This window comes from Ovis aries, chromosome 3 (genome assembly GCF_016772045.2).
Source record: "Ovis aries strain OAR_USU_Benz2616 breed Rambouillet chromosome 3, ARS-UI_Ramb_v3.0, whole genome shotgun sequence".
Lineage (NCBI taxonomy): Eukaryota > Metazoa > Chordata > Mammalia > Artiodactyla > Bovidae > Ovis > Ovis aries.
In genome coordinates this window covers 24,818,276-24,962,454 of record NC_056056.1, presented here as the reverse complement: position 1 = coordinate 24,962,454, position 144,179 = coordinate 24,818,276, and the positions used below count along the sequence as shown (strand labels likewise).

The 144,179-nt window shown below is 44.1% G+C and overlaps 1 protein-coding gene and 1 long non-coding RNA gene across 3 annotated transcripts; one reads left to right on the top strand and one right to left on the bottom strand.

The window, feature by feature from the left end:
* The first annotated feature begins 33,827 nt into the window (after window positions 1-33,827).
* CYRIA (CYFIP related Rac1 interactor A) lies at window positions 33,828-136,613 on the top strand. 2 transcript variants are annotated; one of them, XM_060413826.1, is made up of 11 exons: window positions 33,828-33,917; window positions 77,300-77,451; window positions 108,816-108,895; window positions 121,452-121,557; window positions 123,766-123,902; window positions 124,370-124,447; window positions 124,623-124,739; window positions 124,828-124,907; window positions 126,292-126,418; window positions 130,870-130,940; window positions 133,347-136,613. In XM_060413826.1, the coding sequence occupies exons 6-11, from the start codon at window positions 124,370-124,372 to the stop codon at window positions 133,408-133,410; spliced, it is 537 nt and encodes a 178-aa protein (XP_060269809.1). In that variant the 5' UTR covers window positions 33,828-33,917; window positions 77,300-77,451; window positions 108,816-108,895; window positions 121,452-121,557; window positions 123,766-123,902; the 3' UTR covers window positions 133,411-136,613. The 2 variants fall into 2 exon arrangements, with proteins under 2 accessions (XP_060269809.1, XP_060269808.1); XM_060413825.1 differs by lacking the exon at window positions 33,828-33,917 and adding an exon at window positions 120,083-120,204 and having other exon boundaries at window positions 77,342-77,451.
* LOC132659570 (uncharacterized) lies at window positions 76,554-80,320 on the bottom strand. The gene is made up of 2 exons (XR_009600127.1): window positions 78,140-80,320; window positions 76,554-77,607 (listed from the first exon to the last, which is right to left on the bottom strand). It is a non-coding gene; the product is annotated as an uncharacterized LOC132659570 (long non-coding RNA).
* Window positions 136,614-144,179: the final 7,566 nt, after the last annotated feature.

The window sequence follows — 144,179 nt, the reverse complement described above, 5'->3', positions numbered from 1 at the left end:
TGATAAAATATACTTTAGTAAGTCTATATTTTATTGATCATAAATAGTAAAACTTAAACTAAAGATAAAATGCATATGAAATTGGGTAGTATTAACATATTTTTGACTAATTCATTATTAAGAACAAAATTAAAATGGGAATTATTTAAATATTTAGAAATGAACAGAGCATACCATACCTTAAAATTGGGAGATATAGTCAGAGGTGCTTAGAAATATGAAACCAAATATACTAATTGGAAAACAAAAAAATTGAAAACAAATGAGGAAGGACAAAATAACAATGCAAAAAAATCAAAGTAAAAAGAACCTTAAATAAATGAACAAATAAAATAGTAGTAGAAATCAAGTGAACAAAATATTAGGAATGAGAATTCTTTTCGAAGGTTTTTTTCTCCAAAAGCCTAATGAAATATGAAAAATGCATCAAGCGAAAAGTAAAATTGAAGACTAAAGATCCTATTACAATTAGCACAGATATATTGGAAATATTGTAGAGACTTTTAATTATATGAGAGCATGAATAATTATGTGCCACTAAGTTTGAATGCATGTAAATGAAAAACTTTTTAGAAATATATAAGTGAGAAAAAGCAGACTCAGTAAGAATATTGTCAAGATCATTGAGCACTTTTAAATATGCTATTGATTTTTCCTTACTGTTGGGAATTTAAACCTATAACTTAAAAGAGAAATAGATTTCCTCTCTTGGTATTATCTCTGTGAGGTTTTCTTTTTAACCAGACAGGATTATAAGAGCTTCATAAATTCTTAAAATACTTTCAGCATTCATCTCACTAGTTTCTGGCTGTCTTCTTTTAATCACCCTAGATAATCTGATGTCCACTCAGGTTGAAGAAACACTGCCTTCTACAGAGTGACCTCTTCCCATTCCTTCACAAACCTCCCTCAGCCCAGCCCCCATCAACTTCAAAATCCCACAAGTTAAATAGGCATGTCTTTTCAACCATTTTATTCCCATTGCCACTTGGAATGAAACACGACTGAATAATATTATCAGATATTTTATTAATTACACCATGCAATGTATTTCATCCTCTACACATTTTGTTTTTTCCTAAGAGAAGAAACAGGAAGATGTTGATTAAATAAAGCTCCAGGCCTGGGGCTCTTTGAAGACAAATCTGATTACCAGGTTGTGTGGAGGTTGACTTCCATTAAGTCCCAGGCATTTTCCTTTTCTTTTTAAATTCTTTTTTTATTATAAAAACTTTCAGACATTTACAGAGGCAGACACAATAGTATATTTAACACTTACAAATCCATTATCCAGCTTCAACATTAATCAACGCATGGCCAATCTTGCTTCATCTACATGTACTTGCTCCTATTCTTCCTCCCCATACTGTTTTATACATAAATTTTAATTATTTATTTTTAAACAATTTCCAGCTTTATAGATATGTAATCGATGTATAACATTATTAAAGTGAACAATATGATAATTTCTGATGCATAAATTTTTGTGAAAGAATGATCACAGTAAGATTAGTTAACACATTCATCACTTCACATAATTATGACGTTTGAGTGTTTGGTGAGAATATTTGAGTTCTACCCTTTTAGCAACTTTTAAGTATATGCCACAATATTGTTGACTGTAGTCACCTTGCTCTGCATTATCCCCACCACTTATTCATCTTATAACTGGAAGGTTGTATCCTTTAAACATCATCTCCCCAATTCCCTCGACCCCCAGCCCCTGACTGCTACTATTCTACTCTCAGTTTCTGTGAATTTGGCTTTTTCAGATTCCACATATAAATGAGATTTTATGGCATTTGTCTTTTTCATTACCTGACATTGAACTTAGCATAATTTCCTCCAAGTCCATCCATATTGCCACAAATAGCAGGATTTCCTTCTTTCAGTGGCTGAAAATATTACATTGAGTGTATGTATACACCATTTTCTCCATTCGTCCATCCATGGACTCTTGGGTTGTTTCCATGTCCTGGTGATTGTGAATAACGCAAGTAGTGCTGCTGTGAATATATGAGTGGGCTTCCCAGATGGCTCAGGGTTAAGAATCTGCCTGCCAATGTAGGAGACAGAGGAGACATGGGTTCGATCCCTGGGTCAGGAAGATTCCCCTGGAGGAGAAACTGGCAACCCATTCCAGCGTTCTTGCCTGGGAAATCCCATGGACAGAGGAGCCTGGCGGGCTACAATACATGTGGTGGCAAAGAGTCGGACACGACTCAGTGACTGAGCATGAACATAACAGTGCAGACATCTATTTGAAATAGTGATTTTATTTCCTTGCATATACTCAGAAGTGGATAGTTGGGTTCTAAAAATATATGGAACCACAAAAGACCCCAAATAGTCAAAGCAATCTTGAGAAAGAGAAACAAAGCTGCAGACATCATACTTTTCAATGTCAAACCATGTCACAAAACTATAGTAATAAGAGCAGCATGTTACTTGCATAAAAACATATACATAGACCACTGAAACAGAACTGAGAGTCTAGATATAAACTCATGCATTTACAGTCGACTAATATCTTACAAGGGAAACAAGAATACTTAGTGATAGATCGTGTAGACAAAACTGGATATCCACATGCAAAGAAAGAAGTTGTACTCCTATCTCACACTACTTACAAAAAAATTACTAGAAATGGAATTTTTTTAAAACCCCTATAGGAAAACATAGGGAAAAGCCTCCTTGACATTAGTCTTGGCAATAATTCTCTTGGATAGAACAGCAGAAGCTCAATCAACAAAATCAAAAATAAATAAGTGAGACTACATTTAAACTAAACCTTTTTGCACAGCAAAAGCAGCAATTGGCAAAATTAAAATATTACCTGCTGCTGCTGCTGCTACTAAGTTGCTTCATTCATGTCCGACTCTGTGGGACCCCATAGACGGCAGCCCACCAGGCTCCCCCATCCCTGGGATTCTCTAGGCAAGAACACTGGAGTGGGTTGCCATTGCAAATGCTACCTAGGGAATAGGAAAATATTTGCAAACCATCTATATGATAAAGGGTTAATATTCAAAATACATAAGAAATTCATACAACTCAATAGAAAAAATACAAACAACCCGGTTTAAAAAAATGAGCAAAGTACTTGAATAGACATTTTTTCCAAAGAAGACACAAATGGCCAACAACTAAATGAAAGGATTCTCAACCTCACTAATCATCAGGAAAGTGCAAATGAAAACCACAATGACTTATCACCTCACACATGCTTAAATAGCTGTTTTCAAAAAGATGAGATAAATGTGGAGAAAAGGAGTGTGGGAATGTAAATGGGGGAAAACGTGGAATACCCTCAAATAACTAAAAATAGAACTGCCAGGCATTTTCAAAAGTGAGTTTGTCGGGTGAAAGTCCATGCAAAGCCTACATCAAAGGGGAACTGTGGATGCAGTGCTCCATCTTTAGTAAAGCTGTCACTTTTTGCAACACCCAGAAGTCTCCAGGGCTCCTTAGGTGGCTCAGTGGTAAAGAACCACCTGTCAATGCAGGAGACTCGGGTTCCATCCTTGGGTCGGGAAGATCACGTGGAGAAGGAAATAGCAACCCACTCCAATATTCTTGCCTGGGAAATCCCATGATCAGAGGAGCCTGGGCAGGCTACAGTTCGTGGGATTACAAAGAGTCTGACATAACTAAGTGACTGAACAACAACAGAATCATCCATGAGAAAGTGACCGTGGTATGTGGCCATCTGAAATCCCCACATGATCTTCCAGAAGGAAAGACCCAGGGTGAGCATTTTCTGCACTGGATCCAGCATCCATCAGCCACAGAAAGGTAAGTTTTGCCCCTTTTCTAAAACGACCGCACTTGCCTCTGTTTATAGAAAAGAGAGAGGGCTTATAGTCATGAAGTGGACACGTTGATAAAACAAAGGATGCCCAAGAGAATAATGAGTTCAGAAAATAAAATCAAAACAAAGTTTCTGTGGCAGACGTTAATGATTCTTCTCATCGATCCCCTTAGGTCCTTGAACTATTTTGGGGTGCCCCTTTATCCCGCTTTCTTTGCTTTATAAGGTCTCACCTGAGACTCTTCCTTGGTTTTCTGGAGCTGCTTTGCCTGAAGGTATACAAGTCAAAGGACTTTAGGGTTTATGGTGGTGACCTGGAGAGAGGGGGATTCCTCACCCACCTTCACTGCCAACTCCCTGAAGCCTGGAGCCAAGTGACTGGTATAAGAGCATGAGATGCCAAGAAACTAAAAGGAGATCAGCTACAACACAACATTTATACCCAAGATCCCCTCTGTGGAATCAGGCTGAGGCTGGAGTTTGACTTGTAAATATCATCTTGCTTGGGTTCTTCCTCCTTCCTTTTTCCTGTTCTGTTTCTGTCACTCCCTTACTGGTTTTTCTTGGTAACATATTCTGCATGAATTGTTTGCATACATTTTCCTCTCACAGTTTGCTTCTGGGGAACTCAGCCTAGGAAAGTTTCTGACAGAAGCTTACACATGTATAGAAATTGATATAAGCACAATAGGTCAACTCATAGTCAGTCCATTGATAGTCATGGGCACCTATTAAGTGAAAGCTCTGTGCTCTGCATTGTACAGAGTAGTGCTGACTCAATATCCCCTCAAGGAACTTTGAGGGTAGTGATGAACCCAGGACAGGAACACAGATCATTACAACACAAAGTATCAAGCAGGATTCCAGAGTCTTGATGGCCTGGATATTCCACATCCTTCCACATCCCCATTTCTCTTTCCAGTTTTCCACTGATGTGAGTCAGCTGGGGAAGAAGATAAAAAATATGTAGTAGCAATGGAAAATAGTGGAGATTCATACCACAGGACTGAAACTACAGATGGGAATGAAAGAGAGCAGCCATTTGCCACAAGCAAGGTCACGTCCTCCTAAGCAGGAAGGACATGGAGCCAATTCCACACCCATCCCTCCTAGCTTTTCACCAGGATCCCAGTGTCTTGTGGATAATTTTCCAGGCTGGGAAACAAAGAGAGAAGAGGAACAAAGTCATGTAGCAAAACTCACCAGGACAAGGGTCTTCTCTCACATACAACCAGGGACACAGCATGGCTTTGATTGACAGGATAGACATGAAGAAGAATCTCTTCATGGAAGGAATTACCAGATTCCTTCCACAGTCTCTATGGGGATCCACCTTCGTTATCAGCATCTAACACACTTGAGCATCTAACATTGTCAGCATCTAACTTCTATGAAGCTGATAAAATAGAGAAATATCACTATGTATGACAACTTTCAGGCAGTTAATACAAGTAACCAAACTGAGCACTCAGTTTGTGTCCCACAAAGGGGACACAGGGAGACAGAATCTCTGAGAGGAAAGGAACACACTTCAAAAACAGAACCAAACAACACAACCCTTCCTTGTGTTCTGAAGGCTCATGTTCTAATCTTGCTTGGGTTGAAGGTGGTAAATATACACATACTGCTTCATTCTTGACATTGGTGGAGAAATACAGGTTTGCTTCTTAAAATAAAACAATCATAAGAAGGCTTGAAATAGGATTAGTGAAAGTGAAAGTTTCTCAGTCATGTCCTACTCTTTGCAACCCCAAGGACTATACAGTTTGTGGAACTCTCCAGGCCAATAGTGGAGTGGGTAGCCTTTCCATTCTCCAGGGGATCTTCCTAACCCAGGAATCGAACCCAGGACTCCCACATTATAGGCGGATTCTTTATCAGTTGAGCCATCAGGGAAGCCCAAGAATACTGGAGTGAGTAGGCTATCCCTTCTCTGGTGGATCTTCCCAACCCAGGAATCAAACCCAGGTCTCCCACATTGCAGGTAGTTTCTCTACCAGCTGAGCTACCAGCAAAATAAGAGTAATCACTTCCAAAACAATACAAAAGCCAGAAAAGAGACAATGCTGCGCTGTGCTGTGCTTAGTCGTTCAATCATGTCTGACACTCTGCGACCCATGGACTGTAGCCCACCAGGCTTCCCTGTCCATGGCATTTTCCAGGCAAGAAAACTGGAGTGGGTTGCTATTCCTTCTCTAAAATGAACGAATGAATGGATAAAGGAGATGTGGTATGTGCATAAATGGAATACTATTCACCCATAAAACAGAATGAAATAATGCCACTTGTAGCAACATGGATAGGCCTGGAGATTATCATGTTAAATGAGGTAAGCCAGGTGGTCAGAGACAAATATTACATCACTTATATCAGAATCTAAAAAAGATGATACAGTGAACTTATACACAAAACAGAAATAAAACCACAGACATAAAAAACAAACGAAGGTGGTTATGAAGGGGGAGAACTGGTGGAGAGATAAATTAGGAGTTTGGTATTAACATACATAAACATGGAGAAGGAAACGGCAACCCATTCCAGTGTTCTTTCCTGGAGAATCCCAGGGACGGGGGAGCCTGGTGGGCTGCCGTCTCTGGGGTCACACAGAGTCGGACACGACTGAAGCGACTTAGCATACATATACTGCTATATATATAACCAACATATAAAACAGCATATAAATATAAAACTCAGCAAAAAAAGAGTTTCCTAAATAGAGATTTATAGACCAGAGTCTAAGGCAGCATAAGCATACTGAAACAAAGCAGAAGACCTGCTGTATAGCACAAGGAACTACATTTGGTATTTTGTAATAACCTATAAGGGAAAAGAATCTGAAAAACAATACATCCATATATATGACCGAATCATTTTATTGTACACCTAAAACTAACTCAATATTGTAAAACCACAACATTTTATTTTAAAAGTTCAATCAATAAAGCTTAAAATGACACAGCAAGAATGAAGTCATTGCATCCATTATCCATAGTAAGTGTGAATGGAGCATGAAAACAAAACTATCAAAAGCTTAAAATAAAACAGCAGATTAGATTATACCAGGAAAATGTAAGCAAAATGCAAGTTATAGTGGCCACATTATAATAATAAAGTAGAATTCAAGGTAAAAGGCAGAAAGTTGGGGCATTACAAAATACTGAAATACATACTCCACAATGATGCTGAACTTATGAACCCTTAGAAAGAATTTTAACAATAGTCCCTCAGAATTTGCTGTGACAAGGAGATCATAAACAATAACATAAGATAAAGTGTACATCATAAATTGAGTTTAATTGCACAGTTTTTATACTGTACACAAAATATTGATTATGTGGTGATGCTGATTTAGACACTCAGCCATGTCCAACTCTTTGCAACCCCATGGACTGTAGCTTGCCAGGCTCCTCTGCCCATGGGATTTCCCAGATAAGAGTATTGGAGTGGGTTGCCACTTCCTTCTACAGGGGATCTTCCCAACCCAGGGATCAAACCCAGACCTCTCTCATTGCAGGCTGTCTCCTGCATAGCAGGCACATTCTTTACTGACTAAGCCACCAGGGAAGCCCACTGATTATTTAAGAAAAAAGAAAGTGAAGTCACTCAGTCGCGTCCAATTCTTTGCAACCCCATGAACTGTAGCCTACCAGGTTATGACCCAGGGACTGAACCCAGGACTCCCACATTGTAGGCAGACACTTCACCATCTGAGCCGCCAGGGAAGTCACTGATTATTTAAAACTCAGCAAAAAAAGAGTTTCCTAAATGGAGATTTATAGGCCATAGTCACTAACCATGCTACAACAAAACAGGAAATTACTGGCAAAAAACAGCAGTTTTTTTTTTTTAATTGAAAAATCACTCTTTTAAATAGCTTGTTTCTAAGAGAAAATCAAATTTGAAATTAAAATTATTAATAAATTCATAACTGATGACAATAAAAACATAGCATTGCAAAATCTATAACTTATATAGGTGAAGGAAATCCCTCATTTTAAAGGTCTTTCATTATTAAGTAAGAAAGACTGAGAATAAATAAAATAAGTGTCAAGCTCAAAAAGTTAAATGAAGGAAAACAAAAACTAGAGATTAAATTCATAAAAATAAAAACAATATATTATGAGTTAGAAAACAACAAAAATTATTATGTTTAGAAAGTTTTCAAAGCAGAATTAATGGAAGAAACCAATAAAATGACAATTTTCTAGTAAATTATATCAGAGAAAAAAAGAGAGAGCAGAATTAAAAAGCCACTAAAAGCAGACCTTAAAGGATATTTCAAAACTATAAGACAACTCTATGTATGGCAGATGTTAAAGAATTTTAAAGTCTCCTTGATTTTAATGAAAACCAAAATTTGAATGGACCAATAACTGAAAAACACTTAAAACTGGTCCCATAGGATGGCACCAGTGTTAAATATTTTTTAAAATAGACCTTTAAAGATTAAATAATTTTTATGTTATCACATTTTTAGAGCACAGAAAGATAAGGAGCATTTCCTGACAATTTTTACTGCTGAATACAAACATCAAAATGTTATAAATGTACTGAAAATAAAACCATAGACCTAATAAATTTGAAAACAAGTGTGTATCTCAATAAATTACATACTAGCAAACCAAAGCCTATATTTCATGATTTAAAAACAAAACTGTGCAGTAAGGTCATATTTGTTTTCAATTCCATATAAATATTTGAATCTACTTGTTACATACTATTAAAAAAACTCTTGTTGGGATTCTAAACAGGGCTTCATTTAGTTTGTAAATTACTTGTGGCAAAGTGATTTTTAAAAATAATATTAGATCTATTCTATTCAGCTGTTCTTTTCATATCCTTCAATACTTTTCTGATTTACTTCACATGCGCTGTGCAAATTTTTGTTAGAATTTTCCCCAGGTATTTTAAAGTCATTCTGTATTTGTAATTCATTCATTTTAATTCATTTTCCCTTATGATTTCCAAGTAATAGCTACTATTACTGTAATTTATTGAAGTTTTTATGTTAGTTTTGAGTTCAGCCACCTAACAAAATTTACTATTCTTGTATGGTAGTTTTACCATCTAAATTAAGAACACACAAATACGTATTTTTGCTGTCTAATATTTATTCCTCTCATTCTTATTTCATTGAGTGAATTGTGCATCTATGTAGATTCATTTTACGGGAGTGAGGATGTTTCCTTCTATTGTTAGCTTACTGAGCAGATTGTGTGTGTGTGTGTGTGTGTGTGATTTAAAATGTCTCTGGACTCTATTATAAAGATAATCCCTGTGGCTCTTGTCCTTCTGTGTGCTAAACAGTGAATTTCATTGTTTTCCTGAGGGGCAAAAACTATTATACAGCAAGGATAGTAAGGGAGAAACCTTAGTTATCAGAATGCAGGATTCTTTTAATTCACTGCAACATTCAATTTTATAAGTGCTCTACGTCTGAGTTTTGCATGTATTTTTGAGACTGGCCAAGATAGGTGAATGTGTGTGTGTATGTATGTGCAAGTGTGTGTGAGTGCTAACCTCGTTCAGGCTTTTGTATCAGTATATCATTAAACTGGCTTTGAAGTATCCACTCTTTTCTGTGTTCCAAAGTAGTTTATACAACACAGGACTTAACTCAGTTGTAAAAGCAACCTAGGCAAGAAGGACTCTTATAGGGTGAGAGCTTGACTACATTTTCCTATTTCTCTCATATTAATAGACAGGTGTGCAAACTTCTATTGATTCTATTTTTCTAAATCACATTCTATTAGAAAAATTACCCGTGTTTTTCAGCTTCCCTCAAAGCAAATTAGTATTATTCTATAATTTTGATCATTTTCATTTTCTAATATCCACATTTGTTCTTTTTCATTTGCTCCTTTTTTTTTTGGTTGTTTTTTGGATTAATTTCCCAGAGACTTTCTATTTTATTGATGTTTTCAAAGAAGCATCACTTCATTTAATTTGTCTTTTGGGTCACTTTTTTCTAATTTCTGTATTTTTGTTTTTATGTTTATTAAAGTGCTCTGTTTTATTTTTATTTATTTTGGTGTTTTCTCTTGCTTAGCTGTATGCTTGCTACATTTTTCTAAATATTTCTTTTTTCTTTTATATGAAAATAATATTATATATTTTCCTATGAATACTACTACTACTACTAAGTCGCTTCAGTCGTGTCCGACTCTGTGTGACCCCATAGACAGCAGCCCACCAGGCTCCCCCGGCCCTGGGATTCTCCAGGCAAGAACACTGGAGTGGGTTGCCATTTCCTTCTCCAATGCATGAAAGTGAAAAGTGAAACTGAAGTCGCTCAGTCGTGTTCGACTCTTAGCAACCCCATGGACTGCGGTCTACCAGGCTCCTCCGCCCATGGGATTTTCCAGGCAAGAGTACTGGAGTGGGGTGCCATTGCCTAAATCAATATTCTACTGTTTTAAAAATGTAATACACTCAAATTACAAAACAGATATTTTTATTTTCTCTTTAATTGAAAACATTTAAAAATTTTAAGTAGCTTTTTATTAAAACACAGCATTCACATGAGAAAGTACACGACAAGTATCAGGGCAGTATATAAATTTTTTTTTAATTTGAAACTGTATTTTTAAATTGAAATGTATTTTTAGCATAAGCCAACCTTTTGTTTCCTAATTTTATTACATTATAGCCAGAGAATAAGGCCTAAATGGGTATTTCATTTTTATATATTTTATTAAGATTTTCTTTGAGATGTAACACATTGTCAATTTTTGTTTTTATGTTTTTTGGAAAAAAAAAAAAAAAAAGAATGTGTCCTTCCTCTTTATTGGGCTTCCCTGGTGGCTCAGACTGTAGTGCAGGAATCGTGGGCTCGATTCCTGGGCCGGAAAGATACCCTGCAGACGTGAATGGCTACCAATATTCTTGCCTGGAGAATCCCACGAAGAGAGGAACCTGGCAGGCTACAGTCCACAGGGTCACAAAAGAGTCCAACACAACTGAGCAACTAACACTTTCACTTTCCTCTTTATTGATATAGTTTCACAGAAGTTACATGTAAATACATAGAATGCAAATATATGTAAGATATACACACGTCTCGCTGTATCATGCATCAAATTCTAGTTAATTATGCTGTCATTCCCAAATTGATTCAGACCAGAGCACCACTCACACAGAAATTTGCTCAGATGGCACCTTGGGAAAATGAACAAAGCTGACTGAAATCAGAGGTGACCGAGTGGAGGCTGTGACTGTCTTAGGTCCCACCAGGCCCTCCATGCTGCAGAAATCAATATCCTAGCCCTTGAGTGACCCATCTGTGGCCCATGCTGTGGGGAGGGCTGGAAAGCTGGCTTTCAATCCCTTTTTATGGTTTCTTCATCTGCTAATTTCAGAATGATGGGTATTAAAATGTCCTACAGGAATGTAAATTTCCTTTATCATTTGTCAGTTTTTCTTCACATATTTTGAAGCAAGATTGTTAGAGGGCTAAAAATCCTTGGTTCATTAACTACTTAAGGATTATAATTTTTATTAAATATTTCATCTCTCTGTTGTCTTGCTTTGAAATCTTCGCTTTAAATTCTCTCTTGCCTAAAATTAACATTTCTATTTTAGCATTTGTATCACAACCATGTGCCTGTTATAGATAAAAGAGTTGCTTTAAATTGTGTGGTTTGTTTCTTTCCATTTCAGGTGTGCTGTGTGCAAGCAGTTCAGAGCTGGCATCCTATCTAAGGATCTCTTCATATTCATATTCTTTGAGATTATATCTGCTGGAATTATTTTTGCACACATATTTTCTATTCAATGTTTCTTTTTTATTTTTTGTCCTGTTCTTATTTTAATCAACTGAGCTTTCTTTTTTCATTTTGTTCTCTAGTATGTCTATTAATTGAAGTATATTTGACTTACAATATTACATGCAGAGACATTACTTTGTCAACAAAGGTCTGTCTAGTCAAGGCTATGGTTTTTCCAGTGGTCATGTATGGATGTGACAGTTGGACTATAAAGAAAGCTGAGCACCAAAGAATTGATGCTTTTGAACTGTGGTGTTGGAGAAGACTTTTTTTTTTTAATTTTAATTGGAGGCTAATTACTTTACAATATTGTATTGGTTTTGCCATACATCAACATGAATCCACCATGGGTGTACATGTGCTCCCAATCCTGAACTCCCCTCCCACCTCCCTCCCCACACCATCCCTCTGGGTCATCCCAGTGCACCAGCCCCAAGCATCCTGTATCTTGCATTGAACCTAGACTGGCAATTCATTTCTGATATGATATTATACATGTTTCAATGCCATTCTCCCAAATCATCCCACCCTCTCCCTCTCCCACAGAGTCCAAAAGACTGTTCTATACATCTGTGTCTCTTTTGCTGTCTTACATACAGGGTTATCATTACCATCTTTCTAAATTCCATATATATGTGTTAGTATACTGTATTGGTGTTTTTCTTTATGGCTTACTTCACTCTGCATAATTGGCTCCAGTTTCATCCACCTCATTAGCACTGATTCAAATGTATTCTTTTTAATGGCTGAGTAATATTCCATTGTGTATATGTACCACAGCTTTCTTATCCATTCATCTGCTGATGGATATCTAGGTTGCTTCCATGTCCTGGCTATTATAAACAGTGCTGCGATGAACATTGGGGTACATGTGTCTCTTTCCATTCTGGTTTCCTTGGTGTGTATGCCCAGCAGTGGGATTTCTAGGTCATAAGGCAGTTCTACAATAATGAGATCAGAAACACTCTGGAGGCAACAAATAGTAGAATCACGGAGGCAGAAGATAGGATTAGTGAAGTAGAAGATAGAATGGTAGAAATAAATGAATCAGAGAGGAAAAAAGAAAAACGAATTAAAAGAAATGAGGACAATCTCAGAGACCTCCAGGACAATGTTAAATGCTCCAACATTCAAATCATAGGAGTCCCAGAAGAAGACAAAAAAGGAAGATGATGAGAAAATACTTGAGGAAATAATAGTTGAAAACTTCCCTAAAATGGGGAAGGAAATAATCACCCAAGTCCAAGAAACCCAGAGAGTCCCAAACAAGATAAACCCAAGGCAAAACACCCCAAGACACATATTAATCAAATTAACAAAGATCAAACACAAAGAACAAATATTAAAAGCAGCAAGGGAAAAAAAAAAAACAAATAACACACAACGGGATTCCGATAAGGATAACAGCTGATCTTTCAGTAGAAACTCTTCAGGCCATGAGGGAATGGCAGGACATACTTAAAGTGATGAAAGAAAATAACCTACAGCCCAGATTACTGTAACCAGCAAGGATCTCATTCAAATATGAAGGAGAAATCAAAGCTTTACAGACAAGCAAAAGCTGAGACAATTCAGCACCACCAAACCAGCTCTCCAACAAATGCTAAAGGATCTTCTCTAGACAGGAAAGACAAAAAAGGTGTACAAACTTGAACCCAAAACAATAAAGTAAATGGCAAGGGGATCATACTTATCAATAATTACCGTAAACGTAAATGGGTTGAATGCCCCAACCAAAAGACAAAGACTGGCTGAATGGATAAAAAAACAAGACCCCTATATATGTTGTCTACAAGAGACCCACCTCAAAACAAGGGACACATACAGACTGAAAGTGAAGGGCTGGAAAAGATATTCCATGCAAATAGAGACCAAAAGAAAGCAGGAGTAGCAATACTCATATCAGATAAAATAGACTTTAAAACAAAGGCTGTGAAAACAGACAAAGAAGGACACTACATAATGATCAAAGGATCAATCCAAGAAGATATAACAATTATAAATATATATGCACCCAACATAGGAGCACCGCAATATGTAAGACAAATGCTAACAAGTATGAAAGGCAAAATTAACAATAACATAATAATAATGGGAGACTTTAATACCCTACTCACGTCTATGGATAGACCAACTAAACAGAAAATTAACAAAGAAACACAAACTTTAAATGGAGAAGACTCTTGAGAGTCCCTTGGACTGCAAGGAGATCCAACCAGTTCATCCTAAAGGAGATCAGTCCTAGGTGTTCATTGGAAGGACTGATGTTGAAGCTGAAACTCCAATACTTTGACCACCTGATGCAGAGAGCTGACTCATTGGAAAAAACCCTAATGCTGGGAAAGATGGAGAGCAGGCGGAAAAGGGGATGACAGAGGATAAGATGGTTGGACAGCATCGCCAACTCAATGCACATGAGTTTGGGTGAACTCCAGGAGTTGGTGATGGACAGGGAGGCCTGGCCTGCTGCGGTTCATGGGGTCACAAAGGGTCGGACCCGACTGAGTGACTGAACTTTAAATTTTAAAAATTATTTGGATTTAAGATATACAACATAGTGTACAGAAATACACACTTACAAAGTTATTATAAAATGTTCATTATATTCCTTTTGAGTATCCTATAACTCTTAATTCCCTCTTTATTCCTCCTAATTTATACCTCTTATTTCCCTCTACCCATTTCACCATTTCCCTAACCCTTCCCCCTCATTGCTGACCATGAATGAATTCTTTGCATCTATGAGTCTGCTTCAGTTTTGTTATATTTGTTCATTTGTTTTGTTTCTCTCATATTTTAATATTTGTACTTCCTATTTACCTTTTGAGAGTGAAAACTCTTAAGTCATTGCCTTATATATCAACCTCTGAGCTTGCTGGTGTCCATATACTTTACCTCAAAGATAAAAACCCCAGTAGAGTTTCACTCTCCTCTTCTCTAACCTTAACTTCTTTCTAGCATAAGATCCAGATTGGTGCTTAAATATTTTTAAAATATGAAAAAATAATCCCTTCAGCTGTAAGCTTCATTGGTTGCTGGTGTTTGTGTGGTATCATTTTGTTTGTTTAGGTTATTTATTTGTTTGTTGCAAGGCCAACTTTTTAGAAACCTGTATCTTCTTCTTTCCTGAATTTATTACATATGTTGCCAGAATCCATGCTGGAAGTTTTGCTGAGTGGTAAATTTTATGAATCCTTGCATCGCCCCAAACATCCTTACTTTGTTCTCTCATTCGAATTTTAGTTTGAATCAGTTCTAGAATTCCAGTTTCAACAAAATTAGTCTCATAGCTTTGAAACACTGTGTTGTGTAATTTTTTGCATCCAACGTTGCCAAGAAGTTAGGTGATAATAATTTTCAAGCCACTGAAATGTCCTGATAACTTCTTTTTTCCTGTCTTTGGAATCTTAGAAGAATTTCTCTTTTCTTTTTAGTCTGAGATTTTACCAGCATGGCTCTGAATGTCCATCATTATTGATTTATTTGTTTTAAAATTCATCCCAAGCAGCACTTTTTGGGTCCTTAGATTTGAAAATTCTGTCCTCCTTTAACTTCTAGGGAGTAAGATGTGAACTATCTCTTCGACATTTCCGCTGCCAACTGCTTAAAGAGCAGTGGTTTCTTAGGTAGGACCATGTGCAACTCCAAGGAACAGAATAATACTAGGGTTCCCCAGCCCTCCCAATGCCAGAGGCCATGTTAATTTATGCCCAGGGGCGGGGGGTGGGGGGGTGGATGGAATGAGGTGGGGGAAGGAGGGGAAGGGGGAGTTCCCCAAATAATTGAACAGTTTTTATCAAAGAGATTGAATAATGCCTCAAGAATAATATAAGTTTTAAGATCAGACAAAGCTTTATACTAGACTGAAATTTAAGTCTAGATAGCTTTTGTTTTGTTCTACAAGGTTTGTGTATAAGGCATGTATTTGGCATGTGAGTGGGTGTGGCTTGCTTTTTTCTAACTAGCCAGCATGTAGAGATTGGGCAGCAAAGCTGTTTAGTTACATGCAAATTTGTTTAAAAAAAAATACATTTTTCTCTGCAAATCCAAGTTGCTTGTGCCTCCCTCCTATAGTAGCCTTTCAAAATAAATTGTACTGAGGAGAAAGATGAGTAGGAAGAGGAGGAAACTGGGATAAAATCCTGGGAAATGACTTAACCTGAAATATAGCTAACTTCCTGATCTGTCCCAGGGCTTCCCAGGTGGCTCAGTGGTAAAGAATCTGCAGGAGACTCGGGCTTCCCTCAATTAGGAAGGTCCCCTGGATAAGAAAATGGCAATCCACTCCAGTGTTCTTGCCTGGAAAATCCCATGGACAAAGGAGTCTGGTGGGCTACCGGCCACAGTGTCGCAAAGAGCTGGACTTGACTGAGAAAAGATACGCACTGATATCCCAACTTCCTTCAAGTATTTTCTCCTGTCTTCCTTTAATTGACCCAATCCTTTTCCAAGGGTATTTTGTTCTTTCAAAATTAGAGTCTCTCACAACATGCAATACAGCTTCCTAACCAGGAAATAGCTCTTTTATTGGAAACAGGGACCTCCCCCTCCTCCCATCTGTCCTAAAGCCTCTTCTCAGCCCGTTTGTCTTCCCCTCTTTGTTCAGAGTTCTTAGACCCAGAGTATTGAGGGCTGAGCCTCAGTGCGCACAGAGAATGGGAACTGGAAGTGGAGATGAGTACAAACTGGAACATCTGCCTGGCAGAGACAGGAGATCAGATAAGAACCAGCAGGCAGAAAAAGCAACGGTCTCAACACAAGCGGCACACAATGGCCTTTGTGTAGAACCGTCATTACCTGGGGCTGAGGAAATAGCCCCCTGCGGGCTATTTCAGGAATTCCAGAACATTCCACCAATGGCCTCTGGCCTTGTTTGCTGGTCAACTTTCTCTGACCAAAGGTGTCAGGCTCCAGGCTTATATGGGCTGGGGCACTCGGCAACAGAGAGAAGAAAATATCTGGTTATGAAGCAAATTTCTTCCTGAAAACAATTTTAGAAACTTCTAAATCTGCATTGAGTGTTGGCTGCTGTGTGTCCGGCACTGTGCGTGCTGGGAGAGTTGGCTGGAAGTCATCTTTGCCAGTGGGATTGTGTGTGGTGGGGCTGGAGTACACTGACAGGCACAGATCAGAATAAACTGGCAATGACATTGGTACCACTGTGTGAACAGAAAATTCCTAACCAGAGACAAGTTTTCCTGAACTCTCTTCTGAATTATTATTTATTGTTGTTGTTGCTCAGTCACTAAGCTGTGTTTGACTCTTTGTGACCCCATGGACTGCAGCCTTCCCTGTCCTTCACCATCTCCTAGAGTTTGTTCAGACTCATGTCCACTGAGTCAGTGATGCCATCCAATCATTTCACCCTCTGTCTCCCCCTTCTCCTCTTGCCTTCAATCATTCCCAGCATCAGGGTCTTTTCCAATGAGACTGCTCTTCACATCAGGTGACCAAACTATTGGAGATTCAGCTTAAGCATCAGTTCTTCCAGTGAATATTCAGGGTTGATTTCCTTTAGGATTGACTGGTTTGATCTTCTTTCAGTCCAAGGAACTCTCAAGAATCTTCTCCAGAACCAGATAGGTGAGCCTATCTGGGCTAATGCCTTGCTCAAACCACCCCCTCTGTTTCTCTCCTCTGTGTGCCTACAGAACCCCATTCCCCCATCCATTCCTCTCCTGTGTCTGTGCTATTTTGTCATGAGGATGACAAGGTGTTCTTGAGACTCCTGATTATCAGTGTGGTTGCTTTAACACAGCTATTTTACCAAGTAGTAGCAGAATATTTTCATCCAATCACCCGGTTTCATGTCTCCCAGATGACTACCTATCGTTGAGCCTCCAGGGAAAATCTGAGGGTTAGCATTGGGATCGAGGCACAGATTTTAAGGCCTCCAGGTCTACAGAAATGCTGTAGCAGATGCTCAACATATCCTGGATCGAGGCACAGATTTTAAGGCCTCCAGGTCTACAGATGCTCAACATATCCTGCTTCCATCTTCAGTTTGGGCCTGTTCCTTGACTGCCTCTGTGCCAGTTCTGAGTACATGGGCCATCTCTCCTTAGAGGACTGAGCTGTATGTGTCACAACTGGGTGGGTGGTGTCTACGCCCTCCCAGTGATGCCCTGAATGGCTTTCTCAGGCCTCTGCAAAGATGCAAAGTTTCCATCCCACAGCCCAGTGAACTTGGCAGGAACAGAAACATTCGTTCGTCTTGCCTGGGTCATGTTTGCCCATGTGGAGTCTCTCTTCCCATTCTGGGACTGTCTTCTCCTCCCTTCTTCCCCTTTACAGTGAGTGTTCAGGCAGTTGGCTCTGGCCTTTCATCAGAGCCTCATCAGCATCCACCTTCCTCCATCCCTCATCCCTGCTAGCCCAGGCCTCTGTAGCCTTCTCTCAGATAACTTTGGCCCCTTGGATCCTCATGTTGCTGCCAACAGTGCGTTTCCAGACCTGTGTTCAAGTTCAGGGTGACCCAAATCTTCTCCCTACCAGCTCTCCCCACTCTCTAATGCTTTTGAGAACCAAGAGAACCTCAATGACAGAAGGAACTGACCCAGTGTAGAATCTACCCAACCACCTCCCCCAACCCAATCCCAGCAGCCTTGCCAGGTGGCCAAGCGGCCCTGCCTGAATGTCTCCAGTGAAAGTGAAATTCCTCCCACACTAGTTATTCCTCTCCAATTCGTGCTGCTCTAGCAGAAAGTGCTTCCTCAGAATCAAAAGAGAAGTAAAAAGGACCTTGAAAAGTTCTTGGAACACACATCTATTGCGGTACACGCATGACATGGGGCCAGAAAGCTACAAGGAGCTGCCCAGTCACTTAGCCAGTCAGTGAAACTTCAGGGCTGGCACAGCTATGCTGCTTTCCAAGCCCCAAGTGGAACCCTCAAGTCTGCCAAGATCAGCCTGCCTCTGTTGCCTCTAGCCATGTTGCTGTCCTCTGGGCCACAGCAAGCCCAGCTTCCTTCCCTCCCTGACAGACCTTGCACAACTCTTCTTTATGGAAATTATTGTCATGGGTTCCTGGCGCCGCCTTCTCTTCCCCAGGCTCAGCGCCCTGTGGTTGATCCCTAAGCTGACAACAGCCCCACCCAGGCTCGTATTCATGCCTTCACCCAACCTGGATTCTTCTTTTTCCTAGTTCATAGGCTGTCCTTCTTTTCAGATACAGTTCCCAGGACCTCGCTCTGGAAGCCCTGCCTGGTAACTTCTCCAGTTCCTACTTAATTCTATAGCTGTTCAGTAACATCAGACAGAAATCCTTCTAGTGTTGTCATTGTCTTGGCTGTGTCACTTCTGGTTCTTGTTTTTCTTGAATACACAGATATTCTTAGAGGCAAGGACTCATGGGGGTATTGCCTATGTGTAAAGAAGCCAGGTATGACTTTTTCATTGGTAATTGTTGTCTAACTTCTGAATTTTGTCCAACTTCATGTGAAAGAGGTGAAGCCCAGAGAGGCTGGGTAATTCCCAGTTTTCTTGGCTGAGTGACATCAAAGCAGATTAACACCCAGTTCTCCCGACTGTCATTCCAGTATTTTTTAAAGACATCCCCTGATCTATACAGAATTTCAACGCATCAGGTCTTCATGTAAACGATTTACCTGTTAAGGTTTCTGTACAATCTCTGAGTAACATGATCATCTCCTTTTAATAATGACAACAAGTTCGTATATCATTGCTAATTGAGCCTTTGTTTATTTCCAGACTTTGTGAAGAACTCTGCATACATGGCCACTTAATAACTGTCTTTTTGATGGAAACAGTGATTTTTACCAAAGTCTTCATTTAGGATAAGTGGGCAAATTGAGAACAAGGCTACAGTTCTTAGTCACATTCCCATATATACTATAAGCAACTTCAAAGGCGGTCTATAGTTGGAGCAATGCCCCTAATATTGCAATTTAAGCTTTCTGCACTCAGTTCCCTGAAACCACACTAAAATTTTCAGTTCCCCAAATAGAAATGAACTGAATAGACATTAACAAAGTAATCTCTCCATTTCTTTGAAAATTGCAAACTCGCAGCATTTTTCTCTTACAGTTGATCATAGCCATAATGAAACTAATCATAATTCCTTCTCAGCCTCTGAAATACGTCACTTGGAGAATCTTTCCTTACTGAGAAATAAAAGGAGAAAAATCATATTAGAGACTAATAAACTCACATGGTGGTCTTTTCATTCCTCTGCAGCCTCAGGGAATAGATAATTTTCTTTAAACAAAATTTTAAAATGTGAACTAAAAGGTACATTTTTTTAGTTGAAGACATCAGACATCACACTAGAGTGATAACTTTTTCCTTTTGAAGTTTATGAATTTGAGGACAGAAAAAGTCTTCTTTATCTTCAGATATCTTTAACTTCCATCACATATTGTAACTAACATCAGTAAGTCCAGGGACTGACCCAGATTGAGAAAAAAATAGGACACGTGTTCTAAAGGCATAAACGTCTGGGACAACTGTGGCTGCAGCTCAAAGGGGAGGCATCGCGTCCTCCTGTGGGGACAGCCAGGGCTTCACACAGCAGGAGGAGTTATGTCCTTGGAATCAAATAGGGTACCACACAGAGCAGGCATTTGTTGAATGCATCCTGGAGAGCCAGACATGGTCTTCAGTGAATTCAGAAGCCAAAAGAAAACTGCATGGAAGTCTTGGCTGTAGCATCAAGGAGGAAGTTGTTGTTTAATTGTTAAGCTATGTCCGACTCTTTGTGACCCTATGGACCACAACCTTTTGGGCTCCTCTATCCCTGGGATTTCCCAAGCAAGAATACTGGAGTGGTTTAACATTTCCTTCCCCAGTGATATTTCTGACCTAGGGATCGAACCTGCATCTCCTGCATGGGGAAGTGGGTTCTTTACCACTGAGCCACCAGGGCTGACTCTTAGCTAAATGATTTGAGAGTCAAGAATAAGCCAACTTCAGACCAGAGTTTCCAGTGGACCTACAGGTGGTCCAGCTGCTCCCAGAAGAGCCTTCCTCAAGGATCTGCTCAGAGATGTGGTGTATTCCTTTCAGAGGATATATGTCCCCCATCCGCTGACAAGAAGGCAGGCTGAGCTGAAGAGAGAGAAACTTCTGTACTTAAAATACGATAGAAATGTTGGTGTTAAGATGGAAAAATAAATTACCTAGTAATTGTAAATTCATAGCCTGGCACCAGAAGAGAAAAATTTCCGAACTGAAAAAGAAATTAAGAAAGGAATCCCCAAATGGGTAAGTGGCAGTTAAAACTGAAAAGTGTTATAGGGAACTTGGAACTCCTTGCATGCCTTAACAGCTGGGACTAGGGATTAATGCCCACACAGAGAGGAAAATTCATCCAGGAACCCCGTGTGGGTGGGCAGCTGGAACTCAGTGGCCTGAATTGATTCTGCAGCCCTTAACATTGCTGTTTGTAAGAAACTCACTGCCCACCTAAGCCAAGAAAGAGGTAATAAAGCTCCCTACCCACCTAGGCCAATGGATGGAAACAGACACACCTGCAGTAATCAGGATACAGGACAGAATTTAAGCCAAATTTAAGCCAACTAAGTAGTTCAGGACCCAAAAGGAATAAGTCAGTGTAGACATTAGATCGGTTCACTCAAATCCATAAAGTCCCAGCAAAATGCAAATGAGAAACTGCCACCAGAAGCAAGTCACAAGGTTTGCGTATGTAAGATATCCTCACGGACAGCAAGATCATAGCCAAAATCGTAAACCATATGAAAAGATGAATGACCCGGAAGAGGAGGCAAGAAGAACAATAATCCTAGAGATACAGAGGCAACTTTTAAGACTGTTTGTAGAAATAGAGAAGTAAATAAAAATCACACTGTAAAGAAAAAGTCAATATGAGAAAAGAAGAAGAATAAATTCTAGAAATATAAGTCAATGAAAAACTCATGACACTCCAAACATGGTTTCTCTGCATTCACTTTAGTTACATAAGAACTGTTTCTAAAAACTGACTATGCTGTGGTTAAAAATAATAATAATAAAAACAAAACTTTAAAATCTCAGTAGCATAAACAACAAGGATGTATTTACAACTCACACTGTATGTCTGCCATGCGTTGTTGGTGATGGCAGGGTAGCTTCTCAATGTCATTCTTATTCTAGGACTCAGGATAATGAACATTGTATTTTGCAGCAAGAGTACACAAGTTGTTGAAAGGCCTCATGCTGTGTTAAATGTTCCAATCAAGAATTGACATGTCTGCCTACAAACCATTGGCCAGAACTGGTGATATGGCGCTACAGGAGGGAGCAGAGAAATGTTATCCTCCTGATGGCCAGAAGGAGAGAACCAGAAGTGATTTAGCATTAAAAGTTTCTTTCACCCATGGGAACGTAAGAATTTCCAGTTGATCATTAATATCCTACTGTTTAAAAAAAATTAAAGTGCTGATTACAAAATGCTAATATTCTGGGTGATGGTAACATAGCTATTTGTGACATTATCCTTTGTGTACATATTCGCCAGAATGGAGTAAGCATGTCTCCATCATGACTCTGATGAAGCGGTGCCCAGCATTTTTGGCAGTAGAGACGGGTTTCATGGAAGACAATTTTTCCACTGACAGGGAGAGGGTGGTTTCAGGATGATTCAACCACATTGCATTTATTGTGCACTTTATTTCTATTATTATTTCATCAGCTCCACTTCTGATCATCAGACATTAGACCCTGGAGGTTGGGGACCCCTGATAGAGTATCAGTGCTTTGGATCAGGATAAAAGATGGGAAAGAAGAAATGGGTGCATGGTAAAAGCAAGCTTAAAGGAAAATTTCCTGTTCACTTTCAACAACTGGTATAAGCTCCTTAGAATATCAGAAAATCTCTCTGTAATGACTACCATAGAAATCTAGTCTGTTTCCCAATCTACTGTCAAACCAAAGTATTCATAATGTTGATGCCATCCAGCCATCTCATCCTCTGCCACCCCTTTCTCCTCCTGCCCTCAACTGAATTCATCACAGCGTTGTTTCTGTTTCATGTTTTGGTTTTCTGATCACAAGTCATATAGGATCTTAGCTTCCCAAGCAGGGATCAAACCCTGAGCGCTGGATAGCAAAGTCCTGCCATGCATTTGTTATTGCTAACTTTCCCTCTTCTTCCCTGGATCAGTACTGTTCAGGAAAAAACACAATTTTTACTGAAAGCCTTTCTCACAGGCTAGGTTAAATGTTAGACCCTAAGCTCCTAAACATCTTTCTCATATTAAGAGGCAACTTCTTAGGGGTTTTTCATGTCTGCTTCCTCTATGGGCAATGAGTTCACAAGAGTATCCTTGTATCATTGGCACCTATCAAAATGTCTAGTATGTAGTGCTAAATAAATCCTTAAATGTGTGAAAATGTAAAATTTGTACCAAACCTCAGTGATCCTTGATAGGAGAAAAAGCAAAGGCCAAAGAGAACTTGACCACCTGCAGGAAATCAGCATCAAATCACCATGCATGCCACTTTGGCAATTAACAAAAGCTAAATATTCTACCCTGCTTTCTGTTGCTACATGAGATAATGATGTTTCATTTAACTTTTCTCATAATCTTTTCACATCTGTCATTTCATTGGATTCTCTCAAAATTCCTCTCTGGTAGGCAGACCAAGTGTTTATTTTCCATGATGAACAAAATAAAACATTGAAACAAGTCTACTCACCTGTCCTAAATCATACAACATATAAGCAGAACTATTTTTAGAACCTAGAATTTAGGACAACAAGCTCTTCCCACTAGATCACACTGTCTGGTTACAATGGCAGTTTCAGAGTCTTGTCTCCAGAATTGACTTGGGTCTTTCCCTAGACAGGGCTTCCAGGGTAGTTTAGCTGGTAAAGAATCTGCCTGCAATGCAGGAGACCCTGGTTTGATTCCTGGGTCAGGAAGATCCCCTGGAGAAAGGATAGGCTACTCACCTCAGTATTATTGGGATTCCCTGGTAGCTCAGATGGTAAAGAATCTACCTTCAATGTGGAAGATCTGGGTTCAATCCCTGGGTTGGAAAGATCCCCTGGAGGAGGGCATGGCAATCCATTACAGTATTCTTGTCTGGAAAATCCCATGGTCTCATGAAGTCAAACATGACTGAAATGACTAAGCATATACACACAGTCATTTATACACTCCTACAGGGCTTCCCCAGTGGCTCAGATGGTAAAGAATCCACCTGCAATGCAGGAGACCCAGGTTCGATCTCTGGGTCAAGAAGATCCTCTGGAGAAGGGAATGGCAACACACTACAGTATTCTTGCCTGGAAAATCCCATGGACAGAGGAGCCTTATGGGCTACAGTCCATGCGGCTGCAAGGAGTTGGACAGGACTGAGTGACTAACACTTTCACATTCCCCAGACAGATTCAGCCCTCCTGGGGACAAGATCCAATGCAGGCCAGTAAAATAGTTTTGGGATTTATGAGAAACTGGATCATCTATGTACAGGAGGCTAGCATCCTAAAAGTATGACAGTGAAAACTTCAGTGTTTAAAGCAGAATTTGGGTGAAGATTTGTTCAGTTTCAGGGAGAGAAACCAGCCTGGAACTAGCACACTGTATTTTCTATCATATCTCTTCCATTCATTTTCCATATGACCTTGGGAAATCACCTTTCCTTCCTGGATCTCTGTTTCTCTAAGGCTCTTCTGCTCTGACATTCTTTGAAGATCCTAAAATGTCTAAAATATATGTTATAAAAGATTATGTTCCTTTTATTCTAAAAAATATTAAAATAGATTCAGGATTACCTAGGTGTAGATGAAATGTGGAAATCAGAAAACCAATTGCCTTTATGTATAGCAACATAAAAATCACTGTATTTTAAAAACGCTTCCATTTCTTCTCCCATTAACAGATGGGAAGCAGTTTGATGGAGTTTTTTGGATGAAGCAGCTGCCCTCTGAGCAGTCACATCACATGAGTGACACTAATGAGACCAGTGAAATACTCAAGAGTCCAAGACTCCCCACCAAGAAATCACTGCATCTCTATCAGGGTCATAGTGGGCATATTTGTGAGTTAGTCCTCAGCTCTAAAAATAAGCTGTGTAAATAAATAAGGCTTATAATGATGATGACTATTATTTATAGCTTGCCCCAGCCTCCCAGGCAAACGTCTGGGGAAGAACAAAAAGATGCTTAGTATAATTAAAACAAAGAAAATATAGAGGTACAAGCATATGAGGAAATGAAATATTTGAACATCAGAAGCTGAGAAATATTTGTTGGATTTGATGAATAATCACTAATATGTATTTTATTTGAAGATCATTCAGCTAAAAAAAGCAGATTGCAGGAGTTTTGTTTTATGCATAAAAAACCACCCTGAAACTGACTTTTCTATTAAAAAGTTCCTGTATGGCTAAACCTCTTCCGAGCTTGATTATATTTTTATACTTTACTTTTTCAGAAATAACTTGAAAAAGCAGTTTTTCTAATCTCCAGATCTTGAGGGGTTCCATTTGAGATTAACTCAAGAGATTCTTACTACTAAGTGTACATTAAATTTCAAGCACTGAGAACACAGATATTTTATTATATATGTAATTTATGAGCTATCTCATTTAATATGTGATATATTATATATCATATATATTGCATATAACATATATTAAATGAGATAGCTCATAAATATGCATAATTCATAAATTCCAGGGGCTCAGGAAGTGATGGGAGAATTAAAATACTCTGAGATAAAGTGAGTTACAGGATCTGGGAATGTTGAGGATCAGAGTTCTGAAAAGACTTCACTACAAAGTGCTATTGATATTTCTCCCACCTGAAAGGTATCTTGGACTTCATCCATTTAACAAGGGAGAATGGGGCATTGCAGGAAGAAGAAACTGCAGGGACAAAGGAAGAGAGGAGTGATATAATACTTTAAGAGAAGAAAGAAATGCAGCAGAAGGAATAACCAGAGCCAGATTACAAATGACCACATGAGTCATACGGTGTGACCATATGAGTTCTCCAAAGAATGTCTGACTGTCCTGGGGTGATGGAGAACCACTGGGGGTGTGAATAAAGGGGCTGCAATGATCATATGTATCCCTTAGAAAGATCACTGGACAGTGTATTAGACGATCTGAATATGAAGACAGAGAGACCAGTCATAATGCTGTCAAAATAACTCAGGCAAGAGCTGATAAGGGGTTGATCTGGGCAGTAGTTCAAGGGAGGATAAAAAAAGAAGATAAATATGAGACCCAAATATATCAAAGTTCCTGCTAGTATCACTATTCTAAGGCATTTCTCAAGTGATTAAAGAGTCAAAAGGCAAACACAATAGGGTGAAAACCATTTAAAAAGGCAATTTTTTGTAATTATTATATATAGTAGCTATGTGCATTTAAACATAAAACATTCATATACTGCTCTCAGGGCTTGTAAAGAAACTCTGCAGAGTCAACCATTCTGTTTGGTGAGAAGTTTCACATCACCCTAGTGTCCAGTGGTATTTTCACCTCCCTACATTGAACACAATCTGTGATAACAAGAGAGAGTCCTGGTCTATGTCTGAATCAACCTGTCTGCTTGCTCACTGATAAAGAAAAGAAATTATTTGCCAGGAAAAGGAAGATCTGGTAGTACAAGGAATTCAAGGCTTGGTCTTAAACTGTGATCCATGACACCTGTTTTATTTTCGTGACTATGGTTAGGACTCAGTTGATGACTTGAACAAGTTACATCAAGCTTTAATTTCCCTGGCTATAAAGTGGGTATAGTCAGAAGTGATCCCTACTTAACTGTTTGTGATGCTGCCTAGATGACTGGGCTATGCCTATAAAATGCTCTCAGCCTTTGCTCAAAGGCCCTCTTACATGTGTCATTACTTTGTTGACAGTGATTGTGGAGTCGGTGTGAGCTTTGTGGGTGGTGAGGTTGAGTCCACTAGAGGGGCTGACTCATTTGGTCAAAGGTGCCAAAAGATGATGGAATCAGCAAAACCTGGACTTACCTGGTCCATCAAAGACTGAGATCAACTGACCTATGGAAGAGTATTAAAGGGTTTAGGAGAGAATGGTTAGAAGAGAATAGTTTGACGAGAATGGTTCAAAGAGAAAGGTTCAAGTCATATATTCTTGCAAATCAGAGAAAGAAGTAAGAATCAAAAGCAGAAATAAGTTTATAATGCAAAAAACTAAAATCGCTTTTAAAATTTGCGTAACTATGCACTGTAGCTTCACATTTAATATCTCTTTCATGCTTCCAACTGATACACAGTTCAGTTTAGTTCAGTTTAGTCACTCAGTCATGTCCAACTCTTTGCGACCCCATGGACTGCAGCACGCCAGGCCTCCCTGTCCATCACCAGCTCCCAGAGTCTATCCAAACTCATATCCCTTGAGTTGGTGATGCCATCCAACCATCTCATCCTCTGTCATCCCCTTCTCTTTCCACCCTCAATCTTTCCCAGCATCAGGGTCATTTCAAATGAGTCAGCTCTCCCCATCAGGTGGCCAAATTATTGGAGTTTCAGCTTCAACATCAGTCCTTCCAATGAACACCCAGGATTGATCTCCTTTAGGATGGACTGGTTGGATCACCTTGCAGTCCAAGGGACTCTCAAGAGTCTTCTCCAATACCACAGTTCAAAAGCCTCAGTTCTTTGGTGCTCAGCTTTCTTTACAGTCCAACGCTCACATCCATACATGACTACTGGAAAAACCAGAGCTTTGATTAGACAGAACTTTGTTGCCAAAGTAATGTCTCTGCTTTTTAATATGCTGTCTAGGTTGGTCATAACTTTCCTTCCAAGGAGTAAGCGTCTTTTAATTTCATGGCTGCAATCACCATCTGCAGTGATTTTGGAGCCCCCCAAAATAAAGTCAGCCACTGTTTCCACTCTTTCCCGTTTATTTGCCATGAAGTGATGGGACCAGATGCCATGATCTTAGTTTTCTGAATGCTGAGTTTTAAGCCAATTTTTTCACTCCCCTTTCACTTTCATCAAGAGGGTCTTTAGTTCTTCTTCACTTTCTACCATAAGGGTGGTGTCATCTGTGTATCTGAGGTTACTGGTATTTCTCCTGGCAATCTTGATTCCAGCTTGTGCTTCATCCAGCCCAGCATTTCTCATGATGTACTCTGCATATAAGTTAAATAAGCAGGGTGGCAATATACAGCCTTGCTGCTGCTGCTGCTGCTAAGTCGCTTCAGTCGTGTCCAACTCTATGCAACCCCATAGACGGCAGCCTACCAGGCTCCTCCATCCCTGGGATTCTCCAGGCAAGAATACTGGAGTGGGTTGCCAGTTCCTTCTCCAATGCATGCATGCATGCTAAGTCACTTCATTCCTGTCTGACTCTGTGCTACCCCATAGACGGCAGCCCACCAGGCTCCTCCGTCCACAGGACTCCCCAGGCAAGAGTACTGGAGTGAGTTGTCATTTCCTTCTACATATACAACCTTGACATACTCCTTTTCCTATTTGGAACCAGTCTGATACACAGTAGACAGCCGGTAAATGTCAGTTGCATAAACGACTTTATGGTAAGTCCTATTGTTCTCATTTTGTATACAAGGGAGAGACAAGGGAGAGGGAAGTTCTGCCCAAACTCATGGTGCCGTAAGTGCAGAAGAGCCCAGATTTAAACCTGACCTCTGCAAAACTCCTACAAGGCCCCCAGGTCTCCCTGTCTCCAGATGCCACTTTCCTTCCCTATTACCACTCCGTGCTTCATCGCTGGTGCTACCTCTCTATTTCTGAACTAGGTAAATTTTCTCCATTCTTGACCATCGTTTGACACTATTTCTCCAGATCCTGAGAATTTATTGTTCTTTCTTCTTTTCTGGGGTGGGGGGCGGATGAATGGTGCTGTTTATAACCTTTTACCCATCTTGGAAGTCAATATCTGTATTGCCCACACTTGCCACACAAGAGGGACCTACTTCATTTGGAATGTTCTTTACATTCAAAAGCAGGGCTCTTCTTAGTAACTGACAGAAACCTAATGAGATCCTCATTCAATGGAAGAAAATCTGAGACATTTTGCTGTTTTATTAACAGAAGTTTATAAATGGTTGGGAGAAATCTCTAAAGAAATACGAGACTGGATTAAATGCTTCACTCATTCAATTGTCATTTATTGAGCATCACTTTTTCTCATGTATCAGGAGTTCTTTGAGATTCTGAAAAGATACAAAGACCAATAAGACAGAGCTCCTGGAGGCAGAGTTCATAGGCTCATCTGGAGGCGCAATCAGTCTACATCCATCATTCGTGGATTCTGTATTTGCGAATTTGCCTACTTACTGACACCAAAATCACTATTACTCTCTGTGCTTTTGTGTCATTTGTCAACATGCACCAAGCAACAAAAACTTGAGCCACCAATGAGCGTGTTTCTAGTTGAGGTCAATTGAGAGAAAGCTCTACCTTCTTGATTCATGGCGCACTGCAGACAAGTGCCATGTTTTGTTGTCTATATATCAATAGTACCATGTTTTCACATTTTTGTATTTTTTTTGTTAATGATTTCACTGTTTAAAATGGTCCTCAAACATTGCAATGAAGTGTTATCTGGTGTTCCTAAGTGCAAGAAGGTGGTGCTGTGCCTTAAGAAGAAAATGCCTGTGTTAGACAAGCTTCACTCAATATGAGTTACAGTGCTGCTGACTGTGAGTTCCTTGTTAATGAATCAACAGTATATATTAAGTCAGTATTTTTAAGCAGATTTTGGACTCCAAAATCACTGCAGATGGTGACTGCAGCTATGAAATTAAAAGCTGTGTCTTGGAAGGAAAGCTATGACAACCCTAGACAGAGTATTAAAAAGCAGAGACATCACTTTGCTGACAAAGGTCTGTCTAGTCAAAGCTATGGTTTTTCCAGTAATCATGTATGGATGTGAGGTTGGACCATAAAGAAGGCTGAACACCAAACAATTGATGCTTTCAAATCCTGGTGCTTGATAAGACTCTTGAGAGTTCATTGGACCATAAGTAGACTGAAACAGTCAATCCTAAAGGAAACCAACCCTGAATATTCATTGGAAAGACTAATGCTGAAGTGGAAGCTCCAATACTTTGGCCATCGATAAGAAGAGCCAACTCATTGGAAAGGACCCTGAGGTGGGAAAGATTCAAGGCAAAAGGAGAAGGTGGAGGCCTAGGATGAGATGGTTAGATAGCATCACCGACTCAATGGACATGAATTTGAGCAAACTATGGGAGTTAGTGAAGGATGAAAATGTTATCACCAGAAGCTCACAGGAACCGAATCTTGAATTTTTCCTAGGAGCAGTGGGTCAATATTTGTTAGGTCAACGTTTGTGGTGATTTCATAGAACACAGTTACTGGGAATAACAAAAATCAACTACATATAAATTTATCAGATTCACACAACTTTCTGAGTAATATGATAAAAGTATGAATGTAATACTATGAAAGCCCATGAGAATGAACATTTGACTTGGCCCTGGAGAGTTGAAGAAAGCTTTTCAGATGGGTTGTTTTTGAACCAGGATGCTTAAAATGAATAGAAACTCAATAAATGGAGCAGGCTGGAAGGTCATTTAAGGGAGAGAGCCATGTGCAAAGAAGGGGAGCCTAACACGCTGTGAATTAAAACATGATGATTTCAGCCGTCTTAAGTCATAGGCTCCAATTCAGCCACAGGCAATGATTTTCAGCCATTACCAAGTTTCTGTACATAGTTTGGGGTGTGATTTTTCTCTTCTTTCTTTCTTTCTTTTTTTTTTTTTCTGCAACAAGGAAGTGTGCAGCACGTCAGCTGTGAAAATTGGCTCAATATTCATAATCAAATCTATTATGCTCCCTCTGAAGCCAGGGCCATGTTTCCGTAGAAACACTCAGTTACATAAAAGAACCCTGGGCTGTAATGGGCAAGAAACCCCACCACCCTTGGAAGCCACTATCATCATACTAGAGGGAAGGCGTGATATAATTCCTGTGGAACTAAGTGAAGTGGGAGGGCAAAATAAAGATTTCTCCCTGTGAAGTAGCAAGCAGAGAGCGCTGCAGGGGTTCAGCCTCCATTCCAAGTTCTAATCTATGAATCAATGCACCAAACACCAAGTCTGAAATGAGCACTTACTGAATGCCCAGTTAGTCAATGCACTAGGAGGAAAAACACGCATACACACACAAAACTATTCTTTCTTTCAAAGTTTCAGAGCTGAAATCAGCTCTCCCATCTATCTGCTAAGTTTTATTATCCTAATTTTAGAGATGAGAAAACTGAAACTCCAAAGGATTAAGTAACATAGGTTCATACAGCCAGTGAGTGACAGAATCAGCATGTATGCTCAGCTTTGACTCCAAATAAAGTGAAGGTTTTCTCTGTGTCTCAGATAAGATCCTTGTCCTCAAGAAACTTGCATATGTGATGAAGCAAAGAGTGAGTGGCTCAGATTGTCAACTTCACAGGAATTTAGAAGAAGGAAGTGTGAGCCTATAGTCCACCATTGTCCTGAAGGTATCATTGGCCTTGGAACCAGTGGTCTTTGACAGTTGGAGATGGGGGACAAGTCATTGGAGGTATATATATGTTTATACACACAATCAAAGGATCAGAGCAGAAATGTCTTTGGAAGCACCAAGGGGAGCTATGCTGAGAAGTGAAGTAAAGTGAAATTCGCTCAGTCATGTCCAATTCGTTACGACCCCATGGACTTAGTCCATGGGATTCTCCAGGCCAAAATACTGGAGTAGGTAGCCTTTCCCTTCTCCAGGGGATCTTCCTGACCCAGGAATCAAACCGGGGTATCCTGTGTTGCAGGCGGATTCTTTACCAACTGAGCTATGAGGGAAGCCCATGCTGAGAAGGGGAAATCTTATGTGTCCAGGGATTTAGAAGGAATGTTCCACCTGCCCTAGGATGAATCTCAATGGATGGAGAGGAGCCCTGGGTGGGATCAGCTCTTGTTGCTTGGTCTTCACAGGGGATCACTTGCACCCATCACTTTCAGCCTTATTGCTCACTCAACAAATATTATTGGAGACCAGTTTGTGCCAAGTATTGCTCTCAGCACTGGGGATGCTTCAGAGAATGTGTTTCCAAATGTCAGAGAGCAGAACTGGTCCATGGAGGGCAATGCAGAGCCCCTGGATGATGATGGCACTTCTCTCCTGGTCTTTCTCATCACTGTCTCCTTTTCTTCCTCCAAATTGCAGTCAGTCTCCTTATTTGAGGTTCCAGTCAAGGCTGCCCAGCGCATGGGAGTGCCCAGAGTCAAGTGTAGCCTTCTCAGGTTGATGTTCAGGGTCTCCATTCTCAGCCGCACTTTGTCCAGCCCCTGACATTGCAACCACAGCGGACCTCTTTGTTCCTCTACCTGGAGGGTCCTTGACCTCATTTCCTGCCTCCTGAAGTCGAGTCACCCTTCAAGGTTCAGCTGAAAAGAATCTGAACCCAATTTTCCCCAATCACAATGAACTCCTTGTCCTGAGCCCACACGAAAATACCTCTGTTTTAGCCTATTTTCTCTTCTGCCTTGTCATAAACTGGGCTGGCAATCAGTCTGTCTACTTCTCAGGCCAGGGGCACATGTTACATCACCATCATTTGGTTTATCACAGTACCTGGCCCTTTGTCAAAGCTCAAGGTATCTCTTTAAAAAAATACATACATGACAAGGATGTCCTTGAAATTAGAGCAGTCTGGTTTAAATTTAATTTAATTACGGTTCATTTTAGAAAATGTATATTTTGAAGAAAGACCATTGAAATTTCATCTCAACCTACCTGCCCCCTCACTGACAGCTCAATTTCACTGTAATCTTTATTATAGTAACCTCTAAACTTGTTATTAGTATTACTGACAAAGTTGAAAGACCATTTCATCTGATTATTGTGTCTTAGGAAACACATAATTATTAAATTCCACACTAATAATTAGAAACCCTATTATTTCACAATGGGCTAGGCAACACCATGCAGGTAGCCCTCAATTACTGAAACAGAAGCCCTCTTTAAGTGTGTGGAAGTGAAATTTCATACATCAAATAGTCTCTTCTCACCAACTTCAGCTGTGTTATTAGAGACAGACGAGTGTAAAGTAAGGAGTCCTCCCGTGATCTGAAATGATGGTGTCGTGGGGTGAATGGTGTCTGTGGCTGGCTTGACCTTGCCCTTGCCCTCCTCAGACCCTGACCAGGTTCACGGTGGATAGAATAAGTCAGAAACTTTGCTGTGTATATGTACACGGGTGGAGCAAGAAGGATTTTCCAGTAGAGCCACCCAAAGATGAAACAGGTCTTTGCAGGGATTGACAACATGGTCTGGTTCAAGTACAGGCAACTTGACTGGCAGAAATAAAAAATGGAGACCTGTGCATTCTGATCTAAATTCTTCCCAAAACTCAGAGCAGGAGCTCCCTCAAGAAGAAGAACTGGACGGAGGTCTCTTGAAGCTTTCTAACTCCAGAACCAGGACGGCCTGATGCACCCAAACCATACATTCCTGGAGCAACTGCTGCAGCCTCCAGCACGTTCGTGGTGCGGCCCCTTGTAGGGGTTTAATAAAGTTTCACCGATGCTCTGGCTGATTGACTGGGAAAGGAAGCGGGAGAGGCCTGTGCCTGCAGGAGGCTCCCCCCAACAGGAGCTCTGACTCACAACCTGTTTGGCAATGAGCAGCCCTCTTTGGCTTCCTGAATCTCTCTCTCGATGGCAGATGTTTTAAAACAATGATCGTGACAATGACACTGTAATCCCCTACTTTCCCTTGCATCATAGGGTTTTTTTTTCAAGTGTTTTTGCAGACTTGCTCTGAAGGGTAATAACATTTTTTGGACTAAGCATTTGCAAAGACTTTTGAGGGTCCCTTCAGATAAGGGCAGCCCCCAGGGCTGGGACTCTGTTAACAGTCTGTGCCGGGAGGGGCAGGGAGGAGAACTGGATTCAAAATCGAGGGTAATTTGGAAGGGGGTGGTTGAGGCTGGGATGGTCTGGCTGGGTGCATGGGCACACATTTGGAAGTGCGGCTAGGGATTAATCAAAAGACCGGTCCCCCGTCCTTTTTTTCTTTTTTCTTTTTAAGAGAAATAGTGGGTATGGAGGAATTCCGTGTGTAGAAGTAGCAGGGGCAGATGCAGGCTTCCCCTTGGGGGGCAAAGCCAGAGGCCAAGGCCGAAATAAAGAGCAGGAATGACCGTGTGCGGAGGTGGTCAGCACTTTGGGTCTGGGAAGGGGACCCGGCCGGATGACGGCGGGGGTGGGGCTCCCTGGGGGCCGGGGCGGGGCGGCCGCAGCGGGCGGGTCTGGGGGCGGGTCTGGGGCGGGGCTCGGGCCGGCTCGCAGGCTGCGGCGGCCGCGGGAGAGGCGTCCACAGCGGCGGCGGCTGGGGCAGCGGCGGACCGGCGGCGGAGCAGGGCGGCGGAGACTCGGGGTGAGCGCGGCGCGGGTGCGGCGGGGTTCGCGGCCGGGGGTCTGCAGGGACGCCGACTCCGGAGGCGCCCGGAGAACCCTGCCGTCCTTCCCCAGCTCCCGACGCAGCCTTCGGGGAAGGGCGGGCGGGAGGGCGAGCTGAGGACCCAGTCCTTTTAGCCCGTCTCCGGCGATCGCCGTCCAGATGTCCGGCTTGGAGCCCCTTTGCCCTTCTGCGGAGCACAGCCTCGTGATTGTGCCCCGGATCATCTCTCTCGTCGCTCAGCCGCTCAACATCTTTCCCCTTCAACCCCAGCGCCAGGTAGCTTGGGCTCCAAAGCCAATTCTTCCGGAAGACCCCCAACTCTGCTTCTCCGTTCCCACCACCAGAGACCCGGATCCCCACCACTCCCTACCGCCCCCAGAGGCAGGGACGACCCCCGCTCCCTGGGGCCTGCACACCTGGACGTTTGTGCTGCCACCTGCCAGGGAGATTATTTGCCAGCCAGACGGCCCGCAGCTGTGCGGGGACCCAGACCTCCTTGCCATCACCCTCCCCCTCCCCCGCTTAGAATCCCCCAGTCTGAAGAAAGGGACTTCACCGGATCCTTAGCTTTGGGAACAATTTGACCCACTTCCCGAAAGACTGGTCCCAAGCCAGCTAGGCTGTTTGCGGGCAACACCTGTCATGCCTGCTAGCCGAAGGACCGAAGAGCCTCTGTTATACCGGGCCAGAGGGTCCCTGGGTCCTTCTCCAGGCTGCCCTGATTTTGTGACCAGCGTTCCCAGAGACTGGGGCCACGAGCTTTTGTCATTTGCCGACCCCACCCTGGGTTCTCCAGAATTCCCCTCCCCTGTAGGGTCCAGCACTGATGGGCAACAGTACTGGCCCTGGCCCCCCCCCCCCCCCCCCCCGCCTCCGGTGCCCCTGTTTTCCCCTCCGCTCCCCCCAGGGAACCCAGGGCAGAGTCCTGGAGCCTGTATGCAGGGCCTCAGTCTCCCCACCAGCCCTTTGGCCCTCCTTCCCTTCCCTGTCAGAAACTTTCCCCTTCTTTCCAGGCACCATCACTCTGGTTGGGCCTGGGGCCATCTGCACAGCGCCGTGTCCCCAGGGCACTGAAAGCTGGGCTGGGACTGTGGGCTGGGACATGTGCTGGGCCAGTGCGAGGAGGGTGGCTGATAGCCAGGTCAGGCTGGGCATCTGAGCCCCGGGGGTTGGGGTTGAGGGGAACCGGCAAGGTTTAGGGTGGGCCATTGGCTCTCCCTGAGCACTGAAGGAGGTCCAAGAGCTTGCTTTGCTGTAGAGAGAGAAGGCAGAACAGGGGCTGTTTTTCCTGCGTGCTTCTGACTGTCTTTTGTTGCTATGGTGACAGTTTTGCCTCTCTTCCTTCTTCTGACTCTTCTGGGAGCTGGTTTTTATTGGTCTGTTGTCCTGTCTTTTATGGCTCTAATTTCTCCTTTCTATTTGCTCTGAAATAAACAGTCATAAACCTGGGCCCCAGGCCGGGGGACTGGCAGAATCTCACCTCCTCCTGGCCCCCACGCTCCAGTGAGGGGAGGGTAGAGGAGAGAGGTAGAGACAGACCTGGCCACACCATCTCCTGCTCCCAGCTCTGGGATGGGGGCTGTGGCATCACAGCCTGGGGCTCACAGTGGATAGCACCGGGGCCCCAGGGCTAATAATAGACCCAAGCGTGATGCAGAAGCCCGGGAATATTATTTCCTTTCATCTTCAAGGCAGTTCTGTGGTGTAGGGTCTGTCTCTACCTTGCAGATGACAAGACTAAGCTCAGAGTGAGCTATTTCCCTCAGGTCACTCTGCTTTCAGCAGACAGTGGGCACTGAGGTTTTGTTGAATGGATGGAAAAGTGATGGAGCTGATGGGCAAACACCCAGCTCGCTCCCTGGCCACCTCTCAGGCTCCCAGGTACTGGTCCCAGGAGAGGGATAACAGCGCTCCCTAAACCTTCATGCTGGGAGATTCTCCCTAAACCTTCATGCTGGGAGATTCAAGTGGGAAGGGTGTTCCCTAGTTTCTCTGGTAGACCCCTCCAGACCCTGCCAGAGAGCGACCTGTCAGGTCCTTTGTGTACCCTTGACTCTTCAGGTTGGGGGAGCTGAAGTTGGGAGGAGAGTCAAGCTACTTGGGACTTCCTGTTTTTACTCAGCACCCAGAAGCATTCGGCTTGCTTTTACTCTCAGAGCCGGGTGAGTTGGGGACACGGAGAGCTCAGGAGATCTTCACAAGCCAGCCCTAGGCGAGGAGCTCAGAGCTGTCCAGGCCATGGGTCACCGACTGTCAGCTGTCAGCGACACACTCCCAGAAAAGCTGTCCTCCCTTTTATTTTTCCCTTCACCACACACTCTTTTCTTCTCCACCCTGCCCCTCCCCACCCTTTACTTTGCGGGTGCTCTTGGCCTGTTAGGAATGAGCTGGAAAAGCGTCATGGTGGCAGGAAAAAAACAGGGAGTCAGCAGCCCATTGTCAAATTCCAGCCCTGGGGCAGTCACTCATGTGGACCTCAGTTTTAACCTTTAAAATGGGGTTGATAGCATCTCTCCTCCTAGCCGCAGTTGGCTTGTTTTTGTGGGGTGGAATGCAGTAGCTTACAGGGAGTACTTTTTTTTTTTGCAAAATTGAAAACCTGAAGGGCCCATCATGTCCTCTTCCTGTTGGGAGGTCTCCATGTTAAAGACACCCCCAAACCACTGCTCAGAGATGAAGAATTGATTTAAGAATAATTAAGCTGTGAAATCTTAGTATCAGAGGTGTTCTCCGGTCTGCAGGTCCAGACTCGATGCTGGATCAATCTGTTTCTTTAGTTATGCACCTTCTGTTAACTGAGCATCTACTCTGTACCAAATGTAGTTTGGGAAACTGGGGATTTTAAAAAGTGAACACTGTTTCTGTTTTCAAAGAATGCAGTCGGGGGGTAAAGACAGATGTGAAAGGAGAGCCTTGCAATCCGTAGGACAAGTGGGTGATCAAGGAAAAGGTGGGGTGATGGGGACCTAGAGATGGTGACTTGACTTGGCCCCCATGTTAGGGTTGAATCATCCTGTGCTTTGTGACTGAAACACAGTTCTCTTACCTCTGCCCACGTGGCAAGCCCTCAGTCCGGCCCTCCCAGCCAGAGGGGGTGGTTGCTGAGCCCCTCATTCAGCTCTGTGAACAGTGTCAGGTTTGTGGCAGGGGCCAGTCCTGCCTTCCTTCCTGACTTTTGACTCATCCACTCGCCGTAGCCTCTGGCTCCGAGTTCATCTTGGTCAAAATCCTTTCTCCAAGGCTGCAGGAATTCCCTGACAAGGCAGCATGGTGACTGGAAAGAAAATGGACTTTTTGGAGTCAGCCATGAATTCAAACTCTCCTACTGTTGTGTCCTAGGGGTGGGCTCCTGAAGAGCATCTGACCTCCCTGAGCCTTGGCTGTCGCACCTGTAAAATGGTAATAATGAGACTTGCCCTCTAGGAAGTGGATGATCTTATGCATTTATAGGCTCTGGCCTGGTGCCCACCTCATGCTTGCTGTTATTTAGTTATATTGATTAGAAAGGAGTTCTCAGTTACCGGCCCTCTGGGTCCTCTTCAAGCCGTGGTGGGGAGCTTTTTGATCTAATTCTGGCCTTCAGAGATTCATTATCGGGGAAAGCTAAAAATCAGCCACACTCCTGTTCTAAGCACTGCTGGTTAATCTTTGAGTTCTCTCTCAACAGATAAACTGTGCTGAGCAACGTGGTGTTTGATGTCCTCAAGAGGGAACAAATTTGAAACGGCAACAAACACCCTATGTTTAAGAAACATGTCACTATGAGAATAATTTGATGTAGTTCCACTTATTATTTTTTTGCTGTCAAGTCCAAAGAAAAAAAAAATCATTGCCATTGAGGAGATTACCACATATGTTTTCTTCTGGAAGTTTTATGGTTTTAGGTCTTACATTCAATCTATTTTTTGAGTTACTTTTTGTGTGCAGTGTAAGATAGTGGTCCAGTTTGGTTCTTTTGCATGTGGCTGTCGTTTTCCCAGCACGATTTATTGAAGAGACTGTCCTTTCTCCATTGTATACCCTGGCTCCTCTGTCAGACAACACTTTGAAATGAGTGCTTCACATTTTTATTCTGGGCCTGTTTAGTTTCCTTTTATTTTCTTAAGTTACACTACCTATGGAAAAACATTTTCTCAAATCATCACTGCAACTCTGTGATATTAGTATTTATTGTGCCCTTTGGACAGTGAAGGAAATTGGCAAAGGTCTCTGGCGCAGAGTCCAACAGCTAGTAAGTGGCAGGGCCAGAATTTTAAACTGGGTCCTACTTGCTCTTCGTGCCAAGGTACACAGCATTGTCATCTCCTTGGCTGGTGTGTCAGTAACCTAAAATAATTGTGTTTGGAGCATGGGAGCAGATTTTAACAGGGGTGGGACCGGTCAGGGCTGTAACTTGGACCCAGGCTCATAGTAAATATTTAGAGACTTTATTGGGGTTTTGCTCTCATCACAGCATTATCAAGGTTTTTGGCAGTTGGCTGAGGTGTCATTCCTAGAAGTGGTGAAGAGGAGAGGAGTTTGGCATGTACAAGTTCAGAGAAAATTTTGATGATGCTTGAAATAGCTTCCTTTGCCTAAGAATGGGTTACCGGTTTGTCATTGACATAAATTGAACTGATTTTCGGGCTGAACGTATGAATGGAAAGCATGACAGGAATAAAGGGACAGAAGCAAGAAGGTCAGAAAACCTGAGTCAGCGGCCCAACAAATACAGGGGTGGTTGGGATTCAGTCTATCAGTATAACTCATGGCTGGGAGACAGAGGTAGGAAAGTGATTACAGAATGGCCCCCTCCCAGCATTTCTTTCCTGGGTGATTTAGAAATCGAATTTCTCTTGCCCAAGGACCCCATCGTTCTGAAAACGGTTCCATGTTTGCCGGCAACATGTTTCCTGGTCCAGCTTAGCTCTGCTGACAGATCCGTTTCTATTTGCAATTATCTCAAGGCCTGAGTCTGGTGTCTGCTTGTTTAATGACTTCACTTTCTAATAAAAATTCTATATGGCATAGATAATTAGATCTTTAAAATGAAACTGGGGAAATGGGATGCCCCCAAAGAGTTGAATTGCACTTTTATGAGGGATCAAGCATAAAAAATGGGATCATTCACTCATTCACTTAGCAAATGTGTATGAGACTGGTTCTTGCCTGGTGCTCTGCTAGACAGAAAACAAGGATCAGGATGGTTTGTCCCTGTCCACAGGTAGTGCTTGCTCCAGGAGAGGCAGGGGAGGAAACACACACCTGAAATGGGGCTTGGAGAATGTCATAAAGAAAAGCAGTGCAAGGGGGTGGGGAGTGGGGAACTGTCATTGTTTCAACAATGACAACGCAGCTCTCATTGCAACACAGTCCATTTTGCTCCCCATGGGCGTTGTCTGTGGTACACCTCTATCACACTTGACACTGCAGGGAGAAGAAGCCTGGAAGAGAAAAGGTAAAGCCTGGATGATGAACGACTCAGCTCTATTCCTAGCTTCCTGCATTGCGGAAGAGGAGCAGTTCTCTGTAGGAGACCCCCCCTCCCCCCATAGCTACAGTTTCAGGCTTCCCAGGTGACTCAGTGGTAAAGAACCCTCCTGCCAATGCAGAAGCCTCAGGAGATGTGGGTTCGATCCCTGGGTCAGGAAGATCCCTTGGAGAAGGAAATGGCAAACCATTCCAGTATTCTTGCCTGGAGAGTCACATGGTCAGAGGAGCCTGGCAGACTCAGGCTGCAGTCCTTGGAGTTTCAGAGAGTCAGACGCGACAGAGTGACTGCGCATGTAGGCACACAGCCATAGTTTCAGTTACCCATTCTCAACCTCAGTCTGGAAATATTAAATGGAAAATTCCCAAACTAAGCAATTCATAAATTTTATGTTGTGCACCAGTCTGAGGAGTGTGGTGAAATCTAGCCCCTTCCCGCTCAGTCCTACCTGCAATGAGAATCATCCCTTTGTCCAACGTATTCCTCCTATTAATCACTTAGTACCCATCTCAGTTACTGGATAGACTCTGGTGGTATCGCATTACTGTCGTTCAAGAAAGTCTTATTTTACTTAATAATGGAACTAATGTGCATGAGTAGTGATGCTGGCAATTTGGATGTGCCAAAAAAGGAAGCTGTAAAGTGTTTCCTTTCAGTGAAAATGTGAAAATTCTCAACTTAATAAAGAAAGAAAAAAAAATCTTTGCTGAGGTTGGTAAGATCTAGAGTAAGAAATTCATGCTAGTTTTGCTGTTACACCTCAAGCTGCAAAAGTCACAGCTACATGAAGAGTGTTTAGTTAAGATGGAAAAGGCATTGAGTTTGTACAATAAGGTACTTTCAGAGAGAGGCCACATTTCCATAACTTTTATTACATCATATTGTTATAATGGATCTGCTTTTTTATTCGTTATTGGTGATCATCCCTGTCTGCGACTAATTTATAAACTTTATCATTGGCACATGTGTATCAGAAAAATCATGGTATATATAGTGTTCAGTACTATTTGTGGTTTCCACTGGCAGGCTTGGAACAGATGGATCCCCTGAGAATAAAGGAGACCACTGTACTTTCTGTTGGTAGAACAGGAAGGCTGATTTGGTGACTTAGAAGGGAGCTTCCACATCTAGCCAATGATTTGAGCTTCTGTCCCAAAGTGATAGGTGAAAAAGCAAAGCCTGGCAGCCGTAGTCAGTAAGGTTTCAAAAACAGAGCTGGAGTGGAGAGAACCCCGGGTGTTTCCAAAGAACACAGAAATCTTGCTCTCCCTCGTAGAAAGGGGGCCAAGTCTGATTGAACATCCTGATACATAGTTGAAGGTCAAGGCTGATGACAAAAGGCAGAAGGGCCCCAGGAGCTCAGTAGAGGTGGGAAGGACCCTTACCAGCTCACTCCCATGTTCCAGAGCGTCCATCGACTGGAATGTGGAGGGTTGACCTCCACATCGTGACCACATTGAATGTGGTCTGTCCTCCGTATTCCAGTCGGTAGAGAATGCTTTGGTTCCTGCAGAATGCTCTCTGTTTTAAGTTAATATCCGTTTTAAAATCATTTAGTTTGATGATTTCTGGATTTTGGAATGCATTAAAATGCATAATCACTGTGGGACCTCAGAAACAGTGACAAGCACACAACTGCCTCAACACACTGTCAAACTCTCTCATCCCCAGTGTCATCCAAACTCAGGGTCTTCCAGCTGCAGTGATGAGGCCAGATCCCCTTCTCCTGGAGCAAAGAAGCAGAGAAGACCCACTCAGAGCTGCCTGGGCTTTGGCAAGTTATTCCATCTCTCTTGAGTCTCGTGTTTTCCCAGTAAAACACAGGCAGCAGCAGTACCTTCTGAATAATGAGCATTTAATATCCATTTTTAGTAGTCCTCTAAAGAGCTTTAGAGGACTTTCCTGGTGGCTCAAATAGTAAAGAATCTGCCTGCAATGCAGGAGACCTGAGTTCGATCTCTGAGTCAGGAAGATCTCCTGGAGAAGGGAATGGCAACCCACTCCAGTATTCTTCTGGAGAAGCCCATGGATCCTGGTGGGCTATGGTCCATGGACTCACAAAGAGCGACGGTCCATGGGGTCACACGATTGAGTGACTGACACTTCCACACTTCCACAAAGAGCTTTAGGAGCAGATATACCCATTCTATGGATGGGAAAACTGAGGGCCACAGGTGTTAGGAAACTTGCATAATGTCACATCATTCATTAGGAAGATTGCATAGCTGGTACCTGAAACCATGTCTGTGTGCTTTCAAAGTGTGGCCTGTCTCTACCTTTCACCCTAGAAATGAGATGATGCCAACACTTTGAGATCCAGAGAGGTGAAATGGGTGCATGGAAATTACGTGGGAGCATCCCAGGGCTGTAGCGTGAGTGTGTCTGAAATCCACAGACCTGGGTGGAATCCTCCTTTTCCCTTGGGCCGATGCCTTAAGCTTATTGAGTTTTCCAAGTTTTGAACTGAAGTTAATAATATTTGTGGCCCAGAAATATTGCAAAGAATATAGGCACACCTTGTTTTACTGCACTTCCCAGATATTGCTTTTTTTTTTGTTTGTTTGACAGATTGAAACTTTGTGGCAACCCTCAGTTAATCAAGTCTGTGCTGTTTTTCCAGCAGCCTTTGCTCACTTCCTGTGTCCCTGTTGTATCTTGGCAATTATGGCAATATTTCAAGCTTTTTCATTATTATTGAATTTGTTCTGGTCCTCTGTGATCAGTGATCTTTGATCTGACTGCTTCAACTGGCTGAAAGCTCAGATGATGGTTAGCGTTTTTTAGCAATAAAATTTAAATTTTGCCAACTAAGATATGTATATTTTTTAGATATAGTACTTTTGCACACTTAATAGTCTATAGTTTAGTGTAAATATAGCAATTTCAGGTGACTTACTTTCTGAGGTGGTCTGAAACCAAACCCACAGTATCTCTGAAAAAGTGAAAGTAAAAGTGAAGTCACTCAGTCGTGTCTGACTCTTTGCGACCCCTACCAAGCTCCTCCATCCATAGGATTCTCCAGGCAAGAATACTGGAGTGGGTTGCCATTTCCTTCTCCAGGGGATCTTCCCGACCCAGGGATCGAACCTGGGTTTCCCGCGTTGGAGGCAGACATTTTAACCTCTGAGCCACCAGGGAAGCATGCCATAAATAAACGTCAGTCTTCATTTTGCCTGATCTTCTAAGAAAAGTGTGTTTGAAAAGTTCATCTACCTCCTTGGCTCCTTTTTATTTGCTGTTTTTGGTTGGAAACAGCAGGGAACTTCTTTCTCTAAAAGATGCGTTCTTGAATAGCCTTGGCAAAGCCACCCAAGTCCACTCTGCTGGACCTATGTTTCTAGCTCATAAGCCATTGTTTCATACTTTAAATGAACCTGACCATGTTCCTTACTGGAGTGTAACAAGGATAAGACTCCCAGTTGACATCCAGCATTACGCCTACTATATGATCAGTCTTGCCTCCTGTCCTTCCTTGATTTTGTAAATGCATATGTATTTTTTCCTTAAAGTGTTGAGGCTTCAAATCTATGCCCTTGAGCACCTTCAGAAATAATCAATGGAGCTGTAAGCTGTTTTCTTACATTCCCTTATTTGCAAGTCGAAAATCCAAAATGCTCTGAAAATGCAAAGTTTTTATTTCTTTTTTCATAACTCACGTGGGTGCAAAAGCTGGCCTGATGGTACATGAGACTATTTTTAGTTTGTATTTATCCCACTCGGGATGAATATGTTTTTCATCAGAAGAATGAATGCTCCAGACCCTGCTGGGGGTGCGTGTAACATGGTATCTGTACTCTATTACCTTTCTAAAATCTGAAAAATTCTGAATTTGACAGCACATCTGAGTAAAGAGTTTCAAAGAAGCCTTTATGAATCTCTTTCTGAAAGCCCAGAGGAACTCACAGGACCCTTGGTGTTGGGGAGACACCAGAGGGGTCCTCCAATGTCTGCTTGATTCCAGATGCTGTAGTGACATGGTTTGTCATGTGCTCATCAAAAGCCTTTGTGGCCAGTTTTCTATTTCCTCAATTTAAATAAGAGGATATAAATTAAATGACCTGGCACAAAAACAAAACAAAATTAAAAAACAATAACAAAACCTTTTAAAGCACGGGTTCCAAAGTTTCATGGGGACCAAGTATTTTTTTTTAATTCCATAGAACTAAAATTAAGCTGGGAATTTTTGGTCTAGAGTGGCTTATAATTGTTTGGGGGAAGGTGCGAGGGAATTTTTCAATCCTAATCATCCTTTTAGCCTTGTGAGGAGGAAGCAGGCCTTGGGGAATGAGCAGGAGGAAGTCAAAAGGCCCGAGTAGGCGTGAGAAGGCCTCCATTCTTATCTTGGTTTCGCTCTTGATTTGCTGAGGGATTTGGGCTCCTTGCCTCCCTTCTCTGGGCCCTCGGAACTCCATTTCAAAGTCAACTAATTCTTTCTCTCTTTCTGAGAGTCTAGGAGTTGAAGATGGGGCCCCCAAAGAGAGGGAAAAGCATTGACCTGCCTCCTTGACTGCATCCTCCCGGCTTCCAACTGGCTCAAGGTGGACCGGAGGAGGCGAAAGGCTCTGCTTTGGTCTCCTCTGGGCCCGTCCTCTCCGCTTCTCTCACAACACGATCCTTTGACGCTGTGGCCTGGCTTGTGTGGGACTCACCTTGACCCCTGCACCTCCCTTGCTGCCTAGGGAGGGCTCACAGGATGTTTAACCCAGCCGTGCAGGTGACGCTGCCCTGCTGGTGATGGCCAGGCCTTGCTCTGTATCACTGGGCTATGGTCGAGGCCATGCCGGGCACGGTTGAGGGGGTGTAAGGAAGGAGGGAGGGAGTTCCCTGTTGCAGAGCCCAGGACCAGTGCAAGATCTGCCCAGGAAGACAGGGAGATGGAGTAGGTCCCTGCCATGGCCTGTGTGGGCAAGGGGTTGAAATGTAGAGCATTTAGGTAAAGGATGCTGAGGAGCCGTCTAATTCCCTGTCCTTGTCTCCTTTCTCCCTTTCTTTCTTCCTTCCTGCCTTCTCTTCCTTCTTTCTCACTTTTTCTCTTTTTGGAGTTTTCACTTAAAGTACCATCATTCTGACTTTTGCCAGGTTGAAAGTTTCCTCCAGAGTCTGACATGGTTTAAAAACTTGGTGTTTCTGTCTCCCAGAGGCCCCACCCTGTTCAGCCAGGAGATTCTCACTTGGCAGTAACTCATATTAGGAACTAGGGCCTTGACCTTGCACAGGGGACTTTCCCCAATGGAGAAGTGATCTTGACTTTGGGGATCCTGAAGTCCTTCAGTTCACACAGACTGTGGGAGCCACTGGGCAGTTGTAAACATCTTTGACACCAAGGCATACTGAGAGGAGGGCAGCTCTGGAGTGGCTGGTCTTCGTAAATTAACAAGGCCTGGGCTCCTGTGGGTGAGTGTGTATGAGTGTGAGTGTATGCCTGGTATGTGAGTGTGTGAGGGTACATGGTATGTCATTGTGTGCATGGTATGTAGTGTGTATGTGAATGTGTGTAGATGTGTGTGTGTGTCAGTGTGAACGGGTGTGAGTGCATGGATTTGGAGGTCCTTTCGGATCCTGGGAGATGCTGCCAAGACCTGGGTCTAGGTCCTTTGGACAAGGCGCCCCCTCAGTCTGATTCCTGGCCTTTGTGTAGCTCGCGAATGGCACTGGCCTCCCAGAGGGTCCCTGGGGCTGAGGGACCTCTGATATTTCAGGGACTAATGACCACCGACAAAAGCAATTCAGAGCTTAACTGGCAGGAAACAACTAAATTATGTTTTCTTAGGGAGAAATATCTAATCTTTCAGCTTTGGAAACCCAGACCTCTGTCAAAGCTGATTTTATACATGTTTGAAAAGGCGCACATTATTTGAGGATGCAACTTTAAAAATAAGAGAAAAGCCTGATACAGGTTTTGAAAATGAAGGACTAGAGAAAATAGAAAGCAATACATCCAGTGTTATTTAGCAATCAGTTGGGGGAAGGTAGGAAAAGATTATGAAAGCGAAAAGGAAGAGAAGCAGAAAGAGAAACGGAAGAGAAACTGAGCTGCCTGTGCCCGGTGATGGGCGGTGTGCCCGTCTCCTGGTCCAGATTCTTCTGGGCCAAACCCAGGCTGAGCTGAGAGAGTCAGGAGGCTAGAGGCGAAGGTGGGGGAGGAACACGGGGAGAAGTGGGTACAGGATCCTTTGCAGAGTTTGCTTCTACGCTTCCGAGGATCAGGAAGACATCTGGGGTGACGGAGAGTGCCCTATCCAGGGAGTCCCCTGGGGCCGAGGTCTCCCACTGACCCAGATAACCTTCTGTAACTATCTGTCTCTCGCTGTCCCTCGGTTCCTCAGCCTGCAGCTGCTGAAAACGTTCTTATCCATGGGTGCAAATTGCAGGCTTGCTCCCATGGGACTGGGGGCGAGGGTGTCAGCACCTGTGGGTGGAGATGAGATGCTCTGTGCATCTCCTCCATTTTCCCTCCCTTTAAACCACCTGTCTGAAGGCCCCTTTCCCTCTGTCCACTCTGTAACCCGCTAGTAAGGCTGTGGGCTGTGTGAATATATCTGTTCCACTTCAAAGTCAGGAAATGATTTGAATACCTCATATCAGCTAAAATAGCAGCAGTGAGATTGCTATTTCATCATATATATGCATGAGTAATTCTTTGTACATAGTTATTTACAGGTTACCCTATACCGACATGGCCCTAATGTTTCAAAGTCTACCATATTTTAAGTTATATTTGTAACAGTGAGTTGTGATCTTTAGCATGCCTTTAATACCCATCAGTTCTATTTCGCTAGTCTGTCTGTATACATTCCTCACCCTACAGACAACCTTGCAAGGTAGATATATTTCTGTCTCTTACAGATAAAAACTGAAACTAAGACAGTTTTATAAACTTGCTTTAAGACATAGGATTGAAAGTGGGGCACCAGGATTTGGATTCAAGACTGTCTGGCTCTCAGAGTCCTACTCTTTCCCACACCACATACTTCATACTGCTTCCAGGCCACAATTTTATTTTTTTTTCTTAGGAAAATCAAATCTTTTTATTTTTCCTGACGTGGTTCTACTTAAGCCCCAGAAAATGCAACCGTAGCTGGAGTTCTTTGTCTCCTTCCAGTGGAGTCCCACGGTGCTCCCTACCTTAATGTAAACTTCATGCAAATAATATATTTCCATATAACAAACTTTTGCTATGCATGTGTTAAGTTCTAGAAACTTTCCTGTGTCATTTAATGGGAGAAGATGTTGTGACTTTATTTTACAGAGGTCGAAACTAAGTTTCAGAGAGAGGCAGTTATTTATTTTATTATTTATTTTGTGGCTTGCTTTGTGAGTTAACAGTTTGGAGTATGGCTCTGTAGGGGGCTTGGGATTTTTCCTCTGGCTGAGGGCCAAAGTACCGCATGTTGAATCATGAAATGGAGCCCCAAATGACCCACCCATCTCTCAGCCGCATTGTCTCTGTCTGCTGCGGTCAGAACCCTGTCTTGTGGTTGTGAAGAAAGACCTGGTTCCTCTTGTCTTTCCCCATCTTGCATCAGCCTGCACCATCCTTGGCCATTTGAACTGGCCCCAACTCCTGTTCTAGTTTCATGGCTCATCACCGACTTGCCAGTATTATGCATTAGCTTCATATTATGGAAGGGATCATGGTGATATGTTTACCCAAGATTGCACATGAGTTACATATGCTCTTTCCTTTCCTGAACAGATTCTCTGAGATTCACTTCCGGTGTTTCATTCACCTAAAAACCTCCCCAACTACCCAACAAATTCGTCCACCCATCCATCATCCATCCATCCATCATCCATCCATCCATCATCCATCATCCATCCATCCATCATCCATCCACTTATTCAACAAAAACTTATTGAGTACCCACAATGAGTCAGGTACTCCTTTGGGTCAGTATCTGGAGAGTCAACAGTGACCCAAACAGCCAAACCCCCTCCTTCATGGAGCTTACAATCAATTGGGGAAAAATGGATCATAAATAATATAAGCAAGTAAAACAGAGACGATGTTAGATGGTTGCAAGTTGATGAAGGAACATGAAGCAGAGATAGGTGTACACAGTGAGGGGTTGGTGGGGAGAGTCTGAGGGAAAAGAGTTGCTATTTTAAGTTGGATGGTCAAGGAACATCTCAGAGAGGGGGATGCTGCAGGGAAGACCTGCAGAGAATGAGACGGTGTACCACACAGCTCACTTGGAGAAACATGTTCCAGGCGGAGAGTCAAAACCTCAGAACATGGGGCAAGTGCAGGACTTTAAAACCTGGAGTGGGTGATGCCGGCTTGGCAATGGAACAGCACAGAGGCCAGGGCTGTGGCTGAGTGGACGAGAGGCAGGTGGGGAGGTTGGGGAGACAGCCAAGAGCTGGCCGGCAACTTCAGGGCTTCTCCTTCCAACTGAGAACCTTTGCTGTCTTTTTACAGCCTGCTTTTCCGTGGGTCTGTCCCCACCCTGGCCTGTGCACCCTGAAGGGAAGGCACCTAGCCCCAGGCCTGGGCTGGAAGGAGAGTGCAGCATTGATGATAACTCTGCTCATTTTTTTCTCTTTGTCTTTTTTTTTCAGTTTTAACTTTTTTATTGACACATAGTTGACATACAATGTTGTATTACTTTCTGCTGTACAGCAAAGTGATTCAACCATACATATATATGCATTATTTTTTATATATTCCTTTTCTTTTTCTAAAAGCCAAGAATGCTAATGAAAAGTTTATTTGCGATTCTTTGGGTAACATGGGAATTTTGAATGCATGCCGCTTCTGAACTCCCAATTAGTGGGTTCCTTTTTGGACAACCATCAAAGAGTTGCCAGGGAAAGAAAGAAGGGGCAGGAGAAAGCTCAAAGTGGAAACTGTGGCGAGGAGAGTGTTAACGGGAGGACTTCACCAGAAAGTCCCGGGATTAGCGGGGCTGCCCGGATCTCTGCTGGGGACCAGTGTTTACAGAGAGTGACCGCAGGCTGAGCAAGGAGCTCTTGAGAAAGCCTCAGAGTGAAACCCTCAGAGCGTGTCGGGAGTCCAGCCAGGACTTTCCACTCACCACTTTGCTGACTCAGAGGGACCTGGAAGGCCTGTCTCTGGAGACCTTTCAGGAAAGAAAAGAGCATTCTCCCTGGTAGGGAGTTTCCCTTGCAGAGCTCCATGCTGGTCTCTGAGAGACCTGGGTTGCTTCTGAGGCAGAGAAAGAACACCTAGGAAATCAGCTAAAACAGGGGTGAGAAGAGGGCTGAGCAGAAGCCTTGGGTCTCCCATGGCATGTCAAGGTCAGGGACCTCCCCTCTGCTGGCAGCTCCTTCATGCATGTGTGCGTGCTAAGTCACTTCAGTTGTGTCTAGCTCTTAGCGACCCTATGGCCTGTAGCCCGCCAGGCTCCTCTGTCCATGGGATTCTCCAGGCAAGAATACTGGGATGGGTGGTCATGCCCCCTCCAGAGGATCTTCCCGACACAAGGATTGAACTCACGTCTCTTAGATCTCCTGCATTGGCAGGTGGGTTCTTTATCACTAGCACCACCTGGGAAGCCCTCCCACCTTCATATCTGCTCCCAATTCAAATCTTGCATCCTCAGGATCCTTGTAGAACAAAGTTGTCCCAACTCAGAGCAGTTGGTCCAAGTCACTCACTAGGATTGGATCCTTGGGGGAGAGAGGGTTGCAATTCGTGGCTATTGAGGCTGGAGGATGTTCTGAAATCATTTGGAAGCTGTTAGGGCAGTGATGAAAGAGGGTTTCCAGGCAGATGTGTGTGTGTGTCCAGGTGTGTATGACATAGTTGGAAATGATTGAGTGTTCATTCACGAGGGATGCTGGGGGGAGTGATTTTTTTCCCCACTGGTGTGTCTCAGGATGGGTTGGTTTAAAAATTTAGAAAAAGAAAAAGAAAAGATTTTTCTTGTTATTTGGATGTCTTGTTGTTATTCAGCAACTCTTTTTGGACATTGGGCTATGCTCAGGCATCAAACCAGGTGCTCATGTAGACACAGCATTTCAACACATTCCTTATGAGCCTTGCTAGAGAAACCAGACTTCAAAACACATGGGATAAGACCCTTTGCATGACCTGGCTTCAAATGCATGTTGCAGAGGTATAAAGGTGGGGAAATAAAAAGTCACTGTATCTGATATTAAAGGGCTGGGGGTTTACTTCTGTACCTGCCGATGATCTGTGTAAAGTGAGTGACAGCCTTTCAGAGCCTTCATCTCCTCACCCACTGGTGGACTTGATCTTCAGCTTTCCCTCCCAGGGATATTAGAAACATAACAAGCTTTGCCAACAAATGAAAAGTTCTGTACAAATTGCAAGGTGTTACTCACAGGGCTGTGAGAGACCTTTGTTAGCAATGAGGTACCTGGTGAGAGGTTTGGATCAAGTCTAATATTCGTTCACAACTTAATTTTTCTAAACTTTGCTGCTCCTTCTATGTCTCTGACTGCCTGTTTGGGCTTTCTTCCAGCTTTCAGAACTGCTTTTCCTGACTTTTTATTAGCGTCTGGTTTTTGCAATTCAGTGCAATGCTTTAGAAGTGTACACATGTATGTATTTACCTAAACACCGTGGGGCCGATTGTTTTTTTGACCAATATTATACAAATGGAAGAAAAAGGTCAGGATTGTTGCTCAGAATATGAAAGGACTTGGGTTTTGTGTGAAAACAGCACCAGTGGATAAGTAGAGGGTGGGAGGTGTCAGAAGTCAACCTTGCTCCGGTCAGGGTAAGAAACCAACAGTGTGAATTATTATCTTGTAAAAGCATGTAGGATGCCAGCTCTGTCAGATCCCCCCAAAAATAGCTATTTAAAATAGAGCTTTCTGGTGAAAAGATCAGTTGCTGCAGAATCTAGAATGCTTTCCTTATATGTCAGAGAGCTGGGACAGAGCATTGAGCCAGCCTGAAATGTGTCTAAATAAATGATTAAGGTGACTCACTCATTCCCCATTGAAAAGAGCTTTTTGGAAAAGGGAAAGTAAGAGGGAAAGAAGAGTATAAAGCAGAGGCAAAGAACAATAGGATTCGAGTTTTAAACAATAGGAAAAAGAAAATTAAATTAGTCACTCGTGTCAGATCCTGTGAGCCTCTGTTCTGAATGACTACCACCCTGTGAAGGTTTTAAGGTCAGGGTCTCCTGATGTTTGAATTTCCTGGTGAAATAACACACTATTCCCGGGGCTGGTCCAGGGTCTGTGATGGGCATTCTGGGGATATTTGTCCTGTAAGCCACTGCAGGGCTACACTGTCCAGTCCAGGAAGCCTTCGCTTAGCCAGAGAACAATCTCTCAGCCACGGGCAGAAGGTCTGAGGCTTGCCAGTTCAGTTCAATAAGGATGGAAGCCTTGCCACTCGGCTCTGCATTTCTTTTATTGCATGGATTTTGTTCTTTGACTACATCATCCCTGATGCCAGGAACTGACCCAGAGACCAGTCAGATCTTTATGATTGGCTAGTGTTTGAATTGATCTGCAGTTTGCAAAAGAGATTTTTACACTAAAGGTGAGCCAGTCTTGTTTTTAATCATATGCAGCAGTGATAAAACATAGAGTTTTGTTCCCATGACCTACATCTCTTTGCTGTTTGATTCTGGGCCATCACTTAATCACAGTTAAGTCTTTGGGACCTCAGTCACAGAATGGACCTGATTCCTTCTTTGCTGACCTCAACATAATACCTGTGAATACGAAATAACTTAATATGCCATCAGGTGGTGTATTAGTCAGTTTGGCTGCAGTAAGAAATAACCCCCAAGTTTCAGTGGCTGGTAGCAACAAGGCTTTCACTTATGTCATGCATCAGGGGGCTGCTGTTTGGCTTTCGCAGCACTGACCCACAGTTCTCATTCTGAGACGGTGTCTGACTGGGCAGCTGCTTCTTGGAAAGTGTCCTCCTTGACAGGGAAGAGAGTGAGCAAGGTGGCAGAGAGCTGAGATGCTTCTTGAAGCTTCTGCTCCTCACATTCCTTTTCCTAAAAAGGGCAAGTGGCCATGTCCTGTATTGACTGTGTCCCCCTGCCATGGGAGGGAAGGTGGTGTTAATACATGAAGCCATATGGCAACCAGAAAGGCTGTATATTCTTTCTACAACCCCAGACACTGTAAACCTATTAAACCAGATGTGAATGTTATGTTCTTAGTAAAATAATAATTGATGGCATGGTAGGAACTGAGCTCATATCTGGTGTTGATATTTATGTCAGCTGGACTGGACTGTGCCAGGACATTCAAATGTAGTCTCTCCAGGAGAAGAAATTTGAGGTCATTTACTCCCATCTGCTAGGGGTAAAGCCTAGCAGTGTGCCTGGCAAATAGTAAGTACTGGATACAGACTAGCTGCTCTGAATAATTCCACAGAGTCACAGCTACTCCAGTACTCTGGAGCCAAAGAATCAAGTAAGATTAAGGTTTCCAGCCCATTTAAGACGAGAACATTTGGCAACGCATGAATTTTAACTCTATGCTACATCAACAGGTTTATCAATTTAGTTCCTCAATTCAAATATAATCACATTTCTGAAGCCTTGTTGCCCCTTACACTAGAACTCCTATCATGACATCAAAGATGGTTCAGAGTGCAAACATAACCCAAGGTCCTCAGCATTGTTCATGATCAGTGTCCTTGTGAGGGACAGTAACAACCACACTTTTGACCGTTGTTGTGTCTCTCTTTGGGGCTTTCCAAAACATTATTATTCTTCATATCTTCTTCTTGTACTGTCTCTGTCTTGCTGGAAGCAATGGTAGCCTCTTAAATTTAAAGAAATAAAAACCAAGGGCCAACGGTGTGAGGGCGGGGCCAGAGGCCAAGCAGGAGGTGTGGACACCAATCCTTCCCTCCCCAGCTGTGTGACCTTGGGCTAATGACTTGGCCTCTCTGTGCCTCATTGTTCACACCTGCAAGATATGCGTGTTAACCCCCGCGTCTTCCTCCTGGGGGTGCTGTGATGATTTAGTGGGGCTGTGCTTGGCACAGAGCCGGTGCTCAGCGTACTCATGATCCATTTTAGGTGTTCGCTCCGGGCACAGGAGAGAGAGTGGTAGGCAGAGTAGCACAGCGGTCTGGTCTTCCTTGTGACTGGTCTAGTAATGAGGTGTTTGATTGAGGCTGGGATGTGGGACTCCATGAATGGTAGAGGAAGGAAGGGATGAGGTCACGCTCCTGTCTGAACAGCCCCCTGATGTGGTGCAGAGACTGGAAGATTCCTCCAGGTCCTCACCTGGGCTGAACCTGTGCCTCAGGGGTCTTGGGGCCCGCTGGGCTTCCTGTTTGGGCAGGACTTCTAGTCAGTTCCTATTGGAGGCCCCCAACCGGAACTGACTAGAAGTCCTGCATAGCAGGCACGAGGGATGTTCACAAGGATGCTTGTTCTGGGCCCCTGATCGTGTCTTGATGACAGCCCAGGTCAGGCTGTGTCCGACCAGCTTGTCCAAGGCATGAGGCCTCTAAGTGTGAAGTGGAGCTCAAGAAACACGCTCAGAACCAACCTCAGGCAGGAAGGCTCAGAAGACCCCCGGGGGCTGGTTCAAAGGCAGGTGAGTGCCCTGCAACCCTCTGGGGGTCCTTGTAAATAAACATCACCCTCTATTTCCCCATCAGACCTTGAGTAGACAACTTCTAAGAGGCCAGCGTAAATTGCATTTTTAACCTGCAAATTATGAAACATTGTTTTGCTTTTTATTCTGTAATTGAGGGTTACCTTTTCTCTAACACCTTTAATTTAAATAATTTCATCCTGAGCATCCAGGAATTTCAAAATCCACTTTAGCATCTAAGCCTTTTGTCACTAGCACTAACAGGTTTTTGCAAGACACAGCAGCTCATTTAGAATGCTGTGTTTTATTAATAGCTGGGAAAATACAGGCCTTATTTACATCTTTATCACTTGCTGATCTGTTGGCTAGTGGGGGAAGACATTCTATATGTGGCTCTGATGTAGCATTCAAGTTCAAGGACACAGATTTTCAGGATTCCCACCTGCATGGTCTTCCTTCCTCTTCCCAACAATCCTGGACATCATGCTTTATGACTTATGCCCATTTTATAGAATAGGAAACTAAGGCTCAGGGGCTCATAGGAACATTTGACTCAGGTTGTGGTAGCTGCTAAATGGAGCAGCCACGTGAGACTTGAGCTCACTGGCCAGGGCTGTGCCCAGAACCCTCGCTCCCTATGCATGGACCAGCTTCTCTGGATTTCTGAGACTCTGCTTTTAGACAATTCAAGACCTCTCCATTTTCAGGGCCACACTCGACCTCTGCTTGATAGGTTGACCAAACAGGCAGGATTCTTTGAGATCATCTAGACCAGGGATTTTCAATGATCGTTGTCATAGCCACTTGGGAAACGGTAATGTGTGTACATCATACAGAGGAAATGGTGTGCTTGTGGTGAAGCTGCTTGTGGTCATAAGAGAGTGGCCTAGCCACCCTGACCTCATCAGCTATCTTCCTAGACTAAGGACATCTTTGCCACACACAGTTGGGTCTGTTTTTCAGATGGCAATACTGACACCTGGGGAGGGAAACGCTAGAGCTACCTGGTGGCACTTGTGATTACATTCCGTGGCTTGCCTTAACATTTTAGTCACTCCAAATTTCTGAATTATTCATCAGCCATTTGTTACAAATTGTCAGGGACAGCTGACTTGACTGTGTGTATATGTATATTCTCATGATCTCTTCCCAATTGGGTTATACATTATCTAGAGACAAAGTCTTGGTCATGTTCTCTTTCTTTTCTTATTACCCGCCCCCCCCCCCCCACCCAAATGCCAAGCATAATGGCTTGGACTTTTCTATGTATTAAAGTATAAATAAACTATCATCCATCCTTTTCCTTTAAAATAAACTGTGGCATCCTCCTACGTCAAGTGTCTCTTCTTCCGGAACACATTCCCAAATGCCCCTGGCTGTAAATAATCTCTGCCTTGTCTCACCCTCCAGCACATTTTCTTGGTGACGTCTTAAAGCATTTACTAGTTTTTATCTTATGTTAGACTCATCGGTGAATGTATTCCATCTCCTTTTCCAGTAATACGACCACTTTGAAAGCAGGTTCTGTTACGTGTGGGTCACGTAACAGAATGGCATTTACTTATCAGGCATTCAATTCTGATTCAGTGTTTTTGCAAGCCTCCATCAGACGCTGCACCAGGGCTGTAATATGGGAGCTCACTTAAATTTTAGCAGCCATGTGAGATGGGTGGCGTATATTAGCTTCATTTAATACTGTAAGGAAACTGAGAGTGCAAGAGAGGAAGTGCCTATTTAAGGCTGTTTAAGTTGAAGCCAGGACCCTGCACTCCAAATTCCACACCCTTAGCTCCTCGTCCTTGCTCACAACGAATGTTTGCTGAGCAGAAATACAAGCCAAGAAGACGGGACTTCATTAGTTTAGAGGCTGATAAAGGCCGGGCATAAGGCTTGTGCGATTTTTGTCAGTGGCTGGAAGAGTACCCTCGTGTTGGGGAAAAAATGAAAAGAATGTTGGTTCTTGTGAATGTGTTCTGCTTGTCTGCCAGTTGTCCCCAGAACATCTGCAAGTTCAGATGAAATATGACTTTCAGATGAAAGAATGTTCTAACTGACCCAAGTCTTTCTCCCCTGCAATGAAAACAATGGGAACTTATACCTTTTTGTTTTGCTGTTAACCGGATTCCTTGAGAATCAGTTTCCTTGATAGATGAGGTAAATCTAATCAGCTGCTGATCTCCAGGAGACTTAATGGTTGTGTCTATGTGTGTGTGTGTGTTTATGTGTGCAGCAGAGCTATGAAAATCCTGCTTTATTTTTCTGCTCTACTTTCCCCTTATTTCCCATGGCAATCACTGACCCCATTCCAAGTTAAAGACCACACCCCCTAAAGTAGCAGAAAACATGCACAGTGATGCTGGATTCATCTTCCATGTGATTATCTAAGTGTGGCCTCCAAGGAAGTCATTTCCCCAGCCCCGTTAATTCCTGACTCTAATCAGAGCCCCAAAGCCCCTATTCAAGCTTCTGAGTTTGGTGATGGCAAGTGTCTTCATGACCATCTGTGAGGAAAACATGCCAAGAGGAATCTTCTGCCAGATGACAGTGGTTAAGCCACAGCACCTGCTGGACAGATGCATCTTGAATAGCAGGATAAGCCCCATCTCCCTGGGGAACATGACAGAGCGTGCCCAGAGGAGAAATGGTCATCCATGGCTAGAACTCAGTGAGGCTAGTTTTCCACGGGGTTACCAGTCCTCTTGTGGCTCCCTGGTGTGATAATTCTCATTTTAGAGATGCATACACCGAGGCGTCTCTGACTCAACCCTTCTACTACAAGGACTGACTGTAGAGTAGAGTCTTTCTGGGTCCAGTCCTCACCCCCTTTTATGGCAGGGTGGACACCACGACTAAGAGGTTCATACCAACTCTACCTTGGATCAAATCCCAGCAACAGAGTAGAGATGCTGAGATGCTGGCAGAGGGTCACGAAGACGGATGTGCCCTTGTGCCCTTGCCTGCTTCCAGGTCTGCATGTAGATGAATTTGACTCTAGACACCAGATCTTTCCAGTGTAAGGTACTGGGCAGAAATGAAGGGTGATGTATATTCTGCCTTGAAGACACGTCTCAAGGAGCGTTCTTTCTTAGAGTATATTCTTACATCAGGGAACTGGTCCTGGCAGGAGATGATCAGAAGGCATTCTTTCATTTCCTCATTCATTGAACAAATCATTTAAAAACACCATGCCTGGGTGGGCCCCAAAGGTATGACAGGGAGCAGGGCTGACATGGGCTAAGTTCTGAACATGCACTTATGGAATGTCTAATTCTGGGTGAATATGGGAGAGAACTGGACTTCCCTGGTGGCTCAGAAGGTAAAGAACCTGCCTGCGGTACAGGAGATACAAGAGACCCGGGTTTGATCCCTGGATTGGGAAGATCCCCTGGAGAAGGGAATGGCAACCCACTCCAGTATTCTTGCCTGGAGAAGTCCATGGATAGAAGAGCATGGCGGGCTACAGTCCATGGGGTCGCAAAGTGTTGAACATGACTGAGTGACTAAGCTCGTAGCATAGCATGAATAGAACTAGGGATAAAGTCTTTGTAGGGAAAAAGATGTGTACTGTAAATAAAGTTGTACAGGGGATGTTTCTACACAATTATTTACCAACTTTTGTATGTCTCATTTCATTTTGATTATATGCCTTTTTAACAAAAGAAACATGCTGTCCATTGAAGTCCCTTGAAAACATCCTTGGCTGGTCTGGATAAGCTGGAAACTGCTCAAGTCTGCTTCTTGCATGGTTTTGTATCATGCAGGCAGGTTTGCGACACTGTCAAATGCTAAGATGTTGGTGAAGGTTCTATCTCTAGGCCCTGGCTCTTTTGTTCCCCCTGCCTACAGATGGCTTTTGGCTGTGGCTGCCTTTCTCTGGGCTAAATGCTATTTATTGTTTAAGCTACAGTTCAGAGATGATCAGCTAAAACCATTCATTCATGCATTTGATAAACATTAATTGAATGCCTACTTTGTGCCGTGCAGAGTTCCATGTACTGGGCCTATGAGACATTAGTGAGAAAAAGTAGATAATAAAGTTAGTATCACTCAGGCAAAGGTAATAAAATAATGTTTATTGCCTTCTAGCTTATTAGAAGGTCAAAAGAGCATGGGACAATGTGGAGTAAGGGGATACATTTGGATCTGTGCTGGATGTACTTTAAAGGTAAAGCCAAAAAGAACTTCCTGGAAGGTTGGCTGTGGGATGTGAAATAAAGAGGAGGCTAAGATGACTCAATGTTTTGTGCTAAGAAACTGGATGGATGGAAATGTCATTAGCTGAGATGAGAAAGACTGGATGAAGTAGGCTAGGGAGCAGGGAGGAGTGAAGAGTTCATTGTGGGGCCACATTAAGTTTGAGTTCAGCATCCAGGTGTGGAGTTTGAGCAGACTGTGGTTAGTGCAAGAAAGGAAGAGGTCAAAGATGGAAATACACATTTGAGATTTATCAAAATATAGACAACTTGAAAGCCGTGAAGCCGGGTGAGGTCACTAAAGGCATGAGTCCTGATAAGGAAGAGAGGGGCTAAAGGTCTGAGTCCTAGGGAATGCCAATGTCAAGAGTTCTAGAAAAAGAGAAAGGGAACCAACCAGGGAGACAGGGAGAGACAGAGATTAACTAAGAGGAAAAATAAGAGACTGTGATCTCCTAAGACTTTCTAGATGGAATGATGACTCAATCCTGCAGAATTGCTGATGGTCTAGTAAAGATGCAGGCTGAGAACTGACCGTTGGATTTATCATCAAGGAGGTCATTAGCGTCATCCACCTCTGACCCCAGCCCACCCAGCTTACTTCCTCTGCGTACCACACGGTCCTTTCATGATGCGCCTCTAGGCTGTACTCATTTGATCTCTTTAAATAGCTGTGCCTGCACAAAATAGCTGCATGTCTGCAGTCTTGCAGACATCTTCACATGGGTGATTCACTTATGTAACGTAAATGAGCACCTACTGTGTGCAGGACTGATCGAGATAGAATAAAGCTGCTAAGTCAATCGTGTTCTCCTCTGCCCTCTTCTTCTAGCCTAAGGAGTACAGCAAGACTTATACAGAATCTATTATCACAAAAGAATGTGATTGATACAGTAAAATTATGGGAGCTCGGAGGACAGAGAGATTTTCCCTGGGGGTCGGTGTTGAAGCCATGTGGAAGTAGCTTTTGAGTTTGATCTTGAAGGACGAATAGGATTTGGATTTCAGGAGATGGAGTGGAGAGAAGACTGTTTTAGATAGAGGGAGATATAAGAGCAAAGCCATGCAGGTGGGACAGCTGGAAAGGTGACACTGAGCCAGATGGCAGGGTACAGGAAAGAAAGAAAACAAGGTGAGGCTAGAATTTTGGCTGGGACCTGGTGAAGAGGACCTTAAAAATTAGAAGCTGGGATTTTATTTTTTAGCCCATGGAGAAATCATTAAAGGTCTTTGAGCCGTGGAGTGGCATAATCATAGCTCTGCTGCTTCAGGAAGAGTCATCTGGCTGCCTGTGCAAAACCGTCCAGGAGAAAGATAATAAAGACCTAAATTAGGGCAGCTGCAGTGGGAGGAGGGGGAGGGGCCATGTGAGAATCCACAGAAGCGGAATCCCCAGGACCTGGCGTTGGAGAGTGTGGGCTGCCTGGATTGTAGCTGGGGCTCTGGGCCGTCCCTAAAGACCGCATGCATGCCTGTGTGCTTGCTGAGTCGCTTCAGTCGTGTCCCTATAGACTGCAGCCCACCGGGCTCCTCTCTCCATGGGATTCTCCAGGCAAGCATACTGGAGTGGGTTGCCATGCCCTCCTCCAGGAGATCTTCCTGACCCTGGGATTAAACTTGTGTCTCTTATGTTCCCTGCATCAGCAGGCGATTCTTCACATTAGCGACACCTAGGAAGCCCCCTTCTTCAAGTGCCAGGTGGCCTTGGCAGCCACTCTTGCTTGTCACCTCCACCCCCATCCTCTTCCAAACTGTGGGTGCTCAACCTTCACCTCATTAATGAAATGAAGCTGCCTTATTTTTGGAACTCTGTGATGCCCATGGTCTCTGCATTTAAGAAACAAATTAACGCTGTGCATTTTAGGACTCTCCACCTGCATGGTGCCCACTCAAAAGAGGTAATTGTGGAGATGTGAGCAATGTGCGTTCTGGCAAGGGCTTCTCTAGGTCACCTCCCACCTCCAGTCTCTGAACTGTTTCCTCTGATCTGATCAGTTGCATACAGCGTTTTTAGGAATAGTTGAGCAGAAGCAGTTCTCAAAGCCTCAAGAGGGTAATCTGCAGTGCCACCCCCACCAGCAGTACCCTAGGAAATGCCAAGTGACCCAGATGGGGCCCAGGCAGCCTGCCTGTTTATTCTCCCCCTGAAAATCCAGCCTCAAGAGCGTAGCCTTTGTACCAGAGGATAGAAACCCCCTCTCTGCCCAGTGATTCTTTCAGCATCAGCTAGAGTGGGCTGAGACACCGCAGGTAATGATGCCCAGGGGATCATTACTGAGTTCGGCTGCAAGGATGGAACCCCAGGCTGTTGGGGGAAGGGCCTGGCCTGCAGCCAGTCCCAGGATCCCAATGCAAGTGGCAGCAACGTTGGGGGAGCAGCCTTTGGGGCGAGGCTGGCTTCCTCCTGAATCTGCCATAAAAGGATAAAAGTGCTGCTATCTCATCTGCATTGGGTAGCATTTCTGGATGATAAATTTTTTTAAAGTGTGGATTTTTCTCCCTTTTTGCAATGAGTGTGTATGTGCGCAAGTGTGCGCATGTGCGTGTGTGTGTGTGTATAAGTGTGCACGCTTTCATACAGTTTGCAGCCTATGTGTGTTAACAGATGGATTCAGCCTCATCTTTATCTAGTGTTACAGAAGATAAAACTGAAACCGGGTGATATGCTGCCTTTTCAATTTTAGAGGAAAAACACTTTTTTAAATGCCTTTAAGGGAAGCCCTTCTGGTAGAAAAGAGTGGTCCAAAATATGGTCTGGCTTTACCCACAAGACGGAGCACAACAGAACCATTTAAAAGTGATTTTTCTCCTTCTCTCCGCCTTCCACCTGACTTCTCCAAAATATATGATCCCTCTGTCAGAAGCAGGCCAAGCTTTAAGGCTGTCATGAATTATTTATCAAGAGACATCCTTACCCAGGAGTCTTGAACGAAGGCCCCATGGTTTAAATTTTATAGACTACCTCACCTCCCCCACAGTAGCAGCATTTTCTGTTGCTGCATTCTTCCTGAGATGGAAATAGAAAGTGTTTTACAAAAGGCAGGACAAAGCGTTATGCTAATAAAGGTAATTGTGCAAGGCTTGGAAACACTCCCCTGTGAAGGCAGCTTTAAGCCCTGTGCTCCAGGTACTCGGGTGAGCAGCCTGCCACGGCTTTTGTCTTTCCTGATTTCAGCAGGAGTCAGACATCCCCAGGGTTTCCCTGGTGGCTCAGATGGTAAAGAATCTGCCTACAATGTAGGAGACCTGGGTTCGATCCCTGGGTCTGGGAATATGCCCTGGAGAAGGAAATGGCAACCCACTCCAGTATTTTTGCTTGGAGAATCCCAAGGACAAAGGAGCCTGGCGGGCTACAGTCCATGGTGTCCCAAGAAGTTAGACACGACTGAGTGACTGATACAACAGCCATTCCCAGAGGCAGGACTGGTGGAGAGGAGAAACAGACCCACTGGTAGGTCTCTCTGCCCACCTCTTCTGGCAAGACTTGCCAATTCAGCAAGTATGTTTTACCCACTTGTGTGTTCTGTAAGATTCAAGCTGAGGTTTGTGAAGATAATTATTTTATCTGAAACTGGGGACATTAACTGGGTAAACAAAAACGCTGGGTGTTTGGTATTTGATTTTTTTTTGCCTCCTTATTGCTGACCTGTGAGTCCTGAACACAGGTGCCCTGGGCAAGATGCTCCCTGGGTGCAGAATCCCAGAGGGCCTTCCAGACAAGAAGGCCTGGGGCTGCGGGTTGTGGTCTCCTCTGCTCTGAACGCCATGACCTACTCTCCGTTCATTCTTCTGGGGAGTGTGTTTTCATATTTGATAGCCTTGAGATAAGCTAGGGGTCATTCTTCATAGAGGCTTCTCATTTGTTAAATCTTTAATAAACCTTTTATTAAATATCTCATTTCATCCCTGTAGCACATTGGGAATATGGAGTACACGATGTGTTTCCCTCATTTTAGAGATGAAATAGTTGACAGCCAGGATGGAAGAGTGTGTACACACATATGTGCTCATGTGCGCATGCACACACACACACACACACCACACAGACACACACACACACACACACACACAGGCATGATGTAGAATATAAACCTGACCGCGTCACCCTGTCCCTGACAAACAGTGAAAGGCGAACAGTAGGATCCAGCTCCCATGTGAAGGGTAGATTCCTTTACAAAGCTCTGCTGGCCCCTGTGGTCTGGCTTCCATTTCAGCCCAGGTTTCCCTCCCACCTGACCTATTATTGTCTCATAGTCCAGCCATACGACAGAGGATGAGATGGTTGGATGGCATCACCGACATGATGGACATGGGTTGGAGTAGGCTCTGGAAGTTGGTGATGGACAGGGAGGTCTGGCATGCTGCAGTCCATGGGGCCTCAAAGACTAGGCAGGACTGAGTGACTGAACTGAACTGAACCAGCCATACCCAACTCACATAGTGTCTCACATCAGGAGCTTCATCACCTCCGTTCATTTTTATTGCCTTGAGACCTCTGTCCTCTTTCCCCCCATCTCTTTCTCACCCCCCTTAGCCTGGCTAAGTCCTGTGTGGATTCCAGACTTAGCTCAGACACTGACCCCTCCACGAAGCCTTGACTGATTGGATTCCCTCAACATGGATGGAGTCAGGGTCCCCCATTAGGGCTACCACCCCAGCTTCTGCTTTCCCCTACAGCAATCACCAAACTGTATTTTAGTTCTTGTTTCTTGTCTTTATCTTTCCTGGTAACTCCTGAGTTCCCAGTAAACACAGGTGAGGTGGCCATACTTTGTTCTCAGAATCTTTATCCCCAAATGGAAGAAACACAGGAAGCTAGTGACAGGTTGCAGGGCAGACCTCAGTGGGATTCCTCCTCCTTATTGCTATACCTCTGGATGCACCCCCATTCAAGGGTTCAGCCCACTAGGCAGGGTTTTATACTGTCTCCTGTGTCATTCAGTTGCATAGCTGCTTTCAGATTCCAAGATGAGGTCCCAAGAGGCATCTTATTTATCCCCTCCACTCACTCAGGCCCTTGGGACCATGTCTAGAAATACTGACCATTTTTGTAGGAATTTTTTAGTAGGAAAAAAAGTCAAGCTTGCCGTCAGGTCATTCTGAAGATTATTAATAATGAAGCAAAATGATTTTTTATTTTGTAAAATAAAATTCAGGTATTACTGAAGACATTATTGTACTGTTTCTTTCAATATTAGGACTCTAAATGAAAAAGAAAATAATTTGTTTAAGGCAAGAGCATCAGATCAAAGGGATTCACTAGTTTCAGTGCCTTCCTTTGGGCTTTAGTGCCTTTCTTTACTTCACTTAGCCTGAGTCATGACCTGTTTCTGGGTCATGGACATGAGAAATGAATGAGAGATGAGGATGGAAGGGGCCAAGTTCAGCCAAGGATGGAGCCAAGTTTTCACCGAGTGGTGGTTACTTTGTAAATTTCTTTCCCTGAAACCTCCCTGCTTCCGTCCTGTGGCCCCAAGTCCTACCTGGACCGCAATTAGCTTATGCCTATGCTCCAAGAAGACTCTTGAGAGTCTCTTGGACTGCAAGGAGATCCAACCAGTCCATCCTAAAGGAAATCAGTCCTGAATATTCATTGGAAGGACTGATGCTGAAGCTAAACTCCAGTTCTTTGGCCACCTGATGTGAAGAAGAACTGACTCATTGGAAAAGACCCTGATGCTGGGGAAGATTGACGGTGGGAGGAGAAGGGGATGACAGAGGATGAGATTGTTGGATGTCATCACCGACGCGATAGACATGAGTTTGAGTAAGCTCCGGGCGTTGGTGATGGACAGGGAAGCCTGGCGTGCTGCGTGTGCTGTCCATGGGGTTGTAAAGAGTTGGACATGACTGAGCGACTGAACTGAACTGAATGTTCCAAGTAGGATTCACAGTTTAGAGTTCAGAGACCTGAACAAAAAGACTCACTGAGCAGTCACAAACGTGCCCTCACCTAAGAGTCAATAGAAAACCCCACAGCAGGCCTGGGGCAGTGCATCCCTTCCCTGGGCCAGGGGCCCCTCATTCTCAAAGGGGAGTGGGGGAGGGGAGCAGGTACTCAGGCGGCTTCCAGCCCTGGCATCCTGTGAACCTAATTGGTAGCTGAGTGAGCTGTCGTCGGTAGACCAGGAGACACCAACTGACCCTCGTCATTCTGCTGGCAGCTCTGGTGCCTGAGAAGCCGCTGGGTCCAGCTACATCTAGAACTAGCTCTGAACCCTTGGGATTTAAATTAAAGGGCTTTGTGAGTCAGATGGCTCATGGTCAGGGAGACGCCAAGGGGGGTCCCGCCCTGTCATCTGCTCCCTGAGAAATGGGCCGCCTCTCCCAGTCCAGCCCAGGGACAGGGAACCAAGAGGCTTGCCGGGGGTCTTCCAGGAAAGACTTGTGGCAAAGCTTCTCCCCACAGCCCTGCTGACTTCAGGCCCCAGAGGAGTTGGGCAGCTGGTATGTGGCATGTCATCGCTTTTCTCTTGTGAGCATCTGGGCCATGCCAGCCCACTTCCCTTGCGCTTGCAGGGTTTCTTAACCAACGCCATTTCTGCTTCGGGTGGTTTGTGCTAAATGCATTCGCAGTCCCAAGTGGTACAAGGGATAAAAGGATTGTCTTAAAAAAAAAAAAAAAGTGGTTTGTGAATGTGTGGAAAGCAAGACCGCCTGCTGTGTGTTTTTAACAATCACCTCCCCAGAGAGGGTTCAAAAACCTCACCTTTCAAGATGCTTCAACTCCTATTAGAAAGTGACTTAAATAAGATTGCTTTTCTGACCACGGCTGGCTGCTGTGACTGTCAGGCTGGCGATTATTTGTCGAAGCCAAGTCCCCGGGGCTGGGCTGTCACACCGTTTCCTCCCATCTCCCTCCCAGAGGAGGTGAAATCCCTCTTGTCAGTTTCCTCTAGCTGGTGCCCCTGCGATGGAGGGTGTGCACACACAAGTGCGAGTCTGCTAGAGAGACTGCACTGTGGGTCCCAGCTAGACTCATTGCTTCTCCCACAGATAATTACTGAGTACCTACTGTGTGCCAGGCACTGTGCTGGTGCAGAAACTGTCGTATCCTTGGGCTGTGGCCCTGTAGCACTTGTCACTCTGTTCTGTACCCACTGACCCTCCAGGGTTCCTCGAACTAGCCGGAGTTGCCTTTATTTTCCTCTTGGATGCTGATGTGTTCAGGGAACTTCAACAGGCCACATGTTTAAGTATCTTTAGTTCAGGGCTTCTCAACTTTGGCACTACTGACATTTGGGGCAAAATAAGCCTTTGTTGTGGGAAATGTCCCGTGCATTGTAGGGTGTTTAGCAGTATCTCTGGCTTCTACTCTGGCCTCTATCTCGTGGCCTCTGGCCTGAGATGCCAGTAGCACTGCACACACTCCAGCTGTGACAACCAGAAATGCCTGCAGACATTGCCAAATACATCCTCACAACTTTGAAAGTGAAGGTGAAAGTCTCTCAGTCGTGTCCGACTCTTTGCAGCCCCATGACTTCTCCAGGCCATGGAATTCTCCAGTCCAGAATACTGGAGTGGGTAGCCTTTCCCTTCTTCAGGGGATCTTCCCAACCCAGGGATTGAACTCAGGTCTCCAACGTTGTAGGCGGATTCTTTACCAGCTGAGACACAAGGGAGGCCCAAGAATCCTGGAGTGGGTAGCCTTTCCCTTCTCCAGTGGATCTTCCCCACCCAGAAATCAAACTGAGGTCTCCTGCATTGGAGGCAGATTCTTTACCAACCAAGCTATCTTTACATTTACTCGATGCACTTAGGTCCACTGTCCTACCTTATACAGTCATGTGTCAGGAAGGCAAGGATTCTTTGCTCCCAGTCTACAGTTAAACTCATTGAGGATCGAGAAGGAGAGAAACGTGCTCAGGTCAAACAGTGAATTGGGGGCACAGCTGTAGCTACAGTTTAAATCTCCCATCATCCTAACTCAGTGACTTCTGATGAATCCATTGAGTGGTGCCTGGTTAATAACTGACAGTCTGGGGAAAAGCATAAACAAACCTGACTAGGAGTGTTTGCCAATTTCCACAGTGTAAGTAGTCCCACATGGCCAGTTGCTAATTATAAGACCTCACTGAATGTGAAGTTGGGAAGACACAGGTATAATTGGCTCTGGTGGGCTGGTGCCGTGTGTGCTTCTGTCCACACGGTGGTCTTTCTGTCTTCCGAACCTTGTTCTTCTACGCTTTCTACCTTAAACACACATCCTTATGATTGTGAGGTATGACTGGGGGTACGATTAGGCTAGTCAGGGTTTCTGATCACCTCTGGATAACTATAGGATCGTTAGGAATTTACTCCCTTTTCTTTTAGATGAACATCCAGTTTCACAATCTTTCCATCTAAGGAGTTACAGGAGCTCATCGGGAGGGTCTCCTGGACAGAATGAACTCTTAGGCAGGAATGAAGTGTTTTGCTCAGCATCAGACAAGTTGAATGGGAGGTACTTAGAAGTACAAGGTAGTGATGGCCACTGGGCTGCAGGGTTCCATATACCATTCCAGAATATCTAGGTAGGATCTTGGCTGGAATTTTAGTTCAGGCGTGAGCTCAGCTTCTGTAAGCCTCTGTTTCCATGGCTGTGAACATTGCCTTATCACTGTGGTTGTAAACAACAGATGAATTGTCTTATGTCCCAGTCTCAGATGCCTACTCTCCCACTTGGTTGGTCAATGGATTGGCTGAAGACTATAATGCTGTTAAGCTTATTAAGATCAAGAGCCTGGTGGGCTACAGTGTATGGGATTGCAAAGAGTCAGACATGGCTGAGCACTTAGTTGGTCTTGACTCTTTTTATCTTGGCCACGGTTCAATGCCATTTGCTCGTAGCCATCATCTCTGTGGTCCAGCATTTGACCTGCGGAGGGGACCTTGAAACTGTGGGAGGAATTCTCAACTGAGTTCTTATCCCACTCTTGGTACCACCTCAATATATAAATAAACTCAGGAGTGCTTTGGTGTCACTGGAGCGTGGGCAGCCTCAGGGGAGGGGCAGGAGTATGCGGTGGCATTTGAATTTGACCTTAGAAGTGGTAGGAAGTACTAGCAGAGTTTTAAACAGGGAACACACATCATCTGATATGCTTTAGAAAGCTCTTTCTGCAGAACATGAGTCTGAGTCCAGGCAGGATGAAACCAGTTGGGAGGCTGGCATAAGAGAACAGTCAAAAAGCCATGAAGCAAAAATGCTGACTGGTGCAGGCTGAAAGTGCTGTGAGAGTTCAGACAAAACAGAGGTCCATGTGGACTGGATATCAGGAAAGTGTCAGAGAAGACTTCTTGGAGGAGGTGAGACTGCTGCTGGCCTGGATGGATGGTAAAAAGGAGGGAGGTGTCTGGAGAGGTAAGTCTAGGCTGCAGAACAGGGCGGAAGAACACTGGGCTTAAAGTGAGAACTTATATAAAGGTGGTTCTCTTTCAAATATGGACCTGATCATGTAGAGATTTGAACACTAGTCTTAGGAATATGGGTTTCGTTAGAAATTAGTGGGTCTCAGAAGGGCGATGCATTTTTCTGTAGTCAGGCTGATCTTATCCCAGGCATTTTTTATGTCCACGGTTCCCCCTTCTCTCTTCCCCAGGGCCAGGTGTAGGGTGTCTGGGACCCTGATGGGGAGGTGTGTGCATTTGCCCCCTACATCCCTGTGCTATTGAGAAAGGGAGAAGCTCTGTGCATCTTGAGAATGAATGCTGATTTAACGATTCCTAATTTGCCTCGCAACAGAGGGGAGTCCAGGAACTGGAGCAGCTGTGCTATTGTCTGTGGGTCCCCAGTATTTGTCTGCCTGGGCCAGGGTGACCGGCATCTTGTCATCAGCTCAGATAAGCCGGCTCCCAGCTGTCACTGCAGGCCATTCTCATTACTGTTGCCGCTGTTGATGGGGACCCTCTCCTCTTCCTGAGCGTAATGGACGGCCCCTCATTTCTCCCGTCCCTGCTTTGTGAAGGTGTGTCTGGCTCTGTCTGGGAGGGTGGAGTCTGACTAGCCTTGTCATGTCCGAGAGAGAGGAGATTTGTACTTTCTATGAAGTTTTAGAAAACAGAGTTTGCTGGGAAATGACATGAGCAGAATGTCATTACTGCTGAGTCTCACATGAGGAAAACTGAGGCTTAGAGGGGTAAAGCAGCTCACCCAGGGTTGCACAGCAAGAGTCAGTGGGGTGAGAACTAGAACCTGTTGGATTTGGCCTGAGGTGTCTTCAGGAGGACCTCCGCTTTCACAGTGTTTTCAGCAGAGGCCTGGCTTGTCAGAAAACTGCTCTCTCCAAGGGCAGTATATAATATATATCCCAGGCTAAGCTCTTTTAGAAACACTCCACTGAAGGGCTGTCTTAGACCTTGAGAGCCCTAAGTTCCAAAGACCTCTCCATTCATGATGCAGATGGTGCTGAGTGATGTGCTTGGGCTCTGAGAGAGATTAAGGGTCAGAGCAGAAACTGGAGCCCGGATCTCTCGCTTCTCAACCCCCTGTGCTTTGCCGCCCCCCACCTCCAACCCCACCCTACCTAGCCTCATGGCGTAAGCAGGGCCTCTGTAGAACACCCAACCCAAACCACTTCAAAGGGGCTGCTGGGAGTTCACAGGTGGTTTGTGGTCCTTGGGTGGTACTTGCCCTGTGAGACCCTTGTTGCTTTTGGGTACAGGAGTGTGGCCAGGCTTTGCACGAGGTGCTGGAGTGCAACAGGGTCGTTGGGAACTTGGACAACAAATGCTTCCAGCCAGACTGGCTCTCAGGCTGTGCTCAGTCCAATCTGGCCATGGTACCATTTCTTAGTTACCTCCAGGCAGCACTGACTTTGAACTTCCATAACAGTCATTGACTCTGATAGCCCAGGTCAGTTTTTGCTCCACTTATCTAGGGGGTAGTTGTATTTGCTGAATTTGAGGGCTTCCCTTGTGGCTCAGATGGTCAAGAATCTGCCTGCAATGCGGGAGACCTGGGTTCGATTCCTGGGTTGGGAAGATCCCCTGGAGAAGGAAATGGCAACCCACTCCAGTATCCTTGCATGGGAAATCCCGTGGACAGAGGAGCCTGGTGGGCTGCAGCCTGTGGTGTCACAAGAAGTTGAACATGACTGGGCACACATGCACTGCACTGGCCACCTTTTCTTTTTTCTTTTTGGACTGGCCACTTTTTATGTTGGGTCACCCAGATGCCTAAAAGAGAGAGATCATTTCCATTGAACAGACAGGGCAGCCAGGTGTCCAGGTGTCCAAAAATTACAGCTCATGACTGTTGGGCACGAGACCCCAGGCTCTTTCCACAGCTCCATCCTCCCACTAGCACAAAAACATCTGATAGACAAGCTCACCACTTGGCCACACAGAAAGCATGGGCAGGTGTAGCCCCCTCCACAACCTGAAGCCAGCCTCTTTCCACTGTGTCTCTGCTGCCTCCTTCTCCCTCTCTAGCCTCCCTAGGCCATTCACTGCCCCCAGGGAGGCTGGATTTTACAAACTCAGCCATCAGTGTTTGTCATTTGTGCAGGACTTTGAGCTCATTGTGATAGCTTGTGAGAATCAGGAAGACGTGGGCCCCTCCTCTCAAGGCACTTTCCATCTGTGGCAGAGAGAGCGTATGAACATAAATAGCTGTGGTGCTTTTGAGGCTCATTTGATCTTCAGAGTAGCCCGGAGAGGCTTGCTTGTGTATGTGGCTGTAAGGCTGCGTTGAGCGGACTTTGCATCTGAAGATCAGAGAGAGGCAGTGAGGGACCAAAGGTCATGGAGCCCAAGCAAGACCCAAGTTCAGGGTACACCAAGGTTTCCTGGCTCCACCACGAAGCATTCAAGGTGTCTAGGCTTGCACCACCACTGATGGCCACGCATGCAAGCCTGTTAAGTTGTGCCCTCGTCCTTCCAGAAAGGGACGTTCCTGGAGTTGTAGCCTTGGGAAGGGAGGCAGGAACATGAAGGAGCCCCAGAGGTCTGCGATTTGACTGTGCTGGTGCTCAGGCCTGTCAGGGAGAGGAGGCTGATCTCATTGGATCCCCAAGGTGTCTCCCAGTCTCTGACCCCAGGGGATGACCTGATGGAACCAACCTCGTGATTGTCACACATGAGGCAGTCATGTGATGTGCACCCGATGTCCAGCATCGAGTGAAGAGGAGTGATGGTTGTATCACCTTTGTCCCCCGTTACTCTCTGACAATCTAGGATGGCCTGAGCCCAGGCTCTGTCACTGTCTACAGGCTCTTTCCTGCTCCAGTCTGGGCTCCTTGCCCTTAGACCCTAGCTCAAGGGGTCACATGCTGAGATAGAAGAATCAGGAGTCAGTCAGGAGAACTGTGTTCTGGTCTTGGTTTTGCCACCTACTTGCTGGGTGCTGTTAACTAAGTCTCTTCCCTCCCTGAGGTTTCAGGCATCCCCTAAATGGCACGACCAATAATATTAATAATAGTAATAGCAGTAACTTGATAGCAGTAGTGGGTTGAATTGTGGGTTAGTCTCTCAGTCATGTCCAACTCTGTGCAACCCCGTGGACTGTGGCCTGCCAGGCTCCTCTGTTCGTCAGATTTTACAGCCAAGAATAATGGAGTGGGTTGCCATTTCCTGCACCAGGGTATCTTCCCCACCCAGGAATTGAACCCACATCTCGGCATCTCCTGCTTTGGCAGGCAGGGAACCCCGGCCACGGGGGAACCCCAGAGAGTTGAATAAGATCAGTGGGCCACAAAAGATAAGTCCATGCTCTAAACCCCAATGGCATATGAATGTGACCTAACTTGGGAAAAAAAAAAAGGTCTTCCTCTTAATCAAAAATCATCACTGGCAGACACTTCTATGCAAAACAGAGGCTGGCTGTGTGTATTATTGCAGGGCCCTGCGGCCTGTGTCTTCACCAGTCCCTCCAGGGGTCTCTCGGCTCCCCAGCACCACTGAGCTTTCCTGAGCTGTCAGAGAATCACTGGACCAGAGGTACTGGAATGCCCCTGATTAAATAACTGCAGGAAACGGCTCTTAAGAGAATGAACTAATAGTGCCTGTTGCTCTCTTGTTAGCATTTCACTTGTATTGATGTGTGAGATTGATTTAAGACTAATTTCCTGGTTTCAAAAGAACATCAGATTCTTTTTTCCTCTTGATCAGAGATTCTTAAGAAGGCAGAAAAGAAACAAAAAGCTTAAGAAACAAAAACAAGCTTTAAGTGCTGCCTCCCTCCTCCCCAGGCTCATAGAGTCAGAGGAGAGATCCCTGGACAGGTGGGTATAACCCCACACCCTCCAGGGGCTGGGAGACCAGTGCCTGCTGGCAATGGAGACAGGGTGCCTGTCCCAGCCATGCACCCCCTTCCGAGGAAGCAGGGCTTTGGGTCCTTTCGGTGGGTGGCGGTTTCTCCAGCAGGACGCAGCAGCTTCTGTTGGCACTGTGCTTCCTGCCCTGTTGCCTTGGGCCGCCAGAGATGAGAGAGACGCCAAGCCCTCAGGTCTGGGGGACTGGCTGGTTATCAGAACACCTGCCCGGTGAGGTTCTGGATGTGAGGGCACCAGGCGCCCAGCAGTGCTTTCAAAATCTATTGCTGAACAAGTCACACCCTTGCTTCCCAAATCATAGGGTATCCGCTTTATCATCAGCTTGCCTGTTTTATACATAAGGCCCATGAGGCCAACAGGTGTAGAAGACTTTCTGGTGAGCAAAGGGAGAATGGATTGTTGCAAAGGAGTGTTTGGGTAAGTTAGAAAGCAGGAGATCATGCAGTAGCATTCTCCACTGAATCAGTGAGGCTTAAAAGAACCCACCCCTGGAACTGTGGTTATAGCCGGGTGACAAAAACGTCTTTGTGTGCCTGGGGCAGGATTGGTTAATGCCTGTTGTCCCAGCGGCACTGTTATTATTTTAATTTTTTCCTGTTTTCTGATTCATTGATCTCTGTTGCAGTCCCTCAGTTTATTTCTCATTTATGCGTTTGGCTGCGCCATGCAGCACGTAGGATCTTCGTTCCCTGACCAAAGATCGAACTCACCCCCCCTGCGTTAGAAGAGTGGGGTCTTAACTGCTGGACCACCAGGGAAGTTCCCCAGCAGCATTATTAATAGGCCCTTTTCACTCTGGCAAGAACCCAGGTTTGGATCATAAGCTGCTTGACTACCTTAATCGTAACCACATAGGTGGATACATAGCATGGATACATAAGTGGGTACATGGTATGGATAAAGTATTGATAATATGTCTAAGTTTAAAGACCTGTACCTTTGTGCTTTAACAGTTCAAAAGTTGGTTGTGGGTTAGCACCATCAGTCATGGGCGGAGCCTGTCACCATTTCATGACACACGTAGCTTAGAGGTAAGACCGTGGACCAAAATGTCAGACAACAGTTCAGATCCTTGTTCCAAACCAACTAGCTACTTGACCTTTAGGATATGATTTAGCTCATTTCAACTATAAATTAAGAACAATCATACAGCCTTCTTAGAGTTGATGTTATTACCGTGTAACCTATATACAGCATCTAGTTCGTTTCTGATAAATGACAGGTGTCAATAAATGGTGGCTGCCATGACGATGATGATGACGATGACGTCATGATTGTTGCTATTTTGGCTCTAGTCTCCCCGTCTGTGAAATGATGAGGGATGTTCTCTGTCCTGCCCTGCTCCCTGGTTCTTTCTGAGTCTGAGTTCACCCAGCACCCTTGGAACCCAGGCTCCCTGGTAGTATGTTCACACACTGCTCTGGGTGGGAACTTTCGGCAGAGTCTCGCTCGCCAGCTGCCCAGTGGCTCCCTCCCTCTGTGACATGGGCACCGAGTTCTCAAGAACGCCATCCCTTCCATCCACCCTGATGACTCTCCCATCTTGGGTCCTGCCTCAGACCCTCCGCAGCCCACCTCACTCCCTCTTCCCACGAGTGGTGCTGTGTCCATACTGAAGCCAGGAAGTCCTTCACTGGTGCTGGGGGTGGGGGCAGGGCTGCCGCCCAGGAAGGGCTGGGGACCAGAATCCTGGTCCTGCCTGCCCAGCACCTTTCAATCACCATTCCCCGCCCTGGAGAGTTTCCCCCTCTCCTCCACCTTTGGCATGAAGGTGGTGTCTGCTTCTAGTGCGCCTCCTTTGTTCCCTGTTTCTTTCCACTAAGTGACTGTTCTGTGTGTCTCTCCCTTTCTTTCCCTTTTTCTTTTTTTTTAAAAATGTGACTGCTTGGAGATGGAGTACGTGCATGCTAAGTCACTTCATTCGTGTTGGACTCTTTGAGACCCTATGGACTGTAGCCCACCAGACTCCTCTGTCCATGGGATTCTCCAGGCAAGAATACTGGAGTGGGCTGCCATGCCCTTCTCCAGGGGATCTTCCCGACTCAGGGGTCGAACCCACATCTCTTAAGTCTCCTGTATTTGCAGACAGGTTCTTTCCCACTAGCGCCACATGGGGAGATGGAATATTAACAACACAGTAGTTAAGCGCAGGAGTGGAGCCAGACTGCAGGAATTCAGATCTTGTCTCTACCGCTCAGAAGCCGAGTCCCTTGGACAAGTCCTCAGTTTCCTCATCTGTAAAAGCAGCCGGAAGAACACCTGTCTGTCCAGCGTGTCAGGGAGTCACCAGGCCTCCCGTGTTCAGTGGCGCCTGATGCGCAGGAACCTGATGAGCAGGAGTCATCTTTGTTATCTACACGCTTACCTATTTGTCGTTCTTCACACCGACCGGGGCTCCTGCTGCTGCGGGAGAGAGCGTTCTGAGGTTCCCTGACTCAGGGTGTAGGCCCTGCCGCTGCTTAACTTGTGGCTGGAACAAGTAGGCTTCTGCCCTGCTCTGGATTCTGAGTCGCCTCGGCTTGGAGGGCAGGCAGGTGGTCTTCCAGGCTCTCCAGTTCCCTCACCGTCTGTAGGTATCACCTTCTCTCTGTCCAGTGATTCCACTTTCAGAACCATTCAACAATGGCAGACACACAGACATCCTAAGCTATTTTTCAGCCCCTCCCCTGAATGGGGGAGGTAGGGTGCCGGGGGGAACAGGAGGCAGGGAAAAGGTCCCAGGTCACTAGACTGGAGAAGGTGAGGAGATGCCCGTTCTCGTTTCGGTTCTGTCATGTGAACCTGGAGAAGTCATTTTATGTCTCTGGGTTTTAGCTTCCCCATTTTTAACATGGGCTAACACCATGCTTTGTCCCTCTCTTAACACATTATTGATCCGGGAGTTTTTTGCAGAAACTGACGCCTGTGACCAGTGATTTGTAATGTAAGTGAATATCGGAACACTCCGGTCAATAACGTTTGGATAACAAAAGATGTATTAATACGTCTCTGGTCAAAAAGCTGTTAAAATGACTAAAGAAGACAAAATATTGACAAGAGAGGCTTCCCTGGCGGCTCAGGTGATAAAGAAGCTGCCTGCAATGCAGGAGACACGGGTTTGATCCCTGGATCAGGAAGATCCCCTGGAGGAGGGCATGGCAACCCACTCCAGTGTTCTTGCCTCAAGAATCCCATGGATAGAGGAGCCTGGTGGGCCACAGGTCATGGGGTCACAGAATCAGACATGACTGAGCAGGAGCACTCAGGTGCTGCCACAGCGCCGTCTACTGGTGGTCTCGGATGGTGCTGGTTTCCTCCCTGCGGCAAAGGGACAGTGGCTGTGGCTCCGGTCATTTGTAACCATGGCAACAGGAGCAGACCCGTGCTGATGTGTGAAGTTGGGCTGCTGGTGGGGATCAGAGGCAGAAGTTGTCAGTGTCTTTCTTCACTTGACTCTGTGCTCCCTGACGGATCTCTGGCCTGTGGGTGACTCAGACAGGAAACCACCAGCCATCGCTTCAAAAAGCTTGGACTCCTCTCAAAGATACGCTTGCTTTCTATTGCTCTGTGTTTATTTGGATGGTGGGGGAGTAGTTTACAGAATCAAGGCCGGAACCCTGGAGCAGGCTTCTCCTTGGGAGGGTCTCTGTGATGGAATGGACAAGATGGAAGGAGGTGGGACCCTGTGAGGGCTGGGTGAGGATCCAAGCTAGCTAAATGCTGGTCTGTGGGCCAGAGCCAGTGATGACATAGATCTCTCCAGAAGCTTGGCCCCTACTCCAGGTTGGGCTGTACTTTTTTTTTTTTTTTTTTTTTAGCTTCTCTAGATGCACAACGGGTTTGGGGAACCACTGGAGTGGGTTGGACTGGTATCTAGGACTTTCCTTTGGGGGGCCTCTGGCAGGCCTTCCCTGCCTGCTCTCTAGAACCCATTCAGATCCTGTAAAGTATTATTAGTATTGATATTACAGAGTGATCAGGTTATTAGTTTCGCTTTCTGTGTGTGGTTGTTCAGCTTACAAGGTGACTGACAGCCTCAGTGGTGCCCATTGGGAGTTGGGGGACTTTAGTTGTGTCTGTAATTAAGTAAAGTGAACAAAATGGTAGGAAAAGATTCTGGAAGTACTTAGAGTCATGGTCTGGAGGAGACCCAGCATTCTGCTGGCCTTGACTCTCTTAGTATTGTGATAGAAGAAAGTGGGATTCTTGCCGGACCCCACTGGGGGAGATCAAGACCTAATCAAACATATGAAAATGGTTCTAATTTTGAGAGCATTTGAGCAGGACAGCGTGGGGACGGGATCACACCCCCGACACTGATCGCCTCGAAAGTTCCCAGGTCCTTTTGTGGCACATCTGGCCTCAGCCACAACCAAGAGGTGAGAGAGGTGGTCTCCCCGGATTCTTCTTTAGAAAGCCACCTTCTCCAGGCCTACAGTCAGGTGCCCCGGGACACAGCACCCGTGGCGGGCACCCTTCTCCTTGGCCTATGCTCTGCTGGGAATTCACAGGCACGACCCCAAACGTGGAGGAAACTAACTTCTCACCCCGGCCCATCCCCGATCCCCCCACTCCCCACCCCGCTACCACCATGACCTGGTTTCCCAAAACTCAGGGCTCAGAAATCCTTTTTTGATCAGGCAGGAGTTGCTGTGTTTTCTCTATCATTTCCTCCCCTTCCCCCACCACTTCCTGTTTTTTCTTCCCCTTTCTCCACCCCCACCATCTCTCCAGCCTGTCCCTTGTTGTCTAAGACCAGGAACAGAGGCCGGCCGTTAATAATCATGATTTCCTGACGGGCCCTCCGGCTGCTCGGGGCCAGGGCCAGCCCAGCGTCTCTGGGGCACGTGAGCCTTGGTTGGCAACACACAGGAAGCCAGGGCCCTTCGAGCCTCTTGTCTGCATGAGAGTCTAACGAGAATAACCCTTCATGTTCTGACAGCATTAACAGCTGCCAGAGAACTTTTGCCTGCCTTCAGGCTAACACACTGGAAAATAAGACAGCTCCTAGTGTTTTTTGGCCTAATAACTGTAGTCCAGTTTAGATGAACAAAACACGGATTTCGGAGTCAGAGATGGGTCCGTGCCTAATTCTGCACCAAATTTTCCTTATGACTCTGCAGGGCATTCTAGTTCTCTCCAACTCAGCTCTAGGTCTAACCTTTTGGGGAAATGGAGCTCATGGTACCTTTAGGGAAAGTTTTTGAGGATAAATTAGGAAACTATATCTATAAGAGTCACATGATGTGAATGCTTTCTTCATAAATGTGGGATCCCTTCTTTGGTTTTGATGTTTTGCATAGAGGAGTGGCTGTTCAAATGTACAGTGTTCAGAAAAATCACATAATAAAACAACAAGGTCCTACTGTGTAGCAGAGACATTACTTTGCTGACAAAAGTCCGTCTGGTCAAAGCTATGGTTTTTCCAGTAGTTATGTATGGATATGAAAGATGGACTAAAAAGAAAGCTGAGCACCGAAGAACTGAGGCTTTTGAACTGTGGTGTTGGAGAAGACTCTTGAGAGTCCCTTAGACTGCAGGGAGATCCAACCGGTCCATCCTGAAGGAAGTCAGTCCTGAATATTCATTGGAAGGACTGATGTTGAAGCTGAAACTCCAATACTTTGGCCACCTGATGAGGAGAGCTGACTCATTGGAAAAGACCCTGATGCTGGGAAAAATTGATGGCAGGAGGAGAAGGGGATGACAGAGGATGAGATTGTTGGATGGCATCACCGACTCGATGGACATGAGTTTGAGCAAGCTCCGGGAGTTGGTGATGGACAGGGAGGCCTGGTGTGCTGCAGTTCTTGGGGTCACAAAGAGTCAGACATGACTGAGCAACTGAACTGAAGTGAACTGTGTAGCACAGGGATCTATGTTCAATATCCAGTAATAAACCATAAAGGATACACTCACATATATGTATATATGTGTAACTGAATCGGCTTCTCTGGTAGCTCAGTTGGTAAAGAATCTACCTACAATGCAGGAGATGTGGGTTTGATCCCTGGGTCAGGAAAATCCCCTAGGGGAGGAAATGGCACCCATTCCAGTATTCTTGTCTGGGAAATCCCATGGACAGAGGAACCTGGCAGGCCACAGTCCATGGGGTCGCAAGAGTTGAACACAACTGAGTGACTAAACCACCACCATAACTAAATAACTTTGCTGTGAACCGGAAACCAGCACAATGTTTTAAATCAATTACAGTTTAATTTAAAAAAAAAAAAAGGGAAAATCACATAATGGATGATATTCATGGGAGGAGAGTCCATGTGTATTTCTGTGTTTTCCTGAAGTACATAGTGACAGATAGGCAAAAAGAGACAGACAGAGACAGATCAGCAGGCCTAGGGGCTGGGTATACAGACGACTCTCATTAAAAAAACAAGTCCACCCACCACTGTGCTCATGGGTCCGTCTCTTCCGTAACAGTATTTTTCTAATGGGAAACATGGAGAACCGTCCCAACCACATGCCTGAGGTGGACTGTTTTACTCATTCCGCTTCCAGGGGGTAATACTACGAAAAACTACAAAAACAGCATTCTGGAAAAAGTGCCACCTCTCTTTTGGAAAATCTGTTTTAAAAAAGAAAAAGAAAAACAGAGAGTTCCATTCAGGGTCAATGACCACTTGTTTGAGAAGTCAGATGGGTCATGTGGCTGCTTTTTAAAAATTTGTTTTAAAATTCCAGAGGCCAAAGAGTCAGAGACATGTTCTGATCTGGAGTCTTCTCCAAGTGGCAAGAAAAGAGTGAGGCTCTTTTCTTCTCTGAGCCTCAGTTTCCCCAACTACATGTGACAAGGTTGTTGCGTTTCTTCCATCCCTGGTAATCGGTGATTCTGGGGCTCTCTCCACTCTGCGTGAATGAATGTGTTATGGCCAGAGTAGAAGGGGAATGGCCTCTCCTTGTAACATGACTTGTGTTCCCTTTCTGCAGATTATCACTCACCAGGGACAGAGAAACCACAGGACTCTCAGGGGCCACAGCTCTGATCTGGGGAGCCAGACTTGTCTTGGCCAAACACCTGCTCATCTGGTTCGTTCCGTCAGCCTGGATTGGTGACTCCGAGTCACGGGAGAGATCTCCAGGTAAGAAACAATTGTCTTTGCTTTTAGCCGACAGCATGGTGATGACCAGCATTTTAAGTGCAGAGAATCTGTGATACTCGGGCTTCTGGAATACCCAGAAATCTCAAGGATGGTCCTTCTGCCAGATTTCTCATCTCTGATTGGAAGTCATGCTTCCTTACACCACATACATGTACAAGGAGAAAAAAGAAAGAAAACAAGGATATAATGAAGAACTGATGTGTATTTCAAAGTAGCTGTCATTCTGAAGTGGTGAACTGTCCCCAGGTTCTATAACTGCATTTTGAGTGGGAGCATTTGCTACATGAGTCTTCTGAGTGTTTAGGCAAGAAAGAGAGGAGCTGGAAACATGGAGAGGGAGCAGCTCGGAGCTGTTGTTGTAGGTTTCTCTGTCCCTACAGAATCCATCTGAGGGTTTCTTTCTGCCCATCCTGGCCATCCAGATTAAGACAGCAAGGAGAGAAGTAGCTGACCTGGCATGAATTTAAGTCTCATGCCAGAGGCCCGGCTGGTGTCTCTCTTGGTATAGCATTTTGGGAGGTAAAACCAGCTGAATTTCGAGGTAAATTTGGCACTGCTGTGCACCACTACAGAGTACTGGTCCCCTTGACTCTTCCCTCATCGCCAGCACGGTGGTTTTTTTCTCTCCCACCACCTCCCAGACAGTTTTGGATACTTTTCTTCTTACCTGGAAGGGGAGAGGGTCACTACTTGAAAGCCTTCTTTGAACATGGGCCTGACACCAGCTGACATTCTTCCCGGGTGACTTAAGATCTGTTGGGACTGTGGGGTATCAGTGCATCTCCTTTAAGCTGGCTCAGGGCACCCACAAATCCAAGGTCAGCAGTCACGAAGGAGGTGACAATACGCTGTGATGACCACATGCCCGTGGTTGCTGCTGTTACTTTCTGCTGTCTTCTCCTAAATCTCCTCTTTTTCACTTACATATTTTGATTTTTCCCTGAAAAGCAAAATCAGAAGCATTTCATAAAGCTTGATAGTACAGAAGGTAAGGCCAGCTGATTTCTCAGGTATTTTCCAGTTCTGAAGTCCTGGGGCTATTTTGTCCCAGACTTGTTCCTTATACCAGATTCTCATTCTTAAGGGAATTGATTTGTCTTGTGCTCCTTGCCTTTCTTCCTCTTATGATTTCTTTCCCCCGAGGGGTCCCTGAATTGTAGCGTAATTCAGGGAAAGGAGAAGAGCTTTTGAAATTAGACAGACTTGATTTCACATCTCAGTTCTGCTATTTATTGGTTGAGTGATTTTTGCTTAGGTCATCGTAAATTCCTGAGCTTGTTTCTCCACCGTAAGATGGGGACAGTCCCTGCTGTGTTGAAGGCTTGTACTTAGGCTCCAAGGAGACGATAATGCATTGGTGTGGGTTCTTGCTGATGGTAAACCCCCAAAAATGTCACCTTTTTTCCCTGGTCAACCTTATTCAGAGGTATTTCAGTACAGCTTTGAGCCCCCATTGGGCTCCCTTTCCTGTGGCCAAAACCCTAGGGACAGGTTAGGCTACACACACAAGTAAAGAAGAGAACTGTTAACAGCTCTCGATTTCAGCGTTCCTCTTCAGTAGCAGCCTTCCCTCTCCTAGCCTTGATAGACTGCCCTCTGCGGTTCAACCATTTGAAGGTTTGCTCTGTTACATCTCACCACCCTCCCAGCCTCTTGAGTACATCCTTCGTCCCATCAGATAGTAGCTGAAAGCTAACTCACTACCAGCAGCTTTCCCACTTCAGACCAGCATACTTCCAAGATCCAGACGAATGTCCTTACAGCTGGGATCAGCTGATTTGGGGGAGATTTCCTGGCCCCTCAGTGAAACAGTTAGGTTTGAAGCACGTGTTTGTCCAGGCCCACAGCATTGGTTTTTTTTTTCCTCAACTGTTAGCTCTTATGGGGCATTCATTTATCCAGCCATCCATGCATTCCACAAATATGAAAGGGGCATGTCTACACAGCAGGGGCATTCTTGGGGTTAGGGATCTGTACAAAAGAAAGCTAAATTCCTGTTCCCTTTGAGCTTGCATTCTGATGGGATCAAGGGCGTGTCAGTAAATAAACAAGCATATATTATCCCAGGCAGTATTAAGTGTTATGGGAAAAATAAAGCAAAAAATAATGACCATCAAGCCAATTCAGAGTGATAGCAGTGCCTGTATGCCTGCAGCCCCCAGCCTCCTGTTTTCGGCAGGATACCAGGGAAGCCCCCCTGACTAGGTGTCACTGGAGCAGGATCCGAACAAAGTTGGGGACAGAGGCTTGAAGGAAAGTGGGAACAAAGGCTGTGAAGTGGGGATGTGCTTGGGCTACAAGGAACTGCAAGTGGCCAATAGGATTGGAGCAGAAGGAACGAGGGACAGAGGAAGGAGGTGAGGACAGGAGGCGTGGGCAGGTAGTGTGGACCTTGTGAGCCGCTGTGAAGACTTGGGCTTTTATGTTCTGGTTGACTTTTCCAGAGCCTCCTCTACCCTTCTTCCCTCTTCCCCAGAATATCTCAAGGGCCTCATCCCTGAAACATCCTGCAATAGAAATGAAGATGGATATTCTTGCCCAACAGAGTACTTACCATTCATTCCCAAACCTGCATTGGGCACTCGATAGTGAGACTCTGGAGATAAATGAGACTTGGCCCCGTTCTAGGAGCCTGTGGCCAGGCACTCGTTCAAGGCTGCTTGCAGAATATGCATGGATAAATCAGTCCAAGTGAGCAGTTGTCCAAATGTGGTTACTTTGGAAGCAATTTGCCAGAGTGTGAATTTTCTGCTGGTACCTCCTGCAAGTCGCTGGTACCAATTCTCTTGGAATCCATTCACCTAGACTGTTGCCAAGCCTGGCCTTTTGGGTTGAGGGAGGACCAATCCATTCAGCAAACCTGTGAGTGCCTATTCTGTGTTGGTACCAGTGCTAGACACCTGGGGAAAAGATGCTGAGATCCAGTCCCTGCCCTCGGGTGGTTTATGGTTTTCCTGAGAAGCCTGCTAGTAATTATACAGCACACCACTTATCAGATGAGAGTGGGTGTGAGGGAGCCAAGAGATGGAGCATTTGAGGTAGTGAGCTCCCCGTTCCTGGGAGAATGTAAGCAGAATGAGGGGCATAGCTGAGGAAGCTTCCTAGGGACACACTATCTCCACTGTGTCCTGGAAGTGAGAAGAGTAGTCTGCCAGGTGAATAGCTGGGAGAGCGAGAAACTTCAGGGAAAGGTTGGGCATTTCCAGGCAGAAGAGAGGCGTATACAAGGGCTGCCTCTTGGAGGACCTGTGGCTGTGAAGGTGAGGTGAGTCTGAGCGAGAAAGACTCATTCAGAGACAGAAGGTGGGAGGACTAACCAGGGGCCTTGAATGTCAGGCCGAGAGGATTGGGTGAATCCTGAGGACAGCTCAGAGCTGGTAACAGAACCTTAAGTGAAGACGGATGGACCTGATGAGGAAGTTTTACAAAGCAAAGGGTCAACTTTTATTTGACTCCCTGTTCTGTAAAGTGCTGATTTTACGTCTGTTCCTTGTAATAGTATATGATCATACCTCAGCTGTAAAACAAATTCATACAGATCAACTGAGTGAGATGCTTGTGAGGGTGCCCAGCCTTTCCACCATGAGGTCCTTGGGGATGGTGAGTGCTGATGGCTCTGCACCTGCGTCTTGGTGCACAGATTCCTGGGAAATGGCTAGAACACGAGTCTTGTCTCTGATGGGAGAGAGTGGCTGGCAACAGGCCATGCTGTTCTAGTGGAAGTAACGGAATTGAGAGCTCGATCTGTTTTTTCTAGTCAGTAAGCAAGTGGTGATACCCATTTCTGAACCCTCGCTCTCTGTTGAGCACTAAAATAAGAGTGTTCTCTTTAGAATCATTGTTGTCATTGTTGTTCAATTGCTCAGTTCTGTCCGACTCTTTCCGATCCCATGGACTACAGCATGCCAGCCTTCCCTGTCCTTCATCGATTCCCGGAGCTTGCTCAAACTCATGTTTATTGAATCAGTGGTGCCATCCAACCATCTCATCCTCTATCGACTCCTTCTCCTGCCTCCAGTCTTGCCCAGCAGGTGAATGGAATTGTACACATGCATTAAACAGACAGTACCTGAACCCTTACGATGCACCATGCTAGGCCTGGGAGCATGCAGACAAATCAAGACCGGTCAGCCTCCCAAGTAATTCATAGCTCGTGACAAAGACAGAGGAACCCGCGGTAACAGGAGCAGATGGTGGGCAAGAGCCTCAGCATAGACAAAGTGATGTGGGTGCAGAGAGGGAGCCTGCCCTCTGCTCAGGCAAGTCAGGGAATTCTTCCAAGAGGGGCCATGTGAGCTAGGTTTTGAAGGATGAGTAGGAGTTGGGGGCTGGGAGAAAGTACAAAGCAGCACTCTTATAAATAAGGGTGAACACTCAGTCCTCTGTGATGACGCTGGGGAGGAAGTAACACCGAAAATGCCTCAGCTCTGCTTTGCAAAAAAGCATTAGTGGCTACCTCCTCATCCTCCCACCTTATTCCCGACAGAAACTAAAAATAATCATTGACTACTTTGAGTTCATCCCTTCTCTGACTGCATGGAGATTGTTAGTGATCAGAATTGGATAAAGGGGACCAAGAAAAGAAGTAGAAAGTAGGAGACAGGAGATTTTTGAAACTATCTGTCCTATGTTTCTCTTAGAAAAAAAAATAGACATAGATGTTATGTACATGCATGTTCTCCTGTGTAGGTGGGTCTGATATATATGAAAGTGCATGTATATACGTGTATGTGTATGCATGCATGGTCCCTCAGTTGTGTCCAACTCCCTGCAGCCCCATGAACTGTATCCTGCCAAGCTCCTCTGTCCAAGGAATTTTGCAGCAAGAACACGGGAGTGGGTTGCCATCTCCTACACCAGGGGATCTTCCCAGCCCAGGGTTCAGACCTGCATCTCTTGGGTCCTACACTGGCAGGCAGAGTCTTTACCACCAGGCCACCTGGGAAGCCAACATACAAATATGTGCACATTCATATTACATAGAATTTGTTTTAACCGAACACAGAGCCTGGTGCCCATAACCTTCAGGCATGCTTGCTGTCTGGAGATGGATGCGGGTGAGAATTGACCTTGCTGACGTGCACACATCCCCGATGTACCAAGGTCACTGAGGGTCATGGTGTTGTACGTTCAAAAGCACAGCAGGAGGGAGCCAGGATACTGGCCACAGCAGAGGAGCCTGCAGCTCAGGAAGCATCTCGCCCAAGGCCCACAACTATCAGCTGGTCAGGATTCAGGCCCTCTTCTGACTGCCTCTCCGCAGCCCCTTGCTGTGTGTCACCCTGTCTATGAACAGGGGAAAGTGTGCACGTGCGCTCAGTCATGTCCGACTCTTTGTGACGCCATGGACTGTTGCCCACCAGGCCCCTCTGTCCGTGGGATTTCCCAGGCAAGAAATACTGGAGGGGGTTGGCATTTCCTGGATCTTCGAAACCCAGGGATCAAACCCACGTCTCCTGCATCTCCTGCATTGGCAGGCGAGTTCTTTACCACTGCGCCACCGGGGAAGCCTATAAATAGGGCTTCAGACTGCAGCAGAAACTCATCGTGGAGTCAGGGATACGTGTGTCCGGAAATCCTCTGTAGATCCCTCTGGTGCTGGCAACACACTATATCTTGCTGTGCAGGGGGAGGAAGAAGGAAGGAGGGAAGGAAGGGAGGGAGGGAGGGAGGAGGAGGGATAGGATGAAGGAAGACATCAGGGTGAACTTGGGTTCTAGTCCAGGCCTGGCATGGACACACCTTTGACCCTGGACACCCCTGCCCTCCTCCATCATCACTAGGAGGGTATTGGGCTTGATTGTCCAACTCCTGTTTCTGAACTTGTCCCCAAGCAGGGTCCTTGAATTCCCCGGTAGTCCCATAGGACCCCTGTGTAGGACTCGAATTCGCATCATCACCACCAGAAAGCTTCAGAAGGTGAGAAACGAGAGTCCCCACTTCCTCTTGGAGGGCCTCCCCCAGCCCTGGAACCAGAACAGCCGAGCCAGTATGGAGTACACAGAGGGCTCAGCTGCACCCCGTCATCCCAGCCTTCTGCCAGGAGCCTCAGTGTAGCTGCTCCCATGCTCTGTACCCCGTTCCAGTCCCCCATCCTCCTTGCAGCTCAGTCTTCCAGCCCGGAGAAGTTCAAGTTGCTGGGCTTGGCCCTGACGGTAAGCTTCCTTTCTTCCCCAGGGACTTGTAAGCTGCCAGCCCAGAAGTGCCAGGAGGGAGTCTGCAACTGACCTGGAAAGCAGGAAGGAAGCCAGGGGCAGGAGCAGGCTGCAAACTGGTGGACAGAGGGGTCCTGCAGAGTCGTCCATGTGGGCACAGCTTTGGCCATCAGCGCCCTGCGGGTTCCCCTTCCTGCCAGGCCGCTCTCTCTGCCCTGACCCTGCTGCTAGCCAGGGTTCTGGGGCAATTTGTTGTTCAGTCGCTCAGTCGTATCCAACTCTTTTCGACCCCATGGATTGCAGCACGCACGCTTTCTTGTGCTTCACGATTTCCTGGAATTTGCTCAAACTCATGTCTGTTGAGTCAATGATGCCATCCAACCATCTCATCCTCTGTCGTCCCCTTCTCCTCCTGCCCTCAATCTTTCCCAGCATCAGGGTCCTTTCCAGGGAATTGGCTCTTCACATCAGGTGGCCGGCTCTTCGCATCAGGTGGCCAAAATATTGGAGCTTCAGCTTCAGCATCCGTCCTTCCAAATGGATATTCAGGGTTGATTTCCCTTAGGACTGACTGGTTTGATCTCCTGGCTAAAACCTCACTTCAATATTCAATTCCGTTTCTGGGATGAGCTGTGGGTTCAATAATTTAATGGCTGTTTATTAGGCATCTCCTGCGTGCAGAACTTGTCCTGTGAAAAAGTGAAAATGAAAGTCACTCAGTCATGTCCGACTCTTTGTGATCCCATGGATTCTATAGCCTGCCAGGCTCCTCTGTCCATGGAATTCTCCAGGCAAGAATACTGGAGTGGTTTGTCATTCCCTTCTCCAAGGGATCGTCCCCACCCAGGAATTTAACTGTGGTCTCCTGCATTGCAGGCAGATTCTTGCAATGTCTGAGCCACCAGGGGAAATCCACTCCCTTCCACCCCCAAGCAGAACTTTTCCTAGATGATGGCGTTTCAAAGCTAAGTCAGCAACACAATAAACACAGTGAGACGTCATGAGTGTGCGACACGTCCTTCTGTCCAATGGAACAAGGGAAGCCTCCTAGGAGACCAGAGGCTGGAGAGTTCCTTGAACCAAGTGGCTTCTCAGAGGAGCTGGGAGTCTGGAGAGGAGGGAGTAGCAAGGAGGAGATGAAGGCGGGAGCCTGGGCTGGGGGAGTGGAAAGTAGGCGGAGAGAAGGATGGAGGAGCTGACTAAGGATGAATAGGGAAGGGGGCTACTGTGCTGAGTGGGAGGAACAGCTTAGAGGGTGGATTTCTTGTGGGTAGTTTTCTGGTGTGGCTATGGGTGGAAGCTCTGCTTTAAGCCCTTTCAGTGTGAAATATCTGCTCGCCAAGTGGAAATTCTATCCACTATGCTCAGCTCCGATGTCAGGCAAGGAAGAGGGCTCAGGATGCCCCAATGAAGGGCCCCCCGGCTCTGGGCAGAGCAAGCACAAGCCCCTCTGTGTGCGGCTGGAGAGCCCGGGCTGGGCCTCCTCCTTGAACGGCCTGACAAAGACTTGCTTGTTTTCCCCTGACATCAGACCTCACCCTCAGGATTTCTCTGTTCTTCTGGGGCAAGATCTCACACAGTGATAATAGAGTAAAGGGAAGGGAGTGAAGAATGTCTCAGGCGTCACCATGCCAACCGGCTCCCCAGGCAGAGGGTAGGAAGGGGGCGCCAGCCGTGTGCGCCCTGGGCATCTTTTGGGTCACACCTTGGCAAGGATGGCCCTGAGCTGCTAACAGCCTAGTTGGAGATGAACAGGAGCTGCTGGTGTTGGTTCTGAGAGATGCTAGTGGCCTGGTCAGTGACAGACAAAATATTAGTGAGTCATGTTGACTAATTGCTGTATACAGTGGGTTGCTTGTTTTCTGTTGGTGTGTGTGTGTGTTTTATCTTAAGTAAGTGCTGCATTTAAACACCTGGTTTTCTCTTTGTTATTTTAACGAAGATTTATTGAGAGAGCTCTGCCTTGGAAATTTCATAAAAGTTGTCTTTAGAGGGTTCTGTGAGATCACTCGATCTTGCTTCTGTCTGACCCTTTTTTCAGATGAGTAAACTGAGGCCAGGAGAATGGGAGGCATTGTGGAAAGTGGCAGCAGTAAAGATTGCATAGCCTTCTTGTCCCAGGCTCCAGGATGTAGACCCTGTGTGACAAGCCCTCAGCCTAAGACCTGGTCCGAGGTGAGGGATTCCTGAATGCCATCCCTGCTTACTTTTTGTGCTGTGATTTGTGCCAGGCGGCGGGTGGTGGGGGCAGAAAGGGGGCTGTCAATAAATAAACTTACCCTTAAAACAAAGTGAATATGAAACTAGTACAAGGGGAACCCCTGGTTTCATTCATCTTAAGACAGTCAATCCTAAAACAACCATTTACTTGTGATGTACAGGATGAAAGGGAGATTTGACACTGGAACTTCACATCTTTAATCCAGTGCATGCATACACGCGTGCTCTCACTTCAGCTGTGTCCAACTCTGTGCGACCCCATGGACTGTAGCCCTCCAGGCGCCTCCGTCCGTGGGATTCCCCAGACAAGAATACTAGAGTGGCTTGCCATGCCCTCCTCCAGGGGATCTTCTCGACCTAGGGATTGAAGCTGTGTCTCTCATGTCTTCTACATCGGGAGATGGGTTCTTTACCACCTGGGTCAGATTCACGGCCAAGGCCACAGGCTAGTAAGTGAAAGGGGAGCCAGTGTCTCCACGGTCTCTTCAGTGTGTTTCCCACATTCCGCCCTCCACTCCACCAAATGACCTGGGATTACTTTGTTGAGCTGGGTTCTCAGCTGCTAGGAACTGCAGAGCAGCCCCTGACCTGGTGCTTGAGTTAACAATTTGCTGTCTTCAAGTGGAATTTAGGAATAGCCTAAACAATACTTGATCTGTCTGTGAGAGCTGGCAACCCTGGAGCATATGCAGGGCACAGCTTTTAAATTTAGTCATTTGTGGCCACAGACACCAGCCTGGGAACTCTGGCTGCAGGGTCAAGTTTAAACCAGGATAGCGCATGGTTGAGTCATCAAGAGCAGGGCTGGGCTTAAACAGAAATCTGGAGATAAACTTGGTGAGCTTGTTTGTTTGGTTTAATTGTGGTCTTGCTGGATCAGCCCAAACAGGGAAGTTCCACAGTCCCTCTGCTAACTCCTCTGTGTATGTCGAGTTTCCTGCCGGAGCATCCTTTGTAAAAACAACACTCTACTTCTGCACACCTCCTGCCTCTGTTTATCCGTACAGGGTGGGGTAACCGATCGCTAACGGAGGATCTCCTGCTCTCCCGGTTTACGCTTCCAGAGAATTTCCAGATCCGCAATATAATTCTAAGCGGATGTTGCGTGAAAATGAGCCGTCAGAATTCATTCTGATCAGCTTGGATAGGATTTCAGCCCTTCCTTCCTTCCTTTCTTCCCTTCTTTCTCTCTCTCTTTCCCTTTTGCAACTGGAGTCAAGTTGATTCAGCCACCAGACACTGGGTGGCTTCAGACACTTTCCCTGGGTGGAAAAGGTAATTTGAGAAATTTAGGGGAAGAGGCTGGGAAGGAGGATGCTTACTAAGCCAAACGGGTGAATCTATTCATTTTTCTTTCCCACCAAATGTCACAGCTCCATTTCCAGCAAAGTAGTCAAGACCAGTGCTTTTGACATGACTGTGAACAGGAATGAAGTCAGTTAATGTGTTCAGTGAGCACTGGGTGCCACAGCTGTGAGTGTGAGCCCGTTTTACTACCAAGAGGAACAACGTTTAGAATATATTCAGGGCATTGAAAGTGATCCCTCTGTTTTGTCCGTTTTGTGAAAAGGACAAACTTCTTTTGTGAAAAGTGTTAGTCTCTTAGCAGTGACTGCGACACCATGGACTGTAGCCTGCCAGGCTCCTCTGTCCACAAAATTCTCCAGGCAAGAATACTGGAGTAGATAGCCATTCCCTTCTCTAGGGGATCTTCTAAACCCAGGGATAGAACCTGAGTCTCCTGTCTCCTGCATTGGCAGGCAGGTTCTTTACCATCTGAACCACCAGGGAAGCCTGACCCGCACTTTTAACAGGAGATGTGCACGCCCCTTAGTGGAGAAAGTACTTAACTGCAAGCTCTTACATTAGCCCAAAGAAAAGCTCTTGGTTGTGACAGAAATACATAGATTTAGTATCTCTGAAAGCCAACTGCTTATCTACATTGGAAAGTTATCATGACAATTAAATGAGATTATTTGTGGACAGCGCTTAAAATGGCATTGAGTGCAGGACTGAGAGTCAGCAGCTGCTAATTCGGAGAAGTTGATGGCACCCCACTCCAGTACTCTTGCCTGGAAAACCCCATGGACAGAGGAGCCTGGTAGGCTGCAGTCCATGGGGTTGTGAAGAGTCGGACACGACTGAGCGACTTCCCTTTCACTTTTCACTTTCATGCATTGGAGAAGGAAATGGCAACCCACTCCATTGTTCTTGCCTGGAGAATCCCAGGGACGGGGGAGGCTGGTGGGCTGCTGTCTATGGGGTCGCACAGAGTCGGACACAACTGAAGCAACTTAGCAGTAGCAGGAGCTGCTAATTAATCGTGTTTCTCTGAGAATGAGGATTTGGGAAGCAGGGGGCTGAGTGACGTCATTTTGGGAGTCTTCAGGGCCCTCTGTGCCCACACTGATCCCTACCAGGAAAGATGAATGAAGAATAGTGGCCAGGACTTACCTGGGACGGAACCCACTGCCAGCCCACCTACTCCAAGGCCAAAAGCAGTGAGGACCACTTCAGAATGCAGGCCTTCTTGCCTTTCCAGAGCTTTTGTTTCACAGGGCATCCCACAGTGCAATTCCACCCCCACTTGGTGAGGAGACACTATTCCTTTGCCACCTCTGTCCTTGACCTTGGACTTCTCCCAGCTCAGCTTCCCAGTGATGCGGAGACAGCTCCACAAGTCTCCTTTTGTGAAAGTGACTCACTGGCCAACTCCTCCTAGCTGCGGGAGGAGATGTCTTTTTCAGAAGTTAATTTGGGCATCACCGAGGCTGTATTTTGCTCTTCTGATGACTCAAGTTTTCTTTCTTTTAATTGACAGACCTAAGATGTGACCCCTAGGAGTCTGAATCCAGTTGCATCTTTATTAGACTAGATGTGAAAGTGGGGGGTACAATTTTCCTTCCCTCTCCCCTTCCTTCTTTCTTTTCTTCCTTCTTCCCTTTCTTCCTTCCATTCATTCCTCCTCCTCGCTCACATTTGCCTCCTCTCCCACTGGCCCTTCCTCTCTCCTTCCCTCTTGCTCTAAGGTGATGCCCAGCACTCCAGTGAGAGGTCCTTGGATAAAGACTTTGGTACCCACACCTTCTTCTGTCCACTCACTTTTCCATGTATTCAGAAATATGCATTCCCTGAACGGCCTATTTTGTATTCAAACATGAGTCAGTCCCGGTCCCTGTGTTGTATGGATTCATCCTTTAGGATGAGAGGCAGACAGGTAAACGAGAACGGCAAGACTGAGGGAAGGTGCTGGAAGAGGGCTCCCAGGGGGGCGGAGGAGCAGAGGGCAGGCCCCTGCCCCGGACCAGCCCCAGGCTGGCACCAGCAGTGGCGCCGGCCCCTGGCTGGTGGTGGACATAAGTTTGCTTGGCAGAGAACCATCTTTGTAGCAGTTTTAAATGCCACCTAGGAAGACTGGTCCCACCACTTCATCATAACCCGAAGATGGATGTGCCAACAGGTCTCACGGCCAGGCCTCTGCCCAGCTGTCACTCCAAAGGCCTCTCTTCTCTATCCACAGAGAATGTCATTTCAGCCACGGGGGACTTGGGGCTTCCCATCCTCCCAACCCCAGACCTCTGCAGCCACCAAAGGCCCACTGACAATTGAGTAAGCAACTGTCCTCCCACTCCACAGCCCCCTCCTGCAGGAAGCCCTCCCAGGTCCTTCCAGCCAGAGGAGTCCTCTCCCCTCTTCCACCCTCTTCCCGGATACCGGTCACCACTAGAACCTTCCAGCCTTTGTAGCCACCTCTCTGTATTTGGCTGCACTGGGTCTTCGTTGCACGCATGGGCTTCTCCTGTTGTGGAGCACGGGTTCCAGAATGCCCAGGCTCTCCAACTGCCTTGCTGCATGTGGGATCTTGGCTTCTCGACCAGGGATTGAACGTGCACCCCCCGCATCGGGAGGTGAATTCTTAATCCCTGGACTGCTAGGGAAAGCCTTTGATAGCCACCTTTAAACATGGCTTCTCTCTGCTGCCAGGCCACTGCAGGGGCCATGGCTTATGTAGCTCTGGTCTCTAAGAAGAGCAGATGTTTGCGCCTTTACTTCTCTGACTATGCGCCAACGTTCCTGTCCTCTGTTAAGGGCTGTGTTGGGTATGGAGGCTGGACCACTGATTAATACCTGCCTTCAAGAAGCTCAGGAGACACATAAGAATGTTATATTTTGATAGAAATATTTACAGGATACACAGAGTGTATACATTAGGACCAGAACAAGGAAGAGGTCAGGTCTAACTTGGGAGCTTGTGACAAAGGAGAAGAGGGATGTTGGATTGGGTGGAGGTGGGCATTGGCTGAATCAAGTCACATGTAAAGTGAAAAGTAGGTGGATAGATCACTCAGCAGAACCAACAGAGTTTTGCCAACTACCCAGAATCTTCAATGTTACTGGTAATTTCTAGACATGTTGAAAGAATTCATTACTTGTTTCAACTGCCATTTCCTGGGCAAAGTAAGTAGATTTCCAAAGTCTCAGCAGTTAACAGCATCATTTCACCATCTCTTGGAATTTTTTTGAAAGTCAGCAGACATAGCTTTGGTGTTTTCAAATTATCCCCTACCTACTCCTTCATGTTACAGTTTTACTATTATCATCATTGCAGTGAGACTTGATTTGGGCTTCAAGGGCTGGTAGGTCGTCAGTTGCTTCTGGAATTCCAAAGGAAAAAAGTTTGAATTAAAGATCACATTAGACCTTTGAATACACGTGATAGGTGAAACCCAGCTGCCTAAGCATTACCTTATTAGGTACTTTGGGAGCCACTTTATCTATGTATGAAAATTAGTTGTTGTTTAGTCCCTAAGTCATGTACAAGACTCTTTTGTGACCCCAGGGACTGTAGCCCAGCAGACTCCTCTGTCCATGTGATTTCCCAGGCAATGATACTGGAGTGGGTTGCCATTTCCTTCTCCAGGGCATCTTCCCAACTCAGGGATCAAACTTGCGTTTCCTGCATTGGCAGGCGAATTCTTTACCACTGAGCTACTAGGGAAGGCCCTAGTTGTAGTTAGTGCATTTGCATACATCATGATGTTTGATGCTTCAGAAATATACAAAGACTTGAGAATAATTTCTCTTGGGTCATTTAGGCATTCTACCTGATTTCTGAATTACTGCTTTTTCTCAGAGGTAAACTCTGGAAGCACTCTCTGTCTGCAGCAGTGGCCAATTTCTGGATAGCATGTTGCATTCTCCAGTGTTGGGAAGCTGTCCCCACCATCCTTCCCAAATAGCTGGAAATCCAAAGGGCTCCATGGACCAAGACCAGGGAGGCTCTGTGGAAGAATAGTCAGCACACAGTTCTGTTTCTTAAATGGAAGTCTCACCCCGTTTCTAATTAACTTAGCTCCTGGTGTGACTTTAGGTTGCCTGAATACATTTTTAGAAATAGTTGGACATTCTCATTACATTAAAACCTCAGGATGCTGGAGCAAGGAGGAGTTTTCCAGGTCATCTAGCCAGTCCTAGAGGGCTATAGACCATGAGGATGAGACTCAGAGCTAGAGCTGGGGGGTGGGGGCAGTGGGAAGGGGATGATGACCCTCCCCAGGGTCTCATGGTGAACACGTGGCTGAAAAGAGATTAGGACGAGAGGCAGTGACTTCCTGTACCACTCCAGTGGGTGGGCTACCCACTCCAGTATTCTGGCCTGGAGAGTTCCATGGACGGTATAATTCATGGGGTCGCAGAGCATCGGACATGAATGAGTGACTTTCACTTTCACAGTCACGGTAGCTCCCATGACCTTCAGGCCCTGGTTACACAGGGACCGTCTAACCCACTCAAGCACCAAGCTGCATTTCTTCCCAGGAGTGTCCTTGCTTCTGCTTTCTGGATTCAGAGTTCCTATGTAATCAGTCCTCAGCAGATTCTCCTGTCTCTTCTTCTACTTTTCCCCCAAAACACAGTTTCTGTTTTAGAGGTTCATACTGTTCCTCACTGGGACCAGGCTCACTGACCACGTACTTTCCCATCCCCTGGAATGACTACTTCTCCCTTTTTGTTATCCAAATAAGAGTATCTGACCTAACGTACACACTCCTGTAGTTAAAATGGAAAACAACAAGGGCTTACTGCACAGCACAGGGAACTCTGCTCAATGTTAGGTGTGGCAGCCTGGATGGGAAGGGAGTTTAGGGGAGAATGGACACCTGCATATGTATGGCTGACTCCCTTCGCTGTTCACCTGTTGAGACTATCACAACACTGTTAGTTGGGTAGCCTTTCCCTTCTCCAGGGGATCTTCCCAACCCAGGGGTTGAACCCAGGTCTCCCACATTGCAGGTGGATTCTTTACCAGCTGAGCCACAAGGAAAGCCCAAGAATACAGGAGTGGGTAGCCTCTCCCTTCTCCAGCGGATTCTCCTGACCCAGAAATCGAACCGGGATCTCCTACATTACAGGCAGATTCTTTACCAACTGAGCTATCAGGGAAGCCCTAATTGGGGTTCAAACACAAATTAAAAAGTTCAAAAAACAAACAAAAGAAAAGACTGTCTGACCGAAATAACAGATGACCTGAGAGCCTCTCCTTCCATGAGTCTAGCAGAAGAAACGTATGTTCTATGGGAGGAGAAGCTCCAAGGGGTCATGGGAGTTGTGTTTCTGAACCGATGACTTCATTCCCTCTAGGTATGGAGTTCCTATTGTGTGTCAGGCCCTCGTCTAGGAGCTGGAGGGTATATATCAGTGGCGATAGCGATTAAAAAGAAAAATGAAAACAGTGAGTGGCGAGTCGGGTGAAGTATGATGTTGGAGAGGTTGGTTAGATTGAGCTCCACCGAAAAGTAAGCCCTGAACAGAGGCCTAAAGAAAAACCATGCAGACATATTGGGGGAAAGCATCCTAGGCCTAAAGATTAGCAAAGCTCCTGTGTCAGAAACTCATGTGATAAGTTCAAGAGTGAAAAGGGAAAAGGCCAGAAGCAGTGAGTAGCCAGCGATGGAATGAGGAATTGCAGGCGATGAGCTACCTTGTGGAAATGTCACCTCAGGCCTTGGTGACTATGATGAGAATTGTGTATTTTATTCTAAGTGAAGGGACTTTACTTAGAGGAGTGACATGATGAAACTTAAAAATATATATATTATTTTCAATTTTTTAAATGGGAGGATAATTGCTTTACAATATTGTATTAGCCTTTGTCGTACATCAACATGACTCAGCCACAAGTATACATTTGTCCCCTCCATCCTGAACCCCCCTCCCAAACCCCCCGCCTCCCACCCCATCCCACCCCTCTAGGTTTTTACAGACCACTGGGTTAAAGCTCCCTTTATCACACAGCAAATTCCCACTTGCTATCTATTTTATGAGTGATTAGAAGCTGGGAAATCTTTTAAGAAGTGAGTATGATACTCCTGGCAAGAGATGGGATGGCTTGTGGTCTGGTCTAGGACTCTGATAACACCTTTATGTCCGAGAGATGTTCAGATTCAAGCTGTATCTTAAAAGGAAAGCTGATGGGATTTGTTAGCTTAGATACGGGGTGTAAGAGAAAGAAAAGTCAAGGATGACACAGATGTTTTTAGAATGAGTGTCTGAAGACATGGAAATGCCATTTACTGAGAGAAGAAGAACTGGAGAGGGGGCAGATTCCCAGCAGAAAAATAACTTTAATTTTGGATGTGTGACATGTGAGGCGTCTGTTAGAAGTCAAGCAGTTAATCAGATAAATGAGTCTGGAGTTCAGGCAAGGGGATCAAGGTCAAGGTGACAGTTATAAATTTGGAAGTCATCAGCATACATCTTCTAACATGGTATTTTAAGCCATCAGATATTAATAGTTGTGTCAGAAAGGGAAATTCTTCATGGCCAGAAGGGCAGCACTAAGACCAGTGACTAAAACAAGAAAAATAATGATAGTAACCATCTAGTCAAGGCTGTGGTTTCTCCAGTGGTCATGTATGGATGTGAGAGTTGGACTGTGAAGAAAGCTGATTGCTGAAGAATTGCTGCTTTTGAGCTGTGGTGTTGGAGAAGACTCTTGAGAGTCAATTGGACTGCAAGGAGATCCAACAAGTCCATTCTGAAAGGAGATCAGCCCTGGGTGTTCTTTGGAAGGAAGGATGCTAAAGCTGAAACTCCAGTACTTTGGCCACCTCATGCAAAGAGTTGACTCATTGGAAAAGACTCTGATGCTGGGAGGGATTGGGGGCAGGAGGAGAAGGGGACGACAGAGGATGAGATGGCTGGATGGCATCACTGACTTGATGCACATGAGTTTGAATGAACTCCGGGAGTTGGTGATGGACAGGGAGGCCTGGCGTGCTGCGATTCATGGGGTCGCGAAGAGTCGGACACGACTGAGAGACTGAACTGAACTGAACTGAATAGTATTACGTTCTCAGTCAGTCCGACTCTTTGCGACCCCATAGACTGTAGCCCATCAGGCTCCTCTGTACATGGGATTTCTCAGGCAAGAATATTGGAGTGGGTTCCTGTTTCCTTCTCCAGGGGATCTTCCCGACCCAGGCATCAAACCTGAGTTTCCTATGGCTTCTGCATCGCAGGTGGAACCTTTAGCACTGAGCCACCCGAGGAATTATGGCAACTACTATTAATGCATCTGGCCATTTATATATGTCGTGTCATTATTTCTAAAAACCAGCCTTGAAGAGGTTGAAATCATCTCTGTTTTACTCATATTGAAGCTCCAATTCTGGGAGGGTAAGTCAGTGTTGTTAAATACATTGATTAAGACCACCCAGCCAATAAATAGTTGAGCTGGGATTCAAACTCAAGTTCGTATTTTTGTTGCTCTGCTCAACATCACAGCTCAGTTATCTTTGAGAAAGACACCTTAGCTCAGTATTTCTGTCAGCTTGTCCCCCACCTTTGAGGAACTTGTCCGGAAGATGGGGCCTTTCAGATGCTGGGTAAAATACTGCATGTCTAGGCTGTCCTCGCCAACATGGAACACACACTGTAAAGCAAGGAAAAGAAAACAATTTGAAAAAAGAGAGGATACACCAGGAAGATAAGTCACATGCTCTTAACACATCTGAACACTGGCCACAGTTTAAGCCAAGATGTTACCCTTGATTTCCTTTCCTAGTTCCAGAGATCAGATGACAGTGCCCACCCTACTGGAGACAGGTGGAGAAGGGGAATACAGGTATTTCTTTCACACTGGCTGAGTGTATCTGTCATAGCCTTTCAAGCTTGCCACAGCCAAATGGGGCTTCCCAGGTGTCCCTAGTGGTAAAGAATCCGCCTACTAATGCAGGAGATGCAGAAGACACAGGTTTGATTCCCTGGAGGAGGAAAGGGAAACCCACTCCAGTATTCTTGCTTGGAAAATCCCATGGACAGAGGAGCTTGGCGGGCTACGGTCCGTGGAGTCACAGAGATGCAGACACGACTGAGTGGCTGAGCACGCATAGCCAAATAAGAGCTGAATTTTCCACCTAGGAAAGTAAGACCTGAGGGGTGACAGGGCTCGTCCAAGAACCTGCAGGCAACACATGTTATAGGCTTTCCAGACCCCAAGGTTCATGCCCGTTGCACCGTTGTCCTTAAGAAGGGAGAGAAGAGGCTGGATGGAATGCTGAGAATGGCTTGCGTTATCCTCCGCCCCTCCCAGGCTGACGTTCCGAGGACGGCCGGCAGAGGGCGCCACGCCCTCGGCTCTCGCAGCCGGCGGCCTGAAGCCATATTGAATGAGCAAACGTCTGCAGCCGCCTCCGCGAGATGGAAATGTCTCCTTGGCAGGAAATCCGCGAGGAGCACCGCGGGGTTGTGCAAACAGCCTCACAATGTCCGCTTGTGTGTGTGCACTCGGCTTCGCCCGCGTCGCCCACAATGCTCTGGGTTTTTTTTTTTTTTTTTTTTGGATAATGGGCCTCTGTGGACCCATAGGCCTTGTCATGCAAAGGGAGTGACCTGTGTTTGTCATAAATGGGCTCTTGTATGATTAATCGCCACGCGAGCGCGCCCGCAGCCGCCGTGCAGCGCCCGCCTCACCTCCTTGCCGAGGCGGTGGTCTCAGGCGCTTTCTTCCCTCGCTCCAAAGCAGCCGTGCAGAATTTATGGCTAAAAGGGAAATGACTTGTTTGCATTGTGGTTGCAGTTTTTTTCATATGCTAGACAGGAGGTGCCGAAAACGACCATTTGTTGCTGGAGGCTAGCGGCATGCCGGATGCTTTCCTCCTTGCTTTCTGTACATTATCTCACTCAGTAACGACACTGGGAACTCTTATGATGTGCATTTTAAAGATGAGAAAAGCTCAGATTCAAAAGAGTCGAAAACCTAAGACTTCCTTGGTGGTCCAGTGGCTAAGACTGCACTCCCAATGGAGGGGGGCCCAGGTTCAATCCCTTGGTCAGGGAACTAGAGCCCTCATGCAGCACTGAAGACCTGGTGCAGCCTAAATAAATACATATTTTAAAAATAAGCAAACAAAAGAGATTCCCCCAAAACAGAAGAGTACAGGACTTGCCCAAAGTCTCCACGGTCTGTGCGGTTGCCACTGAAGGACTCCTTTTCTTTTTCAGCATCGTCCACTGTCCATACACTTGGAACTGTCTCCCGGCCTGACCGCCCATAGGACGGAATCGGCGATTTTGAAATAAATGAGAGATTTCTACTCTTGAGTGTCAGCATGTGTGTTGTACTTCCTGGAATCGTGTGAAGAAACATGTAGGTCTGAGCATAGGTGCCTTTTTCTAAGAAGGCTGCTTTTCATCAGATTCTCCAAGTCATCTGTGATCGTAAGACAACAGAGTCGAGCCCCCCACAATATCTCTGTTTGGGGAAATGCTTATTTTCTTCCACCTATTCCTCTGTTAGTCACCTAGTCGTGTCTGACCCTTTGCAACCCCATGAACCTTATGGACTGAAGCCTACCAGGCTTCTCTGTAGGCAAGAATACTGGAGTGTGTTGCCATTTCCTTCTCCAGGGGATCTTCCTGACCCAGGTCTCCTGCATTGTAGACAGATTCTTTACTGTTTGAGAAGGGGATGACAGAGGGCGAGATGGTTGGATGGCACCATCGACTCAATGGGCTTGAGTTTGAGCAAGCTCCAGGAAATTGAAGGACGGGGAAGCCTGGCGTGCTGCTGCAGTCCGCGGGGTCACAAGGAGTCAGACATGGCTGAGCGACTAAACAACAATTCCTCTGTTGGTCTTGTGTGCAGCTGACAATCATATGGTTGTACATATCCAGTGACTCCTTACGGAAACCCCCATTCTGTTTCAGTAGCCATCAGTGCAGAGTCTGTGTGCCCGACCCCTGTTTGGAGTTTGAGTGGGGAGGGGTGAAGGGGGAGAGGAGTGGACTGGGAGGAGTGGGGTAACATTCTGAAGATGAAGAAGACATAGCCCTTGAAAGAATTCACAGCAAGGCCAGGAGGTCAGGGAGGAGGTTTCTGGGAGGAAATGTTTGATTTGGGCCTTGAAAGATAGGACCTCCACAGGCTGAGGGGAGGGGAAGACTTAACAAGCAAAGGAAGCAACATGAGCCAAAAAAACAGAAGCAAGAACGAGGCCAGAGCTCTGGGCACCATCTGTGTTCTGATGTGACAAAAGTCGGATGTTCCGAGGAGCTGAAACTTGGAAGAGCGATTCAGATCAGGTTTCAGTACCAGGAGAAAAACTGCACCCATCTAACTCTGACAGTCCGCTTGGGAAGTCCTTACACTGGAAGTGCTTTTCTCCTTTCACCCGGCTACCCAGTGTCCCTCCAGGCCAGGGTGTCACCTTGAGAAGCAGCTCCCTGTAGGGGAGGATCTGTCTCCAGGAACTCAGCACACCCCACCCCTACCCCACCCCACCTTTCCTGTCCCAGCTTACAGTGATGGTCTTCACCCCTTGCTTGGGTTTCAAATGAAAGATTTTATTTTAAAACTTTACTTTGGTTTGCAATGAAGGGTGCTATGAAATCAAGGTACTTGCTCCTTTCAGAAACTGGAGACCAAAGCAGAGCCCCTCCAGCCTCTGAGATTTCAAAGGAGGTTTTTGGCCCTTAGAATGAGCTTGAGATGTGATGGATCCCACCAGCCCTTCCTTGGCTTCCGATTCTTCAGGTTTTCAGTATATGAAGTGGATTTTGTTGACTTGTTGGTACTTCTGTAATTTTTTATATCCACTCCCCCCAACCCTGGGCTTCCCCGATGGCTCAGTGAATAGTCTGCCGGCAACACAGGAAACACGGGAGACCCAGGTTCTGTCTCTGGGGAGATCCCCTGGAGAAGGAAATGGCAACCCACCCTAATATCCTTGCCTGGAAAAATCCCATGGACAGAGGAGCCTGGTGGGCTATAGTCCCTAGGGTGGTAAAGAGTTGGACACGACTGAGCAACACTATAAACTATAAAACCCCCCAATAAATTTGAACTGGGAGGTAATACCCCTAATGCTTTGACATTCGAGTCAATTCCAAAGTCTGCTTTGGTGCACAGGTTGTTTCTTAAACAACCTCTGTTTAAGAAAGTTCAGGGTCTGAAACCCTAAGCTTACGAATCAGGTCAGTCCCTGACTCTGGGAGGGGTGGGACTCTTCAGGGGGCTTTCACTTCCCAGTAAGACCCCCATCTATGAGCCCCATGCCTGACGGTGCCCTCATTTGAGAGGTCGTGTTTTACCCCCTGATAGTGAAGTATGGTGGAGAAGGCAATGGCACCCCACTCCAGTGCTCTTGCCTGGAAAATCCCACGGATGGAGGAGCCTAGTAGGCTGCAGTCCATGGGGTCATGAAGAGTCGGACACGACTGAGCAACTTCACCTTCACTTTTCACTTTCCTGCATTGGAGAAGGAAATGGCAACCCACTCCAGTGTTCTTGCCTGGAGAATCCCAGGAACGGGGGAGCCTGGTGGGCTGCCATCTGTGGGGTCGCACAGAGTCAGACACGACTGAAGTGACTTAGCAGTGAAGTATGGAGGCAAAGAGACCTCAGGCACAGATGTGTGGACCAGTTGCCTATGGAATGAGAGCCAGCCAGACAGGGACTGGGACTGGGGGAAAGCCTTTTTTTTTTTTTTTAGGCTGGATTGTGAGATTGCAGAAATAGAAGCAATTTAGTTCACCAGTGTGCATTTTACACAGGACATTTCCTGTAATGGGCACAGAGTCTGCTGTGTAATCCGAGGTGCTTGGGATATCCGGTGTTGGGTTGGCAGAAGACAAGAAAGAGCCTGAGATAGTGACCAAAGATGATGGAGAGAGATTGCACCAGGAGAAGGGCTTAGAGAAGTGTCAGGGCTCGAGCCACTGTGGAAAGTACCTAGATAGAGTTTGGTGAGAGACTGGGTTTAAGGTGGGCAGCAGATGCAGAAATCTTGGGGACACTCGGGTTGTTGGCTCATAATTCATTAGGCAATGGGGTATTTCTTTGAACAAGGAAGGAGGAGGACATTGGGGAAGAGCAGAACTTAAGGATATCAGGGCCTTTCCCAAATTGTTATGCTTGCAGGAAAGTCCCTTAGAGTTACTGGCCTGGAGTTGAGGAGGCAGGTCCAGTTTAGGGCTAAAGGTTGAGAAGTCTTCTGCGAATGAATGAAAATCACAGTCCAGGGGGTCTCACCTAGGAGCAGGAGAAAAGGTGTAAAGGACAATCATTGGAGACAGACACTGAAAGGTTAGATGGAGCAAGCGGAGACTGAAGGCGGACCACTCAGAGATGAGGGGGTGCACGGAGGTCCTCCAGCATCTCAGGGAGGAGGGCTTGGCCAGCAGTGCGCAGGGCAAGACTTGTCCTCAGCCCCAGCTCTGAGTAGCAGGAGCCTGGCTCCTGTAGGTTTAAGTACCCGAGAAGCAGTTCTGGGAAAAGGAGATCTGTAATCCAAGAGAAACTCAAGTCTGTTTAATCTAAATAATTTGCCCATTACAGCAGCCCAAACTTTGGGCTACTTCCCCGAGTTCCCTTTTGGGTTCTAGAACTGAAGCGAAGCCATCTGAGAAAGGGAATATATAGCTTTCCCAACACCACTGAGTCTGTGGAAGGCATTTCCAAGACTAGAGCTCAGGGCCCTGGGCTGCTGCAGGGGTCACTCTCCCTTTGAAATTGGGAAGTGACCTGGGTGGCCTTCCCTGGTGATTCAGACGGTAAAGAATCTGCCTGCAGTCCAGGAGACCCAGGTTCAATCCCTGGATCAGGAGGATCCCCTAGAGAAGGAAATGGAAACCCACTCCAGTATTCTTGCCTGGAGATTCCAGTGGACAGAGAAGCCTGATGGGCTACAGTCTTTGGGGTCGTAAAGAGTCCCACACGACCAAACAGCTAACACTACTACTGCTGAGTGGGCTACGACTGTCAGCCTTCTTTCTAGGAAAAGGGAAAGCTCATTAAGCAGGCTCCCCATCACCAGGTTCTTGATTTCACAAGTGGAAGGGAACAAATTCACTAACGATGCCCCAGTGGTGGGCCGGTCCATAATGAAGCAGGTTGATTGTTTCCATATTCACTAGTACTGGAAATTTGGGCAGAGGGGAACACATTGACTTTCATTCCCTAAAAAAGAATCTAATTTTGCCCTCATTTCTTGGAGACTTTTTGCTGCTGTAATATTGATGTTTATGGGGAAATTAGCTCTGATGAGGTAATAGTCTATTTTAGAAAACTGAACTCAGATATTGAAAGGACTATTTTAAACCTGCGCTTAACCGTTCTGCTCCGTAATGGTCTCTGGGTATTTTTTTGGAGAATTCCCATGGATTGCCTTACAACTCGACTCTAGCAGCTTATATTCCGCTGGGAATGCCCAGCCCTTTTGAGGGACACCGTGGTATTAATGATGGATGAGAATATTCAAGGCATTTTCCCATTTGAGTGCCATTACTTGTGGTGTTAAAACGTTTCAAAAACACATTTTAGCCATTAACTCATTTTTATTGTCAGATGAAAGTGCTTAATAGACTCACTCTAGTTTCCCTCCTTCGTCTTGGAATGAAATCATCTGTTGGATTCTTGGCACCACACTCGGCAATGGAACAGAGAACGTTACGAATTCATTGCAGAAGTGGCAGCTGGGGCGGGGAATTCCAGGCCAGCCCAGCTATCTAAAATCGCTAACCTGGTTTAGCAGATTCAGGCTGCTGGAATTTATAGGCTGAACTACTTCCATGCATTCCATTGGTACATTTTTCCCTCCCAGAACAACAGGTGCTTCTAACATTTAAGAAATGTACCTTTCCCTTGGTTGAGAAGTAGTTTTTCAAGCCACCTATTTTGTACCTGATATATTATAGGCTGATAGTCAACCAGTTTTGATTATCATTCTAAACAGTCAGGGAGTATACATGGTGTATGATGGGGTTGTGTGATCACTAGAAGAAAGTATCCCCGAGTTGTGTGAATAGTTGATGTATCGGGGTTGTACTCTCCCCTCCCAGATTGCCACCTGGATGGTTCATGGGAGACAAGCCAGAGGGGTCACTCACTTTTAAGGGGTGGTGTGGGGAGCTGCAGACCTCCTCTGTCACTGGCATCAGCTGCCACCCTGGCTGCTGTGAAGATTTCGCCAACTGTGAACCTCACTGATCAGGTTGAAGAGCAGATTGTCTTAACAGCCCTCCTAAAATCACATCCAGTCACCAGAAACACTCTGAAAGCCAGAACTGGACTTCTTTCCACCACTCAGGTGGGGAAATCTCGAGGCTCCATTGGAATTAGGTCAGACTTCTGGTAAAACTAAGTAAGGCAGGTCCTAGGATGCCCCTGGAGGTACCAGCCTCAGAGCAGAGACCAGCAGCTCAGCTCCCCAGCTGGGCCAAGTAATTGACCAGGTTAATGACCTCTAGTCTTTAGAATTTCATAAACCTGTAAAATTTCAAAATAAACTTTGGGGATTTAGGATGTAACTATCTCTATAATTTTATAAAGTAGATTAAAACACTGTAGCCTAGAGTTGTTTGCATAACTTCAGCTTTCTGCAAGATTCATGCTGTAGCCTTTTTTCCTCATTTTGCTTTGGAATCACTGGACAGGACAATCTTAAGGATTTCTTTGCCAGTGATAACCGTGTGTTGATTCCTGGTGCTAAGTGCTGGGCATACGAAGAGGCGTAAAACCAGCCCTGCCCAAGAAGGCCTTACATTCAGAGCTGGGGAGAAAGTGTGTAATTACCATCCACACTGGAGGCCGTGTGACACAGTAAAAACAGCATGTTAGGTGAGCAAAGAGAAGCAGAGCTCACCCAAGGGAGTGGGTTTTGTTTTCTTTGAGTTGGAGTCGAAGAGGAGGGAAGACTTAGGAAGTTCCTTCTGAAGGCCCTTATTTCCAAACTCATAATTGAAAGGAAATTCCGGGGAGGCAGTGGTCGAGGCAGTGCTTAGAGGTCAGATAAAATTGGAGTCCAGACTCAGCTCTATGACTTTGGGGCTTGAGAAACTTTTTAAATCTCCAAGATTATTTCTGTATCTCTAAAGTCGGGATAGTAACAGTTGCTTCCTCATATGGTGGTTGTGAAAATTAAAATATGATAATACATGAAAAGCTCTCACTGCTAAAAGCTCTCATTGCTATGGCCTGCAGATCATTTTAAAATGTTAGCTGTCATTCTAATTGTAAACAGAAGGAGCAATGTGGGCAAGGGCCCTGAGGCAACAAAGGCAGGCTGCTTTTGAGAAGTGCAGGGTGTAACGAGTGCTGGGCCCACTGGCCCAGAGGAAGAGAGGAGACAGAGGAACCGGCAGAGGCTGCAGGCCAGGTTTTCTGGACCCAATACACCCATTTGCATGCCTTGTATCCCGCGGGTCCTGCAGAGTCTTGGAAGTATATTAAGCAAGGAAGGAACACTGTCAGATTTGTGTTTAGAAAGCTGGAAATGAATGGGCGAGAGATAAGACTGGAGGGAGAGAGCGAAAAAGTTGGCTTAAAGCTCAACATTCAGAAAACGAAGATCATGGCATCCGGTCCCATCACTTCATGGGAAATAGATGGGGAAACAGTGGAAATAGTGTTAGACTTTATTTTTTTGGGCTCCAAAATCACTGCAGATGGTGACTGCAGCCATGAAATTAAAAGACACTTACTCCTTGGAAGAAAAGTTATGACCTACCTAGATAGTATATTCAAAAGCAGAGACATTACTTTGCCGACTAAGGTCCGTCTAGTCAAGGCGATGGTTTTTCCTGTGGTTATGTATGGATGTGAGAGTTGGACTGTGAAGAAGGCTGAGCGCCAAAGAATTGATGCTTTTGAACTGTGGTGTTGGAGAGGACTCTTGAGAGTCCCTTGGACTGCAAGGAGATCCAACCAGTCCATTCTGAAGGAGATCAGCCCTGGGATTTCTTTGGAAGGAAAGATGCTAAAGCTGAAGCTCCAGTACTTTGGCCACCTCATGAGAAGAGTTGACTCATTGGAAAAGACTTTGATGCTGGGAGGGATTAGGGGCAGGAGAAGAAGGGGACAACAGAGGATGAGATGGCTGGATGGCATCACGGACTCGATGGATGTGAGTCTGAGTGAACTCCGGGAGATGGTGATGGACAGGAAGGCCTGGCGTGCTGCAATTCATGGGGTCGCAAAGAGTCAGACACGACTGAGCGACTGAACTGAACTGAAGACTGGAATTAGGAGGATCAGTCTGGGGGCTCTCTGTAGGGTGCAGACAAGCTCTGCTGGGGTCTGAATTAGGATAATCTAGACAAGGAAGGAGAGAAGTGTGTCCAAGGCAATGAATCATTAGTGGGGATGTCCTTGTTTAGTAGCTGTTTAGCATGTTCTGGGGAGACCCTACTGGCATGGAGCAGAAACTCTCCAGGGGCAGCGACACGCTGCACCTTATATTTTAATGTCGTTAAAAAAATGAACTTGATGTCCCATTTACTTTTTGCATTAGTAGACAGAGCAAGAGATTGACAGTCAGGACACCTCTCTTCTGAACCCTTCTTTGAACTAATGTCCTGGGGCAAGTGCTGTTTCTTAAAACAAGAGCTTTAAAAAGATGGCTCCAGTTCTAATGTGTAATGTGTTCTGATGACATTTGGGACTTCCATCTGGATGACTTTGAAAAGGACATTTATTGTACCTGATCCACAAGTTCTCATCTGTAAGATGGGTCCAATATCACCTTCCCTGCCTTTGATACATGCTCATGTTGAGGATAAATGAGTCCAGAAACATCTTTGATAAAGATATGATGTTATATAAATATATGTAATTGGGTATTCGTGATTTGTCTGGGGCTTATGGTGGTTCAGACTGGTAAAGAATCTGCCTATAATGCAGGAGATTTGGGTTCTATCCCCGGGTTGGGAAGATCCCCTGGAGGAGGACATGGCAACTCACTCCAATATTCTCACCTGAAGAATCCCATGGACTGAGGCACATGGTGGCCTACAGGTCATGGGGTCACAAAGAGACATGACTGAGCAGCTAACAGTCTCATTTTCACTATATGTTAATAACTATGTTACAGAAAAATATTAGGCTCAGCAGAACTTCTTAATCTCCAGACTATGGAGTTATAGGTAAAAGAATCTAAGTCTTTAATTTCTTAAATTTTTGTACCAGGGATGCTAAAAAATTTGTAGATGCTGGAAGGTATTGGCTCACTCAAAATGCTAAGAAAACCCATCTCTCTAGTAGAGGCATTGAGCCTTTACCATCTTAGACCTTAAGAAAAATACTAGCAAATAAAACCATGTAGGGCTGTTTTTCTATTTTTTCTCACTTTCTGTTCTGTATTGATGAAAGGTGGTATTGGCTTAGAAATTCTCCTTTGCAATAGTTGTAGCTGCAAGAGAAATTTTCTGAATGCTTGTTCTCTAATCATGAAAATCGGGCATTGAAATGTTGGTGTGCACAGGCGAAAGTCAGAATTCGCAATGCCCATGCCCTGCACTTGAGTTTTGCTATGTCTTACTTCTAGTAAACAAATGTCTTCACCAGAGATGGCCCCATTTGTTAAAAATCACCTCCGGTTGATTTTATTTGCTTTTACACTCTGGAAATGCAGCTAATCCTATTGTTTATTTATTTTTTTTCTTCCAAACAAGAGCAGAGTTATAACTAGGACAAAAAAATAATTGCGTGTGTGTGTGTGTGTGTGTGGTGTCTGTGTGCATGTTTTGCTTCTCTTCTCATTTTTGGAACTGGAGTGTTAGCAGAAAATGACTTCTTTAGGAAAGTCATCATTTTCTACTGAGCAGCCTATGAGCCAACTCCCATGGAAGTGGTTTTAAGCTGAGAGCCAAGAAAGTAGTCATAGAAAACACCAGTATACATCCCAAATCATCACCACCAAGACATGAGCGCCTCCCTTGGCAGAGACACGCGGGCCGTCTTTACAGACACTGTTAACACTCCTACCGGGACTAGAGAGACGCCCTCCTTCAATTTGCAAAAAAAAAAAAAAAAAAAAAAAAAGTGAAAGGATCCATTTCAAAATTGTATTAAGTAAATAAACCTTGAGGAATAAATCTTCTGTTTGGGGAAGTCACCCAATTTGTGTCTGCTGTTCCCTTCTCACCCCTCATCCCCCTGCTGGGGGCCTCCTCTCTGCTTTACAGATTCTCAGGGTCCTTCATGCCTGGGTGGAGTTCACTTCTTCTATGAAGCCAACTTTTCTGGAAGACTCCACCCCGACATGGTTTCCTACAGAAAGCATGAATTCCTCAAGAAGTATGTTTTTCCCTGTACGTGGAGCAAGACTAGTGAGAAACAGGCTGCTTTGGAATCTTAACAGAAACTGTAGACTCTGTCCCCAGAAAAAGGAGCATAGACCTACAGTACTGTATTATCCTGCAGACACTTTCTGCAGACCATGGGCTCTCAGCGTTCTCAGCCAGGGACCTGCTAGGGGTCTGAAGCCCCAGGTTCCTTCTTGTGGGGAAAAGAATGTGGACATTGGGTTCCCAGACCCTCAAGTTCAAATGTGACTCCATCTTTTATTCTCCTGTCATCTTTAGAAATATACTTAACCATTTGAACCTCTTTTTCTTCCAATAAATGAAGACAGTTGTAGCTACCCAAAGAGTGGGTATAAGGTTTTAGTGAATTTAAGTGTGAAAGCTCCAAGCACAGAGCCACGCACACCATGGGCATTCAATAAAATGTGCATGTTCTTGTCCCCTTGGAGGGGAACTTTTTTTTTTTTTTTTTTGCCATGAAGGAGATGAACTGTTTCTGTATCTGTTCAAGAAGCTTGTATTGAAATGCAGGTCTTCTAGGTTTCATAACACTACATAAGTTCCCACAATTTTATCATTCCAGACAGTTCCTATTTGAGATGTCAACATCTAGAAATCTAGAATAGTTCCAGTTAACTGACCTTGGCTGTTGTTAGAATCACATCTCAAGATATTTGACCACATCAGCCAACCAGCCTAAGTAACCTTCTGAACAGATAGCACTCTGCAGCCGGCTAATATTTGGACGTATTTCCATGTGTGTTTCAGCCTGTTACTAATTTTAAAGGCTTAACTATTTCCCACCCAGGAACTCTGACAGTAAAATCCTACACAAGGCAGACTTTTAGGAGGAAGCTAAACTCATTCAGGTCTCTGTGACATGTTAATAGCACAAAACTAGGGAAATTAAGAATATTTAACTTCCATTAAGGCATTTTATATGAAAGTCGGGTCTGCTACTAAACAGTAGAATCATCTTCCTGCAAGATTTGCCTTGGGGTCTGAGTTGGAATTGTTCATTAAATTGGAAACACATTGTTTCCTAGAGACCCAGGAGGGTTTGTGAATATTGCCCAGTGGCAAGGATGGACTACACCAGTTGTGAGTTTTAATTTGGCAGAACCTGTCTCACACAGGGCTTTGCTGAAAAATATCTTAAAAGGAAACACAAATCAAGACAAGGGAGGAAAAAATAAACAGTGACAGAAAGAGCATAAAAGAGGGAAGATTCTTTTGGGCAAGAGGAGCATGGTGTTTGCCTTCTACTGTGTGTCTGTGTACTTGTGCACACATGCCCAGGTGACTCTAGTGATAAAGAACCTGCCTGTCAATGCAAGAGACACAAGTTCGATCCCTGGGTTGGGAAGATCCCCTGAAGGAGGGCATGGCAACCCACTCCAGTATTCTTGCCTGGAGAATCCAATGGACAGAGGAGCCTGGTGGGCTACAGTCCACAGGGTCGCACAGAGACGGACATAACTGAAGCGACTTAGTGCACACACACACACACACACACACACGCATGCCCAGATATTCATATACTTCAAGATCAGCAAGGTCGAAGAAGTATATATCCCAATCTTCTGCCCAACTCATTTTCACAATATTTTAAATTTCTACTACACCACCACCAGTGACAGGAAACTCACTATTGCACAGGGCAGATCACCCAATTGTCTGACAACCCTAATGGTGAGAAATGTTTTCACGACATTGAATGAAAGTCTTCCTCGTTATTCCCTCACTGGCTGTAGTTCTCTTCCCTAGAGCCACATGACGCCTCTCTCATCTGTCTTCCATAGGAGAATTCTGAGTAAGTATGTGAAGGCGTTAGGATAATCATCATAATGATGGCAGTGGTCATTATTACATATTGTTTCTTGAGCACTGCTTAGAAGCACTATGCTTTGCATTTTGTATCTTTAACCTCATTAATATCCATGAATTGATGAAATAGATACGTTTGAAAAACTTTTTATAGATGAGAAAACAAGCTTAGAGAGTCAGTGCCTTGCCTTGGATAACAGAGCTAACAGGAAACAAAGGACACAGTCCTTCCTGAGTCACAGTCCTTCTAGCTTCACATGAGTGACATGGGTGACCTTGGGTGATACCTGTAAGTGACTGTGAGTACTCTCTCAGAGGGAGGATTATGGAGACTATATTGTACCACCTGCTGCACCCAAGGGAACTGCTTGTTATGTATTTTTATGCATAGCATCCTTTTGGTTTATTCTTCTCTCACCACATCTTTCTTACAGTGGCTTTTTTGTTGTCGTTGTTGTTAATTCCTACAGCAACATAAACACTATCAGGAGCCATGTGCATAGAAAATTACAGCTCTAAGCGCCATTATCCCTCATAAGCTGAGGTGTCTGAGTCACGAGTTAGAGGAATGCCTTCAGCACTCAGCATCAGATCGCAGCTCCATAGATATGCGTAGAGTGAATGAAGGCACAGTGGCCTCCTGAAGAAGAAGAAGGTGTAATGTCTAGAGCTGAGAGGAGTAGACATGTTGCTATTTATTTAAATCAGTTCAGTTCAGTCGCTAAGTTGTGTCTGACTGAGACCCCGTGGACTGGACTGCAGCATGCCAGGCTTCCCTGTCCTTCACCATCTCCCGGAGTTTGCTCAAACTCATGTCCGTTGAGTCAATGATGCCGTCCAAACTTCTCATCCTCTATCGTCAATAATAACTACATTTTCCCTATTCTTTCAGGTTGGGGTTGCAGATATGTCACAGATTTTTATTTCTCTGTAGGTTGGATTCACCGTTGCCAATGCCTCAGGCTGCAGTTTCATTGAGAATAACTTTTTGGATGTTATACCTTTTCATTTTTACACCTCATAAAGTACTGATTTCATAACTATTGAAATGTCGAATCACAGGAACCTCTGACTTACCTGGGAAATAGGACCTATTGTACAGGCTAAAAGGGATTCCTGGGAGTGTAAATCTGTTTTCTAAACTCTTTTCCTTGGGAACTTTGAGAAATTTGCCTTTCTGGATAGGTAATTTAATAATGCCCTCACTGTTCTGCTTGTCCACTGACATGGTATGTTCCCACACCAATGGAACAGAAATCAAGCAAGGATGAAATATTAACTGTCAGGATTCTGGGGATTAGTGAAAGGGAAAGGGGAAAAAAAAAAGTTCTAGAAAACACCTGAACTCTGCCTTCTATGACCATTACCCAATTCTTTGAACAATAACTAATTCCTATGTTGTCACTTGTCACCTGGCATAAAAATACTTTCTATTAGGTCTTCTGATGTAGTTATAGGGGTTCAATGGTATTTATGCAAATCATTCAAAAACATTTAACCTTTTAAGAAGTATGTTTTTTATACTGCTAATGGTGTTTGGTTTTGTGTTCCCTCTCCTAGGCTTGCTGGGATGGGAAACCTGCTCAAAGTCCTTACCAGGGAAATTGAAAACTACCCACATTTTTTCCTGGATTTTGAAAGTAAGTTCCAAAAATTAAAAGATTATGATGAAAAAGCTTCACTTTCTTTATAGTTTGTTGATAGGGGAGTTATAAAGATTGTTATGTAATATTTAAACCACATCCAAATGTCTCTCTGCATTTCTCTGAGTCTTCAAAGACCATTTCCTCCTTTCTTTTCATATATTATTAAAAAAAAAAAAACATCTTTTTAATATGCTCATGCTTTTCTTTGATTTTAGAAGCAATCAGTTATTGTAAGCCTAACATCAATATCATCATGTATTTTCCTAATAATTTTCATGAATTATTATGTCATAATCCAAAGAAAAATAGTATGCATAGTAATTTACACAGATTAATATAAAACAGATATCACTAGATGTAAAAGAAAAAGTGATAGATAGCAGAAATGAGACTTAGAGATTTTGTAGTTTTGAGTAATCTCTGTCTGTTCTTTGTGTATTATTCGATAATACAGAACTGTTTCAGAATTTTGAGATGCAGCTTTCATTTGAAAGATTTTTTTTAATCAAAAACTTTAGGGAAAATGGCTTATGAATCATGACTGAATACATACAGAGATTCTTTCTTATATTGTTCCTTGTTTGAATATTTTTAATGAGTGACACATTCATTTTAAGCAAGTGATCTCATGTGTCTATACCTATTCTTGTGTTCTCTTCCTTTTGAATTGCAATTCCACAATATCAAGCACAGTTAAATGTCCTTTGTCCCAGTAGTCATCATCTGTTGCAAACCTTAATCTACTTTAAATTATAGTTTCAAGTATTTTATTCATATTAAAGATAAGTTGAAACTTCCTTGCATATATATTAAACCTTCTAACAGAGATTTTCTAAGTAAATGCTAGAATAACTTTCTAAGATACAGCAAACCAAACTATGAAAGCTCTCTGGAGATATCTTTTTAAAACCTTTGTTATGCCTAAATACCTACTTAAAAAGGAAAAGTATTCCCAAAACTCATACATTCTGAAAAAAATTTTTAATGCAAATTATATTCAATGAAAGAGATCTCACTTGTGATTTAACTCAGTTTGCTATTGTTCTTGTTATTTTGCTAAGTTTGGCTGGATTTGATTGGGTGTGGTTGGTTTTGGTTGAGTTTAGCTGAGTTTGGCTGGGTTTGGTTGTGTTTGGCTGAGCTTGTCTGGGTTTGGCTGAGTTTGATTGGGTTTGGTTAGGCTTGGTTGGGTTTGCTAGGATTTGATTGGGTTTGGCTGGACTTAATTTGGTTTGGCTAGATCTGTTTGGGCTTGGTTGAATTTGGTTGAATTTAGTTGGTTTGGGCTGGGTTTGTTTGTGTTTGGTTGGGCTATGCTGGGTTTGGTTCAGTTTAATAAGGAGGACACCTGGGAACTCAAGAGCCAGATTGATATGATACTTCAAAAAGAATCTTTTTTTTAAACTGGTGTGACTTTTGCTACTCTTCTACAATATGCATATCTTTGTTATTACAGGAAGATTTATTAATAATTTTTAAAATTGTTGTAGAATGAACTACCTATTATTCCACCACCCCAATTTTACTACTTGCATCTTTAATTGGTCCTTTCCACTTCTTGTCATGTGTATTTTACACTGTTTCATTCAACATGCACAAAGGCCAAAACAGTGGTACAACAGCGTTCACTCACAACTTCAGGGGCATATAAACAGCTAAGGGAGTTTCATGCGTTGCTTTTTTGGAAGATCTAAACTCCGCATGCATGAGAGCACACTTCTCACAATGTCACCCAGAATTCAGTGGCCCTGTTTGCTTATGTAGCTGTTCTGGAACTTTGGCCTTCCCATGCTTCCACAAAGAATAATATTGAGTTCTTTGTCAAGTCTGATATGAAAACCCTTGAAAGTGATAAAAGTAAAATCTACAGGAATTTAAAGCAGTAGTTTTCAGCTGGTGTTCTCTGAAGCACCATAATTCTGAGGCAAGATCTCAGGGCATCCCCTTCCCCAGCAACATTGCAAAGGGGCCTCTCTTCCTCTCTCCTACAACCCAAGGCCTCTGACCTACTCAGTCTTGTAGTTTGGCCATTTTCTTAATATGTTATTTAAAGAAAGATCATGGTGGCCAAAGAAAACATTTCAATATTTTCAATTTTGATAATGACTTATAGTATCAAAACTCCATTTATAGATATGTTCTAATTTCTTCAGGAAGGGGAAGTATAGGCTGGATTTCCATGTCTGGTGGCCTATTATTAGGACTAGAACTAGAGTATTTAAGGAAAATATAAAACTATAAATTTATAGACATGTATAAAATCCTGTTTATATCCCCCTTACTACCAAAGAGAAGATTAACATTATTTCACTGAGTCTGGGAAGATGAGTCACTGGGCTGAAGTCACACAGGGAATGATTGGGGAATTGAGGTGGGAGTACAGATGTCTTTGGCCTTCTTCCTCTCTTTGCTTTGATTCCCTTAAGTGCTCATCATAGGCAGCTTCCAGGAAGTAATACAGCCATCATCTTCTGCCTAATTAGAGAGGGAGATGAGATGTCTCATGAAAAAAAAAAATTGTTTTCATTTCTTGATTCTTCAAGTCTTATTTCCTAAAGCTGGCTTTCAAGAAAGAAGGATGACAGACTGGAAGGGTGGGGAAGATGGGCTGAGGTCATGATTTTTCCTTGAGTGTGTAGATTTCAGCTCATTATGGCAATAGTATGTTGAGTATGGTCATGAGCATCCGTGTAAGCCTGGTGACATCAGGGAGACAGAACTAAACAAGAGCAGCTATTGCCTAACGAAGCCCCAGGCTGGTGTGGAGGACAACATAGGCAGACGGTTCAAAGACAAAATAAAATAAGGGGCTTAGAAGAGGCATGGTGCGGCCTGAGAATAGAGGGAGAAACTTCTAGTTTCAAGAAATGGATGACCTCAGGAGGAATTAGAGAAGTTTTCTTGCAAAGGTGGAATTTGGAATGGACTTAAAACAATGTGTATTTTCTTCCAAAGACCTAGAAGACCTGGGTTCATTCTCTGGATTGGGAAGGTCCCCTGCAGAAGGGAAAGGCTACCCATTCCAGCATTCTTGCCTGGGGAGTTCCATGGACAGAGTCCATAAACATACAGTCCATGGGGTCTCAAAGATTGGACACAACTGAGCAACTAACACCTTCACTTTCAGAAGACTTTTCCAAAGAGAATAGTTGAAATCCCTGAAGGAAGACTACAGAAGATAAGAGCTGAGTGGATGAGAATTTCAGGCATGCTTGTGTTTAAAGGGAGCTTGAGTAGGAGAGAGGCTACATTGAGGGAGAAGCAGGGCAACTTAATTGAGATTCGTGATGGCAGGGCTTGGGCCCCACCCGGTTTGGTGACCCAGCCATCAGCTTGTGTTGAGCTAAGAGACCGAATGAGCCCAAGTGACACATGCTGGCCGTGTGAAGAAACAGAATAGAACAGGCCGGATAGCACAGCCAGAAGACATGGACTTTCAAGAAGGAGGGAATGAAAATAGATTCAGATTCTGAGAGTAGTCAAGAAGGCTTGAAAAGGGGATGATGAGTTGGGCAGTTAGCTGCCTAACAGATTCAGGATTTATTGCTTTAAATACAGAGGTTGGATTGCAGAGAGTTAAAAGGAGGAAGTCAACAGTAAAGAGAGGAAGGCAGGCTGAACAGGGTGTAACAACAGCTTAAATGCATGTGGCACCTCTGCTTTGAGTGTTGAATATTCTTTTTGAAGTCAGTGATGGAATATAATTGAACTGGGTCAAATGGATATAATTAAGCTGGGTCAAAATTTAACACAAAATTAGACACATCTGTCCTTAGGTTTTCCAGTTGTATAGATCTGATTTAAATTTGTTTGACCTTTGTAGTGGGTTCTACAGTCTATGCTCGTATTTCTACACAGTCACTTATCGTCTTTTTATTGTTTTTTCATCCCATGACTATTTTCTTTCCATGAACAAAAATGTTATATTTTGATGAAGTGTGATTCATCATTTTCTTCCTTTTTCAGTAAGTGCATTCTGTTTTCTTTAAGAAATCATGCCTATTCCATGGTCATAAACATATTCAACTACATTTCCCTAGGAACGCTTTAGAATTTTAAGCTTTACATTTAAGTCAATGATCAATCTTAGCAAGTTTTTGCATATGTTATGAAAGAGGTATTGGATTTATTTCTTTTTTCATGTGATACAAAATTATTCTAGCACAGGCAGCATTGCTCTAATGCCCTTATCATAAATTTGTTAACTATTTATAATATGTGTGGGGCTACTTAGGGACCTGTTATTCTCTCTCATTGCTTCTTGATCCATTTCACCAATTAATGCCAAAACATAGCAACTAATAAGTTATGAAGTCAGGAAAAGCAAGTGCTTCAACTTTGTTCTTTCTCAAGATGTTCTGACTATTCTAACACCTTTATTTTTCTATATAATTTTATGTATCCTTCAAAACTAGCTTTTATGTCCACAAAAAATCTTGCTTGGATACTGATTATAATTATATAAATCAATAAATCAGTTTGGAGGTAACTGACTTCTAGGCAATATTAACTTGTCCTACCTATGCATATAGTCTTTCCGTTTGTTGAGATATTCTTTAATTTCACTCAGAAATATTCTATAATTTATAGAAATCTGGCATATCTTTTGTTAAATCTACCTTTAATCATGTCATATTTTGACCATAACAGTTTTCTTACCCTTAGTATTTGAAGCAGTATGTATTTCCCTATTTTGTCTGCCTTTCTTTATAGCGTGTTTCTTATAAACAATATGTAGTTGCCTCAAGCTTTTTCATCCAAGCTGAAAATGTCAACCTTTTAATTGGTATGTCTAGTCCATTTACTTTTAATTATTGTATGTGCATTTAATTAATGTTTGTATTTGTGTATCTTGGTGTTGTTTCCATTCATTATTTTTCTCCTCTTTGTTTCTCAGTGTCTTTCTGTCTTTTAAGTAAACCAAATAACTTTTAGTACTCTTTTGTGTCCTTTCTGCTGACTTTTTAGTTGTGCTTCTTGGTTCTTACTTTAGAGATTATTATATACATCTTTAACTTACTGCCATCTGCCTTCAAAATGCATTGTTTACTTCATGAAGAATTTAAGAAACTTGTCACAGTAGACTTCCAGTCACCACCCTTCCACTCACTCTGTGCTATTGTTACATGTTTTACTTCTGTGTACATATGTTATAAACTCATTGCAATGTCTTCATTTTAAACTTTAAGCTCTCAAATAGTCTCTGTGTGTTTATATTTGTAATCTTAATAGATCTTTTATATTTATTGACATATTTTTCAGTGTTCTCCATTCCTTCTGACATAGCTAGGTCTCTTTGGTATTATTTCACTTTAGCCTAAAGAACTTCTCTGTGGAAAAGATTTAGATGGCATCTTATGCTATGTCATGTGTGACCTATTCAGTATCTGACATAGACCTGGGCACGAAGCATAAGCTTAGGAACCTTGGCTTCTTCACTGATGCTAATTCAGTAACTATCTGCAGAGTGTCTTCTGTATCCTAGCTTCAGGCAGGACCAGCAAAAGCGGGGGTCGGGTCTTAGAGGAGCAGAGGGTCATGAGGGGGAATGACATAAGGTATATAAGTACAGGAACATTAGAAGAGCACAGACTCTTTTTCAAGGAGTATGTAACCATTGGGGAGATCAGATGCAAGCACAACGAAGAGACAATAGTACAGGTAGCAGAGAAAAAATCTGTAACAGCTAGAACAAAGAGAAAGTGATGGACTAGCCAAAAGAAGTACAGGTTCTAGGCTGGGATGAAGATACGTTTCTTAGGCTATAGTAACCGAAAAGTGATTTTCTTATAAGAAAAATCCACCTTTATGAGCATAATAGGAATGCCAAAAACCATAATGGTGGTTGATGGGGTTAGTCAAGAGGGAAAATTCTAAAGCTCCCAAGCCATGGTACTTCCAGAAAGGCTCTGCGTATTTTGACTTGAAACAACTACAGTTGCCTACTCTTTAAAGCAAGGGTGTGGGTGCATGTCAGATTATGCAATCAGCTGGAATTTCTTTGGGGGATGCAGAATACTTCCTACTGCTACTGATCTCTTCTTTCATCTCCCGCTCTCTGGTACTCTCACATCTGCTGTGGTTGTGCATAGGAGGCTAGATAATCTTGGAAAGGGAAAGGAGGAAAATAAAAGATGTTTTTGGTCACTTTACAAATGAAACCAAAACAAACAAAAAGCAAAGGAACGGAACAGACCTGGGAAGCAACTTGTTTATGCCAAGGCAGGGATTCATTCAGAGATTCTTTCAGTTTCTGGCACTTTCGCTGTTTAAGTGCTTTTCAGCTGTCAACATCCTGTTTATGGTCCTACACGTCACAGACCCCCACAGGACCTTATAGGGAGGAGACGAGGCTCTTGCTAGCTCCCCTCCCTCTACCAAGAATTCATCTGAGACCAAGAGAGATTAATTGGCTTGCCCTGAGGTCTCATATTTAGTGAGTGAAAACTTATGATAGGATCTGGTTCTTCAAAAATTATATCCCTGGCGCTCTCTCTTCCCCCCATGACATCACAGGGATGCCTCAGCATGTGAATGAAATAAACAAGCCTTCAAGTGTCTTAAACCTCCCTGCTTTTTGCAGTCCCTCATCTGACTGTCCCTTGGCAAAGGGCTCTGGCATAGGATGACTGATGTTCCTGTATAAATAAATATGTCAGTCCCGTCACGCTTACCTCTTCTGACAGACCTTTGCAATTTTAGATTGTTTTTTGTAAGCAGTTAGTATCGTGCTATAAATCGTTTCCATTTTTACATCCCCCAGTGTTCATATCAGGGCTTCCCTGCTGGCTCAGATGGTAAAGAATCTGCCTGCAATGCAGGAGGCCCAGGTTTGATCCCTGGGTCAGAAAAATCCCCTGGAGAAGGGAATGACAACACACATCACATCAGTGTTCTTACCTGGAGAATCCCACGAACAGAGGAGCCTGGTGGGTTACAGTCCACGGGGTCTTAAAGCATTGACCTGACTGAAAGACTAACACACACACACACACACACACACACACACACACACACACATAATGTTATTATTAGATAGTTATTATGCTTCCTAGTTTATCCTGAAGGGGTGAAGGGTGAAATGAGGAAGTGGGTGGAGAAGAAGAGCTATAGATTTAATTTATGGTTTGGCAAACCCTTCCTGCTCTGCCTTTCTCTGGTGCTTATACAACAGCTGGTGGGTGCAGAGAAAGGGATGTATCCTACTGATGAAATGCCAGGGCTTCCTTCAAAGCCAAAGACATCTCCAAATAAATTGTCTTCCATTCACATTTTCTTCAGTTAATTTGTTTGATTCTCTGTCAGCTTTTCCACACAGTCTTGAATAGGTCTTTAGGGGTAGGTGTGTGTGTTCCCGGGGCTTGTGGAGACAGTGCATCCTTGGCTGATTTACAAAGATAAGAACTCTTTGATTTGACAGCCTTGCTCAGGGTTGAGCCCTGCCGCCTGTGCCCTGGGGTATGTTCACCGAAGATGTTCCTTTCTGACAAACAAAGCTGGTGGCCACCTTGCTTTGCATCGGCACAGGCACAGTGGAATGCCGAGAATTCTGCTCTCAGTAAATACCACAGTCCTTCAGCACGAAACCTCCCCCTGACCCCTGTGACTCTAAAATGCTGACAGTTAATATCCACTGTCACTGGGAAATTGAGTCAAAGGAGGATAAATAGGTCCCCTATAAACAAAATGAATACTGTTGAACTTTCTTAATTGATAAGATGGTGCTTTTTCCATTAAAAATTCTAGGCACTTGGAATTCAGCAAATTCTTGACAATAAATGTATGTATTCAAGGTCACAGGGCACATGATACATTTTCATTCTTTCCACAACAGCTAGAATAGGGGTTTAAATCACTGCCTGGAGAAAGGCCTGGAGAGGCTTGTTCCAGGGCTCCTAGAAGTGTTCGTTTCTGAAATTGCCTGTGTAAATCACAGGCACTTTTAACAGCTTCATTGTTAGACAGGAACAGTCCAGCTTTCTGTAACCATTCTGCTCAATTTCGATGAAATAACTGGTGATGATTAGGAATTTAGAATGTGATTCTTAGAAGAAACGTCACTAAATAATTCACTGGCTACAAGTGGAAACAGGGACCCATTTCCATCATCATCATCATTATTAGTGTGTGTATGTACCTTTGACTTAAGATCAATCTTTGTGTTAAAAATAGAAAAACAGAAGCCTTAATTCAGAGTTCCTGTTCACTCAGCAAATGCTCTAGGAGGTTGCTGATAGGTTAAATAGTAACCTTTCCAATCACGAATTCTTCTGGGTCTTTTTCAAGATGTCTCTCCTTGACATCTGAAGACACAATACATTTTAAAAGCATGGTGACCAACTGAATCTCAATTTGGAGAATGCCGAGAGTATAGACCCCAAAGTCTCTCAAGGGACTATTCCAGAAAGTGAAATAACAGCTTTAGAATTAGGAGAGCAACATTAATGCAGTTTTGCACTCATCCAATATTTTATTAATGTGTTAACCACACTGAGAAAACATTGAGGCCGTAGATAAATGATGGAGGATTTTAAAACACATTAACTAAAGTGTGAATAGTCAGTCTGATTGTAGGTAAATGCATATTATCTTCACGGTGATAGTGAGACATGCAACAGTGGTAAAACCATTGCAGGAGACAAGACGGAGGAGAGGATCTGGAGGTAGTAAGGTCTTTATTTTTTTCACCACTTCTCAACACTCACGTTCTCTGTCACATGATCAATTTCATCATTTGTCCATTGAGACAGACATGACACGTTTAGTAAGTTTCTCCTCAGGGCATATGAGAGCCCTGAGGACAAGCATCCAGGCCCTATCTTCAGATAGCTTGGTATTCAAAGACGAGCAGAAAAACCATCACAAAACAATGTGAATTGCTGTTCAGTTGCTAAGTTGTGTCTGATTCTTTGCGACTCCATGGACTGCAGCAAGCCAGGCCTCCGTGTCCTTCACCATCTTCCAGAATTTGCTCAAAGTCATGTCCACTGAGTCAGTGATGCTATCTAACCATCTCATCCTCTGTCCCCTCCTCTCCTTTTGCCTTCAGTCTTTCCCATCATCAGGATCTTTGCATCAAACAGCCGAAGTATTGGTGCTTCAGCTTTAGTGTCGATCCTTCCAATGAATATTTAGGTTTGATTTTTCTTTAGGATTAACTGATTTGATCTTCTTGGGGGCTCTCAAGAGTCTTCTCCACACCTCAATTTGAAAGCCTCAATTCTTTGACACTCAACCTGCTTTACGGTCCAACTCTCACATCCATACATGACTACTGGAAAAGTCGTAGCTTTGACTATGTTTCAATCATTCAGCCCATTTTTCTACTGCCATTACTGTGTGCCAGGCACTGTGTTAGATCCTGGAGATACAGTGTCAAATGAGACAAATAAGGTCTGAGTCTTACAGTCTTGTGGATCAGATTCTCATTTATTAGTCCTATCTGTTCTTTCAGCTAGGGGATCAAAGTGGGGTGAATTATGAACTTAGGGATATGGGCCAAAACCACATGTCACTTAGGGTTACATGGTCCTTTTCTCATTTGAAAACCAAGACAGACAGATGAGGGCTTCTCCCAGCTGGTACTTTCTATCTCGGAAGTTTATGCCACTTGTAATTTGAGTCCTCTAGACTCTTAGAGCACCCTGGCCCAGAAGCCAGGGACTGTGCAGTCAACACCTAGGGCTTAATTAATAGCTGGAAGAAAAGGTGATTCCGTTCCCTGACAGAGAAAAGCAGCAAAGCCTAGGACTTACAAATTAGCCTAACCAATTATGGAAGAAAATGAGCCTGTAATTCAGGAGACGCGAGTTTGGATCTTGCTTTGGAAGATTCCCCTGGAGGAGGGCATGGCAGCCCACTCCAGGATTCTTGCCTGGAGAATCCTGTAGACAGAGGAGCCTGGCGGGCTACAGTCCATAGGGCTGCAAAGAGTGGGACATGACTGAAGGGATGAGCACGCATGCAGGTACCCTTTCATTAGTGAAGTCTGCTGGGAGAAGTCAGTCCCTTAGGACTTGGATTTTTGAAAACAGATTTTAGGAGATGACATCTGTCCTCTTCCTGTATTAGCAATGCCTTTGTTTTAGATGGAGATTAATTTCCTAACTAGCCCGGGCAAGAAACCTATTTTATAGGCATTGTGAGATAAATAAGACCCTATCTTTATCACCATTCAACTTCCACCCACCAGCCCTCACAAAATATTCCTGCAGGCAAGAACATACATTGGCTCCAGGAATGTAAACAAGTTGGAATTCATTGAGGAACTAAGTGGATGTCTCTGTGACTGTTAGAATTTGTTCTTCAGTATTTAAGTTTAAATGCATTACTTATTTTTGTGGATAAGTTTCATGGTTACGACCAAAGATGAACAGTACAGGAGTCCTTAAAATGAACTCTCTGCACTTCTTGAGCTCATGTTCAAAAAGGAACTCCATTGCTTTCTACATCATTGTGTTCTGCAAAGATACATCTATGCCACAGCTCTGAAGGATTAATTACAGAAAATCTTAAGTGTTTTTTAGTATGGGAATATAAGAGGGACTACTTTCCCATCCAGACTCAGATTCACAGACTTTCAGTCACAATAGCTTCTATTAAATATTAGAATTGGATCCCAAAAGGTAATGTTTATTCTTCCTATCTCCCAGTGTACCATGTGACATATAGTATATGTGCAAAAAAAAAAAAAAGTGATCTGTACAAATAAAGGGGTGCCTACAATGATTCCATAGACTTTTTAGGTGGCTCAGTGGTAAAGAATCTGCCTGCACTGCAGGAGACATGAGCTTGATCTCTGGGTCAGGAAGATTGCCTGGAGAAGGAAATGGAAACCCACTCCAATATGCTTGCCTGGGAAATCAAATGGACAGAGGAGCTGGGTGGGCTACAGTCCACTGAGGTCTCAAAGAATCAGATACAACTGAGCGACGGCGCATGCACAATGATTCCAACAAGCTTTGTTAGATATGAGTGAAATATTTGTAACTATTTTGAACTGAGTAATGGCCAGATCTTCTGTTAGTTTTCATTTCTTAGCACCTTATTATGTTAAAGAGGAAATACCATGCCTGCAGGAGTCACATAGGATTGTCTAGCGGGTAGAATTGAATGCCGAGCCTCTTCCCAGGCTGTTTATAAACACAAGCCTCTGTGTCTCTTGGTTTCCTGTCTGCCTAGATGCCCAGCCCACAGAAGGAGAGAGGGAAGTATGGAACCAGATCAGCGCCGTGCTCCAGGATTCCGAGAGCATCCTCGCAGACCTGCAGGCGTACAAGGGCGCAGGGCCAGAGATCCGAGATGTATGCCAATAATAACACTAAGCTGACAACGCCCTTGGTGGAGAAGGGAAACCCACACACGCACACACACAGCAAGATTAAGTAATAGCCCTAGTTTTTCCTAGCATACCAGGAAGAACAAGGAGGGTAATGTGTCCTTAAAAATGTATGAATGGTCCCTTTTATTCGAGTCCACTGATCTGAGCACATAGTGCTGTGCACCATGTAAAATGCAAGCCATTCTCCCCTCTGACATACGTTTGAAATTGTGGGACTCACATTTAAACAATAATTTGTCAATATGTTGCTTCGTATAAGAGAAACATACATATGAAATCTGTGAACGGTAGTTGAAATATGAGTCATGAGGTCTGGGTGTATGTGAACTTTCCAACATTTTGTAATGATTTTTGGCAGGTTTCATGACTATCACAATCAAGAGACATAAACAACCTCCCTTAAGGAGCCTGCTCGTCTGTCATCCTGAAATGACGTGTAAGATCAAAATAATAAGTGCAGGAAAATGAAAACAGTGACCAAAACAAACAAACAAAAAAATTGGCAGTGTGGCTTTTGAGAGTTTGTCATGCCTTCAAGGCAAGAAACTTCACACTCCTTTTGTTTGAAATAATTAGTTTTGTGGAAGTATCGGCACACACACACACATTGCCATCACCATTTTCTGGAAAAAAAAAAAAAAAGACATAGCAACAACAATAAAATGCCGCTAGCATCATAATCCTCAAACTGCTGAAACCCAGGCAAAACAGCATTTCAAAGAAAGTAGCAGCCTATTAAGAGGTTATTTTTCTACTTAAGTGTCACCATTTAATTTAGGTAATTTAGGTACCATCTCAGACTGTCAGGAATGTAATACATATTATAGAGAAAGGAAAACATCTACAGAATCTGTACTTCATAATGAGCACTAGCTCTACTTTAGGAGAATCAAATGATCATGGAGGAGATCTGAATTGCTTCCAATTAGACATGCATTTTTTTTTTTTTTGCACTGAAGATACGAGAAGCGAGTCAAATGACATGGTGTCTAATTGTTGAGCCATTTGCCTTATGTCCAAGTGCTAAAATCACCATCCTAATTGAGCATCTTGGACAACACTTCCATGAACTGATTGAGGCAGTACACAATAGCAAAAAACAGCAGGGATTTTTTTAAAAAAACCTCAAATTCTTTCTCAATCTTAAGTCATTTTGATGTGGAGCCTACCGCTTCTTTTTAAGCAGACAATTCCATCATGTTTTGGCAGGCCATCCAAAATCCCAACGACATTCAGCTTCAGGAAAAAGCTTGGAATGCAGTGTGTCCTTTGGTCGTGAGGCTGAAGAGATTTTATGAGTTTTCCATCAGGCTAGGTGAGTATGTATGTATGATTTTCAGGTCCCTCTTGTGAAACTTTGTGATGGTGTTTGAAAGTAGCAGGAAAAGCTCGGAGACTGGAAACTGCCCCACATCCACTCTTGTGCATCATCAGAGGCCACTCAGATACAAAAACAGCGGTCATGTCCATTTCTGACAACATGCCTCAGAGTTTCTTCCCCTGCATTTATTGGCATGTTTCGAGTGTCTTTACTAATGGGTCTCCCTTTGGTTTTGTTCTCAGCTAAGTTCTATTCTTGACAGTATTACCCTGTCTGATCACATTTCCAAAGGACAGAGAAGTTGGAAAATCCATGTTACCTGCTAACCCAAAAAGAAGTTGGTTGGCTGGAATCATGTGTTAAATTTATTTGGTTGGCCAGAAAAAGTTAATTCGGATTTTCCAGATGATAGCACAGAAAAACCCAAACGAGCTTTTTGGCCAACTCAATAATATAGCAAAATACAAGAAAGACAAATATAATGTTCTGTTCTTAAGCTTAAAAAAAAGAACAAAAAACACAACCCTGTGCAGGTATAGGATGGCTTTGCAGAGGTCAGAGTAAAATCAAGTCTGGTTGACAGTAGGCTCCATGTGACCACCGATATGATATAACCCCTCCCCCAACAGTAAAGCTATCTGAGGTTTCACTGGTTAAAACGTATGAAATGTCTAGAATGAGGAAGGGGGTTTTATTGTTGTTCAGTCGCTCAGTCATGTCTGAGTCTCTGTGACCGAATGGACTGCAGCACACAAGGCTTCCCTGTCCTTCACTGTCTCCTGCAGTTTGCTCAAACTTGTGTCCATTGAGTTGGTGATGCCATTCACCTATCTCATCCTCTGTTGTCCCCTTCTCCTCCTGCCTTCAACCTTTCCCAGTATCAGGGTCTTTTCCAGAGAGTCGGCTCTTTGCATCAGGTGGCCAAAGTATTGGAACTTCAGCTTCAGCATCAGTCCTTCCAATGAGTATTCAGGGTTGATTTCCTTTAGGAAGTGTTTGGTTATGTTTATTCTACTTCTGCCATAAGTGAGTGCCACATTTTAAGAATTAAACAGAGAAAGTGAAGTACCCTGAGGGAATAATAGCTATGATGTTGAGAGAACTTGAAACTGAGACTCCAAGGGAATAGTTCAATGAACTGAACCAGTTTTTCAAGAAGAGCTCCTGAAGACTCTCAGGTTGAAGAGGAATTGACTTCTCAGTTTCCTCAAAGTTTGTGTCTAGACCCCTTGAACTGAAATGATAAAGAGCCAAGTGTCAGCTCCGCAGATGGAAAAAGATCCACCAAGGTCAAGTGGGCTGCCTCAGAAGACAGTTTGTTTCTGTAGATAGAAAATGCTAGTAGATGTCGTCAGAAAGAGACTGTAAAAGGCCTCTAGGGATGATAAAGTCAGCACCAGCGAACCCTTGTAAAGAGCCAGATAATAAACATTTTAGGCTTGTGGGCTATCCTATCATTGTTACAGCCACTCAGCCCTGCCATTGTGGCACAGAATGAAAATATTAATGAAGCATGGCTGTGTTTTAATAAAACTTTATTTGCAAACAAAAAAGTGACTGTGGACCAGATTTAGCCTGTGGACCATAGTTTGCTTACCTCTTCTCTAGAGGATTGATAAAATGACTTGATGCCAAGAAAAATATAATGAAGAAAAAGCAGGAAGGGAGGTTTAGAAACAGACAAGTGAGAGTAATGAGACTGTTTTCAGGATAGTAAGGGAGGTAGATATGGCAGCAGGTTTGTAGAAAAATATTCCTGCGATTTGCTGAGAGTGTCATTGCAGAGAAGGGCTGGTGTGGACTAGAAGTCTCTCCCTGCAAAGCAAGCAATTTAACCCATGCATTCAGGTCCGCCTCATCTCATCCTGGGTCATAGATGGCTGTCCATGCACATGATCCTATTTGTGGTTTTCTACAATGTTAGGATTTGGGACAACAGAACATGGGAGTGTCCAGCTGAGCTTTGGGACCACGGGTCAGTTCTGCAGTAGAGGCAGCCTTCTCAGGCATGGACGGCAGGGGGGTTCCTTTTCCTCCTTATCCACATACATCACATTTCACACTGTTCGGGGGGTGGGGGGAGGTGGAGAGGAAAGGCTCACACAGGTTATCTCTGAAAATGTCAACTGGGGCTGCAAATTGGGCTTTTTGAAAAATCTCTGTGGTCCACCTCAAATATGTATGTATCCCTTTGACTTTTAGAAAAAGCTCTTCAGAGTTTATTGGAATCTCTGACCTGTCCACCCTACACACCAACCCAGCACCTGGAGCGGGAGCAGGCCCTGGCCAAGGAATTTGCTGAAATTCTGCATTTCACCCTTCGATTTGATGAGCTGAAGGTTAGGCCATGTGTGCTTGGACAATTTAACAGATTCATACTGAGCACCTGCATGTCCAGGTGCTTTGCAGGGCTGTGGGGTAGGGAAAAAAGATGAGGGAAGTAGCTCCTTTCCTCAAGAGATGTGTGATGTGGTAAGAATTCACACTCCTTGTGGTCAAAGTGATTTACGATGGTGGTTTGTATGTGGAAATTCAAAATCTGCCAAATGCAACCAGAGAAAACATCTCAAGTGTCTGTTCCTCTTTGGAAGCAAGTATGCTTTCCCTAAAATCTAGCCTAGGGTAAAAATAGGGCGTATTCTTAAATAATGAAGCTCTGAGTCTATTTTTAACCCAAAGTTGTTTTGACTCTTGGGTAACAAAGAGAAGTCCTGGTATCTGTGCAAAATATAGTGCCTGGACTTCGGGTGCGTAACCCCCTTCTGATGCTGAGAAATGACCTTCTTTCCTCTTTTCTGAACTTCAGATGAGGAACCCAGCTATTCAGAATGACTTCAGCTACTACAGAAGGACCATCAGTCGCAATCGCATCAACAACATGCATGTGAGTCCCTGGATCTCCTGGGTCGACAGCCCCAGGTTCCAGATCTCTTTTAATTTCTGCATCAGGAGGGGCACAGGGAGAAGACAGAGCCTTTGTGATTCATTTTCCAGAAGACACAATTTGAAATGTTGACCATCTGTTTATCAATCGCATCTTCTCATCTTCTTTTCATCAGCTAGACATTGAGAATGAAGTCAACAATGAGATGGCCAATCGAATGTCCCTGTTCTATGCAGAAGCCACGCCGATGCTGAAAACCCTCAGCAATGCCACCATGCACTTTGTCTCCGAAGTAAGTGATATTGAGCAACAAAGTGCCTTCTGCCCAGTTGCCCATAAAAGCTGCTAACAGGCTAACACCCTTTGTGTCTCCCATTTAGAACAAAACCCTGCCAATAGAGAACACCACAGACTGCCTCAGTACAATGACAAGCGTTTGTAAAGTCATGCTGGAAACTCCGTAAGTTAAATCAGAGGTGTATGCATGTCAAGAATTCACGTATCTCTAACAATGATGATGGTGGTGATGACAGCTTCTAACATTTGGGTTAGCACGTCAACATTTCCTTATATATTACCTGAATTAATTTCATAAAGAACTCTGGCAATAGGTATAGTTATCCCCATCTTAAAGCTAAGGAAGACAAGGCTGAAATTGGTTAACTGACATCTCTCCAAAGATCGCATGGCTTGTTAGATGGCAGAATCAAAACTTGAATCAAAGATGCAGGAGAAGTGGTATGCACATCAAATGGTGGATTGAGTTAAATGGGTATTGTTATAAGTATACTGGAGAAAAGATTTGAGAGACTATTTAAAACCAAGAGTAGAAGTGGTAAGACTATTGTGAAAATGATAGTGAAAACCTCTCTCTCAGGCATGTGGCAGTTTCTTTGTACTTAAATTAGTTGCTAGACTTAAAAAATGCTTGAGTTGTTGAGGTGAGGCAGTATGGTAATGAGGAAATCTTCACTCCAGCATCAGGTTTCCCCTTATTCTGTTTATTTTGTAGCCCCTTCTGTGCCCACTGACAAGTGGTCTGACCTTGGTTTCCTCACCTGATGAGATCCCCATAATGTCATCTTCAAGGCAGAAAGTTTGGGAGTGCCAAAGGCGTCAAGAGTGCCTTCTAAAATGTGATGCTCTGTTCAAATGTGAGATGGCATCCCTTTCAGATATTTCATTTGTATTTAAGTTAATATTTATTCCAAGATGGAAATAGTAATCATCATCATTGTGGAGCCAAGTCAGAATGAAGTTGATGTTAAGAAAGCCTCTAGAATTGACCTGAATTATCTGAATCATCAATGACCCTATCAAAGTAAGGGAACAGAATTCAAGCTCCACAAATACTCTCAACCCAATGAATGGTATGTAATCTCTTTTAGGTATCTTTGCCAATCTAATTCAATCTGCAGCCTGTATCTTAACAAAGGAAGTTACCCTGACTGGCGACGCAGTAGCTGCTCTATAGAAATGAGCTTGATTTGTTTTCTCCATAATGAAGCCATTATTCTCTATAATCTAGGGCAGCCAGAGAGACCTGCTATAAAATATTCATGATTGATGGGTGGGGGAGTTACGTACGTGATGAGCTGGCTCGCTGAGGGCAGAAGAGAAGAGAATTTACTGCCCTCCAATTTACCTTGTTTTCACATTGGTTGGATAGATTCAAGGAGAATTATCATCGGCAGTTTCTTTAAGAGCTTATTAACCTGGTTCTTGCAGGTCTAGGATTGTTCTCAAGAGAGGACTGGAGGAGGCTAAACTAGCGAGTTGTGGAGCCAAAAACAAACGGACTCTGTCACAGAAGTAACACCTCTGCCCTTTCTCCTCTCTTCCAGGGAATACAGGAGTAGGTTTACCAGTGAAGAAACGCTGATGTTCTGCATGAGGGTCATGGTGGGGGTCATCATCCTCTACGACCACGTGCACCCCGTGGGAGCTTTCTGCAAGACATCCAAGATCGATGTAAGATCAGTTATGATAGGTGATTTCCCAAGGGGCTCGTGAATGTCGCCAAACAGACCTTGCTTCTCTCTCTCCCTCCCCTCCATCCACCCCCCACCAACTGCCCATGAGTGAGCTCTCCCTGTTGCAAATCCATCAGGGCATCTCTCCTCATAGCAAAAAGTCCAGTCCTGTTCACAGGCATACAACAAACACATCCAGCCTCAAAGGCACAGAAGGAGAGGTGGAGACGCTGATCCCTTCAGCCTGCAGAGGGCCTGAGAGGTGAACAGTCACTGAGCTGCTAGCTGCCCCTTCAGTTTATCCATGTGCCATATACATATTTATTTGTATATATGTGTCTCAATGTGAAAAGCATTAGGAGATAACTGGATTACAAGACACCATGGTCAAATCCCAAACAACGTTCCAACTTCCTGTCCCATTGCCCGGCAGAGAGCACTACCTGATTCTCATGCCTTTTCTGGTCCTTGGACTATGCTTGAGCCCTGCCCAGAGGGCCCACCCTCTTCTCTGGTAGGGGGATTCCTTTAAGACACTCCTCACATGTCCCCTCATGTGGAGCTCGTCTCCCGCATTGTGCACGGAGCAGAGCCTTGCTTCTCCTCTGGCCCCAGAGCGCCCGCCATTTAGGATTTTCTGACTCCCTCACAGACTCTGGGGCTTCCCTGGTGGCTCCGCAATAAAGCATCTGCCTGCAGTGCAGGAGACACACGTTGATCTCTGGGTAGGGAAGATCCCCTGGAGAAGGAAATGGCAACCCATTCCAGTATTCTTGCGTGGGAAATCCCATGGGCAGAGGAGCCTGGCGGGCTGTAGCCCATGGGGTCACAAAGAGTTGGACATGACTTGGCGACTAAACAACAAACACAGATTCTGAGGTTGTTGACAAGAGCAGAGACCAGGATCTATACACCTGATGCCCACTCCATTGCCTAACAGTGTCTTTGGTCTATAGAGCATAGTGCTCCTAAAATTTTTGCTGAGTGAATGAATAGGATTGGAAAATAAATGATGGTGGTGTGCAAGTGATTTCCTATTGATTTTGAGATAAAGACACTCCTCTCAGCCCAGTGTTTGCCTGCAGCAGCACCCAGCAGTGTATCCCTGTATTAATTTAAAACCCTTTAAGTACAGAATAGGACCTTTTGGTACTAATTTATTCTGACACAGCTAAGTAAGGGCATGCATAATCTAGGCTCATTCATGCATAGACAGCAGCATCTTTGATGCTCTGGTTCTGTGCAGACAGAAGGTCCAGACGCCCACAGGGGCCGTGAGTCTGAAGAGTGTAAGAAAACTTATCAGTTCATAATGCAATTCAGTTTACTCATTTTGAGGTTCTGGCTTCCTAGCATAGCTAGCCAAAGTTCTCCATAGAGTCTTCCTTATTTTTAATATAATTCTTTTTATTTCTCAAGAAAATAAATATTTATATAAAAATTTGGGGAAAATAAAGGAAATTAGTATACAGAAAATTAAACACGTCTGTGGTAACCTCACCATGGACGTCATGTATCATCACTATGTCACATATGTTTGTCCCTTCATTTTACATAGATGTTTGGGTGTCTGTGTGTATGTATTAATACTTAACAGATTAGCACCCTGCTATAATTGTTATTTAAAAACATTTAATTTGCATAACAGTATATTACAGAGTTTTTTCCATACCAATAAATATTTTACTGTATTCTTCATGAGGCTTTACCATTTTTATGCTATAGATTGAGCATAAATAGCTCTATTAATAACCCATGAATATCATTTGAATATGGATTGAATTTATTACCTAGTACTCATAGGACGTTCTCATTTACCACAGCCATTTGTTAACTTGTCAGAGAGTCAATAATTAAAAATACACTGCATACCATTATGTCTTGTAGCCTTAACCTTTAAAAAAAGCTCGTCCTTGCTTGTCATTCACTGACTCTTTCTGTGGAGGCTGTAAACATTATATGATGTTAGTTCTAACCCTCCCCGTTCCTGATGAAGTCTGTCTGTTCATGTCGGTCTCACTAAGAACGGCTTGCTTGTATTGAAGCTCATCCATGTCTCTAAGAAAGTTTCAGGTTTATAGAGCACAGTATGTAGACTATATAGTGGGCCATTCTCTGATGACATAAAGGCTCTCCTTCCAGATACCAGTCTGCTTCGAAGTCAGCAGTTACAGGCATGGGGTTTATAAACCCTCAGGGTATCAGCATCAACTATGAAGAAGCAGATAATGAACTAGATTCTGTCCCTTACAGAGAACGTGCCTTTACAGAGAACGTGTTCTGGAGTCCAAAATAGAAGTGCTGAGCTCTAGACACGCAGATGAGGGAGAAATTCCTTCTGTAGAGAGGCAGAGAAACAGGGCGATGTTTCAGGTGGATCTGGGGAATCTTACCAAGTGGACGGAGAGAAGGAAGAGTACTCCGGGCAGAGGATTCATCCCAGCAGTCATGGCGGCCCAGAGGGATGTTCATCAGTGAGAGAACAGATCCTGTTCGTGGGTGTGAGGGATGCAGGCTGGAGTGAGGTGGCATTTTCAACTGATTTGCTTAAAACTACATGGAGCGATCCAATAGGGAATCACTCTTTAAACCCGGTCCCCAGCTCACACCTCACCCAGAATCCCAGACCCCCACCTCCTCTGGACACCTGAGCTATGGCCGGCCTCAGATCAAAGGTTCTCACTTTCACACAGACCTGCTTTTCCTCTTGGGCTCCTGTCTCAGGTATTTCACCTCCTTTCAACTCGAGGTCAAAGCCAAACCTGGGGTTTTTCCGCAGAACCTAGGACCAGTCTTCGCTCTTCACCTTCACACCTCCTCAGCCACCGAGTCCTGTGGCCTGGACCTCAGCACATCCGTTCATCTCACCCTGACCCTCTGTGCCTATGGCCGCTCTCACACGCTCACTCACACCCTCCCTCACACCGTCACCCACACCCTCACTCTCAGGGGCTCCCACTGGCCCTCCCATCTCCAGCTCTGCTTCCTCAGATCCCTTTCAGTATTAACCACATTATTAGACTGTTGAATACCTATCAAGGGTATTTTCCACAGGTCAAGGCCTCAAGTCCTGAACATGTTGTTAAACGCACATTGAATCTGATCTCGAATGCATCTCTGTGTTTTGTTATTCACATCCCAGGCTTTTATCAGCCTGAGCTCGAACTAGAAGTTCCCATAGAGAATCCACCACACTTCTGCCTCTTTTCTAATCTGTGTCCCCACTTCTCCCTGGGCACTTTTTACAAGACCACATATCAAAGGATGACAAGGAGCTGTTTGTCTCTCTTCTCCCACTGGGCTCTGAGCTCTCTTGGGAGAGGGACTGAATCTCTTCATCCTGTGCTTGCCCCCATCCTGCACCTGTGACAGGCATCTCTGATTGACCACGACATTCTTTTGGGATGGGGCTAAACATACCCACAAATGATTCTCAGCCCTGTGCTTCTGGCTGCCCCCATCAATCCAATAAGCTTTATCAAGTCTTTGGGAAAAAGCTTTCAACCTACAAAAACATTTTCGAAGTGACCATTGTAAGAGAGGTCCTTAGTATTGTTTACCCAGTCAGTACATGAATATCTGTGAGTTTAAAATGACTGTATTCTTTCCAGAATTTTTATTCTTTGCCAAAAAAATTCCTGTATATGAGTAATATAATGTGATCTATTAAGATGTAAATTTAGCTTTCATGTATTTCCCAAATGATGAATAAATTACATTGCAAGGACTCAAAAAGCTAAGAAATTTACCCAGGTTTATGAAGATGCTAAATAAAGAAGGATGGATGAAACCCAGGCATTCTGCCTCCATGTGCTTCATATTCCTAACTGTTGTCCTTTACTGGCCCTCCCCTGGCCTAGGGAGGGAGACAAATTAACCTGAGCACTAAAATCTCTAATGTTCTCTGAGAAATGCCAGTGTACTATCAGGGATACAAATATGTGGTGGTTACTTTTACCTGGTGAAGGTAATGAGATCAGAAGAGGCTTCCTGGTGTTGGTGAGCTCCAGCTGAGTCCTAAAAATTTTTTAAAGAGATTACCAGTCAAACAGCTAAAGGAGGAAATGCATTCTGGGCAGAAGAGTGGTGTAAAATGATCAGGTTTGCAGTTCATCTGGTCAGCCTCCCCTGAGCACAGACTAGAGAAGCTCTGCTCTTGGCTCTGGTGTCCAAGACAAGAAAATCAATCTCAAATCTTTGTCCCCAAACGCCAGACACAGAAGATATTCTATTGTGGTATAATATGAAAACTGACACAGAAGCTTCTAGAAACCCACAGAAGCAACTCACTGGCCTGATGGAAGAGGAAGGTTTATTGGTCATTTCAATGTATGGTTTCTATGAACACAAACAATGTGGTATTATTACAGGCAGATATTGTTATGGACAGATACTATGATGGGCAGAATTGCTAAGCTATTAACCAAATCTTGTACTTTCTCTTCCTAGATGAAAGGCTGCATAAAGGTTTTGAAGGAACAGGCCCCAGACAGTGTGGAGGGGCTACTGAATGCCCTCAGGTGAGCTTCAGCCCTGTGGGGTAGCAACTCTTCAGATCCACTGCTAATTTAGATGCTGCTAGGGTCCAAGGGCTAAAAACACCAAACTTAACCTCTTACATCTGTTAACACATGTTGAGGTCAGCCCCATTTTTATCATCCCCTTTTCACAGATGGAAGAAACTGAAATTTAGAGAAGTCAACTCACTTGGCAAAAGTTCTCACAACAGATGGCTGAGCCAAGATTAAACCCTGGTCTGGGTGACCCTGCAGATCAAAGACCAGATCCTGGCCACACTGCTTTGTGGTTGGTGGGGACTTGTCAGGAGAAGAAGCCTCCTGGGTCTCACTTCCCCCTCCACCCCTGCTCCCCAGACCTGGCTGCATATGAAAATTAGGTGGGTAGCTTTTGCCAACACTGATGCTTGGGTCCAACCCAGACCAGATGAATTTTAATCGCTAGGATAGGGGCTCAGGCATCCATTTTAGGTTTGTGGGTTTGTTCTGAAGGTCCCTGCATGAGACATCTGGGCAGTTGCCAACACTGAGAACCCTGCTCCCCTGTCTGGATGCCCTTGTATCTGGCCAGTGCTCCTGACAGCTCCTCACTGCTCCCGAGCCATGCTGAAGCACATGCTCTTCCCAAGGACTCGTGCACTTAATCCACTGCAGGGGCAGGATTCTCATTTGTTTAGCTGTGACACATCTATATAGTTTGTTGCATCGTGCCGATTGGATTGCCATCTGGAAAAGCTTATGGCCCCTGCTGTCTTACTCTTTGTTGATTTCCCTCTGTTCCCCTCAATACCATTCATGTAGTGAAAGTTCAATAAGTGAAATGGAGCAATGATGCTCTATGATGTACAACATGTATGTTTCATGCTCTCATTTAATCATCACAAGTCAGAATGGTAAGATCTATTATCCCCATCTAATAAAGGAAGAAACTCAGATGCACATGACATGAATAAATTAGACGCTGAGGCTGATCCTTTTTGGTGCAGCTGCTAAGTCACCATTCTTCAGAACAGATGTAGCATTAACCTAAGAGTCTTTCAAATTCTGTGGGTAAACCAAGGTTTTTCTCCATTGGTTCCCATTTCATAGAAAGCAGACTTTCCACACTCACTAAGAAAACTTTTGGCTTCTGATTTTTTTTTTTTTTTAAGATTTTGTCAATGCTGACCATTTTAAGTCTTTGTTAAATTCATGACAGTATTGCTTCCGTTTTATGTTTTGGTTTTTTGGCCACGAGCTGTGTGGGAATCTTGGCTCCCCGACCAGGGATTGAACCTGCGCCTCTTGCGTTGAAAGGTTAACCACTGGACCATCAGGGAAGTCCAATGTCATTCAGTTAAGCAAGGCTTGGAGACCAGGACGCTGTGGCAGACTGCAAGTTCCATTGGGTTCTTGGCATTTTGTGTCTCCTCTAGGCACTGTGATGAAGTCAGAGGGTACAGACTTTTGAGGCAGCCAGACCTGGATCCACATCAGAAACCACAAATTGCTCATAAATCATGCATTGTTGTATTTGTCATCTGGAATGGGTCATTTAACATCTGTAAATCTCAGTTTGCTCATCTGTAAAATGGAAGTAATAACCTGTCCTGCAAAGAGTTAGTGTGAGTGTGAGTGAAATAAAAACTCCCACAGACTGCTTAGAACACGGTCAAGATTTTATTACATGTTAATTCTCCTTTCCTTCCTTTTCATGACCAGTAAATGTGAGGATACACTTTACACCACTTCTCTTTCCTATATGGGTCTGCCTTAGTGCCTCCTTGCGGTGGTAATGAGGATAAGCACTCTCACAAACTGAGGAAACAGCAACTAGAGAGTTGGAGAATGTTGTCATGGTGACTGGGTGGTAAAGAATCCTCCTGCCAGTGCAGGAGATGTGGGTTCGATCCCTGGTGGAGGAAATGGCAACCCATACCAGTATCCTTGCCTGTGGAATCCCATAGACAGCGGAGCCTGTGAGCTATAGTCCATAGCGTGGCAAAAGAGTCACACACGACTTAGCAACCAAACAAAAACAGTGTTGCTATATGCAAACCAACCTTGTACAATCGGTGACTCAGGAGGTGTGCCCTAGGTGGCCAAGAGCCTGCACTCAAGCACGTGAAATCTGTCTCCCTGGAAAACAAGATTGCTTGTATCTCCTTCATGTAATTATTTGATTAGGTAGAAGATCTATTTGTTTAATAACCAAAATATAAACTTCTTTGGAAGGAAGGATCGAATATTAAATCTGAGACTAAGCTGGGCAGTGAAGTGTGGCTCTTTGTGTAAAGAACGGGTTCCAAGTTTGATTTCTAAATATCAGCTGTGCCTCCCAAGCCAAAGATAAGCTGACAACTCTGATCAAAGCTTTCTCAGAGCACACTGTTTGCACACTGTGACTGCTGTCATTCTCTCTCCATCCAGGTTCACTACAAAGCACTTGAATGATGAATCGACTTCCAAACAGATTCGAGCGATGCTTCAGTAAAGCCTTGCTCAGTGAAGAGGATCTTTGAACTGACCTCAGAAGATGTATATGTTTACATAATTTAATACAGATTGATGTTAATACTTGTGTATTTACATAACCGTTTCCTTCTTGTCACTGAAATATATGGACCTTAATTTGTATCCTGACTGACTCAACCCAGAGATCATAAATTGACTGGAGAGCCTTACCTTCAATGTCTAAAACAAAAACCCCTTCTCCAAAAGGCAGAATTTGGAGACGTTGATCTTTGCTTCTGGAGTTCCTTATACCTGTAACAATCAGAACTTCCCAGCAGTTTGTGGTCAGGTTTTAATTCTAGATGTGTGATCTCTCTGGGAAGTATAGTTAGAGAAACATGAAGAGTTTGGTTTCCTGGGTCAGCCCAGCTACAAGAAACACAACCGTTATACTGAGAGAGAGCGAGGGGGAATCCCAGAAAAGAAAATGCCAGCTGAGATACAAACCCCAGTGTCTGGAATTCAGCACACCCCCCTCTTTCCTCAGAAGGCACAGCACCCACGCGACTTTTCTGTTTGCACCTATTTTATTTATCAGCGTTCTCTCTTCCTATTTTGATTTAGACCCTGTAACATTCCCTTTCCATTTTTCAAGAGGAAAAAAATCAGCGTGTTTGCATCAGTTTGTGGAGGAGAACGGAGAATAGAAAGATTGTGCTCTTGTGGCTGGGCTGGTGACTCGTGGAAGTGGGGACAGGTGGGGAAGAGGGGCATCCAAGCAACAATGACAGTCATCTCCCTGCTTCAACCCTCTGTCTCCAGGATCAGGAAGTGGAGCTCTGGCTAAAATTGTGGGTGGCGTTGCTAATATTCCAGTTGTCTGTGGAGTGCTGGGCACACAACTCCTCCTAATAGGAGCCATGGCCTCTGGGGATCATTCATGTGGCAGCAAAGATCTAGCTAGAACTTAACTAGTTATCAGAAAGCTTGGGGAATTTAGAGGGGAGATTTTTATTTTCTGGTTATCTGATATTTAAAAGACAGCTCCTCCAGGACCTAACTGTCAGCTTGTTACAATGTATAAGCTCTGGCCTGAGTACTGGGATTAAATCCTAGACTTGTTGATTCAGAGTGAACTCGGAAAATTCACTTAAATTCTCTGTGTCTCACTTTCCCCATCTATAAAATGGGCAAATAAAATAGATAACCTCCAATACTCCTATAAGACCATGAGCCAATAAGAAGACTGACTCTCGCATCCTTCCTTTGTAAATAGAATCTGGTAAGCATCAGCCCCCCTTGCCTTGATGATTAACGATATGACAAGGGTTATTCTGTCTGCAGATCAGAGTTTAGAGTGGAATCTTGGAAATCTTCTATTCTGGTCTCCAGTGAGGATGAAGTCAAACAGCATCACCCCTGTGTAGGACTAGAACCCAGGATGCCTCATTCCTGATTCCATGTCCTTTTCTTTTCACCACGTGGCCTATGCATACATACTATAGGGTGATATTGGACACTTTTAAATAAACCTTCAACCTGGCCTGTACAATTGCTTGCCTACTTCTGATGGAAGCAGAGAGTTGCCCAGGGAATGATAATTCCAGAAGTTGGGTTTGGGTATATCAGGGTTTGATGACATTGTCCCAAGGAATGAGCTGTCACACCCATTACTTTCTGGATTTTGGTAGCCAGGTGGCAGTCCCTTGAGTCCTCTAAGAATAGGAGAGACATACTTAGGTTTTATTTTTAACAAATCCATTCAGTGGCAGAATGGATTCCCTGGTCTATATCTAAATGGCGGTCAGTCAAGAAAGAGAGGAAAAGCCCTTTTCCTTGGAGCTTTTCAAGCTGAACAAGTACAGCTGGTTGGATGAGGGTTCTGTCACAATAACAGAAATGCACTAAATGGCTTTCAAAGACCTTTCCAAACCTAGGGATTCTAAAAACCCTAGAAGAAGCCAGAAGCTGGGATAACACTGGGTGAACAAATTCATTAGATACTCAGCTTCTTATACTTGGAAGCCACATGTTGTCTTTGGGCAACAACTGTCAAGACTAGAAATGTAGAAGTACTCAATATTTATTGTCATGGGGTCTATTTTCCGCCCATATCAGAGAAAGGACTTGCAGAGTATATGGTTGAGCACATTTATAATTTTTAATTCGACTCTCTCACAAGTGGGACTAAACATATGGGGGGAGGAGCTGGCGGCCTGCCCCAGTTTAGCCAGGCCACCTTGTTTCAAAGCCAAGATTCACCAGTACATGGATTCTCAAAAGCCCAGGGCCTGAACTATTGCCTCTGGTTAGCAGCAGGACAGGTTAACTGAATGTCTGTGATCACTAACAGGTGGTGGCCTTGGGTCCACTCCAGAGCTGTAGTGGGAGACAGATTCCTTTAACAGACTGTCCTTCAGGTGTCCTTGAACAATCACATTTTTGTGTGCTGCATGCACGTGTGTCCAGGACCCGCGAGCTGCTCAGGGGAAAGTGCTAGCCACGGTATCCATGTCAATGTTAGTTATATTTCATATTTGAGGTCTCATAGTTTTCAAATGAAAGTGTACTCCATTACTCAGATATTTATTTTTGGGCAAGTGACAAGGTGAAAATTACATTCCTTAGATGCACTGCTACTTTGGCATTATAATTGTGTTCTCGGAAACATTTTATGTGCCACTAGGCATTAGTTTAAAAAGAAAGTGACAATGTTTTGAATTGTGGTGACCCATTGGAGCTGGAGTTTTAATTAAGAACCAGAAAGAAACTCCTGGATACTATCCTTTAACTATTAGTTAATATCATGCTTCATAGGTGTTTGCTCCTAGTCATCACCATTGTATCAAGATATTAATGGTAAACTGAGGTTTTTAATACATCATCACATTTAAGTAACAATAATTTCATGCTTTTTCAAAAGAAAAATGAAGCTTACTCAGTCTTGGGATCTAACTGTGCAGTAGACATCAGAGACTTCTCATTCAATCTTGTATCCCAGACAGCTACAAATTTTTGTAGTTGTTAATAATAAACATTGGAATTTTGTCTTAAAGAAACAAAAACTTTGGAACCCAATTTTCCCACTACATCTGTAAAGGCTGTTGCATACACAAAGCTGTTTAAAAATTGTCATATGTTGTTTGCTGAAGTCATTGTAATTTTTTTGCCTGCTTTGCCTCTTTTTGTACAGAAGTTTTGAGTGTGAAATGAAAATTAAAGTTTGGTACATATATTTAAAAATACACTTCTTTCATATGATGTTCGAGGTTGAGTGGGTTATAAGCACACAGTCATAAATACTTGCTGTGCTAAGTGTTAGTCGCTCAGCTGTGGCTGACTCTTTGCAACCCATGGACTATAGACCACCAGGTTCCTCTGTCCATGGAATTCTCCAGGCAAGAATACTGGAGTGGGTAGCATTCCCTTCTCCAGGGGCAAACCCAGGTCTCCTGCATTGCAGGTAGATTCTTTACCATATGAGACACCAGGGAAGCTCTAGATGCTTGCTGCACATAAATATTTGCTAAATGTCTGCTCTGGGGATCAGGAAACCACACCAATTGCCTTCACCTCTCTAAGCCTCCATTTCTTCATATACCCAAAGTCTGAAACATCCAAAATGAACTCCTCTTGGTACAGCTCCATGCACTTCAACAAAGACTCCCATTATTTAAAAAGGCATAAACTACAGAGATGCATGACATATTTAGAGATGCATGAGACCTACTTATTCAAGGATGCTAAGAAGTAAAAGAGCATTTATTTGCTCTTTTATTTTTTCTCTTCAGTGTTGTAGCACTTTCTGTGTTTGGCAAAATTAACAACCTATTCCATAAAAGCACATTTTTCAGGCAATTTAAACTCTAAAGCAACTCTCCTAATGGTTAAACACTGAAACTTTTCTAGAGCACTACTTTTAATCCCTGAACCTCTCAGGCTGATCACCTAAGACCTAATTGTATGTGTTTTCAATGGGTCAGAGTCCCCAGGAGAGACTTTCTATGAGTCTATATACAAAACACAAAGGGAAATGAATAAGAATAATTTTTCTGTAAATTGACACACAGACAAGTTATAATGGACAAAGACTGGAAAGAAGGAAAAAGAAAGGGGCCTTTGAGAGAGAAGAAATGGAGCGAGAGACCCTAATTAAATAAATGCTGAGAGTCAAAAGACATGAAAAAAAAAGAGTAAGCATATGTGTGATTGTCAAAAGGAACACAACTGGTAAGGAATTGCACATGCTTCATACCAACCAGAAATTTGGTTGTTAATCAGAATTTTCCTAGAAGGATGGTAAAGGAGAGCTCAGCTTATACATTCCTGAAACCTAGTGAATAGACCCAGTAGTCTATACCTGATTTTGTACTTTGAGTTATCAGTTATCAGTTGTTCAGTCGCTGAGTCGTGTCAAACTCTGCAACCCCATGGACTGCAATATGTCAGGCTTCCCTGTCCTTCACCATCTCCTAGAGTTTGCTCAAATTTATGCCCATTGAGTCAGTGATGCCAGCCAACCATCTCATCTTCTATCATCTCCTTCTCCTCCTACCCTCACTCTTTCCCAGCATCAGGGTCTTTTCCAGTGAGTTGGCTCTTTGCATCAGGTGGCTAAATTATTGGTTTCAGCTTCAGCATCAGTCCTTCCAGTGAATATTCAGGGTTGATTTCCCTTAGGATTGACTGGTTTGATCTCCTTGCAGTCCAAGGGACTTTCAAGAGTCTTCTCCAGCACCACAGTTCAAAAGCATCAATTCTTCAGCGCTCAGCTTTCTTTATGGTCCAACTCTCATATCCATACACGACTACTAGAAAAACCATAGCTTTGACTATATGGACCTTTGTTGGCAAAGTGATGGTGCTGCTCAGTTATCAATAAGCAGACAGAACTTCTAGATGTTTGCTCTTTGAAAGATCTGTAAGGGTAATTAGTCATCACAATGTAAATGACCAATTAAATAATACTGTATAATGTTGATTGATTTATTTAAACTATTTATATCAATTAAGTACATTAATATATCCAGTACCAAAATCCTGGTCACTGCTGGTTACCTCCACCCTGACTAAGTACACCTACATGTTCCTCTTACTCAGTAAATAGAAAGGTCTTGGCCATTCTGTCTGCTCCAGCTCGAAGGTCAAATTCCAAAGAAGGGAATTTTTCTTCCTAGGTCTCATCAAGTTCCTAGGGCTGTATTTTCACCACTCTAGCTCATCCCTTGTCTGATGTCCAGAATTGCCTTTAGAGAGTGTCTTTTTGGCTGAAAGTTCTTGTAAACTCAAGATAGTCTTTTCTGTATAAAATGTTCCAGTTTTCACTATCAAATTGCACATTTCCAGACTCCTCTTTCTCTGTGCCTTCATTTTTAAATTGTCCTTGTTTGCCCCACAACAGGCTTTTTCTCAAGTCATGAGCAATATTTTATTAACAACCCTAAGCCATCCAAGAGCTAAAGTCTTCAATACTGTGATTTGAGAACTGGTAGTTCTAAAAGGCTTCTTACACTTTGAAGAAGCTTATCTCTAGAAATTATCGAAAGCATTTGGAGGAGGCCATAAAATTCTTTCCTTCCAAATTTAAATAGATTTAAAAGGATTTTTTAATTCCTTTTATGTGACAGAAATAATGCAATCACTATGGGGAGAAGTTATAAAGGTTGTGGTGCTACATGTGAATATGAGTGGGAAGGATGCTAAACCTTTCTTTTTTGGTTCTTAATGGATTTAATGTATTTGGTGCTAAATATAAGCCACTGCACAGCAGTTTAAACCATGTGATTGCTAGAACACTTTCTAACACCTTACACAAAAATAAACTCAAAATGGATTAAAGATCTAAAGGTAAGACCAGAAACTATAAAACTCTTACAGGAAAACATAGGCAGAACACGCTCAGACATATCACAGCAAGATCCTCTATGATCCGCCCACCAAAGTAATGGAAATAAAAACAAAAGTAAACAAATATGACCTAATTAAACTTCAAAGCTTTTATACAACGAAGGAGACTATAAGCAAGGTGAAAAGGCAGCCTTCAGAATGGGAGGAAATAATAGCAAACAAAACTGACAAAATACACAAGCAGCTCATGCAGCTCAATACCAGAAAAACGAACAACCCAATCAAAACGTGGGTCGAAGAACTAAACAGACATTTCTCCAAAGAAAACATACAGATAGCTAATAAACACATGAAAAGATGCTCAGCATCACTCATTATTAGAGAAATGCAAGTCAAAACCACAATGAGGTATCATCTCATGCCCATCAGAATGGCCACCATCAAAAAGTCTACAGACAACAAATGCTGGAGAGGGTGTGGAGAAAAGGAAACCCTCTCACACTGCCGGTGGCAATGCAAACTGGTGCAACCACTATGGAGAACAGTGGGGAGATGCCTTAAAAAACTGGAGCTCGAACTACCATATGACCCAGCAATGCCACTGCTGGGCATACACACTGAGGAAACCAGAACTGAAAGAGATGGATGTACCCCAGTGATGTTCATTACAACACTGTTTACAATAGCTAGGACACGGAAGCAACCAAGATGTCCATCAGCAGACAAATGGATAAAGAAGTTGTAGTACATATACTCAATGGAATATTACTCAGCTATAAAAAAGAACACATTTGAGTCAGTTCTAATGAGATGGATGAAACTGGAGTCTATTATACAAAGTGAAGTAAGTCAGAAAGAGAAACACTAATACAGTATATTGACACACATATATGGAATTTTGAAAGCTGATAACAGTGATCCTATATGCAAGGCAGCAAAAGAGACACAGATGTAAAGAACAGACTTTTGGACTATGTAGAAGGGGAGGGTGGGGTGATTTGAGAGAATAGTATTGAAACATGTATATTACCATATGTAAAATAGATGACCAGTGCAAGTTTGATACATGAAGCAGGGAACTTAAAGCCAGTGCTCTGGGACAACCCAGAGGGATGGAGAGGAGAGAGGTGGGAGCAGGGTTCAGGCTGGGGGGACACATGTGTACCCATGGGTGATTCATGTCAATATATGGCAAAACCTACCACCATATTGTAAAGAAATTATCCTCCAATTGTAATAAATAAGTCAATTTAAAAAATAAATTATGTGTTTTATTTGTCCACTAGACATTTAAGTTCCTATGGGCAGAAAATGTGTCCTAAAAAGTGTGAAGCTCAACTTAGTTCAATAGCCAGTAGATGTCTGCAAAGGGAAAACTCCAGGGTCCTGAAGGCTGAGTGTGCTGAAATGAGAACTTGAGAATTAATTTCTACAGCTCACAGCCATCCACAGCCACAAATTACCTGATCCTCTGGCTGGTCAGCTTTATTCCTGGAGGAAATTTTTACCTACTTGTCAGGGTATTTTTAACCTATGTGAACACAGAGCCTGCAGCTTGCAGCAGATATGCCTGGAGTCCAGCTGAGAAATCAAGCTGTTGTCTTGATCAAAAGTTAGAGTCGTCTAGTTCTGACAAAGCTGGCATACTAGTCAGATTAAGTCTTGCTCAGTCTGGTGCTAGGCTGTTACTCCATCAGAGAGTTGAGCTTGAGGCAGAGGCAGAAAGGCAAGAGAAGCAGATTTCAGTAGTGAGACAGATCGGTTCAGCACCTTGGATAGCAACTGATGCTTGTTGCCCTGGCTGTCCACAGCCATGTATCCTGGAATCTATAAGCCCTATTTGCTGGTTCAACTTTATTTCTTGAACTCTGCTTATCAAAGACAATATGTCCTTCATGAAATTAAAGTTTTTTTGGCAGCTGGAAAATAATTTTTCCGTGATAGGAAATTCTGAATATTACATTAGAAATAGTTTTGGAAAGGCCCATATATCATCTTGCATTTTCATATTCACAATACTTTTAGATTCAGACCAGACTCATACTAATAAATCTTTTTCCTTTGTCCCTACTCCTCCAGCTGATAATTAAGACCTAACAAGTACCCTTTTTAAAGGAAAGATCTGTCAAATTCTCCTCACTTCATTTAGCTTTGTTTACACCATCTCTTCTTTAGAAGGTCACTAAGTCTTTACTTTTTCCTTCCTTCAATTCATTTTGCATACAGCTAACATTCATATTTCTGTGACATACATTTGACAATGACTGTGCCATATTATTGCCTTTATCATGTTCCTTGAAATATCTTCTTGGAGATGCTAATTGGTATTCCATGAAAAGAAAATCAATTTTCAAGTACTGTGGAACAAGTTTAAACAAATGATTTTATCTACTTATTCTTTTTACTACTAGAATTTTTTGTTCATTGTAAATCTCCACAGGAGGGTAAAACATGTGATATGTAGCAATTCTCAAGTGTGTTTGTCTACAGAACTCACATGCCACAGAACATCTATGAACATTAGCATGCTGCAAAAACACTTTTTGAGCAAACCCAAGAGCTTAATTTTTCCATCTCACTTACCTTCTATCAAACCTGCATCTCACTTCCCCATGCTATTAAAAATATTCATAATTTTCTGACATATGTATTTTTTCCATACTTATAACACTGGTAATAATGCTGCTCCTTCTGCCTGAAACTCTATTTCCCCTACTTTGTCCTATGAAATCCTATTCATGCATTTAAGACTTTGCTTAAGTGACTCTTATTCTTTGACTTTTTCCATGCCTTCCCCAAGCAGAGTTAGTTACTCTTTCCTGCATGTCTCCTGTTCCATTTCCATTATACCAGTTTCAGATTTAGGTACTACTGGAGAGATGAATGGTGAGCACCTGTGCTTAGGTCTCATTTTTTCCTCTTGCTCAAATAAGTCACTAAAAATAACCCATATCTGAGACTTCTTTAAAAGACTCAAATTTTTTCAATCAACTCTATAATTTTAAAAAATGTATTATTTTGAAGATCTGAAACTAGTCACTAAAGAAACCATCTCAACTGACATTTTTAGGCAGATATTTTCAGTAAAGTCTTAATATTTTCAGTATTTGTGAGGCTTGTTAGTGTAGTCTATACATTTCATTTGATTTTTAGTAACTTGCATTTTCATAGAAAATGGTACATTTTATCCACTTTAAAAAGTATTTAGCAAGATCTTCTACAAATTATTCATTATTTTCTCTTTACACGTGGTTGTTTCTACTCCCTTAGAATAAACATTTTTGAATTTACAAATTATAAAATATTACAAATACATGATTTATCTGTTCCTATGTGTGTGCGTATATATATATATATATATATATGCACATGGGTACGTTAGTGTACGTTTTAAGAAGTAGCTATTAGGTAGCAGTTCATGGTTTACCAAAGGGAGGGTCACTCAAAGTCCAAAAAACACACTAGGTTTTCATTCAGTTTACATGACTTACTAAATGTATAATCTTGGAGAACTTTATTTGTGCCTCAATTTTATCATCTGTGGAATTATGTTAATTATAAAAGCATAACAAAGAATCTTTCATGTAGTAACCAATTAATACTTGTTACTTATATCATCAAAAAAGCAAGAGAGTTCCAGAAAAAAACATCTATTTCTGCTTTATTGACTGTGCCAAAGTCTTTGACTCTATGAATCACAACAAACTGTGGAAAATTCTTAAATGGATGAAAATACCAGACCACCCGACCTGCCTCTTGAGGAATCTGTTATGCAGGTCAGGAGGCAACAGTTAGAACTGGACATGGAACAACAGACTGGTTCCAAATAGGGAAAGGAGTACATCAAGGTTGTATATTGTCACCCTTGTTATTTAACTTATATGCAGAGTACATCATGAGAAATGCTGGACTGGAAGAAACACAAGCTGGAATCAAGATTGCCAGGAGAAATATCAATAACCTCAGATATACATATGACACCACCCTTAGGGCAGAAAGCACAGAAGAACTAAAGAGCCTCTTGATTAAAGTGAAAGAAGAGAGTGAAAAGGTTGACTTAAAACTCAACATTCAGAAAATTACGATCATGGCATCTGGTCCCATCACTTCATGGCAAATAGATGGGAAAACAATGGAAACAGTGACAGACTTTATTTTTGGGGGCTCCAAAATCACTGCAGATGGTGACTGCAACCATGAAATTAAAAGATGCTTACTCCTTGGAAGAAAAGTTCTGACCAACCTAGACAGCATATTAAAAAACAGAAACGTTACTTTACCACGAAAGGTCCGTCTAGTCAAAGCTATGGTTTTTCCTGTGGTCACGTATGGATGTGAGAGTTGGATTATAAAGAAAACTGAGAACTGAAAAATTGATACTTTGAACTGTGGTTTTGGAAAAGACTCTTGAGAGTCCCTTGGACTGCAAGGAGATCCAACTAGTTCATCCTAAAGGAGATCAATCCTGAATATTCATTGCAAGGACTGATGCTGAAGCTGAAACTCCAATACTTTTGGTGCCTGATGCAAAGAACTGACTCATTGGAAAAGATCCTGATGCTGGGAAAGCCTGAAGGTGGGAGGAGAAGGGGACGACAGAAGATGAGATGGTTGGATGGTATCACCGACTCAATGGACACAAGTTTGAGTAATCTCTGGGAGTTGGTAATGGACAGGGAGGCCTGGCATGGCTGTGGTCCATGCGGTCGCAAAGAGTCAGATATGACTGAGCAACTGAACTGAACTGATACTTATTATCTATGGTAGCAATTTTTATCTTCATTATTTCCCACTTTCTTAGTTAAAGCTCCTTATTTATTTTACTTTTCAACTTCTTCATTTCTTATTTTTACAATGTCTTTCATGGAATATTTCATGGGTTTTTTTCTCTGTTCATGAAAAAACTCGTTCAGGAAATGCATTTTTCTATGATAATACCTTTAGCTTCACTTCATTACCTTT

Bases quoted from the DNA above. Each gene is read 5' to 3' on its own strand.
- CYRIA (XM_060413825.1), top strand. From the start codon at position 108,826: ATGGGAAACCTGCTCAAAGTCCTTACCAGGGAAATTGAAAACTACCCA. The intron at 120,205-121,451 runs GTATGCCAATAA...ATGTTTTGGCAG, and splicing joins CAGGGCCAGAGATCCGAGAT to GCCATCCAAAATCCCAACGA. The intron at 121,558-123,765 runs GTGAGTATGTAT...TTTGACTTTTAG, and splicing joins TGAGTTTTCCATCAGGCTAG to AAAAAGCTCTTCAGAGTTTA.